The 138,965-nt window shown below is 42.6% G+C and overlaps 1 protein-coding gene, 1 long non-coding RNA gene and 1 pseudogene across 2 annotated transcripts; 2 read left to right on the top strand and 1 right to left on the bottom strand.

Moving 5' to 3' along the window:
* Positions 1 to 14,847: 14,847 nt before the first annotated feature.
* On the top strand, positions 14,848 to 16,103 carry LOC101094085 (annotated as a pseudogene).
* A 14,055-nt stretch (positions 16,104 to 30,158) lies between these two features.
* On the top strand, positions 30,159 to 114,660 carry RYBP (RING1 and YY1 binding protein). Its single transcript, XM_023249963.2, has 5 exons — positions 30,159 to 30,312; positions 31,068 to 31,193; positions 109,871 to 110,047; positions 110,143 to 110,241; positions 110,675 to 114,660. The coding sequence occupies exons 1-5, from the start codon at positions 30,281 to 30,283 to the stop codon at positions 110,925 to 110,927; spliced, it is 687 nt and encodes a 228-aa protein (XP_023105731.1). The 5' UTR covers positions 30,159 to 30,280; the 3' UTR covers positions 110,928 to 114,660.
* On the bottom strand, positions 92,208 to 97,634 carry LOC109496650. The gene is made up of 3 exons (XR_002152875.3): positions 97,352 to 97,634; positions 92,960 to 93,188; positions 92,208 to 92,527 (listed from the first exon to the last, which is right to left on the bottom strand). It is a non-coding gene; the product is annotated as an uncharacterized LOC109496650 (long non-coding RNA).
* Positions 114,661 to 138,965: the final 24,305 nt, after the last annotated feature.

Below are 138,965 nucleotides of genomic sequence, written 5' to 3'. Positions count from 1 at the left end.
TGGTTTTTGCTCCAGCAATTTGACATTTCGACGACATGGGTTTCAAAGAATACTGATGAGGATCTAGGAGACCTAAATTCTAGGCAATGTTCTTTCCTGAAGTTGTCTGATGTTGGGTCAGTTTCCTGCTGTGAAAAACAAGGGTGTTGGACCAGTGGTTATGGAATCTGGCTGACCATCAGATTCACCTGGAGAGCTTTGCAAAACCACAGATTTCAAGGCCCCAGAGCTACCAGCTGAAGCTTCTGGAGTGTGTGTATATGGGGTGGGGGGGCAGTGGGCAGTGTTGGAAAACAGGATTTTTTGTTTTTTTGTTTTTCGGAAATCAGGATTTTTGAAAGAATCCTAAAACTGGAAAATCAGCTGTGGTTGTCAGCCATTGGACAAGATAAGCTCTTTAGTTCTTCTCCGCTTTATGAATATATGACATTAGACCTAGTTGGTTAAATTCCACTATCAGAAGAAGCTGGTCTGGGGACAGGGCCTGGCCAGAGGGCTGGGTCTGCAGAGGGATAAACATAGGAAACCCACAATAAGAAGTGTCATCTTTGACCACCTCCCGCAAATGTCTCAAGATCCTGTGTTCATATGGCTTCTGCCCAGGTCTTTTTGTTAGAGTCATATTGCTAAGTGTCGAATTGCCATCTTATCACATTACCTTTAGAAAAATGGTTAGGGGCACCTGGGTGGCTTGGTCGGTTAAGCGTCCGACTTCAGTCAGGTCACGATCTCACGGTCCGTGAGTTCGAGCCCCGCGTCGGGCTCTGTGCTGACAGCTCAGAGCCTGGAGCCTGTTTCAGATTCTGTGTCTCCCTCTCTCTCTGCTCCTCCCCTGTTCATGCTCTGTCTCTCTCTGTCTCAAAAATAAATACACGTTTAAAAAAAATTTTTTTTTAATGGTTAAAAAGGTGCTGCTTGGGAATAAAGTTCTTAGAACAATTGTCTTCTTTTCCTGCTACCTACCTCACCTCACTTCTCCTCTAAGTCTGAGTTTCACTGCTTATTTAAATACAGGTTCTGGGGTGCCTGGCTGGCTCAGACAGTGGAGCGTGTGACTCCTGATCTTGGGGTTGTGAGTTCAAGCCCCACGTTGGGCCTAAAGCTTACTTAAGAAAAAATACAGATTCCTGGGCCTGTCCCTAATTGTAATAAGGAGATTTGGGTTGGGCCCAGAAACCTGCATTTTTACAAGCTCCTAAGGCATCTGAACTACTTTCGATCTCCCTGTAAAACTTAGTTTGCAGCCTTTCTCAGGCTTCCTTTATGATAAGCATCTCCTCAGTCCATCAACAAATGAATGGATAAAATGTGATGTAGCCATGCAATGCAATAATACTCAGCCATAAAAAGAAGTGAAATACTGATATTTGCTGCCACAGTGGATGAGGCTTGAAAACATTATCCTAAGTAAAAGAAGTCAGATACAAGAGGCCACGTAGTATACAATTCCATTAATATGAAATGTCCAGAATAGGCCAATCCATGGAGACAGAAAGTTGATCAGTGGTTGTCAGGGGTTCAGAGGGAGAGAGGAATGCAGAGTGAGTGCTGATGGATGGGAGTTTCTTTAAGGGGTGATGAAATGTTCTCAGAAAGTGGTGATGGTTGCACAACTGTGCGAATATATTAAAAATCGTGAATGGTATACTTTAAAAGGGTGGATTTTATGGCATGTGAATTATATCTTTAAAAAGAGAAACGAGGGTGCCTGGCTGGCTCAGTCAATAGAGCACACAGCTCTTGATCTCGGGGCTGTGAGTTCAAGCCCCACGTTGGGTGTAGAGGTTACTTAAAAAAAGTCTTAAAAAAAAAAAAAAAGAAAGGAAAAAGGAAAAAAGAAACAAAGACAAAAACCTGGGCAGTGTTTAAAAAAGCAGATTCCCAAGATCTAAGATCCCAAGATCTAAGATCCTCCCTCAGATCCACTGAGTTAGCACCTCTAGGGAAGATCCTAAGAATCTGATTTTAATAAGTGCTTCAAGTGATTCTTAACACAAGGGAAGTTTAGGAAGAGCTCCTTGGTACACTGAAGGCCTGAGTCGTCCTTCTGCACAGACTCTTGACAATCCATCTGAGGTTGGCAGCCCCTAGGATTATCCTTGTGATCCCTGCCTCCTAGTATTCTGCTCCTCTTGAGTGTGGACGGGGCTCATTGACTCCCTTCTAATGAACAGAATACAATGGAAGTGATGCATAGTCCTTTCAATATTAGGTTTTTAAAAGATTGTGGCTTCCATCCAAAGAATGTATACAAATGGCCACTAGTGTGTGAAAGATACTCAGTGTCACTCATCAGTAGGGAAATGCAAATCCAAACCACAGTGAGATATCACCTCACACCTATTAGGATGGCCACCATAAAACAAAACAAAACGAAACAATGGAAAATAACATGTGATGGTGAGGATGTGGAGAAATTGAACACGTGCAGCCGAACACGGTATGGAGAGTCCTCACAAATTAAAAATAGAATTACCATGGCACCTGGGTGGCTCAGTCGATTAAGCGTCCAAATGCGGCTCAAGTCATGATCTCAAAGTTCGTGAGTTTGAGCCCCACGTCAGGCTCTGTGTTGACAGCTCAGAGCCTGGAGCCTGCTTCGGATTCTGTGTCTCCTTCTCTCTCTGCCCGTCCCCACCTCGCTCTGTCTCTCTCTCTCAAAAATAAATATACATTAAAAAAATTTTTTTAAAAATAGAAGTGTCATCTGATCCAGCAATCCAACTGTTGAGTCTATACCCAAAAAAACTTGGGTCTTGAAGGATCTTGAAGAGATATTTGTATACCCATGTTCACAACAGCACTCTTCACAATAGCAAAGGGGTGAAAACAACTCAAATGCCCACTGACAAATGAATGGATAAAGAAAATGTGGTATAATGCGTATGATGGGATATTATTCGGTCTTAAAAAAGAAGGACATCCTATTACATACTACAACATGGATGAACTGGAAGGCAGTATACTTAGTGAAATGACCCAGTCACCAAAGGACAAATACCATATGGTTCCACCAAGGTGAGGCACCTAGAGAAGTCAAATTCGTAGACAGAAAGTAGAATAGTGGTTGGCAGGAGTAGAGGGGAATGGGGAGTCGTTCAGCGAGGAGAGAGTGCTGGTTTTGCAAGATGGAAAAGTTCTGGAGATCTGATGCACAATGTGAATATATTCAACACTATCAAACTACACATGTAGAAATGGTTAAGACGGTAAAAAAAAAAGTTTGGCTTCCATTGCAGGCTCTCTCTTGTTATGCCCCCTTTCCGTTGCCCTCCAGCCCAGGCTATCTTTCAGATCCCCAACTGTCATGTTGGGGGGACACTCAGGCAGCCTATGGAGAGACCCATGAGGTGAGGAGCAGCGTCCTGCCAGTAATACCTGGGTGAACTTGGACTTCAGTCTTCTGATTCCTGCCAACATGTGAATATACTTGGAAGTGTATCCTTGACCCTTCCCCAGTTGAGCCTTCAGATAAAACCATAGCCATCACAAACAGCTTGACTGCAGCCTCACGAGAGACTTTGGGGTAGAAGCACTCAGCTGAGCCACACCTGATTTTTTTTAAAATTTTTTTTTCAACGTTTATTTATTTTTGGGACAGAGAGAGACAGAGCATGAACGGGGGAGGGGCAGAGAGAGAGGGAGACACAGAATCAGAAACAGGCTCCAGGCTCTGAGCCATCAGCCCAGAGCCCGACGCGGGGCTCGAACTCACGGACCGCGAGATCGTGACCTGGCTGAAGTCGGATGCTTAACCGACTGTGGCACCCAGGCGCCCCCAAGCCACACCTGATTTTTGACACACTGAAGTTGTGGCATAAAGATGATTTGTTTTAAACTGCGAACTTCTGGGGTAATTTGCTAGACGACAGTAGGTAACTAATACACCATCAGTTACATTTTGCTCAGTTAGTCAGATTGCAGTACCACAGTGCAGACCACACCAGGGCACTGGCTGCAATCCTGCTTTTCAGGATATAAAATTGTATGTATATTTTTTGGTAGATCAAATAATGGGCCCTCCAAAATGGTCACATCCTAATCTCTGGAATGTGTGAATACATTATGTCCCATGGCAAGAGGGACTTTGCCCATGTAACTTTCTGTCTTTCTTCCTTCCATCCTTCCTTCCTTCCTATCTTCCTTTCTTTCAAGAGTGAAAGTGGGAGTGAAAACAGGGGAGGGGCAGAAGGGAGGGAAAGAGAGGATCTTAAGCAGGTCCCGTGCCTAGCCCAGAGCCTGACACAGGGTTCAGTCCCAGCAGGGCTTGATCCCAGGAGGGCTCAATCCCACAACATGGGGCGAAATCAAGAGTTGCACGCTTAACCGGCTGAGCCAGCCAGGCACCCTAAGATTACAAACTTTAATATAGATTATCCTGGGTGATCCAAGTGAGCCCAATCGAATCGCACGAACCCTGGAGAGATTCCAAGTAAGAGAGGGATCCCACCACTGGTGAAGGGGCAATGTGTAAAGCGTGAGAGTCAATGTGGGCAGCCTCTAGGGGCAAAGACTAGCACCCAGCTGACAGCTGGCAAGGCAACAGGGACCTCAACTTTACATCTGTAAGGAACTGAATTCAACCCCAACTTGAATGAGCTTGGAAGTGATTTATCCTGAAGTCTCCAGCAAGGAATGCAGCCTTGCTGACAGCTTGATGTTGGCCTTGTGAAACCCAGAGCAGAGAAACCAATCCAGCCAACTGGAATTTCGGGTCTACAGAGGTGTGCGATAATAAATCTGTATTATTTTTGGTCACAGAATTTGGGGTAATTTGTTATGGCAGCCATGGAAAACGAACATATTTATGCATATATGGCATGTATTGCTTTTGAGCCCCTTCCTACCAGGTATCATAGCTATGCAGATGGTGCACAGTGTTATTTATCATTTTCCACTTATCCTGCTGGAGCAGTCATTCACTATCTTAGTGAATGTATTGCAGGCTCGAGTGTTCCGTGCATCGTTTTCCAAGGCTCTCTGGGAAAGACACTCCTTTTTTCGGAAGCCTGGCGTCTGGCTGGGGAAGGACTGAGTGCGTGCTGTTTTTTTTTCTGAGGCTGCTGATCAATACTTACCATTAGGAGGACAACTCCATGCATCACTAAACTTTGACCTCGGTGCCCCAGAGCGGTCCCAAGATGCCAATTGATGTACAGGCAATATACATATTCCTCAAATGCAATACCCCTTTCATAGACTTCCCTGAATTAAATCTTAGAGGCTTCAGTGATGGCAAAATAATGTTGCTAATGTACCGGCAAGCCCAGGATATTCAGAAAGGATGCTTGGATACAAGGAATTGTCTTTGTGCTTTAAAAAAAAAAAACTTTTGGAGGCACCCGGGTGGCTCAGTCAGTTGAGCATCCGACTTCAGCTCAGGTCACGATCTCACGGCTTCTGAGTTCGAGCCCCGCGTCGGGCTCTGCGCTGACAGCTCAGAGACCAGAGCCTGCTTTGGATTCTGTGTCTCCCTCTTTCTCTGCCCCTAACCCACTAGCATTCTGTCTCTGTTTCTCTCAAAAATAAATAAACATTAAAAAAAAAAATCTTTTGCATGGGCACTGTGTTTGGATCGTTGACCAGCTGACCCTGCCTTCTGTACAATGGGTGGTGTGGGCATAAGGTGTCCCTTAAGTCTGCCGTGGAAATAAGTACACGTCTAAAAGGCCAAGACTTGGAAATAGGTGGTTGCCTCCCCTTAGAAATCACAAGATAAGCCTACAAGAGCCTAAAATAACGTTAATTGCACTTCTTTCTCATCTACAAATTTGGAATGTTGTTTCCCCAGAAGTATGCATTTTTCAGGGAACTCTTCATAGTGGTGTTCCATCACATAACATCATGGTGCTCTGAGTAAAAGGAGATGCTACTCCTGTTTCCCTGGATCTGTTCAAATGGGATCAATTGCCAAACAGTTGTTTGGATTAAAACCAAGTGGTTAATTTAATCAGGCTTTCAAGAGGCAGTTATTTTGATTAAAAGAATCGTATCTGAGCGGGCTTTGGCAGCTTCTTATCTGCAGGCAGTGGGTCCCACACACTGAGCTTTTCTGTGGAACCGGGGGGCATCAACTGCTTGAGTAAAAAGGGGCGTACCGGAAGACTCACGAAGCCCCATTGAAGAAAGCATAGCGGCGCCTCGTCAGAAGTGAAAAGCCATTAGGAACATAAAAGGCTACCCCTTCCATCTCTTTCTCTCTCTCATGTCTGGCTACAGCTACCTGGCCTCACATCAGTTTTCCTGCTTATTCACTGCTTATCCACTGGTGTGCCCAAGGCTGAGAATTCCAGCAGCCCTGAGTTTATGTCACTTTTGCTATTTGTACCCATCACCGTGATTAACTTCACCCTGAGTCTGAATTTGAATCCACTCCTTTTTAAATTCCCAGGAAAACAATTTGATTCGCCGGGTGTGGTCACGTGACTAGCTCTGGTGCAATGAGCTGTACCCAGGATGGGTCAGGTGTCACAAGACATGAAGGAAGGGCTGGCCCCCCCCAGGTGATGAATGGGGCAGGGAGGAAATAAGTGACAGGCACCTCCAAAAGCTTTTCCTGAACTGAAAATGGCAGATACCCCTTTATCACTTCTTTTCCTGCCAATCTGCACATTCTTTAAGGGCAGAGGATTTTTTTTTTTTAATCCTTATCTTCACCACCATTCTTAGGCCAGTGCCTCATCTATAGATGCTCGATACGTAAAAAAAAAAAAAAAAAAAAAAAAAAAAAAAAAAAGATAAAGTTGGTCATGCCTACTTCCAGTGGTACCTACTGGAACTTCTTCTACCGTGCTGGCCCCAACCCATGTGGGGATGAGGCATGAAAACAAAAAGAGGTGTCAGATGGGCTGAACCCTCCTGAGTTCTTTCTTCCAGCATTGCTTGGGTTAATAATAACTATTATGTATTCTTCAGTTTCCAAGGGGCAAGCATAATACAAAGTACTGTATGCATCACTAACCTACTTATCCACTATGATAACCCTGTGAGAAAATTGTTCAGAGAAGTTTAGAAACTTGCTCAGGGTCACACAGCTCTAAAGTGCCATGGCCAATTCTAAACCTAAATCTAGAGGCTACCCTCCGAAGCTTCCTATTTTCCTTCCTCCTCTGCCATGAGGAGTTGGGAAGGAGGCTGAGAGATGAAGCTAAGAGGAGAGGTGTTGGGTCAATGCCAATTTTGTGAACTAAACGAAATTGTTCCATGCTAACAGTTTCTGAAAGCTTTTTGAACATGGCCTTGGGCCTTTCATGGTTCTGAGGTTTTCCAACAACTCCTCTTAATTGAGTCTTTCCAGGCTGAGCTACAGGATTTAAGTATTTCAACAAGAAAAGAGTTCTCAGGTTCCTTCTCTCCCTTTAAGCTGGGTGAGAATGCGTCCACCAGCTTTCTGCTTTTGAACACTGGAAAACATTCTGGGAAGCTGAGACAGGACCTGGGTCAGTGCTGCCATTTTTTATTGTGCTTTGCATAGTGAGGGCTCAAATTCAGGCCACCCTCGGCCCACTACATCTTGTACACTGGCACCAGCTTGTACTGCCCAGAAGAAGACGTGCCATGTTCTAAGGCACATCTTAGGGCACCTATGCGAGCACTGGATGGGCATAACATTGCTTCAGATTTCCCCTGCTTTAAGTTTTAAGTTTTGACTATGACTTGTGTTAATGCCATTTCTGGATCATACCTCTGGTGTATGTACTGGCAAGAGGAATCCAAATTCTGTTCATCATTTCCGAAGGAGAGAGGGGTTGACATTGGTGCCTGGAACTGCGTTTCCACCTGTCAGTGGGTGGGTAGGGTCTTCTTGCCAGTTCCCAGCTGGTCTCTCTACACACAGCCCTGATCCAAATCCCAGGGAGCGATCTTAGCGGGAGTGGTGGGGGAAGAAACTGGAACCTGTTTAGCAAAACAACCCCGTAAAATCCCAGTCTAGAGCAGGTGCCTATGTTAACCCTGAGAAAGGCCCGCTTGTCTTAGGACTGTGTGAGAAAACGCAAAGCCCCTTCACCCCACCCTTAGGGCACTATAGGCCTAGCTAAGGGGTTGTATAGTATTTAGGGCCTCTTTACTTTTATTTGTAGTTCTGTTAAAATGCCTTCCCAACATGCTTCCATGGTTTAAATTCTGTATGGGAACTCATCCTGAAATTTATGCCCTTTGGAATGTATTTGGAACAGAGACAGGATTTTAAGGAAACAGAAAGCTGGTGAGTCCCAAGAACCCCTTCCTCCGCGGAGCTGTGTATTCACAGCAGTACCTAGGGAGTCCGCAGGGAGTAAAGCATAGTGGTTACACGTGATCAGTCTGCAGGGACAGCTCTGGGTGGGTTCAATCTCATCTTTGCCACTCACTCGTTGTAGAACCCTAAGCAAATTGCTTAATGCTCTGAACCTCCTTTCCCTCATCTATAAAACAGAGACAATAAAAGTTGCTTCTCTAACCTCTTGGTGAGGTTCCCTGAGATAATGCACGTGGAAGGCTGGGCACAGAGCAGAGAACATAGTTAGCAACGTCAGCTCCCGTTCGTTGCTCATCTCAAGACGTGAACCCAAATTCTGCCTGAAACCCTGTTGAACACAGAAGAGTTTCTGTCCTTTTTTGATTGGAGGTCCCCTTTTATTCCATATGAATGACCTCAGATTTTAATCCTCCTCCCCAAATCTCATCCACAACACTGCGCCCACCAGGAAGAAGTTCTGGTTACCATGATGTGCACCTAGTCTTAGCCCGTGAGCACGCCTACCCACCTCAGTCTTCAGTTTCCGGAGGAGCAGTGTAAGATCAGTGAGCTTGTTAACGAGGGGGCGAAGCTGGAAGGGAATGGGCTGTCTGCTGGATGTGCTTTTGTTGCAAAGTTGTGTGGGAAAATGAAAGGCTGGAAACTCAGGACACTGGTAAAGGAGAGAAAGCTCATCACAGCACATTTTTCCATCCTCACATACAATTGCTTCCACTCCCAGGTGTAACAAAACTTCCCAGTGGCTTCTTTTTATCAAAGGCGGTAGTAGAGTGTCATCAGCGCGTGCACTGACTTTGGGATGGGGTGGTCCTGGGTCGGCTGCTACTAGCTGAGGGACACCGGGCAAGTTATTGAAACTCTACATGCCTCAGTTTTCACCTCTATGAAATGGCTCATTTGGTTAAACGTCTGACTTCGGCTCAGGTCATGATCTCATAGTTCATGAGTTCGAGCCTCGCATCGGGCTCACTGCTGGCCGCTCAGAGCCTGGAGCCTGATGCGGGTTCTGTGTCTACCTCTCTTTCTGCCCCTCTCCTACTCATGCTCTGTCTCTCTGTCTCTCAAAAATTAATAAATGTAAAAATAATTTAAAAAGAAAATGGACATATGAATAGCATCTATCCATCTCACTTGTGCTTTGAAGATTAAGGTAATGAATATAAAGTGCCTGGCACATAGTAAGCCCTCAATAAGCGTACTTCATTGCCAGCATCATCATCCAATTATTACCTACATCTTGATGTTGCTGAGCGTATACGATCCGTGAAACAATCAGCCTTCTGCCTAGGGTTGGTAGTGAATATGTGGTGGATAAGTTTATTTATTTTGAGAGAGAGAGAGCACAAGTGGGGGAGGAACAGAGAAAGAGGGAGAGAAAGAATCCCAAGCAGGTTCCACACTGTCAGCTCAGAGCCCAATGTGGGGCTCGAACTCACGAATCGTGACATCATGACATGAGCCAAAATCAAGAGTCAGACCCTTAATCAACGGAGTCACGCAGGCGCCCCTAGGTGTAGTGGATATTATAATAACATCTCAGCTCTGAATATTAACTGTAACAGCTAGTCATTCTTTTCGAAGCATCCCAAGGGCTTGTCGGATGCTGTAAGGTCTCTGATGGGCTCCCCTCACCCTGTGAAAGGATAGTTTCCTATGGCCGACACGACAGGTTGTCACCCCAACTGCCAGTCCCCCTTCTTCCTTGTGAAACAGAACACCAATTCTGTTCAAGCAGCCATGTGCCTAGCCCCAGGGGAAGAACGATGATTCGTGCGAGCTACTTCTGGTCGTCCCATTTACCTCTATCTTAATTGGTCTAAGAGGAGGCATGTGATAAGATATAAGGGAAAGTCTCCCAACAGAAGGAGAGGGGAGTGTGAGGTGAGCCTCAGTTTGGTCCCTGGCATCTTCCTTCTTGCTTTAGGTACTGTCACGTGGGGATGCAATGCTTGGAGCCTGCAGCTGCCATTTTGTGACCACGTGGTAACGAGCATGAGAATGACAGGGCAGAAAAATAGAAGGAGTCTAGATTCTTAAAGACATCACTAAGCTGCCAAGTTGACTCTGAGGCTGTTCGCCTCTAAACGTCTTTTTGGTATACAATAACTGTTTTTATGATTGGGCCTATTGTTAATCCGGTTTTCTGCCTAACTGTTCTACTCCTTTTCTGTTTGCCAAGCCGGCAGAATGACCGCTATTCAAATTCTGCCCAGATATAAAGACATTCGGTTCCCATTTTCTTCCTCTTGATTTGAGTAATCAAGTGTTTTTAAATAAATTCCTCACCCCCCATTGTAGTGAAACTGCTCTTGAAAAGGTCACCAATGACCTCTTGATTGACATGTTGAATAGCTCCATCTAATTTCACATCCTGCTTAACTTCTGCTGCATTAGACAGCTTGACCACTTTCTTATTCTTAAAGTGAGTCCCTCTCTTGGTGTGTGTCACTACTCTTTCCATGTCTCTGGTCCGCCTTCTGTGGTTCCTTCTCTTTCTGCCCCTCGACTCTGTATGAACCCCGGCATTCCGCCCTGGTGGCTTCTCGTCTCTCACCAGCACCAGGAGGTGCCTTCTCCACGTTCAAGACTTTGGTTACCACCGGTGGGCCTTTGTGACCCCCACGTCCATGTCTCCAGGGCATGTCTTTCCCCAACACAGATCTGCTTTTCTGTCTGTGAACAGGATGTGTCCGCTTGGATGTCCCCACGGGACCATCAACACCGTATCTGTAAACTGAACTCTGTCCCCTACAAATGACTTCTCGTCACACACCTCACCACTCACACTGGCCCTCAGCTAGAAACCTCAGTCATTCTAAGGAATTCCTTCTTTTGCAACACCCAATCAATCATCAGGTATAAAAATTCCTCTATTCTCAGGAGTCTGTTGCAGCTTCCCCCCGTGTTCCCTGCCATGGCCTCCAGCCGTCACTTCTGTATTGCAAAAGTCTCTCACGTGCCTCCAATCTCCCCCCCCCCTCCCCCACAATCACCTGCATTGCTGTTAGAAGGGATTTTCTAAAAACCAACAGAATTGTGTCACGGGATTTAAAATTTTCCAACGGAGTAGATGCATGGGGGAGGAGGTGGGGGGCAGGTTGTATTAGCCATCATGCCCTCCAGATAAAGTCTGCACTTCATAACATGGCACAGAAGACCTTCTAGTCCCTCTGGAAACAGACCGGATTTTGTGTTTTGTATCCCCTCCACCTTCCCTGCATTCTCAGCTGGAGCTCCTGGGGACTTCTCTTTCTCTTCACGATGTCCTCTGATTCCATGCTGGACTCCTATGCCAGGCATTCTGAACTTCTAGCACCCGCTAGTTCTCAACTCAAACTGCACTTCCCCAAATCGTTCCCTGAGTCTAGTACTAGGCCAGAGTTCCTCAACCTTGGCCCTGTTGACATTTCGGGTTGGTTCATCGTCTGCTGTGGAGGTTGCCCTGGACATCGTAGGGTGTCTGGCAGCATGGCTGGCCTCTCCCTGCTAGACGCCAGCGGCACCTGCCTCCCCCAGTTTCCACAACCACAAATGTGTCCAGACACTGTGACATTTTCCCTGGGGGACAGAATTGCCCCTGCCCCGGGTTGCAAACCATTGGACTAACCCAGTCCCCTTCTTGTCATCCCATGGCTTCCTGTCCTGCTCTGAGCATAACACCCATGGCACAATTTTGAAGTGACTCATCTGTTTCAACAGAATGTTAATCTCCAAGAGGGCGTCTCCCAGGGCTGGGCACCCAGTAGGCATGCAGTCTAGCTTCACGAAAGAGTGGGCTCGCAGATGGGAGTGACCTTGCCTGTCACCTGTGTAGCCCCCAGGATGGTGCTGGCACATGATGGGGCTCAATAAGCATTTGTTGAATGAAGGAATGACTCAGTCATTCATTCAAATGCTTCTTTCTCTGTGAAAATTTTATTAGTTTCCCTGTCAAGTGGAGAGGATGTTTTCCCCTCTTAACTCCGTAGTATTTTGTGCGTGCCCTTGTCCCCCAGCATTACTACACTGGGTATCATAATTTGCTAACACATGTTGGTGGAAATTAAATCATGCTCTCTGTATCTTCCAGTCTCTTTCTAGAAACAGAAAAACTAGGTCCATTCCTGTGCCCGGGAATCTCATGATCTACGTTTTCCTTAAACTACTACACCTGTTCTACCCCTGGCTGCTGTCAGCCACACCTGCCCCCCCACATACTCATCTATCTTCCTTAGCCGACTTCATAGAGGGGGGGATGGCTCAGAGCTGCCGGGCACCGAGGACCCACGTCTGCTACACGGCCACTTCTTGCCTCTCTCTTCCTTGACTGTGCTCCCAACGATGGCAACCTGTTCTGGGAGGTCTTAATAACATATGGTGCTCGCTCGCAAGCCTCTCCTGGGGACGGGATGCACCATGTCTGCAGCAGGCCCACCACCTGATGGCTTCAAACGCAAGAGGCTACGGGGAGCCCCATGGCGGGAAGGAGCCGTGCTATTATTAAAGTAAACCAACACACATTCACAACGGTAGGAAAGGGGATCAGCTTTCTTTTGAGAAGGGTTCAATACGCCGAGAAGAGTAGAGCTGCTTTTTCTGCCCGGTAGATGGTTTACATGCATCCTTTAATCACAAAGTCCTGTGGGGAGAAGATGCCGAAGTTAATATTTATATCTGGCATCCGACCCTCCGCATAAATAACAGCAGAGAGGCCGCGTGTTTGGTTTGAGGTCAGCTCTGTTTCAACAGCGAGGCCAGGTGCAGACACACATGCTGGACCTTTGAACTCTGTGTGTTGCAATCCAGATGTTCGGCAGAGGTGAGGAACTTGGGTCACTGATGGTGAGAGAATGTGGAGTGCTCTTCTAGCATCTTCCACGGGGAGCCCTGGCCTGTAGACTTGGCCCTAAGCCCACTTTCCTCGCCAGAGTCGAGAAACAGTAGCAGCTCCAGTTGTTGCTAGGGATAAGACATCATCCACTGGGGAGTTGAGATAGCCAGGGCGGGGTGAGGGGGGCGGGGGAGTGGGTAGCACGAGGGAGGTCACGAAATTGACCGTGCTTAGCCTCTGCCCACGTTTGAGTCACTGGGAGACATTCTGCAATGGGAAAAATATTAGGCTTTTAATGACAGCCCTGACAAACAGGATCCGTGTGACCAAATTGGTCTCAAAAGCAACTGCTATCATTTCTTAAAGGAGGATTTGTCAAATTGCGTGTTTCTTGAAGGGTTTTCCTAGTCCCACACTTTGCCTCGAAAACGTGCACAGAGTGAGGGGTTTGAACTTTCTGAATTTAATGCAAAGCACATATGTTGTTTGGGTTTTGTTTGTTGTGTTTGTTTGTTTTTATGGTTCCAAAATATGTTATATAAAAAAGAACCATATAGCAATAAAATGGTAATGTAAACACAAATCCTCGAAAAGGATGCAACATATTTCTAATGAAAGGAAACAACCACCTTCGCTTTATCCACACACAAAAAAATTAAAAATGATGAACAGGGGCCGTTTCGTTCACAGATTGTGGAATCCTACTGTTTACTGCTCTCCGAATGAGTATTTTTGAGGCATGACTGAAAACGGGAGTTTTCAACACCAAGCGGCTCCTGGCATCGTGCAAAGCATGCTGCTGTCGGTTGGTAGCCAGGCGACTTGAATTCTGGTCTTCACTGCTGACCCCCTGCTTCCTGGCTCCCAACCCCAGCACTCCACTGAGAGTGCTCTTGTCAAGGGTACCAGTGACCTTCTAATTGCTAAATCCAAAGGGCAGTTTTCAGTCCACTTCTGACCTGACCTCTCTTCAGCAGATGACATAATTGCCCACTCTTTCCTCCTTGAAATCCTCTCACCCCGTGCCTTCAATGACTCCATCTCATCCTGGTTATTCACCAGCTTCCCCCTTCACTTTTCAGATACTCTCTAGGCTGTTCTTTTTCACCAGTGGCTAGGAGCAGCTGCCGTGGGCTGAGGTCGTGCGGAGGCTTTGTGTGCATTTTCTTATCGACGCTTCACAGCAGCCCTGGGAGGTGGGACTTATGGGTTCCCTTTTTCAGACAAGGAAGGTAAGGCTCTGCGTAATGCAGGGATCTTCACTGACCCCCCTGTAGGTCAATGGCTTATAAGCAGCAGGAATGGAATTCCCACCTAGGTCTGTCTGAATCCAGAGTCAAGTTGTCAACCATTACAATGCAGTTTTTCTTCCTCGGATACCCCTTAGATAGAGGTGTTCTCTGGAGTTGTGTGTTTGGCCCCTGTTCTTCTCTCTGCCCCTGTCTCCGCAGGGGACAGCTTTCCTCATAGCACCTCTATGGTGCCTTCACCCCAAATCTGTCCTTTGTTCCTTGTTTCCGACTGTTTCCAAGCTAACCCCATTTGCATATGCCACGGTCACCTTGTAGGGCTGTTGGTCGTGGTGTTGGACGACTCCTCAGCTGCCAATCCTTTCCAGACGATTGGCTGAAGCCCGTGATTGCTTAAGGAGTGGGCATGTGACCCAGACAGGGCAGATTGCTGGGAATGTCTAGGAAAAGTTTTCTCTCAAACAGGTACATGAATGATGGCTTCTTTTCTCCTTCTCGATACTGCTGTGCCTTGGAGTCAGTCAGAGTCAGGAAAACCAACTGCAACCATGAGGGATAGGTGAAATCCAACAGGAGTAGAGCCTGGGTCCTTAATGACCAGCTGATTGAATCTTATCGGGAAAGGGGCTTCCAACTATGTTAAACAATATAGTCCCTTATTGTTTGCGTGGGTTTTTATTTTGTTTTGTTTTGTTTTGTTGTTACTTGCAGCCAAGAGCATCCTAAATGATACGTCAAATTCACTACATCTACAACTCAACTCAATATCTTCTTCCAACCAGCCTCCCCTCCTGTAACTCTAGCCCTGTTAATATCACCATGACTGACTCATTGACCCACATCAGAAACCTGGCCATCATCCTTGACTCCTCCCTCTGCCTCACCCCTAAAATCTAATCATGAGTTAAGTCCAGGAGATTTGCAGGCGCTGAGAGCCGTGGTGGCTGCCAGCACCGGGTTGAATGAGGGATGGGGGCGGGGGCTTTGTCCACAGCAGCTAGCTCCTCTGCATTCTGAGCCCCACTCTGCCAGTGCCAAGGGCCTGGCTGCTGTGGCTCTCCGGGAGTGTGGCCTTGCCCGCTGGACCAAGGTGTTTTGGGCGTCCGTGGCTGAGCTGCGCACAGGCGCCCACCATGGTGGTGGTCCCCACCCACACGCCATAGGGCCTGGCCTTCTCGGCAAGTTGCTCAGTGGCACAGGGCACTGTGTACCCCCTCAAGGGCTGCAGCAAGGCCAAGCTGCCGCCTGTCTATCTGGGCCATGTGGCCGATGTCTACAGGGACTGCCATGTTGAGCATATCCAAGGTGCTCCTGAAAGACTTATTATCAGAACCAGTGACCCTGGTGTTGGAAAGCTCCCAAGAGGTCAGTAAGGACCTGAACCCCTTTACTCCTCTTGTAGGCACCTGGACTCCTATCATGGCTTCATGCAGGATTTGGCCTAGGTGTTTGAGCAACACTTGCTCTCACCAGTACCAACCTTGACTCTTAGGCCAGTTCTCCAAATGTCAAGGAATTCCTGTACCTCTGGCCTCAATCGTTGCCGGTCATTGATGGGGGACCAATTGGGGATGGCCAGAGCCCTGAGTACTGCTTGGGCTCAACTGTGGTTGACTTGTCTGTACTTGGAAAGTTTGGCATCATTCATCCAGGCTGTGCCCTGGAAAGTATTACATCCATCCTCCCACAGAAGTATGGGCTGTTCCCCTCACAGAGATCTTTCTTGTGAATCTCAGGATAAGGGAGGGCCCAAGGACAAATGCCTGACACCATGTGTCTGTTCACCGGTGACTGGGAGGCATCATTTACAGAGGCCCCGGGGGCTACAGTGTCTCTAGTCTCTGTCTTTAAGCCAATGTGTCTTTCTGAACACTGGAGACTGGGGCCCAGAAGCTGCTTGTTTAGTCTTACACCTGGTGGGGGAGGTCTTCTTTATTATCTGTAACTTCATATATCAGTCAAAAGCCGACTAGAGACTTTGACAACATTCCTAGGATGGCCTTGTTTTCTACTAAGTTGCTTTTTAAAAAATATTTTTGAAAAATAATTTAAAGAACAGGCTTGGAATCGAGTCGGAGCCTCTTCTCTGGTGGGTAGTGGCATTTAAGGTCCAAATCAGCTAGAGTACCAGCTGGTGCTACTTAAAAGTCTCAGGTGACCAAAGGCATGTGCTTGTGCACCTGAGGCTGGGGCCAGGTTAGGACAAAGATTGTTGAGCCACAGGCAAACACTATTTCCTCTGAGCTGAGGAGGCTAGTATTGTGATGTGCTGTGATGCCTGGTGGAGAGAACCCTCCCTTTGGACTAATGGTGGGGAGTGAATTCAGTTGGCAGGGGTGGGGGTGGGGAGGTCCAAATAAAAACATATTGGAAAATAAATCTTTATTGTTCTTTAAAAAAAAAAAAGTCCAGAAGATTCTACTGCTGAAAATCTGTTTCTTTCTTTCTTTCCATTAATCCCCTCCTTGTTCTTTTCAACTCTTTGCCACTTTTACTGTTCTTCTGAGCCCTTTCTCATTTTGACCCAAGCCACCACCATCTATATTGCTCCCAAAGAGATTTTATTTTAAGAAAAAAAAATTTTTTTAATGTGTATTTATTTTTGAGGGAGAGAGAGAGAGAGACAGAGCCAAGCAGGGGAGGGGCCGGGGAGGGGGGGACATAGAATCCAAAGCAGGCTCCAGGGTCTGAGCTGTCAGCACAGAGCCCAACACGAGGCTTGAACTCATGAACCACAAGATGATGACCTGAGCCGAAGTCGGACACTTAACTCCCTGAGCCACCCAAGTGGCCCCCTCCCAAAGAGATTTGAAAAACTTGGTATTAATCCTACAACTTCCTTGATCACAATGTGTGCATAGCCTACCTTTATCTTCAACATAAACTCCAGCCATCATGCAGGGTTTGTAAGCTGTGTCAAGACTGGGCATGCCTCTCTGGACTGTCACCTCCACTGTTCCACATCCTCCTAGTTCCTGCACACTGATTTCCTTGTGGTCCACAAGTCACTGCCCCATAGTGTCACTGCATGGGTGGTCCTCTGGGCCTGGGCTGCCCTCCCTGGCGTCTCCCTGGACAATCCTGGCTGGCCAGCATGCTCTCACGCACCTTGGTTCACCTATCGTACAACTTAGGTGTGAATTTCCGGCACACCAGGAATATCTTTCCTTATTTTCATTTCTCCCTTATCGATTTGTATTTTGAACCCCATCCCAACTCATTCGCCATCAGTTTGGCACTTCCTCTCCCTCCAGTGTTGTATCTAAGTTCTAGACTTTCTAGTGTCACAGTACTGAGGGACGTGTCTGCCTAGTTTCAGGGCATCTGTTCATCACAAGTTCCCATAAAGATATCCCTGGTTTTCTCCTCGTGGCCCCTTCAAGTCCAGGAGTCACGTAGGCAATGCCTACTCCATGCTGGGTCCCTAGAATCTCTGCAGGGTGGCCTTGGCTTTGTCTGCACATATATATCACCACTATCACACCTACTCTGAGGCCTTGCCACCCTTCCCAGGCCCCCTTCCCAGGCCCCCTTCCCAGGGCCCCTTCCCAGGGCCCCCTTTATGGACATACCCTCCTGCTCTCTGGCCCTCAGCTCTCTCGAATGTACTTATTGTCTTTTCTCCCTCCCTCAGCACCTTTGAAGAGTTTTCTTGTCTTGAAAAAGCACTCTCCTCTCCTTCCTTCTTTGGAACATTTATCCCTTACCGGCCCTGGATTGCCCCGGGGGGACCTTTGAGAGGTTAGAATTATGGACACGAGAGGCAGAGACTAAGGCCTTTTTTTTTTTCTACTCTGTCAGATTTCTTACCTTAAGACAGAGAGCACAGGCCCAATCAACTGCTTGGGAAAGGAAGAAGATACCAGGACACAAAAGAACATGGACAGTTATGATCCCCTGGCCCCCATGGCCCTCGCCACCCTGGAAATGATCTGTGTGTGTACCCATTTCATCCAGACTGTGGGTTCCAAAGGCCAAGGCCTGCCATATCCTTTATCCCCGTGTGGTCAGCCTCTGATATCAGACCCATAGTAGATGCCTTGTAAATACCTGTCAAAGCTAAAAATGATAGAGGAGAGTGGACTTGAGAGTCAAGGACACCTGAATGAATCCTGCCAGCTGTCTACCTAGCTGTATGGCCGCTCACCCTTCAGTGAGCCCAAACTTCTCTGTCACATTCCTCTCCCCCCACAAATTCATTTTGTGTACACACAGATTTTTGCTCCTACTCTTTCGGGTGAGTCCCTTCCCTTCCTCCAGTGAATGACTTTCAGGATCCTTGAGTTCCAGCCATTCGTTTGCGACAAAATCAAAGAATTTAGAATTCTGGTTCCACCACACCCTGGCTCTGGGATGTTGGACAAGTGTGTGAGTCTCAGTTTGCTCATCTGGAAGATGGGGGTGATGATAACGAACTCAGCTAGATCCTTCAGAACAAGGGCCTGGGAGCCCAGGCCGCCAGGATTCAAATCCTCGCCCTGCCACTTTACAAACAGGCAGCTCAGAGCAGGTGACTTTTCTTTGTCTGACTTTCCTGATTTTAAAAGGGGCACCATCATAGAATCTACCTCACGGGGCTATTGTTAGCATTCATTTCATTAACACACCTAAAGTTTTTAGCACCTGAGTAAACACTCCATGTAGGCTGGCTATTGCTATGCCACGGGTGGCCACTCTGTAGCCACCCACAAACTCATGAACCGGGTATTATCAGTGTTCTGGGGCTGCTGTAACAAAATACAACACACTGGGTGACTTAAACAACAGACGTTTGTTGTCTCTCATTGTGGAGGCTGGAAGTCAGCGATGAAGGTGTCAGTGGGGGACTCTCTTTGACTTGCAGATGGCCTCCTTGTCACTGTGTCCTCACATGGCCTTTCCTCTGTGTGCACACGTGCCTCGTGTCTCCTCCCCTCTTATAAGGAAACCAGTCACATTGGATTAGGTCCCACTGTAAGGGCTTCACTGTAACTTTATCATAATTTTAGAAAGCCCTATCTCCAAATACAGTCATATCCTGAGCTGCTGGGGGGTAGGGCTTTCTATATGAATCTGCGGGGGGGAGGGGGGGGACACAGTCCAGTCCATGACGATGCATAAACCGACCACAACATTTGTTGTTCCTGTGGGGGAGCCTCTTTCTTAATGCAGTTCTTAATGAATCCCAGGATATTTATCCCAGGTTCTCTGGATTCTGTTTGCTGTGTAATAGAGAGAACCTGCCATCAGAAAAAGCCTGCCTGAGCCTCAGCATGGACACCTCTGTTCTAAAGAGGAGGACAATGGTAGCTCTTACGAGGGGTTCAGTGAGGATCAAGGGCGACCATGTGTGTGAAAGCCCTCTGTAATCTCCACGCCCCCTGGGGTTCTTGCCCTTGAAGTAAAAGGACACAAGCAGATGCATTGATTCTCTCCTTTCCACCCTCAAAATTCTGTGATTCGGACTCTAAAGGTAGGAAGTATCAAGCAGAACCTTCTAGGGAAACAGTTTCTGCATCCAAAGCGCCAATAGATAATGTTGAATCAATGACGGAAATCACACCATCATAGAGAACCCTCACTGTGCATTTTCTTAAGGCCCCAAATGGAGCCATACCAAAGCATATCATTCATGCCCTGGGTTCTGGCACGCGTGTCTTGTCTGATGTGGCAAGAACTCACAGTAACGTGGGCCCATAAACTAGGTGTGCCAGGGCCAAAAACCTCTCTGTTTGTGAAGAGGACCCTGGGATCTCCTGTCAGAGAGGACCACTTGAGCTTCCACGTCAGCCCGTCCTCCTCAGGCACCCTCTAAAACCGGCTGGTTCTTTTTCAGTGAACGCAACGCTTCATAAGCAGCACGGCAGAAAGAGAAATGTAAGAGGTGGAGTTGGAAAGTCAGATGCTGACTTTGAATTCGAACTCTGTCCCTGGCTCCAGGCAAATCACTTCCCTGACTCAGATTTTTCATCTGTCAAATAGGGCTAGAAAAGTTCTTACCTCACTGGGTCATTTGGGGTTTCATTGAGGGTAACGAATATAAAAGTGCTTCATTCAGGGGGCGCCGGGGTGGCTCAGTCGGTTAAGTGTCTGACGTCAGCTCAGGTCAGGATCTTGCGGTTTGTGGGTTCGAGCCCCGCGTCAGGCTCTGTGCTGACAGCTCAGAGCCTGGAGCCTGCTTCGGATTCTGTGTCTCCCTTGCTCTCTGCCCCTCCCCAACTTGTGCTCTCTCTCTCTCTCTCTCTCAAATAAACGTAAAAAAAAAAAAAAAAAAAAAGAAAGTGCTTCATTCAGGGCACCTGGGTGGCTCAGTTGGTTGAGTGTCCAACTTTAGCTCTGGTCTTGATCTTGTGGTTTGTGAGTTCGAGCCCCACATCCAACTCGCTGCTGTCAGTGTGCAGCCCGCTTCAAATCCTCTGTCCTCTCTTTGCTGCTCCCCAGCTTGCACTCTCCCCATAATAACTAAATATTTTTAAAAATAATAAAAAATGAAAGTGCTTCATTCGTTCCACAAATAATTTTTAAGTTTCTACTATGTGGAGGAACATTTTCTACACTGTTCTAGGCACAGGGGATACAGAATTGGGACAAAGCAAAGTCACTGCCCTGTTAGACATTGAATTCTAGTGCAAGAGTCAGGCAAAAACAAATACTACATCAGATAATGCCAGGGCATAAAAAGGATGGAAAGAAAAAGCAGGATAAGCACTGACTGGGGGTTATGCCATGTATGATATTGCAGCCAGGAGATCCTCTCTGAAGTCGGGGCATTTAGCAGACACCTGGACAGTGAGAAAGATGGAGCCATGGCAATATCTGGGGGAGAACAGTTAGAGAGGCCCTAAGTTTGGGGCTTGGCAGGAAACCACAAGAGGCCAGTGTGCCTAGAGCTGAATTGGAAGTAGATGAAGTCAGTAAGCCTTGAAGGCCAGGGTCAAGACTGTGAGATATATATATATGTGTATATGTGTGTGCGCATGTGTGTGTGTGTGTGTATGTATACATATATACGTGTACATATATATATGTATACATACACACACACACACATATAATTTTTTGCTGTTTATTTATTTTTGAGAGAGACAGAGAGCACAAGCAGGAGATGGGCAGAGAGAGGGGGAGACACAGAATATGAAGCAGGCTCCAGGCTCTGAGCTGTCAGGACAGAGCCTGATGCAGGGCTTGAACCCACAAACCAAGGGATCATGACCTGGGCCGAACCTGGATGCTTAACTGACCAAGCTCCCCAGGCACCCCAAGATTGTGATTTTTCATTTAAGTGTCATGAGAAGTTATCAGAGGATTCTGAGCAGGAGACTGCCTTGGTCATGCACATCTCTCTGACTACTGTTTGGAGAAGAGACTTGAAAGAATCATGGTCATCACAAAGCTGATGAACACACACTTCCTGCTTTCCACCTCCTAGACACATGGTGGGCTGCACTTCCTGTCACTGAGTGGGGCCATGAGCTATGACCAATGAGTGAAAGTCAGAAGTATCACTTACAGGCCACGTTGTTAATTAGTTGCCACTGCAAGTCTGTCTATAAATCCTCCCCGCCCCACCCCACCCACCATCTCTGTGACCAGCAGGGCTCAAGCTGGACACTGCTCCATCAGCCTGGGTTCTAGAGGGAGGAGACACGGGGCAGAGCTACAGCTGGCCTGCAGCGGACATGTCACTTCTGGGAGAATCAACCTTTCAGAGATAAATCACAAAGACTGGGGAGTCGAAACCATAGCGTGAACTAGTATATACAGACAGGTGCGAGGAGCAGGAGGAGAGGTTAGAGAGGCCATTTAGGTGGCCGAAAGGTGATCCTAGCTTGGACTGGAGTGATAGCAATAAACATAATGAGAAGTGGTCAGATGCAGGATGTGCAGTGAAGGCCGAGTGCAAAAGATTTGCCGATGGGCTGGATGTAGGGCATAAGGGAAAGAGTGGAGTCAGGATGATTCCACAAATCATGGCCTGAGGAACTGGGTGAATTACTGAAGAGAAGAGCACTCAGGAAAGCGCAGGATTGCCCCCCGTGCTAGGCACACAGTTAAACTACAGAATGCTAGCTCATGTAATTAATACTATCATGGGGCAGGCAGGATGGGAGGTAGAGGCATGAGGAATTTTCCATGCTAACATGGCAGAAGCATCCAAAGTCGGATTTACTGAAGTGTAATTTATGGGTAATAAAACTCTTTTTGGTGTATAGGTCCACATTTGGACAAGTGCATTTGGTCCAGTAACTACCTCCACAACCGAGATGTAAATTACTCCCATCTCCTCTCCAAAACCCCTCTTGCTTGCTGCTCTTCTCTGTGGTCAAACCCTCTCTCGAACCCAAACCCTGGCAACCACTGATCTGTTCCCCAACCCTATGCTGAACGTGGAGCCTGTTTGACATTCTCTCTTTCTCCCTGTGCCCCTTTTGCCTCCTTGTGCTGTTTCAAAAAAAAAAAAAAAAAAAATGAAAAAAAAAAAGAATCACACAACATGAGCCTGTCTGTCTCTTTTTGAGACCGGCTTCTGTCACTTGTGATAATGTATTTGAGATTCGTCTGTGTTGCATATGTCAGTAGTTGGTTCCTTTTTTCTTGCTGAGTAGTACTCCATGGTAGGGATGGACCCACTCTTCGTTTCTCATTCGCCAGCTCAAGGGCATTGGGGCTGCTTCCAGATTTTGGTGAGATGAATAAAGCTGCTATAAATATCTGAGTACAGGTTTATGTGTGAACATATGTCTTTATTTCTTTTAGTAACTTTCTAGAAGTGGGATTGTTGGCTCATATGGTAAGTGTATGTTTAACTTTATAAGAAACTGCCAGACCATTTTCCCAGAGGAACTGTACCATATTGCACTCCCACTGGCATTGTGTGAGGGTCCCTGCACTTCCTCCCCAGCACTTGGGATTGTTAGGATTTTTTTTTTTAAGCCATTCTAATGTGCAGTGGTACCTAATTGTGGTTTTCATTTGCATCTTCCAAATGAATAATGATTTTCAGTGTCTTTTCATGTGTTTATTAGCCATTCATGTATCCTTTTCTGCAAAATGTCCATTCAAATCTTTTGCTTGTGTTTTCATTAGGTTGCTTGTCTTTTTGTGTATAGTAAAAATTCTACATATATTTTGTATATGATGCCTTTGTCAGATAGGTGATTTGCAAATATATTCTCCCAGTCTTTGACCTGTCTTCATTTTCTTCGCAGTGCTTTCTAAGAGCAGTTTTTTTTTTCTTTTGAGAGACAGAGAGAGAGGGAGAGAGGGAGCATGCGCATGGGGGAGGGGCAGAGGGAGAGAGAAAGAGAGCAGGCTCCATGCTCGGCTCAGAGCCCAGTGGGAGGCTTGATCCCACAACCCTGGGATCATGACTGGAACTGAAATCAGAGGAAGATGCTCAACCGACTGAACCACCCAGGCACCCCAAGGGCAGTTTTTAATTTTGACTAAGTCCAAACTATTGGCTTTTTCTTCTATGGGTCATATTTTTTGTATCATGCCTAAGAAATCTTTTTCTATCCAGGGGCACAGAGGTTTTCTCCTGTATTTTCTTCTGTAAGTTTTATAGTTATAGGTTTTATGCTCAGGCCTATGATCTATTTGGAATTAATTTTTGTAAATGGCATGAGGTATAACCTGGGACAATTTTGACTGGTGATATTTCCTACTGTGCCAGAAGCAGATCAATAAAACTTCATAGCTCTGATAAGCACGTGCACAGGCTGGTTGCAAAATCTGGTTAAGGTTCAAACACAGGTGGTCAGGGAAGCTCCACCTCTCTCTGCCTCCAGGGCTGTTTCTTTAGATGTTAATCCTATCCTGAGTATTGCTCTGCCGATGTCCCCAGTGATACCAGCACAAGCCTGAGTCTTTGAAATGAATTAGGTTCTCCCCAGTTCCTAAAACACTCCACGTAGTTAGTTTGCTTCGAGAAGCAGTGTTCTCTCTTAAACCACTGAAGGAACATTCAGTGCAAAGTAGGGCATTAAATCTTAGCAATTAGGGTGGAAATCTTAACCTTCCTAGTTTCTGTCCTGCTTGGGTGGCTTTTCTAGTCACCAGATCATACTGTTTTCTCCTTCCTCTTCTCCTCAATAAAAATTTCATTAAAGTTTCATTAAAATCATTTAGATTTTGCTCTGCTTAAAATGTCAAGAATAAAATCAGTGAGGAGAGAAAGTTAGAAAGTCAACATGGGGTTGTCTGGCTGGCTCTATGAGTAGAGAGCATGGGGTTCCTGATGTCAGTGTCAGAAGTTTGAGCCCCACGTTGGGTGTAGAGATTGCTTAAAAAAACAAAAAAAAAGAAGTCAATATAGAATTGTCACGTTGTGATGTGGCTAGTCGAGAACATTTTAAGAAAGATAACTAATGTCTACTCTTGCTTTTATTTAGAAGGCATTTATTTATTACATCAAGAATGATGAGGCAGAAAAAGAGTATCTAAAAGGGTCTGGCACTATTTCTGTAAGAGTATCAGGTCTTTAACTTGAGATATGAATATAAAATTCTTTTTTACACTGATCTAGTGTGTGAATCTGATGCTCTTACTCAACCATAAGCCCTAATATCTTCAAGGCCAAAACGTTAAAAAACCTAGAAATCTGAAAAAAAAAAAAAAAAAAAGGGAGGGGGTATTAAATTATCCAAACTTCCGGGGCGCCTGGGTGGCTCGGTTGGTTAAGCGCCCGACTTCGGCTCAGGTCATGATCTCACGGTCTGTGGGCTCGAGCCCCGTGTCGGGCTCTGTGCTGACAGCTCAGAGCCTGGAGCCTGTTTCAGATTCTGTGTCTCCCTCTCTCTGTGACCCTCCCCAGTTCATGCTCTGTCTCTCTCTGTCTCAAAAATAAATAAACGTTAAAAAAAATTTTTAAAAAAAAAATAAATTATCCAAACTTCCAAGAAAAGAAAAAAGTCAGCAGGACATAATCTCAGAATAAAAAATACTCTTTCCCAAGAATCAGTTGTTGGTAATCTACTTGGCTGTAGGAGACTGTTCCTACAAATGTATGTACTCTTAGTTTTCTCATTTCATCTCACTGGAGACTGGTGAAAACCTCACCCCAAATCACGGTTTGGGGCTCAGACCATAAGAAGGTATAACATGGGTGGGGTGGGATAAACCATGAGGTATTTGGAGAAAGACTTTTTTCTCTCATTTGTGTATAATAGCTTTCCTGGGTATTTCTAAGGTTCAAAGAGTATTTAGGTTTTCTGTTTGGAAATAGCACAGAGTGGGGCTCCCGAGTGGCTCAGTCAGTTAAGCATCTGACTTTGGCTCAGGTCATGATCTTGCGGTCTGTGAGTCAAGCCCTGTGTCAGGCTCTGTGCTGACAGCTCAGAGCCCGGAGCCTGTTTCAGATTCTGTGTCTCCCTCTCTCTCTGCCCCTCCCCCATTCATGCTCTGTCTCTCTCTGTCTCAAAAATAAATAAACATTAAAAAAAATTTTAGAAATAGCACAGAGTATTCAGGATTTCTGTTTAGGAAAAATACTTACAAATTTAAAGGCAGGAGGAGGCAAAGTTGATAAAACTCCAGACCCTTCTTTGGTGGGCACTAATAATTTTCGCTTCTTTCTTGAGCAAAAGAAAGGAAGCCTGCTGGAGCTGCCCTCCTGCTCCAACTATCAGGCCAATCTAAAGTTCCTTCACTCCCTCCTGCCTCCAAGGGGTCTGCTTTCACCCGCATCTCGTTTGTGAAGGCAGACCACAAACAGACAGGCAAATATTCTTCTTTTTCCTTTTTTTTTTTTGTTTTTGGTTAAGTAGGCTTCACACCCAGCGTGGAGCCTGGCGCAGAGCTTGAACTCCTAACCCTGCGGCCAAGACTTGAGCTGAAATCAAGAGGCAGACGCTCAACCGATGTGAGCCACCCAGGTGCCCCAACCAATAGTCTTGGTAAACTCATCAGTGGCTTCCATGGCATTCAGGACACAGACACCAATCCCAGCTGAGCCTGCCCTGCCATATAGGGGATCTAGGCGGGCTCTCCCTCTCCAGCCTCATCTCTCCTCTCCTGCAGGGCTCTGCCCACAGCTGCTTGTCTTCATCTCCTGCAAAGTAACATATCCCTGACTGCTCTTTTCTTCTTCTGGGTGATCTTTACTTTTTCAGGGCCGTGCCCCCCCTCCCCCCCCAGCTGTATCAACTCCCCTCCTCCCCTAGTACCCTCTTGCCATGCATCCTATGGTTTGTCTTTGTAGCAACTGCCACAATCATAATTAATTACTTGTATAAAGTCTGCCTTCTCAACTAGAATGTAAACTCCAAAAGATTAGGAATGAAGTCTATGACGGCCATCTGATCTTCCAGTCCCTGGCATGGGGTATGGCACCTAGTTGCTACTCTATAAATTACTGTTAAAGGAAAACAAAATTCTCTTCAGTGCATGCTTATCGGGCACTTCTCAGGGCACTTATATATAACATTGGGAAGGAAAAAATGTAAACAGAGAAAATCCTTGTGGTTACAGAATTTATAGTCTACTGGGCAATGAGCTGCTAAACAAGATAAGTAAACTCCATGGTACATAGATGATGGTTAAGTGCTAAGGAGAAAAAAGTAAAATAGTTAAGGTATCAGGTTATGCGGTGGTGTGTGATATGTTTCAATGGGTGCTCAGGAAAAACCTCACTGAGAATGTCACTTTTGAACAAAGACCTGAAGGAAGCCAGGCAGCTAAGAATGTGATTATCTAGGGGTAGAACATTCCAGGCAGACAGAAGAGCAGGTGCAAAGGCCCTGAGGTGGGAGCACGAGTGCTCCAGGAAAAGCAAAGAAGCCAATGTGACTTGAGTAGAGTGAATGATGGGAAGGGAGAAAGAATATGGTCTTTTAATCTATTCTATGTATCTGTGTAATCATTTACATCGGACACTTCTTGGGGAGTGCTTCTACCTAGCATCTATTCTAAAAAACCATGGATTTCAAATAATTTTTAAATCAAAAGAACCCTTCCTTCAGATGAAACTTGAAATGGAAGTTCAAAATAGGGAACAGAGGAGCAGAGGAGGGGCTGTCTGTCAAATCCCACTCATCCCTGTACCCAACGATGGTTCAAGGCAACACCATGGAGGAAGATTTGTTCCCCAAATAGCTCAGGTGCAACAAAAACCACTCTAGAATGATAATCTGATGCTCTGCCTGGAGACAAGTGTTCTATAGTACACTGCTCCAGAAGTATGCTTGTCTGGCTTCTGTACCTATAAGGAGGCTTTCAAAAGATATTTACCCCCAACAAGGAAACCAAATTAGTCTCTACAGTTATAACCACATGGTGATGTGTGGGTCTGATATTTTCCTAGAAATGAGTTCTCTATTCTGGAACTTCTTTTTCCTTCAAAACAGCTTTTAAAAACTTTTTTGTTTTTTGAAAGGGTAAAACAGGTCAACAATTAAAAAGAAAAACCACGGGGCGCCTGGGTGGCGCAGTCGGTTAAGCGTCCGACTTCAGCCAGGTCACGATCTCGCGGTCCGTGAGTTCGAGCCCCGCGTCAGGCTCTGGGCTGATGGCTCGGAGCCTGGAGCCTGTTTCCGATTCTGTGTCTCCTTCTCTCTCTGCCCCTCCCCCGTTCATGCTCTGTCTCTCTCTGTCCCAAAAATAAATAAACGTTGAAAAAAAATTAAAAAAAATAAAATAAAATAAAAAGAAAAAGAAAAACCACTAAAAATTTCGTCTCCTATGGATAACTAAATTACTGTGTATTTGCAATGGAATGCCACACACTTAAGAAAGCAAATTAAAAGGAACTACTGATAACAGGCAACAATATAGACGAATATCACAAAAATAATTTTGAGCAGACACACGAATACATACTTTATGACCTATATATATATGACATTCACAAACAAGCAAAACTGATCTTTGGTGACACAAGCTGGAACAGTGGCTACCTTTGGAGAGGGTAGTTACTCAGTGGGAGGATGAAAATATTCTATATCTTGATCTGGATGGTGGATACAAAGTATAGCAGGTATCTATAAAAATTCATGGAGCTGTAGAATGATTTGTGCATTTTATTCTATGTAAATAATAATAAAGTCAGTCTCCTTTCCATAAGCTGTGGCTCCCAGCTACCCAGTTTCCCTACCCAGAGGCCACTCCTCCAGCTGGGATTTCCTAATGCTCCTTTTTTTCAGTACCTGCATACCAGGGGTGGAGTCCTGGGAGGAAGCCATGCAGACACCAGAGGCCAAGGCTGTGGGCACTGGGCCATGGCTTGTGTGCATGCCCCTTGGCTTTCTCTGGCCCCTTTGGCCCTCTGCCTCCCTCTTCTTCCTCCTTTTCTCCCTCCTTTCCTCAGAAGGCAGGGGGGTGGAAGCCAGGGAGTTGCGGGAGTTGCTGACCCTTGCTAAATAATGCTGTCCCTCCTGGCCCTCCAGGGTGTGCCTGCCTGCAAAGGACAGCATGTGCTGATCAAGCTTATCATTGACACGTTCCCTCCCTCTTTTATTCTCTCCCTTCTGTTCCCTGGAATGATCCTAGGACTTCCTGCTCCTTGGGCATTCAGTCTCAGAAAGCTTCCCTGGTCTCTCAGGCTTCCGTATGTTTCCCTTCCATGGGGCAGTCCTGATAATCCACTTTGTGTTTGCATATAAACGTATCTCAGTAGATGCTGCAGGCCTGTCTTATCTTCCCTCCACACCCCTATCGGCACCTCCCAACTACTAGCATCATTCTTTGACCAAGTCCCTACCCCCCAGCCAGAGCTTCAGCCCCGCCAAGCCTTTTATCTAACCATCTTAGGGTCCTGACTCCTTGAGGGCAAAGGGGCCCGAATCATGTTCAAGTCAATTTGGCAAGCACTCTTGGAGCAGGGCGGAAAGTTGTTCTTCGCCTTGGAGAGTCTTCCAAAGCGGGGGAAATGGTGCTCAACCCAGACCCAATTACAAAAGTTCTTAACCCGACTTGTTATTGGTCCTTCCTTAGTGCAAGGCACTGACTTGCGTGCTTTTCGTGCATTCCATCTCTGAATTTCCCCAACAACACTAAGAGGACAGTTGTTAACCCTCACCTTGGAGACGAAGAAGCTGAGGCACAAGGTTAGCCTGCTGGCATGTGGCAGCCAGGATTTGAACAGCAACTTCCCTAGGGAAACGCCCTATTTAGGCTGGTGGTGGTGGTGGGGGGGGGGGGTGGTCTCCAGTGGGAGTTGGTGCATTGGAGTTCAGAGTCGGCCTTGGGGAACCTCTAGTTGTGCCACACCCTTAATGCACAGTTCTCTCCTGCGTCAGGGGCCAGAGAAGGGGCTTAAGGCCGGAGTATCCGCAGGAAGCCAAGACTTTAAGAGAGGCAGATACAAAGCTCCGCGTGGCAGAGGAGCAGAGGGGCGCGGGGGAGCCCGGGCCAAAAGAAAGAGGCCCTGCCGACTCCCGGGGCACTACAAGCCTCGAGGCGTTGCAAGCGGCGCGGCAGTTGCCAGCCCCAGTGGCGCGCGCAAACTGCGCGGAACTACTTCCCCCGGGGCGGCTTCGGGGCCGGGGTCCACGCGACAGCCCGATAAAGCGGGAGCGTGGGATCCGGAGCCCACCGCCGCTTCCCGGGCGCGGCCACGTGCGCCCCTCTAGGCTTGCACGCTCCGCCGCGCCGGGCCGCCGGGCCACCGGCAGGCACGCGCGCCCCCAGCGCGCACACACTCCCGGGCACGCACACCGACGGCCCAGCCCACGTCCGCCACGCCCCGCCCTCCCCCGCGCCCCGCCCCCGCCCTCGCGGCGCAGGCTGCCGTCCTCCCATTGGCCACACGGCGCGTGACGCGCGGCGCCCGGCCCCGCCCCTCGTCAGTCACTCGGCGGAGGCGGCGCTGGCGGGGACTAGTCTCGTCCGGAGACTGGCAGCGGCGGCGGCGGCGGCGGCCGGAGCTCGAGCCCCAGCGGCTGAGGGCGGGCGGGCGGGCGCGGGGGAGGGAGGGGGGCCGGTCCGCGACGACTCCCCGGACGGCGTTTCTCCTCCGAGCGGCGCCGATTTCGGCTTTGGGGGGGGCGGGGGTACAGCCCATCCATGACCATGGGCGACAAGAAGAGCCCGACCAGGTACCTGCTCCGAGCTGAGGGGGCGGAAGGGGAGGGTTGGGGGCGGGCGGGGGCCGGCGACGACTAGGCCCCGGAGCCACCCGGGGCGGGGGGGAGGCGCTGCTAAGATGGAGATCCGGGGGCGGGGGGAGGCGGCGGCGGCGGGCGGTGGCGGCGGCGGCGGCGGCGGCGGGAGGCGGTGTCGCTCCCGCTCGGGGCCGGCGGCCGTGCGCGCCGCAGCCATGGCGGCTCCTCCTCAGCCGCCCTCCGCCGCCGCCGCCGCCACTCCTCCCAGACAAAGGGAGATTTAACCAGGTGGGGAGGGAGGGAGGGCGCGAGCATGGGAGGGGAGAGGGAAGGAGCCGGCCCACTCCCCGCCGCCGCCGGCCTCGGGCTGCCCCTGCGCGCCCCCTCCAGATCCGGCCCGCGGCTCCCCTGCCGGCCCCCCCAGCCCCACGCTCAAGTCCACAAGTCCGCCCGCTTCCTGCGCCCGCCGCGGCCCTTCCCGGGGCGCCGCCGCCGCCGCCTGCTGTGCGAGGCTGTACGGCCCGCGCCCGTGGGTTGCGGGGTGCCGGCAGGGGCGCCCCGTGCCCTCCCCCGGTCCCTCTTTCAGTCCCCGAAAAGGGTGGGTGGGTGGTCGCCTGAGCGAAGTTTCCAGCACAGGATTCCTGCGAAATTGCGACGGCTCACCAGCGCCTGTGTTTTGCTGTTTCTCCCCCTTTTTCCTGCTCCCTGTCTCTTCCCTCCCCTTTCCCCCACTCCTCACTCCTCCGAAGGCCAAAAAGACAAGCGAAACCTGCCGCAGACGAAGGCTTTTGGGATTGTAGCGTCTGCACCTTCAGAAACAGCGCTGAAGCCTTTAAATGCAGCATCTGCGATGTGAGGAAAGGCACCTCCACCAGGTACTCGAGGATCTGTGTGAGCTTTTGTTGAAGGACTTTTTTTTTTTTTTTTTTTTTTCTTAAGGTGGGAGATAGGGTAGAGAGCTGTACTTGCTGCCCTCTTTCCAACTTGTTGATTACGGCTTTTTTGCATTTGGGGGGTGGGTAATGTGTGGTTTTGGTTGTGTGTATTTCGTGTTGGGTGCAAAGCTTCCTATTCACTGAATGATTTATGGGAGGGAATTTTTCCAGGTTTTCGTCTTATTTCAAACAGACTGGATTTATTTGACACTTGTATCCATTGGCTTATTGGTATTGGCTCAAAAAGAGAGGAAGCAGTGCTTTTGCTATGCATTGTAGGACTTTAGACCTTTTATTTTTGCCATGTGTAGAATGTTTTTAATTTGCCTGTCCTGAATTTTTTTTTTTTTTTTCCTTTTCCGAGAGATTTAACGGTGAATGTACAGTTAGGCTGGTTATTGTGCTTTTCCTGTCTTGAGCTGCAAATGTCTGTTATTTCTCGCCCTGTGAAAAGAAATGTTGGGGTTTGATAAAGTAGTATTTGGAAAGCTGAGCTGTCAATTTGTGTGTTTTCTGATTAGCTTATGCAGAGTGGTGATGGAGGACAAATGGTGAAAGGAATATATTGAAGTTTGCATGTAAAGCTTTATTATAATGAAAAGAATGTTGAAAGAATTCCTTTTCGTTTTTTGTGAAGGTAGTAAATCGCATCTGGTATCAAAATGAGTGGAAATACTTCACTTTTAACGTTCAGATATATTTGGATAAAATGTCAAAGTTGATTTTGTAGTTTTCTGGTCATTTTTTAAATCGTATCTGGAATTTGGTTCAGGGGATGTTAGAGTTTGAAGTTAAACTGTTCTTGATGTCGTTTAATGGGAGGGCATTGGGGGATGTGTGTGTGAAGGCCAGAGAGGAGTTGAGAGTCTAGTGAATCCTTGAAGACTTAAGTCGATTGCCAGAAGTCTCATTTCATCAGGTACTTATTTTTGAGTTGGTAGTGTTCCAATATGACTGTGGTAGTACTGCATAGTTCTAACTGGATAAGGTCCTTGGACTGAATGAGTGTGTCCCGTTAGGGTTTTCTTGCTTTATTTATACCTGGGAATTACCTAGGATATCGGGTAATCTGAAGAATACAATTCTGGGATGAATTGGTGCAATTACTGGGAGAGCAGTTCTGTGACTTCCACTAACTCTTGAAGTAATGAGTGCTTTGAATAAAAGTGTTCAAGTACTAGAAATATTTTTTCAGAAGTTTTTACAGCAAATTCATGTCAAGTTTTGTAGAACAAGAACTAAATACCATAGAACAGATTTAGTTAAAATAAAAAGCACTTATTGGGAGCTTAATAGATTTTGCTTTGTTCTACGAAACAGGGAATTCCATCAAATGGGATGAAAGTTTAGAAATGTATTTGTTATTTAAAGCAATAGTGATTGTATTTTATTTATGAGTAATGTTTTTTTACACGTAGAATCCCTCAGAGGCCAAACCTCTTTATTGTGGTTTTGCTTTGAGTGTTACCGTAGATGATGTTCAAGTGACTAGGAAACTCCTAAGAACTTGAGAACTTTACTGGTGAAGAGCAAAAACCAAATTCAAGTTTACATCTGATGTATTGCTGGGAATAATTATCTTATAATGAAATGCGTTTCAGTTTCTTGGTGTATTAAAAAAAATCTGACTTATCAAACTTTCTGAAAGCCTGTGGGAGGTTTGATTTTAAAAGTAATAGAAATGTTTATTTTTTTCAGGGTTACAGATGATGACAGTGAGATTCAGTTTTTTTAAACAAATACATTAAATAATTAAAGATGAAATATTTTAGGAATAGGACAGTCCCTTCTAACCTTTACGGGTTTTTGTGTAATTTTTTGAGGTCTCTTGTTGAGTAGGATTTGAACACAGCTTTCCGAGATGTGAGGACTTAAACTCCTAACAAGTCACGTATGATACCCTTGCATAGCCAAAGTTGTGTTTCATCTTGGGTACTGTCAATATTTTGGTGTTTTAGATCTATTCTTGAAGTCGTCATTAATTGGAAGGTGAATGACATTTTGGCTTTCTCATGCTGTGAATGGATTTCATGTAGACAGGTGAATTTCACAGCTCTTCATCCAGATTTACCCAGTCTAGCAGCTGTTGGTTAATTTCTCAGTGATAGTACTCCTTATTGCTGTGTGATTTTCCTGTGCCTTTTTCTTGAAATTTTCTTGGTACCTCAAAGGTTTAATACTTTTTGCCTTGCGTTGTTTTAATCACACCTGGTATTGATGACAGTAGAAAATTGTTGGGTTTTGGATGCTGAGTAATAGGCAGAAATTGATTTTAGAATAAATAATCAAAAAGGGCTTTGTAAACCTGTTGACTGGTATAGAAGTCAGGTTTTACTGCTCTGGGCTGGTGTTTCTTACTCGTATTGTAGTAACAGCCTATCTGGTGGCCTAGCCACTGGTCATTTTGGAGTTCATCATTTTTGTTAATGTCACCATAATCTAGTCAACCATTGAAGTCAGATTTTAATTAGTAGTAGGTCCAATAGGACACAGAAGTGCATTTACCCTTTGAGATAGAATTGGTGTTACTCAATTTGATGAGGAAAATATTGACTCTCATCCAAAGAATATTTATTAAGTTCCTAGGAGGTGAAAAATACTGGTCAAGACATTGGTAGGGAGCATGGGTTGGTTAGGCATGTACAGGGATGATCAGAATCCAGGTTATAAAGACTCTACTAAGAGTGGTGTAAATAATGCTATGGGAGATTGGAGCAGTCTGACTTGGGGAATCAATTAGAAGGATTCCTCCTCTGCCTCCCCATTTCTTTGGGCAAGGAGAATTGATTTCTACAAAATCAGCTGCCACCTCTTCATTGTTATTGCCATGTGTACCGGATATCTTGAATTCTGCAGGTATATTCATGAGAGTAATTCATAAGGTCTTCTTCCTATTGGAGCAGCATAGAGCAGAATGAAGGAGGACCAGATTGCTCCTAAGGAACGTGTTAAGGGAAGGAGGAGATGCTTACTAGGCTGCTTGGAAGTTCAGCGGGCAGTAGAGATCTATATTTTGGATATCTCAGTTATATGGAGGGTCTCCGTATACGCTCCTTTTTCTAACTATATCGTCACACTCTGTTTTCATTTTTTATAGCTTTACTGGGTATGATTTGCATACTATGCAATTCACTAATTGTAAGTGTATGATTCATTGAACTTTAGTTATTTTAAAGACTTCTGCTGCCATCACCACAAACTAGATTTTAGATTTTCGCATCACCACAAACTACTTTTAGATTTTCATCACATCACATGGTTTTCTTCTGCCTGTTCTGTGATATGTCATAAGAGCACTGGAAGGTTGCCTCCTCACCATGCTGAGCTCTCTAAGGGCTTAGGCCTTTCAACATAGGAAATAAGAGTGTGTCTCTAAGGTGGCCGTGGGTGGGGAGGAAACACTATCCCTGTCGTAGGTGGTAAATAGGAGATAAAGTAGGATTTCCCAACCTACTTTGCCAGTCTCATGAAAGTTGATACCACCAGCTTTTAGAAGGAAAAACCCCTGCAAATTAACATATTTACCTGATTATTCTCTTAAGTGGAATTTCTTGAGTGTTGAGCAGAGTAACTTCCTAGACTTGGTGATAAATGAAATGTGTTTTGCTTTGGTCTACTATTGCTGGAAATGCAGCGATGTCTTGGTTGGAAAGTACAGATCGCCGAGACACCGCTGCAACTCTCGCTGATCAGTGGTTTTTCTTTTGATCATAGTGCTGCATTTTGACCAGCTGCTGCTTAAGTCACGCTCGAAAACTGGTAAACTTTTGCTTTGGGTAATTAGCAGAGATTTAGAACTTTGCTAGTCTTCAGTGCCAGATTGTATCATGATGTTGTGTTCAAATCCTGTTTATTTAAATACCATCCCTCTGAAAAGTGTACTCTTTTTAGAGCTTTTATAGGCAAGTAGAAGTGAGGAATTTACTTTAGATGTGTAGTAAGATTATGTCACTTAAAAAAAATCGGTACTCAGGATATTGAATTAGAGGTTGGTACTCAGCTGTGTTATTTGTAAAATGTTCTCCTTGTATAGGAGCTCCCTCATTCTTTGCAGTTATAAATGTGGACATTTTCTCTCCTTAACTTCAGATAGCCTAACAACTCAACATCCCTTGAATAGTTGTGAAGTACTTCACTATTGTGAAGTTTTAGAGGAAAACACACATAATTAGCGATAAGTGAAAGTTCTGATCTTCAAAACTGCATCACCCTGAGGTAATGTTCAGATAGGAAAGCTCCCAGAAAGCAGGGGTGGGGTGTACCTAACTCTTCCCTATGCTTTCACCCACCACAGTGGTTTTGCTCCTTAGGTCACATTGGTTTTGCGGTAGTATTTGTCTTTCATAAAATTTCTCCATAAAATATATGGAAAAATTACCTGTCTTCCAAACCATCAAACCTTAGGAAACCTTTCAGCCTCAAAGCTGGTAGAGTTTTAATGATCACTCTTACCCAGAAACAGTGATAATTTATTTTGTTATTTGCTATTACGTTGGACTTACTGATTTATTGGTACCAACTTGATCTTATGTATACTTGGTGACCTTAAAGTAAATTACCTGGGTAGTTGTGGTTATTTGACAAGTTTTTATTGAGCACACAGCCGCATGGGCTCTGGGTGTGCAGTGGTGGAAAGACAGACAAGGTCCTTGTTTTCATGGAGTTTAAAATACTATGGAGAGGAAGAGAAAATAAGTAAACAGGAAAATAAAATACAATTTCGACCCATGGCAAGTGTCTGGGAGAAATTAGATCAGGGTATGGAACTATAGAGTGATGAGAGCTGGGGCAGGTGACTACTTTCTAGACCACGTAGAGATAACACATTGGTCTTTTTAGGCAGCATGCCTGCTGCTTTCTTTTGGAGTAAGAAGATAGTTATTTCTGTAGTCTGTGCCATTTAGCTCATTGGATTGGGGACAGTTTAGAGTTGGAACCTTTGTGCACAGGCTACTCAACTTTTCCTTAGTTGCATGTCACGTATTGAAGCCAGGCCAGCAAACTTGTTAGTATATCCTGTTAGTTACTGGGATAGGAGGTTTGAATGGATTCAGTTATGTATTATTCATGTGGCATACATTTGTCCTGTGCTTCTGTAAATACTGAAGAAATTCCAAGACTAATAAAAACTATTTTGGTAAACTACAGCTACTTGAGGAAGTTGTTGGCACTAATTCAGTTCATTAGTACTTTAGGTAATAGTGGATCTCTAAATGTCTCCTTTACGGCTTGAACTAAAACATTCTAGTCTTTCTGGCTCTCATTTTCTCTTTGGCTCCATCACTAGGGCTTTTTTCCTTTGTGACCTCTTTATCCTCCCCATCATGAGTGTTGCTCTTTTTTTTTTTTTTTTTTTACCTGTTAAAAAATGAAATCTTAAAAATAAATTAAGTAGTCACACCCAACTTGGGGCTCAAACTCACAACCCCAAGATCAAGTTGCATGCTCCACTGACTGAGTCAGCTGGGAGCCATTTACCTGTTTATTTTTAAGTAAGCTTTTTGAACTATAGTATATATAGAAGTGCACAAATCATAATAATAAGACTTGACGAACTTTCCCAAGGTGAACACATCCGTGTAACTTGTACCCAGAAACAGAAGATTGCCAGGACCCCAGAGCCCATCTTACACTCTTGACAGTCACTTTAGCCACTGTCCTGATTTGTAATGCTGCAGAGGAGTTCTGCATGTCTCTGATCTTTATGAGTGGAGTCCTATGGGTGTGTGCACTTCTGCACTACCAGCACAGAGCCGGATGCGGGGCTCGAACCCATGAAACCATGAGATCATGGCCTGAGCCGAAACAAAGAGTCAGATGCTAAACTGACTGAGCCACCCAGGTGCCCTTGGGTCTGGGTTTTTGAGATTCATCCATATTATTGTGTGGTTCTTGTTTATTTTATCAGTGCAGTTTTATCCTAAGAGTATATTGGAACTCATTTTTTTTTTATATTAATTTTATTTTTGAGAGAGAAAGACAGAGCGTGAGTGGGGGAGGTGTAGAAAGAGAGAGGGACACACAGAATCCAAGGCAGTCTCCAGGCTGGAACTCAGAGCCGGTGAGATCATGGCCTGAGCTGAAGTCGGACGCTTAATCTACTGAGCCACCCAGGCGCCCCTGGAACTCCGCTTTTTACATGTAGACCCTTAGAGACGTTCTAGTGATAGAGTCTCTTCTTGATTTCTATTACCTACATACTTGAACACAGCTGTCTTCTTTCAGCTGGTGTAAATTGACACATTAGGTGAGAGGATAAAACCTGGTGTGTGGAACTTCCTGCAGATAGTAAAGGGAGTAAACTGCCTCACATCCCGTTGTGTTCATACGTCATTTATAATATTTCAAGTCATTGGTTAAGTAAACTGAAAATTCGTCCTTTGAGGGACCCCCAACAACCATGTTGAAAAGGTTAGGTAACATCTTTAGTGGTGTAAAGCACCCAGTGACGGTATGCGTGGAATGAATGAGTCCATGGTAGAGGTAGTCATTGGAGAAGGCTTCACTGAATCTGGGATTTGAATGAGGACTGTATGATTCTGTGATTGATGCAGAGTTTGTTGTACAGGCTTAAAGAAGTTCTTTGTTCCCTCTACCTCCTTTTAAGCTTTTCTCTCACTTGAGATGTCATCCATACCTTTCAACTTCTCCCGGCTGGCTGGTAATTCGCAGATACTATGTAGTAACCATACATATCCCTGCTCTCATGCGTGCATACCCATGACGATCAAATCCAACTTGTTTTGAGGCCGTTCCACCTGGTCAACTTCAATTCTCTCCTAATATTTATTGCCTTTAAGATAAGTCTAAATGCTGATCATCACGAGGGGCTTCTGGTTTAATCTTTTCATGTTCCTTTAGGATTTCTGGAAGCCGACTGCCTGCTACCTCACACCCATCTGCCCTCCACATACAGCATGTGTGTGTTTCATGCCAAACTGCTTGTTTTCTACGCATGGACCGTGATCTCTCATTTCCATACCTTCACACATTCCTTTCCTCTGGATTTTCTTCTGAAATGCTTTTCCTTCCTTCTGTGTCCTGCCTGTCTTCTGTTTGTCCTTCTAGACGTCTCAGGAAACCTTTCCATCACTCTCTGGTCAGGTACCCCTCATTGTAACACTTGAAGTGTTTTTATTTGATTGCCTCACCCTTCAAATCATGTATACCTCATTGTAACACTTGAACAGAATTTTTATTTGATCACCTCTGTTAGGTTTTCACCTTTTTTGAGGGCAGGATCATTTCTTTTCACAGCTTTATTTTCTTTAAAAATCTAGTCCAGTGCCTGGCAGTTGCCAGGGGTTCAGTAAGTGTATATAGAATAAATGAAGTCTAGGACTTTCAAGAGGAGTTCCCTTTAAAACTGTCCCAGCTAAGGGTTCTGTGTAATAGATATGCTTTCACATGAGTCTTGCATCTTGTGTGGGTAATTCATTGATTTAGGGGAAAGTTGTCTTGATAAAGTGTGTCCTTAAAAGTAGTATTCCTGTTTTTCTGGGTTTTTCTAAACGTGTACTAGAAATTAAACACAGAACTTCAGCCTTGGAGGCTGTAGGCAGTTCATTTAAAGTACTTCCTGGAGTGGTTTGGAGCTTCAGAGCATTAGCACATTTACCTAAAAAATAACCGTGGCGATTCTTAATCTTTTTGGTTGCCCTTTTGGTTACTTAAGCAGCCCAAAGTCATGAAAGTCTGACACTGGGGCCGAGGATCAGTCATGTTGTGCAAAACCAATTTTAAGGAACTAGATGGGTGTGCGTGAGAGCTGGCACCTAAAGGCAGTCTAAAAATAGACTCAAAACGTGTTGGGTATTGTTGATGTTACACTGTCCCATGTATAAGTTCTGTTGTGTTAACATACCTATAAGTTGGTAGTTGTACCTTCTACATAGTGTGTATTACTGTTCTGTTGAGTAATTTGGGTTAATTACTTCCGTTGAAGTCTTGACTCATTCACTTCATTTATTTAGCTTCAATTTCAGTTGCATGCTGAAACAGTGATTGACACAGACTGTTGTGCCAAAGATGAATTCTCAGTGAATGCAATGCAAATAAACTGCAGTGTTACTCAGAAATCATGGATAGTTGAAATCACAAGGTAAACAGGTGCAATTTTAATTTTTAAATAGGATTAGGTATTACTGTTCTCCTTTCCCTCTCCTGTCTACTTTGAAAACCATTTAAATTATCCTTTGGTTAGGAAATAAACTGGTGGAAGGGATATGTAAAAAGAAAAACCTTACTCAAAACTTTATCATTTAAGAGCATTAGCAGTACAATTTAAGATGAAGTAGCCTTCGGGAGGGAGAAGAAAGGTGATGTAGCCAGTTTCATCACCACATATTGGATCTTAAAACTTAGTACATGCTGGTTAGTCAAGGAGAAAACAAACTTGGTTACTGCTTTCTAAGAAGATATCATTTCATTTGTAGGTTATAAGGTTTACACACTCTTCATTCTTTTACAAAACATTCCTTTAAAAGTTGTTCATGTCCTAAGTGCTGCTGGAATATTCAAGGTTTCAAGAACGAAGAATTCAGCTCAAACTAACCTTAAGTCAAAACAAAACAGTTTTGCTGGTTTACATAATTTGAACTCCGAGTCAGCTGCAGGAATCAGGACCCCTGTCACTCGCCCAGCTCTTGGACCGTTCTTTGTTGCCTGGAGGTTGGGATACTTGGATTGTCCAAGCCTAACAAACACATCTGAAGTCTTACTTGAAGAGACATGGACACTTAACCAGGTGGATAGAAAATAATTACCACAGTAACACAACTTTGTAACTGGGTTAATACTTAGGATATATATTCAGTTCTAATTGAGAACTGTAATAAACTTGAAGGCTGGAATTTTGTTTACCAGCATCATGTAAGTTTTTTAATCATACAGATAAAGGAAGGAAAGATTATCAGTACATTGGTAAAATTAATAATATGGGTGTTTTATAGGTTCATCTCCTGTATCATTAGTTACAGTCACGATTCTCCTTTATTTTCGTCGTGAAGGTGGCAATACATAGTTACTACAGAAACTTTGGGGACAAAACAGAAAAACAAGGGTCACCCATATACTGCCTTGCAGAATTATTTTTATTTATTGACCAATTTATTTGTTTACTAGACCACAAATATTTGAGTAACTAGTTTTCCAGGTGTGATCTAATACGCTAGTTCACTGAATTGTTGAAGTGTGATAGGGAATAGTTGACGTAGGAGTTGGAAAGTCAGGCAGTGTATGGTTCAAAACTAGTTGAGTTTCTGGTTTGAAAGACACATATTCCAACCTTTTAGTTTATATGGTTCATTTTGGATGTTTCTTCTAAGGGAAATTTTTTGTGAACACTTCATGGTTTTTAGGATTCCTTTTTGCAGGAAATAAAGCTAACATTCAGTTTACAGTTTTCTTTCTGGATTGTTTTAATTTAGGGAAGAATGAAAATCTGTCAATGAGTTTGTAATATCTGTGGCATGATTAACTTTGCCCAAGTCCTCCATTTAAAAGAATATGGATACAAGGCAATCGAGATTCTGTGTTTTTATATTAAATTTGTTGACAGTGGTGATTCTCAAACTTCACTATGTATCAGAATCACCTGAAAGCTTGTTGAAACACATTGCTAGATTCCCTGTTCCTTCCCTCACCCCCTGGATTTATATTGAGTAGGTCTGGGGTAGGGCCTGTGAATTTGCATTTCTTAGAAGGTCCTAGGTGATGTTGATACTGCTGTGCTGGTCTGGGAAGCACTTTTGAGAAGCGCTGGTTGGATGACCTTAAATTCTCCTAAAGAGAAGCCAGCCATGTTTTTTAATGAAGCTGGAGATAGTTCTTGATGTTTGTTATGGAAAATTTATGTCTTGGCATTTCAGAGTGAATTTAAGAGAATTGATCAACATTCATTTTATTTATTTATTTATTTTAACTCTTATTAGAAGACCACAGCTCTATACTGTTTTATTTACTTATTTTGAGAGAGAGAGAGCAGGAGAGAGAGAATGCACATGCAAGGGAGGGGCAGAGAGAGAGAGAGAGAGAGAGAGAGAATTCCAAGCAGGCTCTGCACTGTCAATGCAGAGCCCTTTGCAGGGCTTGAACTGACAAACTGAGGTCATGACCTGGGCTGAAACCAAGAGTTGGACGCTTAACCAGCCGAGCCATGTTTTTAATCTAGAATTGGCATTGGAGATGATTTTTTTTTTTTAACCAGTACGTTGTATGTAATATAGGAATACTTAACAAATAAATTGGGGAGTCATATCAACTAAACTTGCATCTTTTTTTCATTGTAAAATCAGATATTGTCTTGCACTATTAACACGTGTGTTGAATTTCAGATATACGTATTTTAAACTATTTCTTTGCAACATACAATAGAACTAAGTTTTATAGTAAACCCGCATTTCAGTAAAATATTGGCAAAGAACACAAATAGGTAGTTTATAAAAGAACACAAATTAAGTCAGGAAACAAATGTATCACCTTCCCATTAGTTAAATAAATACAAAAAAGCATTTTTGGGAAATCTCATTGTAAAGATTAAAAATTTTTTGGTGAGTCTAGGAAGAATTGGGTGTTCTCAGATACTTGGTGGCTGAGTAAGTTGATTTAAATTTTCTGAAGGCCATTATGGCAGTTGGTATCATGCCTTTAATATTTGTACCGTGAGATAACAGGAGTGCTGATGCATACGGGCACATGTACCCCAGTGTTTATAGTAGTGCTTTCAACAATAGCCAAATTACGGAAAGAGCCTAAATGTCCATCCACTGATGAATGGATAAAGAAGATGTTGTTTATATGTATAATGGAATACTACTTGGCAGTGAGAAAGAATGAAATCATGCCATTTGTAGCAACATGGATGGAACTGGAGGGTGTCATGCTAAGTGAAGTAAGTCAGAGAAAGACAGATATCCTATGTTTTCACTTATATATGGATCTTGAGAAACTTAAAAGAAGACCATGGGGGAAGAGAAAGGGAAAAAATAGTTACAGAGAGGGAGGGAGGCAAACCATAAGAGACTCTTAAATACAGAGAACAAACTGAGGGTGGATTGGGGGTGGGGGAGAGGGGAAAGTGGGTGATGGGCACTGAGGAAGGCACTAGTTGGGACGAGCACTGGGTGTTGCATGTAAATGTTATATTTTAAAAATAATAATATTTGTACCCTGAGACCAAACAATTCACCTTCTAGGAATTTGCGTGATCTGCATGTAAAAATATTTGTGTAAACATATTAATTCCATCAGTATTGTAACAAAATGACTGGATGATAAACTCACAAATGTAGGTAGTGTGCTACCTGAGGGGCAAGTCTTTCCCTAATACCACAAGGGTCTCTGGCGCAGTAAGTGGAGTTTGATAGTAGTAATTCTTGCTACAAGTTTAAAAAAAAAAAAAAAAAAAAAGAGGAAGAAAATTACCTACATAGGAATCAGCAGGGAATTATTAAAAAAAAATATGGAATATCAGTAAATATTTTGTAGCTCAAAAAATGTTTGGAGGTCTTTTATACATTTGTGGTGGGAATGTAAAATGATAAAACCGCTCTGAAAAATAGTTTGGCAGTTTATTGCAAAATCAACCATATACTTACTTGTATGACTTACTAGTTGCATTCCTGGGCATTTGTCCCAGAGAAATGTAAACTTAAGTTCACACAAAACCTGTTCACAAATGTTCACGGCAGCTTTATTTGTAATAGCCTAAAACTGGAAATAATATAAATGTCCTTCAGTAGACGAGGGGTACATCCATACCATGTGGAATACTATTTAGCAATTAAGGAGGAACAAATTCTTGATAAATAGAACAACTGGCACCAATTTCAGTTATCTGATGCTGAGTGAAAAAAGCCAATCTCTGAAGATCACATACCCTAGGAGCCCATTAACATTTTTGTAATAACAAAATTAGATTAGTTTTTGCCAAGGGTTAGGGCTGGTGGGAAAGGAGGAAGATGGGTAAAGAGGTAGCAAGACAGAAAGTTGTGTGTTGATGAAATCTAATCTTGACTGTGTTGGTGGTTACATGAATCTACACTTGTGAAAAGGTGGCGTGGAACTGCGCATGCGCGCGCGCGCACACACACACACGCATGCCAGCACCCAGTTTCTTGGTTTTTATGTTGTACTATATATAATCCAGAAGATGCGACCCTGTATGCAAACTGGATGAAAGTTATATGGGACCTCATACTGTTTTTGCAACATCCTGTGTATCTAACTATTTCAAAATAAAAAAGTTAAGTTTTAGGAAGAATATGTAATAAAAGGAAATGTTCGTAATATATTAGAAAAAAAGCGAGTTTCAAAATGATAAAACCATATGATCGCACTTCAGTATTTCATATCATTTGATATATATACCTGGAAGTAATGATTAAAATATTCTGACTGGTAAGATGATGGATTCTTTTGTGTGTGTGCTTTTCTATAATTTGTATAGTATAGATGAGTTGATACCACTTTTGCAGTTGGAAAAAGCAATTTTCATAATGGGAAATTTAAAAAATCTAATTCTGGAATAAAATTTAAATAATAATTCACATTAAGAGATTATATAAAGGCTTTTTTTTATATTGGTTACACTAATTTAGTATTAAAACAGCTATTAGCTGAGATTGAAGAGTATATTTGTACTCTAAAACATGTTGTGTTTGTAAATTTAAAGCTCTTTTGTGCTTTCTGTATTAGAAATGTTTTGTATGATGTTCTGAATCAATGCTGTCCAATGTAAGTATATGCATTGCAAGCCACATGAAATTTTAAACTTTGCTAGCCACAGTGAGAGAGTAAAAAGCAGGTGAAATTAATTTTAAGAATTTATTTTGTTTAATCTGTTTTATCTAAAATACTACTGCTTCAGCATGTAATCAACATAAAATTGCAGTAAGACTTTCTGTGTTCTTTTTATCATACTAGGTCTTCGCAATCTGGTGTGCATTTTGTAATTACAGCACAGTTGAGTTCAGACTGGCCAGCTTTCAAGTGCCCAGTAGCCACATGTGGCTACCATATTGGAGAGTTAGTAGTAGTAGTTGAGAGCCAAGGTTTTGGTGTCCTACCTAAGTTCAACTAACACCAGCTCTGTCATTTGCTAACCTTATGTCCTTGGGCATGTTACTTAAACTTGTGCTTTCGTTTTTCATTTCTGGATGGTAACTTCTCCACAGGGATATTATAAGTACTAAATGAGTGAGTTACTGTATGTAGCAACTTGGCGCAGGACCTAGCACAGAATACATATTGTAAAAAAAACAAAAAACAAAAAACAAAAAAACCTGTTGATTTGGATTGGATTGGATCGAATGACTCATTCTAAAGGCACAACTGATTTCTTTTTAATTTTTTTTTAATGTTTCATTTTTCTTGAGAGAGAGAGACAGAGTATGAGTGGGGGAGAAGCAGCATGATAGAGGGACACAGAATCCAAAAGAGGTTCAGGCTCTGAGCTGTCAGCACAGACCCCAACATGGGGCTCGAACTCAGAAGCCGTGAGATCATGACCTGAGCTGAAGTTGGACGTTTAACCACCTGAGCCACCCAGGTGCCCCTAGGCAAAACTGATTTCTTAATGTTACTACCGAAAAATACATAAGTAGTACATGAGGTGGTCTTTGTGTTCCAGAATTGAATTTTTGGGACCTAAGTTTTAAATGATGATTGAATAAATGGACAAATATTTGAGCATTCATGTAGAGTGTATTGCACCAGGCACTTGAACATTTAGACTGTAAATCTTAAGATGATATATTCAAATACTTTATATTTGCATAGCACTTTACATTTTCCATACTTTTTTAATGTCTGTTTTCCCAATGTAATACTCAAAGCAATCCTGAGATAAAGTTGTTATTCCAGTTTCCACAGTTAAGGAAGTTGGGGCTCAGAAAAGTGAAGTAACTTACTTGATTTCCTACCCAGTTAGTAGAATGGAAGAAATAGAAATGTGACATAATTAAATGGACAAATTAATATAGTACCAAAGTATTTTAACTGCATTCTTTTAATTCTTTCGCTTCACCTTTGCCATCTCACGGGAGAACATGTCACCCTTTTCCAGGGCCGTTAAAATTAGAAAAGGGCCATAGTATAATGTTTGCTGAATAGCTACTTTGCTTAGAATTATCCTGAGATTATTAGGTTAATCATATCACCTATGATGTAAAAAGTTACCATAAGCCTGTATAGATTGGGTGATTTATTTTGCTTGTTGTGATGTTTTTCAGTCTGTCTCTTGATCAAATATGCCCATAAAAATGGGCTGAGAATATGCAGTATGTGCTGACTGCCATAAAATCACCTTTGAAGTACTGTTCATCGCTTGACTCATTCAGAAAATTACACAATTCTTTGAAAGAACATGCCATGCCACCATTAAAATCAGTGGTCAGAAGCAGCAGTGAGTTTGTGAATTATTGACTCTCCCAAGGCAGTGGTGCAGTGGAAGGTATTTGTCTCCTGAGCAGGGTCTGATGGAGCACACATATCATTAGACGTTCAGCATCTGTGTTCTGTTATGTACATTCTGCTATCCTGGTATGTACTGCTGTCTTTATTTGTGGTTTTTTCCTCCAGTTAAGAAAATTAAAGAAGTCACTCACAGGACATATAATTTGTTGTGTACTCTGGGACAAAATGTATGACCATAAACTGTCAGCTTATCCTAGCATGTACTTTTGGTGTGCATCATTGAAGTGAATTTATAAGAAGGGGAATTACATTTTGATGCTCAGGACCAGAGTGATAGATGATAGGGAGAGGTGGGTAGGCAGTGTTCTTTGCCTCCTGATTTTTTCTCTGCCCTTTGTTTTTGTTTTTGGCCCCGCAGGATGTGCCTGACAATGCCTCCTCTCTGGTCTACCCAACCTATAAATCATATACAAAAAACCCATTAGAATTCTATACGGAGAACTTACTTCTGATCTAGGTGAATCTTAGCAACATGAAATTCTGCAATTAGTGTTTGGTTTTGTTTTTTTCTTTATTGGAAGGTTATGAGGATTGTGGAATTTGGCTGTCCAGACAGACTGAAATTTGATGGAATTATGTTTCAAAGAGTCTTGTTTTTTCTCAATGCCTAGGATGTCTTAGAAGTTTCACTGTACACAGTTTTCTGCTTACTGCAGTTGTGAATGAAAGCTTTAAAAATATCACATTGTAAGACATTATGTATGTACAGATAACAGATTGGGATTTTAAACTGAGTTGCAGTAAGTTGAAGTTCCCTGAAATTTGCAGAACTAGATGATTTCTGTGTCTCCTCCAGTTGTAAAATACTGTGATTTGTGTCAGTTTTGGCAGTTTATAATAAATGACTTAAATACCGTGATGCCAAATTACTTGTCTAAAAGTATATGGAAAATAATTTATTTGTAATGTCTCACTCCTCTATTCCAAGATAATGTCCGTAGATATTTGTATATTTCAGAATTTGAATAGGAATAGGAAGGCTTTATGTGTTAAAATTTTTTGGCAAGGGGGCGCCTGGATGGCTCAGCCGGCTAAGCGGCTGACTTGGGCTCAGGTCATGATCTCACGGTCCGTGAGTTCGAGCCCCGCGTCGGGCTCTGTGCTGCCAGCTCAGAGCCTGGAGCCTGTTTCAGATTCTGTGTCTCCCTCTCTCTGACCCTCCCCTGTTCATGCTCTGTCTCTCCCTGTCTCAAAAATAAATAAAGTGTTAAAAAAAAAAATTTAAAAAAAATTAAAAAAAAAATTTAAAAAAAATTTTTTTTTGGCAAGAGTATGTATAGCTGAAGTTTCCTTATTTAAGATAATAGTTAGGGGGAGCCTGGGTGGCGCAGTCGGTTAAGCGTCCGACTTCAGGTCACGATCTCGCGGTCTGGGAGTTCGAGTCCCGCGTCAGGCTCTGGGCTGATGGCTCAGAGCCTGGAGCCTGTTTCCGATTCTGTGTCTCTCTCTCTCTGCCCCTCCCCCGTTCATGCTCTGTCTCTCTCTGTCCCAAAAATAAATAAACGTTGAAAAAAAAATTAAAAAAAAAAGATAATAGTGTTTTTATTTTGAAATCCTTCATTTGTGGACTTAAAAATCTTTGTTCTGTTTTTCCCGGTCTAAAAAATTAAACTTTCAGACTGACCAAAACTAGATTCAGTTAATCTCCTATTAAGGATCCTTAAGATACAGGCTTTCTGTCAAAACATTGGTGTGGAAGGTGTTTTAACTACAGACAGGTGTGCTGCAGTCCTAGTGGTAGTCTTTGTTATATCTTTTAATTAAAAGAATGACTCTGATGCTTCTCTCTGTTTCTTATTTTTACAAAGTTTGTATTTCTGCAATAGTTAATCCTGGGTCCTGCCTCAAGGCAAAACTTGGTTCTAATACAGCAGGAGTAATTTGCACTTTTTAAAAAAATTCTTTTAAGCTTTATTTATTTTTGAGAGAGGGAGAGAGTGAGAGAGCATGAGTGGGGGAGGAGCAGAGAGATGGAGACACAGAATCGGAAGCAGACTCCAGACTCTGAGCTGGCAGCACAGAGCCCAACGCGGGACTCGAATTCACGAACCATCACAAGATCATGACCTGAGCCAAAGTCAGACGCTTAACCGACCGAGCCACCCAGGTGCCCCTACACTTTTTTATGCTTAGCATTTATTGAACAGACTGTAATTGAGTGAGTTAGGTACTGTAACTGTAAGACCTAGAACGAGCTTCATTAGGTAACAGGAAGACGTGTGGGACACAGCTCATCGAAGGTTTCATCAGGAACCTGGCCCCAACCTACCTAATAATTATGCTGATAAGGGCCAACATTTAATGGGCATTTAATGTATAGTAGGCACTATATTAAGCCCATTTCATGCATTGTCTCATTTCATCGCTTTAAATTTATGATATATATCTCCATTTCAGATAATGAAATGAGGCTTAGAGTTTACATTCCCACCCTGAGTTTACATAGCACAGTTGCACGTGACTCAGATCTTTTCCAACTCCACATTTATATTGTTTCTATTTAGTTTTCCTCTGAAGATGGCATTGCCACCTATATAGCCACCAATCTGTAGACATCATTTTTTTTTTAAGTTTATTTACTTTTGGGGGGGAAGGGGCAGAGAGAGAGAGGGAGAGATAGAATCCCAAGCAGGCTCCACTCTGTCAGCGCAGAGCCCAATGTGGGGCTTGAACTCATGGACCATGAGATCATGACCTGAGCCGAAACCAAGAGTTGGATGCCCAACCGAGCCCCCCAGGCGCCTCTGTAGACATCATTTTAAGACACCCACCTGTAGCAGCCAGGTATCAAATTCTGTTACTCTATTTCTCCTGTATTCCTGTTGCTACCACCTCACTTCAGGTCCTCATTATTTCATTGTGAACTTCTTTAATTGCAAGCCTCTCTAGTTCAGACTTGCACCTGGACTATTGCAGTAGCCTTGGTCGGCCAGGTAGTCAGTGATCTCTCTAGAAGACACCTAGATCATGTAGCTTGTCTGCTTAGAATACTTGGTTGCTGCCTGATTGCCCAGGGAGGTATTGCCTTGTCTCCTTACACGTCATGTGCAAGGCCCAGCCTAGGCTGGCACTGTCCTACCCACCCGCTCATGTTTGCCTGTTCTTACCATGCACCTTCTGGTCAAACTTAAGTGTTCTTTCAGCATGTTCTTTGTGACAGTGCCTGAAGACTCTTACCTTATTACTGTTACTTGGTAAAGTAAACAGTAAACACCACCTTTGCATGGTAAGACCCAGCTCATGTCAACTCTTTTGGGAAACCTCTCTTGATTCTTTTTTTCCGTGATCATGGAAGAACTTTGTGTATTTCTCTAGCAGCACATCATCATTTTGCACCAGAATTTCTTGTTAACATTTGTTGCCCCCAATTTAAATTTGAAGCCCTCATGGGCAGGGACAGTGACTGTTATTCAGTCTTCAGAGGCAGGATCTTACTGTGCTGCAGCTTTGTACTCTTAGGTTTACCTTTTCAAGTGTAATCCATTCTCCAATCTCTAGTGTAAAATGTTTCCTTTTTAAAATAATGTCATATTGGTTAACCCTTTGTGCAAATAGGTTATGTCCTTTCAAAAAAAAAAACACTCGGTAAATGACTTGGAAATACTACCCACATTTGTTTACTTTCTCTCTAGTTTCTGTAGAATTTTTACTCTTTGCATAGTCTTATTCTTTTTTTTTAAGATTTTTTTTTTCAACGTTTATTTTTGGGACAGAGAGAGACAGAGCATGAACGGGGGAGGGGCAGAGAGAGAGGGAGACACAGAATCGGAAACAGGCTCCAGGCTCTGAGCCATCAGCCCAGAGCCTGACGCGGGGCTCGAACTCCCGGACCGCGAGATCGTGACCTGGCTGAAGTCGGACGCTTAACCGACTGCGCCACCCAGGCGCCCCTGCATAGTCTTATTCTTAAGATAGGTTCCTTCATTATCTCCCTTTCAAACTCATACTTGCTTTTCTGCTCACAGCTGAGACTACAATTTATTGCAAAATGGAATTTTTTAAAAGTTTATTTATTTTGAGAGAGAGAGACATGGGAGGGACAGAGGAAGAAAGAGAGAAGGCTCTGTCTGCACTGTCAGCAGAGAGCAGGATGTGAGGCTCCAACACATGGACCTGGAGATCATGACCTGGACTGAAAGCAAGAATTGGATGCTTAACTGACTGAGCCACCCAGGCACCCCAAAATAGAATTCTTGTGAACCAGTGTCTTTTTTAAAAAGGTTCTCCCTCTCAGGAGAACTAAAAAATAACCTTTCTCTTAAATTCTGTTCTGTTCTCTGCTTGCCGGCTTAAGGTTTTAGAAACAGCTATCTTGAAAGGTTTGTAAAACAGTGGCTAGCCTGGTCTAGATGCAATATGGTTTAAAGGAGGATAGGATTAAAATTGACCAAGTCATGAAGTCTGTTTTTCTTAGAAATTTTGAAGCTCAGTAGGACTCAGAATGGGTGGAATTCTCTTAGCAAGGGGTTTTCAAGAGATGGGTTGGAGAATTTTTTGAACTGGTTAATATAATACAGATATTGGTATTTTACCTATTATTTTCAGAATGGAAGTCCTATATGATCTTTCCCTTTCAGTTGGTTCTATTTTATAAATGAAGTCTCTTAATTGTTTATCAGTATTTTTAAAACTCATTGACCTAATAATGAATTTCATGAAAGAAGATACTTCTGATGAATTGGAATGTTTTTGTAAAAAGAGAATTTTACATTTTCACTTAACCTGTTAGCTATTAATACGCATTTAATTACTGGAACACGACTTTGGCAATAAACAAATACCCAGTGAAAATAGAGACTAATGCCGAACTGCAGAGTTGGCTTCTAAAAAGATGTTACACGCAAACTTAGAAAGTCCATACCTAGTTTTAAAAGCATTTACAAACAGGAAATGTTCTATATAAGCATGAATAAATTTAGTACACAGCAACCATGTTGATCCCTAGCTCGGGAACTTTTGCTATAAATTTAGTGTTTGGCTTAATCCTATTAGTTAAACCAGCTAATGGTAACTTGATGAATCTTTGTGATCCTCTTGTTTTGAAAGGTATATTTTCAGATGTAATTGTATTCATAACATGCACAGAAAATTGTATAAGGATATTTCCTTGTTTTTCTCAGTGACCAGTATAGTCTTCACTCTTTCAGTTATGTTTTGTAATCACCAGAATTTTGTTTTGTTTCCAGTTCATTGATCTTGTCAAGTATATAGGTCCTAATTATCTTTTCCTAGTCCTCTTTCCTTTATCCAGGCTGTCTAGTTTTATATGAAATAGGGCTTTAGAAATGAGAGTTTTATTGTAACTCTTTACTTTTATTTACTTATTTATTTATTTATTTTGGTAACTCTTTACTTTTTCAAGTGTCTTATTTATATAGTGGAACTTAAATTTATAGTAGTATTTCCAAAGTCTTAATAATAGGCAGTGTGTTGAAGTGTAAAAATCTTTCAAATTCTACATAATGACAAACATATCTTGGATATTTCTGTGTCATTTTAACTTTGCTAAGTCTAGTGCTAATGAGTCAGATTTTTGAGGAAAGAGGTGTGAGCTAAACTTGTAACTTTGACTTCCTGGTGGTGTCTGCTCCTTAATCTTTCATTGTAAAACTCTTACCTTGATGTAATTGAGTAAATCTATCAGGATTGTACAAAGTAAGATACAGAATGTGGTTTTCTTGTGTGATATATATATGTATATATATATTTTTTTCTTTCAAGAACAGACTTTTGGACTGATGGATTGCCCTTTTGAGTTAGAATATTTGTAGTTTGCAGATAAATCAGACTTTTTCTACAGGTCCGTTCTTGAGGATTCTAATTGGATCTTCAGTTTAGCAAGTATTTGTTGTAAGTTATGGAATACCATTTATTGTATATGAATGAACATATTTTTAATTCTTGCGACTGGCTGTATTTAGACTCAAGAAAGCGATCTTGTTGGCTTCCTTTACATCTGCTTTGCAGCAAAAAACAGCCTAAGAATGATGAATGCAGAGCAGTTAGTGCCAGTTTCCACTTACGTGATTTGGATTTTCCTCATCTAACCTGAAAATTCATTTTAATTAGTAGTTTAAACCTTTTTACCACCACCCTACCCCATCCCCCCCAAACAAACAAACAAACAAACAAACAAACAAACCCTAGCCCTGGAACTTAAAAAAGCAAGACTTCTGGTAAATGAGAGTTGGTTTACCTTTCTTTCCTTACTTCTGGCTTTTCAAGGCTCAGGGATTCAAAAGTAGTGAAAGAAGTCCCATCTCTCCCTGTCTAGCCCCATGAAAACTTACATGCCATAAGCAAGAAAGAACTAGCTAGGTAATTGAGCTTTAAGTAAACTTAGCCTGGCTGTGATTTTTGCCTTTCATATCTTTTCTTGTGCTGGGCCTAAAAACTTTCGGACTAGATACTGGTGTAGAGATCGGGAAGAAGAATAGGATTTTACTCTACTATATAGGCAATATAAGAAATAACATAGTGACCCCAAAATTACATGAAGTTGTAAACAAGCTGGATTTATGAACTCTTCCAGCCATCAGGAAAACCACTTTATGCCTTGGTGAAAACTGTGGTGGTACAGATTGTTTCTGAAGAGATGCATGTTATAATTTATAGGGTGAGTTTGTGTAATGGTAATGATGGTATTGATACTAAATTTACAGCTAAAATGTTAGGCTTATTTGCCAATTAAAATTACTGGGAAGGAAGATAGAGCATTTTGAAAATACTTACAAGCTAGTGAGAAATACTTTACTTTACAAAAAGCAGATGTATTCGTAGCATTTTTGTAATACATTATCAAATAGTACCGAACAACTAGATTTGATGTCCTGATTTTAAAAAAGTGATGAACAACAAAACATTAATTTATACACTAATGTATAATTTCTCTATTACTCTGTATTACTAAATCCTCTATTTAGGAAAAACTAAAAAGTATTGTAATCAGGAGAAAAAGCACAACATCTTGTCATCTGGGTTTAATTTTTTAACTTTATTAAAATATAATTGGCCTGTAAGAAACGTCCTGTTTAAAGAAGAACCTGGAGAAACCACCACAAGTGAAATAATTATCTGTCATCTCTAAAAATTTCCTCTTGCCCTTTGGTAATTCCTCCTACCCTTTTCTGTTCCCAGTCAACCACTAATCTGCGTTCTGCAACTACACATTAGTATGCGTTTTCTTGAATTTTGTATACATGTGATCCTACAACATACACTTTTTGGGTTTCCTTTGGTTTCTTTGAATCAGCGTACTTATTTTGAGATTTGTCCATATTTATTCCTTTTTATTGCTGAATAATATTCCATTGTACACCTGTTCTACTTGTTTATCCACCTGTTGATGGACATTGCGTTTCCAGTTTCTAGCCAGTACAAAGAAAGCTGCTCTGTACATTTCCAAACAAGTCTTGGTGTACACCTATGCTTTCATTTCTCTTGGGTTAAGCGCTGGAGTCACTGGGTATTTTTAATGTTTTAACAAACTGCCAAACTGTTTTCTCACGGTGGCTTTGTATTTTAAATTCCCAAATCAGTGTGTGAGAGTTTGTGTTGCTCCCCATTTCTGTCAACCTTGATGTGTGTGTTTTTTAAGTTTAGGCAGATAGAGGATGCCTGAAGGTCTCTTATTGTGGTTTTGTATTTTCCTGATAACTAATAACATTGATCGTTGTTTTCATGTGTTTATTTGCCATCTGTATATTTTAAGGTTTTTTGTGGGTTGTTTTTTCCCCCCAGATCTTCTACCCATGTTAAAATTGGGTTGTTTGATTTACTGAATTGTGACAGTTCTTTATTCTAGATTCAGGTGTATGTTTTAAAAGTCTTCTGAAGAACACTGGTTTTAGATTAAGTCCAATTTGTGATTTTTTTCTCTTATAACTTTTACTTTTTGTGTCATATCTAAGAAATCTCTGCCAAATGCAACGTCACCAAGCTTTTCTCAGGTCTTTACTTCTAGGAGTTTTATAGTTTTAACTCTTAAATTTGGATCTTCAGTCTGTTTTGAGCTGATATTTGTATACATATTTGTAAGGGTGAATTAGGTGGTTTCTTTTGGTTTTGTTTTTTACATATGCCCATCCTGTTATTCTAGGATCTTGTATTGAAAAGATTATATCTTCATTTGAATTGGCTTGGTATCTTGGTGAAAACCAATGGACTGTATACATGTCACTTTCTGGACTCTGTTTTGTTCCCTCAATCTCTGTCTTTACACTGGTACTGTGCTGTCTTAACATTTTTTTTTTTTAGGCTCTTGAAATTGGGGAGTATTAAGATACACTTTTGTTCATTTCAAAGTTATTTTGGCTATTCTAGGTCCTTTGTATTTGCATATAGATTTTAGCATCACCTTGTCAGTTTCTGCAAAAAAAGCTGGGATTTTAAAAGATTTTTTTTTAATCTTTATTTTTGAGAGAGACAGAGTGAGAGCGGGGGAGGGGCAGAGAGAGAGGGAGACACAGAATCTGAAGCAGGCTCCAGGCTGTCAGCACAGAGCCCGATGCGGGGCTCGAATTCATGGACTGTGAGATCATGACCTGAGCCGAAGTCAGACGCTTAACTGACAGAGCTACCCAGGCGCCCCAAGCCTGCTGGGATTTTTATTGGGATGCATTGAATTTGTAGAAAACAGACATCTTAACCACATTAGATTCAGTAGTCAATCTCTGAAAACTGTATGGGTTTCCCATTTAGGTCTTCTCTTAGTGGCGTTCTGTGGGTTTCATTCTTGGCTATCTTTTGTCAAATTCATCACAAAGTGTTTCACATTTTTGATGCTATCTTTGTAACTGTTTCTACTTTAAAGATTTTAATTTCTGGTTGTTTTTAGCTGGTTTATACAAATAGTTATTTTTGTGTGTCTTGTTTACTGCATCTTTGCTAAACTTACTGCTTCTGTAGCCTTTGTGTGGATTTTGCAGTTTTTTCTATAGATGACCCTATCAGTGAATTAAGACAGTTTTGCTTTTCCAGTTTTGATGTCTTTTATTTTTCTTTACTTGCCTGCTACACTGCCTCTTCAGAATAGTGTTGAATAGAAGTTATAAAGAGTGGACATCCTTACATTGTTCTTGAGTTTTAATTCAGTCTTTTATCGTTAAGTATGGTATTAGCTGTACTTTTTTGTAGATTGAGGAAGTTCTTTTCTACTTTGCCAAGAGTTTTTAATTAAGGAATGAACGTTGGATTTGTCAAGTACATTTCCCTGCTCTGCATCTCCTGCATTTATTAAGATGATCATACAGTTGTTCATGTTTAATGCCGAATTACATTGGTTGGTTTTTGGAATTTTAAACCAACCTTGCATTCCTGGGGGAAAAGCCCACTTTGTCGTGATACATTTATGTTCTTGGCAATAATCCGTGTTCGATTTTTAAAAAAGTTTTTTAAATGTTGGTTTATTTTTGAGAGAGAGAGACAAAGACAGAGCATGAGCCAGGGGAGGGGCAGAGAGAAGGAGACACAGAATCTAAAGCAGGCTCCAGACTCTGAGCTGTCAGCATAGAGTCCCTACGCAGGGCTCGAACCCACAAATCGTGAGATCATGACCTGAGCCAAAGTCAGATGCTCAACCATCTGAGCCACCCAGGTGCCCCTAGATATTTTTTTTTCTTTAAGAATATTTGCACCTACACTCATGAAGGCCATTGGTATGTGGTTTACTTAACCTTGTCATGTAGTTGGTTTTGTATTCATACTAATGTGGGTCTCATAGAATGAGTTGGGAATTCCTTCTTCGTTTTCATTTTTCGGGAGGGGTTTCTGTAGAATTAGTATTAATTCTTTTTAAATGTTTGGTAGAATTCACCAGTGGAGCCGTCTGAGCCTAGAGTTTTGTCTATGGAGGTTTGAAATACAAATTGAATTTCTTTAAAATTTATAGAGATATTACTTGTTTCTTCTTGAGTGAGCTTTGGCAGTTTGTGCCTTTCAAGGAATGTAGGAATTTGTCCATTTTACCGAAATAAAACTGTTGATAATATTCCCATATTATCCTTTTAAGATGTGTAGCAGCTATTGAGATGTCACCTTACTCCTTATTGTTGACCTGTGTCTTCTTTTTCTGATGAGTCTGGCTTATTAGAATTTTATTGAGCTCAACAAGATTTTGGTTCCATTGTTTTTCTTATGTTTTCCATTGATTCCTGATCTGGTCTTTATTTTGTGTATTTTAAGTTTCATTTACTCTTCTATTCCTAGTTTCCTTAGGTGTCAGTTTGATGTGATTGATTTGAGAACTTTGTTTTTCAGATAAAGACATTTGATGCTATAAATTTCCCTTTTGAGTATTTCTTTAGTTACAGTCCATGCAATTTGATATTATTGTATTTTGTTTTCATTCCATTAAAAGTGTTTTATAATTTTCCCTCCCTCTTTTGGCTGATGCATGATTTCAAGTTGTCACCTTGTTTCCAAACGTGAGGTTTTTCCAGTTACCCTTCTGTTTTTGACTTCTGATTTAATTATGTCCACTTTCTTATTAGATGCATAAATAATTAGAATTGTGTCTTCTTGAGGAATTGAGCCCTTGTCATTATGGGATCACCTTTATCACTGATAAGTTTTTTTGTTCTGATACTCGTTTGTCATATATCAAGGAGGTTTAATAAATGAGTAGGGTTATCGTGACTTATCTTTTTCCATAATTGTGTGTCTTTTTTTTTTTTTATTTTTTATTTTGAGAGAGAGCATGTGCATGTGTGTGTAAGTGTGCAAGTGGGGAAGGGGTAGAGAAAGAGGAAGATAGAATCTCAAGCAGGCTCCTTACTGTCAGCATGAATCCCAGTGTGGGGCTAAACCTGCACACCATGAGATAATCACCTGAGCCAAAATCAAGGCTCAGATGGTTAACCGACTGAGCCACCCAAAAGCCCTTTTGTCTTTATCTTTGAAATGGATTTCTTACAGGCAGATATAATTAAATTTTTGTAGTTAAAGATCATTTACATTTAATGTGATTATTGATATGATTGGTTTTAAATCTACTGTCTTACTTTTTGTTTTCTATTTTTCCCACCTATCTTCTTCCCCTTTTCTTCTGCCATCTTTGGCTTGGTTGAGTGTTTGGTTTTTGTTTTTGTTTTTTTTTTTTTTAATTTCCGTTTATATTCTTTCTTCTTACCTGTAAGTCTTTGGTTTAATTTGTTGCGTTAGTATACTTACTTACTTACTTATTTATTTATTTATTTAGAGAAAGAGAGAGAAAGCACACCTGTGCCCAAGCAGAAGAGGGACAGAGAGAGAGAACCCCAAGCAGGTTCTCCACTGTCAGCGCAGAGCCTGATGTGGCATTTGGAACTCAGGAACCCTGAGATCATGACCTGGGGCTAGATCCTGATAGGACACTTAACTGAGGTCACCCAGGCGTCCCTGACAGACTTTTTTTTTTACCTATACTGTTGACCTTCGAACAACATGGGGGTTAGAGGTGCTGACTCCATATGGAATTGAAATCCACATATAACTTCTGACTCCCCTAAAACTTAACTACTGATAGCTTACTATTTATAGGGAGCCATACAAATAACATGAACACTCAACACATTTTGTATATGTATTATATAGCGTATTCTTACAATAAAGTAAGCTAAGGAAAAAAATACTAACACAATCAGAGAACAGAGAAAATACATTTACGATACTGTGTTTTTCGAGAAAAAAAAAAAAAGAAACCCACTTGTAATTGAACCCATGCAGTTCAGACTGGTGGTGTTCAAGTTCGTCTGTAATATAAGAATCTTAGAGTAGTATGCTACCACTCTTATACCTTGCCTTTCTGCTGTTGCTGCTGTTGTAATCTCCCATTATATATTAACATTTTTATGTAGTCAATTATATTTTAAAGAGATTGCAAAGTATAACAAAAGAAGTCTTTTGTATTTTCCCACATATTTACCATTTCTGGTGCTCTTCATTCCTTTGTTTAGGTCCAGATTTCCATGTGGTAATATTTTCCTTCTGCCTGAAAGACTTAGTGTAACATTCCTTGTAGCTGAGGTCTGCGGGTGATTGATTGATTTGTGTTTTATTCCTCAGAAGTTTTAATTTTTGCTTTTCTTATAACAGCTTTTTTAAAGATACAACTCCTGTATCATACAGTTCATCTGTTTAAAGTGTGCAGTTCATTGGTGTTTAGTACATTCACAGAATAACGAACTGTGGCCTCATTTCCTTACTCCCCAAAGGAATCCTGTGCTTTTTAAGCTGTCACCCTCCAGGGTGTCCTCACTCCACTGCACACAGGCATCCCCAGTCCTAGGGAACCATTGATACACTCTTCCTGGTTTGGGGTATTTTGTGTAAATGAAATAATATATGTGGTCTTTTGTGACAGGGTTCTTTCACTGCCATGTTTCCAAGGCTCACCTTGGAAACAGCATGTATGTTGTAGCACGTATCAGTACCTGTTCCTATTTATAGCCAAATAATATTGTATAATATACCACATTGTGTTTATCCAGTTGGTTATTTTGAATTTTCCCACTTTTTGGCCATTATGAATGCTGCTATAAACATTAGCATATACAATTTTTAATAGATACATCCTTTGGGTTTTTTTAGTTTTTTTTTTTTTTTTTTTTAATGTTTATTCATCTTTGAGAAATGGAGACAGAGTGTGAGTGGGGAGGGGCAGAGAGAGAGGGAGACACAGAATCCGAAGCAGGCTCCAGGCTCTGAGCTGTCAGCACAGAGCCCGACGCGGGGCTCGAACCCACAAACTGTGAGACCATGACCTGAGCTGAAGTCAGACACTCAACTGCTTGAGCCACCCAGATGCCCCAATAGATATATCTTTTAATTTCTCTTGGGTATATACCTAGAATTGCTGGGACAGTTGATAAGTTTTTAATATTTTGAAGTTTACCACAATGTTTTCCAAAGTGGCTGCACCATTTTATATTACCACTGATGGTCTATGAGCCTTCCAATTTCTTGTGCTTGTTTTGAAAGATGTTTTCGGTGGATATAGAATTCTAGGTTCAGTTTATTATCTTTTTAATGTTGTTTTAAATTTATTTTTGAGAGAGAGAGCAGCAGCAGCAGGGGCAGAGAGAGAAGGGAACAGAGGATCTGAAGCGGGCTCCATGCTGACAGCAGTGAGCCGAAATTGGTGCTCCAACTCACAAGCCCGGAGTTCAGAACCTAAGCTCACCATCTGAGCCTCCCAGACCTCTTTATCTAAGTACTTTAATACCTTAAAGTACCTTAAGTACCTTAAATATATGTTGTTCCATTGTCTTCTGGGTTGCATCACTTCTGATGAATAATCTGCCATTCTTTTTTCTTTCTTTCTCTACAAAATGCGTTTTTAGTTGCTTTTAAGATTCCCTTTATCACTGCTTTTGGCAGTTTGATTGTGATGAGCCTTGGTGTTGCTCTCTACGTAGATGTTTATTGTGCTTAGAGTTTGTAGGGCAGCGTTTTGCTTTTTGCTGAAGCCCATATGCTACTGGTAAATATATAATGTAGTTTTACAAAATGAGATAGTGTTAAATCCACATTCATATGGCTGTAGCCGTATCTGGCCAAGAAGAACTACAATTCTTTGGATTGCCCTAGGCTCCTGTTCTTCCTCCATGGAAAAATGTCTTTAGAATGGGCCTCATAGAGGTAATTTTATCCAGTCATTATATCCAGGAAAACTAGAAGCCAGTGAGATTCAGGGACTGACCCTAAGTTGTGAAACAGGTTAGTAGTAATGGAACCTGGCCTAGACTTCTGGACTAGATTTGTCCTATTCCCAACAAATGGTATCGTCTTTGTGACAAAGCAGGCGTTAAGAAGATGATTAGAGGTATTCCTCTGGATTCTATGCAGTATTAAGTGCTTTGTATTTCAGGGTTTCTTTACAGTTAAGATTTGGAACTATGGCAGGCACATGTGCATTTCATAATGAAATAGCAACTGTTTTTTCTCAATTACCAGCTCTTACTCTCCTCTGCATAATCATTTCTGTGAAGTTCTCCCTGGCATAGTCCATTAACTGTTCTAACTATCTTAGACTTCCAGTGCTTGTATATTGTCTTGGAAGTCCTATGATTTGGTTTGCACGACAGGGAAATTTGATATGACGTGATTCAGGGTGAGCATTAGGTTTCTTTTGATAGTTTCTGTTCTTCTGCCCACCTGATTTCTCCCAGTGAGAGGGGGTATGTCTGAGTGTGGATTGGTGATTTTTTGTTGTTGTGACCATTGAATCCAGAGCACTTCCTTTCCCTTCGTAAGATTTCTTTTGTTTTTAGAATCCTTTCCTTTGATTATTCCTCTTGACGATTTTCTTTTAGATAACTGGAGCACCTGTAGGACTTGGGTGCAGGTGGAATGCTTTACGTGTCTTTCCTTCTTGAAGCTTCTCTGATTAATTGTACATCCTATGCATTGGAAACAGATTGTCTAGTCATATGGAACATTTGCTTGCCTTGTGGAGTTAAGGTTTGATCAAACTGGTTATAGGAGGCTTTCAGAAGGCCATTTAGAAGTAATTGAGGAGAGGTGTTAGAAAAGTTTGAATTGAATTTGGAAAACTGAAGTGTTTAAAATATTTCAAAGAAAATACTGGAAAAGTGAGAATTGTTTTCAGGTCAGGTTTACCGAGGTAATTCATGTTAAGCGTAACCCTTTTGGGTGTATAGGTCTGTGAATTTTTATGCACTTAGACTTGTAATTACAATTCAGAAGAACAAATTCCCATCATCCCCCCCAAAATACCATTTTGCTTTTCATCGTCAACACTATAGAAATTCCTGTCTCTGTACATCCTCAGTACTCAGCATTGCCACTTGTTTTTTTTTTTTTTTTTTAATAGCCAATATACATCTTAGTGGTTATCTCACTGTAGTTTTAGTTTGCATTGCCTTAATGACTAGTGATAAATCTCTTTTCATGTGTTTATGTAAGTCACCCATATATCTCTGGGGAAATGACTTCAAATTTTTTTTTGCCCATTTTTAAAGTGTGTTGTTTATTATTCAGCTTTTAGAGGTTTTTATATAATCTAAATAACAGTTTTTTTAAATTAGATACGTATTTTGCATATTTTTTCTCCTAGTCTGTGGCTTTTCATTTTCTTGATGGTGTCTTTCAGGGTGGAGTGGGGGCAGAGAATAAGAGGAAGGTGGTCAAAAGGTAGAAATGCCCACTTACAGATAAATACTAAGGATGTATGTACAGCATTATGACCATAATGAACACTGCTGTATGGCATATAGCAAAGTTGTTAAAAGAGTGGATTCTAAGAGTTCTCACCATGAGGAGAAAGTTTTTTCATTTTTCTTTTTTTTTTTTCCTAAATTTTTTTAATGTTTATTTATTTTTGAGAGCGAGAGACAGAGAACGAGCAGGAAAGGGGCAGACAGAGAGACACAGAATTGGAAGCGGGCTCTAGGCTCCAAGCTGACAGCACAGAGCTGGGCACAGAGATCGAACTCAACAAACTGCAATATCATGACCTGAACCGAAGTTGGACGCTTAACCAACTGAGCCACACGCGCCCCTTGAGTTTTTTTCTTTTTATTGTATCTCTGTGAGATGATGGGTGTTAAGCTAAACTTGGGGTTATCATTTTATAGTAAGTGTAAATCAAGCCACATGCTACACACCTTAAACTTTTTGTTCTCAATAAAACTGGAGAGATGCTGTGTTTCAGAGGATTTTTAACTTTTTGTAATTCAATATTTTTTTTCTTTTGCAGTTTCTGTTTTTTATGTTTTATCCAAGGAATCTTTGCATAGACGGGGTCTTAAAGATTTTCCTTTATGTTTTCTCAAAAGTTTTATAGTAACTTTGAGATTTTTCAATAATGTGTTTGCCTTTTTAAGTTAATTCTTATATATGGATAAAGTATAGATTAAGGTCCTTAATTTTTACCTGTGGACATCCCAGTTTTTTCTATACTATTTGTTGAAAGACTCTCCTTTCTCTATCAAATTATGTTGGTGTCTTTGTTTAAAATCGGATGATCATAAATGTGTGTATATGTTTCTGGACTCTGCTTTTGCCAATACCACACTGTGTTTAAATACTGTAAGGCCAACATAAATCATAAAATCCAGCAACACTGTGTTGAATACTGTAAGTCAACATAAATCATGAAATCTATCCTTAAACTTGGTACTTCTTTTTCAGAAAAAAAATTTTTTGAGTATAATAGGTCCTCTTTTTCCATCCTCATTTCTGTGAAATTTGCTGAGACTTTTACTGGATTGCACTGAATTTGTAGCTCAGCACTGTCCAATAACACCAGAACTTTGTGTGACGATGGTAATGTTTTCTGTCTATGCTGTCCAGTATGTGGTAGGTACTAACAGCATGTGACCTGGCTACTTGAAAAGTAGTTAGACTGAGGAAATAGATTCTAAATTTTACCGGATTTTAATTAAACTCAAATGTAAATAGTCCTGTTACAAGTGTCTACTGTATTGAATATCATAACTATAGATCATTTGCAGGAAAATTGACTTAACAATAATGAGTTTTCTAATCCACAAGCATAGTATTTCTCCTGTTCGGTTAAATTTTTGATCTCTCATCATTGTTTTTTGTAGAATATGGCATATAGATCTTGTACATATTTTGTTGGATTTATCCCTGAATAGTTCATTTTTTATGCTACTGTAAGTGGTACTTGTCTTTATTTTTAATTTCTAATTGTATTTGTTTTCCCCACTTATTCCATACTCCTGGCCCACCAGATGTTGACCAGAAGACTTCGTTTGCTGGCTTTTTAAAAATTATTATGAATGGATGCTGAATTTTGTCAATACATTTTTACCTCATTTATTATTATGATCATATAGTTTTTCTTTAATATGTTGACATGGTGAATTATCTTCATTTTTCAGATATTGAAACAATTTTGCATTCATGGTATAAACTCACTTGGTCATCACATGTTATTTATCCTTTTTAGGTATTGCTGGATTCAGTATGCTAATAATTAGCTAAGGAGTTTTGGTTCCATATTCTTGAGAGATGGATCTATAGGTTTCTTGTGTTGTCTTTAATTTTGGTGTTTCAGTAATGCTGGCTTTATAATATTGAAAAGTGTTCTTTTTCTTTTGCCCAGAGTGTGTGTAGAGTTCGTTGTTACATTTTTGGTAGAAATTCACCAATGAAGTCCTCTTGATTAGAGGTCGGGGAAGGATTCTTTTGGGTTTGTTGTGTCAAGTACAGACCAGTTTATTTAATACGTATAGGTCTGGTGCGCCTGGGTGGCTCAGTCGGTTGAGCGTCCGAGTTTGGCTCAGGTCATGGTCTCCCAGTTTATGGGTTCCAGCCCCATGTCAGGCTCTGTGCTCACGGCTCGGAGCCTGGATCCTGCTTCAGATTCAGTGTCTCCCTCTCTGTCCCTCCCCAGCTTGTGCTCTGCCTCTCTCTCTCTCTATCTCTCTCTCTCCCTCTCCCTCTCCCTCCCTCTCCCCCCAAAAATAAATAAATAAAACATTTAAAAAAATATGTATAGGTCTATTTATGTTACCTGTTCTTATGTAAGCTTTGTTAATTTGGAAAAATTCTTTGAGACATCTCATCTAAGCTGTCAAACTTAGACAGAAATTGTTTATAAGTTCCTTTATCCTTTTAATGTCTGTAAGACTTGTAATGATGTCTCTTCTTTGATTCCTGATACAAAGAATTTGCATTTTCTTTTTTCACTTTGACTTAATATACTACCGCCTTTTAAAACTTCAGAAAACACATAATCCTTTAATAGAAGAACACACAAAAGTATTACATACTCCTCACCTACTGCTTATTAGTGTTAACAGTTTTTCTGCATTTGATTTGGATAGTTTTGATGAAATGTTCAAACGGTAAACATTTATTTAGCAGGAATGTAAACAGTGAGCACCTCTTTTCTCTGACTTTTTCTCCCTCGGTGCCTTTCCCCAACCACTTTTGTTGAAGATGTGTATCGTTCTACAAATCGACCTAAATGGTGTACTGTACATATCCTTTTGCACCTTGTCTCACCACCACCCCCTGCCCTGCCACCCACACACACACACACACACACACACACACACACACACACACACACACACACACACACAGCTTAGCATTGTCTTAGATGCCCTGGTGATGCTGGATCAACCTTACCATGTTGATGGTGGATCTGGCTTGCACATTTTAACTGTTAGGTTCTGTTTCCTTGGGTAAAATACAGTTATCTATTCTTAGGTAGCTTCTCCTTGCCTTTATTACAAATAACACTGTTGTGAGCATCTCTGTACATGTCTTGTGACAAGTATAGATTTCTTTAGGTTGGAAATCTTTAAGTGGAATTGCCCAATCATAAGATGGGGCTTCTTCAGTGTTTAAGAATTATTAAATTGGGTCTTCAAAGTGTTTTTGCTAAGGGCAGAATTCCAGTTTTCCTGTATAATACCAATAGTTGGGATTATTAGATTTCAAATTCAGAAAAGAGTGGAAAGCATAGGGTTAAAAATGATGTTTCATTGTTTTAATTTACATTTCCCTTATCCAGAAGTGTAAACTAACTTCTTTTCATATATTTGTTAGCTCTTTGAAGTCTTGCTCTTTTTGTTAACTGTGTTGGAATGTTAAGGTCCCTTAGTTTTGATTTTTGAATTTGAACTTTGGTGTTCCCTTTCTTTTGGTTCCTTTATAGTCTCTTCTCATGTTATCTGTCTTTTGTCTTTAGTTAACTGTTTATTTCAGGGTGCGAAAAGGACTACAGTATATGCCCATCTTGCTTTTCTTTCTATTGTTCTAACTATCAGGTAATGTTACAGTTTTCGAATGGCTCCTTTACGGTCTCTCTTTACTTTGAAATGGAGAGGAAGGCTTCCCCACCTTCTTCACTCCCAGCTCTCCCTTTCCTGACTGCTGTCCAGCATTGGAAGATTTTCTGGGTGCCGTCAGGAGGTCACCAGGTTGAAGGGGTTTGGCTTTTCATGCTTTATGTGGAGTGGAGAGATGGAGATGAAATTGGGATCCCAAAAGACTGAAGTATTCGCAGAATGGCAGTTGATTGTGATCCTTCTTTCCAATAACCAAGGATCCTGTCAGATGCAGTTAAAGGTGTCAAAATGTGCTAAGAACCCAGGTTAGTGATTTGAACTTACGTGGTAAACTTGGAATTCACAATGAAAGATGTGTCCTTTTTGTGTGTCTTGTATTCTTGAAGGCATGGTTTCATCTGTAGCACACTACAATATGTCCTTCTGTACAATATATCCTTTCTTTCTTTTTAAAGTTTGAGAGAGAAAGAGCATGCACTCCAGCTCTTGTGTGCATACACGAGGGAGGGGCAGAGGGAGAGAAGAAGGGAGAGAATCCCAAGCAGGCTCTCTGCCATCAGCATGAGCCCCTTGTGGGGCTCGATCCCACAGTCTGTGAGATCATGACCTCAGCCGACCTGAGCTGAAATCAAGAGCTGGTTGAGCTACCCAGATGCCCCTAGAAAATACCTTTCTAATTGAAGAAACTCCCTATTGTGTGTGTGTGTGTGTGTGTGTGTGTGTGTGTGTGTGTGTGTGTGAGTGTGAGTGAGAGAGAGAGAAAAACTTAAATCCACCTCTAGAGATTGTTGTTTGCAGCCTTGGTGTAGAAGTTGTAAGTGCTAGATGTCTTTCCTACCTTTTGTTCTCCGGTGTTTAAAACTCAGTAGTTAATGATTGATTCTAATCATTTTTCTTGGTAAACCTTCTGTTTATGAGAATGCTGGTACCCCATAAAAAAAGAGTAGTATATTGTAAGACTTAAATGTAGTATAGCCTCAGAATATGTGGTATATTGGTATTCCATGAAAGTAACAGTGAAAATACACTGTGTTGATTTTTTTAACTATTAAAAAATAGTTAAAAGATAAAAAAATTATCTTGAAATAATTGTAGATTTATGTGCAGTTGTAAGAAATACTAGAGAAATCTCATAGACTCTTCATCCTCTTTTTCCCAGCGATAACATCTTGAATGACTGTAGTACGATACCACATCAGGAAAATTGACACTGACACAATCAAAACTTTATTCAAATTCCTCTAGTTTCACTTGGACCTATATGTGATGTTGTTAGAGAGTGTGTGTGTACCCGCATATTGACTTAAAGGTAATGTTACCATATGTGTAGTGTGTTTGGCCACTGTCACAGTAAAGATAGATACAGAATAGGCCCATCACAAGAATCCCACATGCTCCTCTCTTGGCAGCCACTGTCCTGTCCTCTGCTCCCAGCCTCTTTGGCAACTACTAATCTCTTCTCCATCTCCATAATTTCATCATTTCAGGAATGTTTTGTAAATGGAATCCTACATATGTTACCCTTTAAGATTGGATTTTTTTTCCCACTTACTCTGATTCCTTTAATGTCCATTAAGATAGTGTGTATCAGTAGTTCATCCCTTTTTGTTGTTAAGTGGTACTGTGTGGTATGGATGTACCACAGCTGTAGCATTCACCCATTGAAGGACATTTGGGTTGTGTTCAGTTTTGGGCTATGAACACATAGAGCTAATGTGAACATTTATGTACAGTTTGTTATGTGAGTGTAAGTTTTCCTTTCTCTAGAGTAAATGTCCAAGAGTACAATTACTGAGCAATGCACTGTTTTATTTGACCCTGTAGAGGAGAATGAAGTGTCTGCCATGTTAGATATTTCTAAACAATATGCCTTAAATGAGAAACTGCTATCGTCTTGAGTTCCTTTTAAGCCTAATACAGTTTGTGTTTGAAAACATAATCTCTTGTCTTTGGTAAATAAATGTGAAATAAATAAATGTGAAAATTAAAGTAGCTTCTATGTTAAAATTTTTGGAGGATTGGGTTGTTAAACTTTTTACTTTTACAACTTTGATTGCATTGTAATTGACTATACAGTTGAGTTATCAAACAGTTGAGTGAATTTTAGTGAATTTAGTTGTACAGCCATCACCCTACCCCAGTTTTGGAACACTTAATCACCTCACAACATCCCATTGTGCCTGTTTGCAGTTAGTCCTTACTCTCCAGGCAACCACTGATAACACTTTTAGTCTCTATAGAAATACTGTGTCAGTGGAATAACTGTCTGTAGTCGTTTTTACATCTGGCTTCTTTCTGGCTTCTTTCATAATCTCTGTGAGGTTTGTCCATCTCATCGCTGGGTAGTATTTCATTGCATGGATAAACCACATTTTCTGTATTTACCAGTTGATTAGGATCGTTTCCAATTTGTGGCTGTTATGAATTGTGCTACTATAAACATTTGCATGGACAAGTGTTTGTCTTGAGTAGATAACCTAGGTGGATTGCTGGCTTGTATGGTAATTTCATGTTTAAATCTTTGAAGAAACTGTTGAACTGTTTTTCAAAGCGATTGCAATATTTTATATTATGCCAACAACATATGAGGGTTCTCGTTTCTCCATGTCCTCACCAACACTTTGGATTATAACCTTTTCAGTAGATGTATTGTGCCAAGCTCACTGTGGTTTTCATTTGCATTTTTCAAATGACTAATGATATTGAACATCTTTTCTTATGCTTATTAGCCATTTGTATATCTTCTTTGGCCAAATGTCTATTCAGATATTTTGCCCATTTTTTAAATTGGGTTGTCTGCTTAAAGTTTGTAAGAGTTCTTTCTACATCCTGGATATATGTCCTTTATCAAGTAAATATGCCTTTTAATTTTCTTACCTATATCTTTTGAAGAGCAAAAGTTTTAAATTTTGATGGAAGTCCAGTTAGCACATTTTTTTTGTCTTAACAGAAGTACATATTTTGAGAAGTCAGTTTTAGCCAGCGAAAGAATTATGTACATTATGAGCTTTTATTATTGTTTCTAAAATGATGTTGGGTTACTGCCTTGATTCTTTTCTTGATTTTTAGTTTTATTACCCAATAATGAAAAAACAGCTTATAGTATCTGTATTTTTGCCTCAGAACCTTCTGAATATATTATAAATCTTATGTGAACAGTTTGGTTTTCATCATTTGTTTACTGTGAAAAAGCAATGAATACTTTTCACCCTAGACCTGTTCAGGACATTTTCTTGAATAATAGTAATTGAGCTTGATTGAGATGCACTATATATATATCTATCTATATCTATATAGATAGATATAGATATACATACATACATACACACACACGTTAAAATGAATGCCAGATGCCATCCGAATATTATTAGAAGTGCAGGCTAGTGGGGAACCATTCTCTATCCCAGCTCTATCATCTATCCCTCACCTTTTTCGAACTCGTAGCAGAAGTAGAAAGGGTCTTCAATTTCTCCTTCTGCAACTTTTTAATACAGACTTCATTGTTACAACAAGCTTTTTAAAAATTGCCCTCTAGAAGTAAATTGCAGCAGTGTAATTCTGGCTTGAGAAATATTAAATTTTTGTCCTCTTTTTTCCTCCATTCATACCTATATGTCTCAGTTTCATCTTAGTTTGCCATTATCAGCTTACTAGTAAAATTATCGAAACGCAGAGGCAGACTGTGAGTAAATTTTGTTGAAAAGGAAAATCTGATAAGGGAAGGAATGCAAACTATATCCCTAATTATGGCATTAGAGTTGGACTTCTTACCCACTCAGCACCTTCATACGCAGAAGTCAGCATATTGATAATTACAAGTGAACTGCTTAGGTGCGTTTCAAGATGGGGACCAGTTCAAGAGCTCTCTGAGTACTTTTTCCATATACTTAGCACTGCCTTCTATCAGCTGTCTTGTATGCATCTATTCTGTACAGAACAGTTCTGCTTTGGGCATTGTATAAACATGTGCAGGCTCAAGCTGTATCAGTGACTCCAACAATGAAAGTGAGAAACCAGAGGGGCCTGGGACAGCGTCTCAGGACAGGATAGTACGAACTGAGGAGTGTATGCTTCTTGGTTCACAGGCAGATTTTTGCTTGGAAAAGTGTGGATTTTTCTTGTTGCAAAGGAGTAAAACAGCATCTCTAAAGTTGATGAAAAGATGGGAAAGTCAGTAGGAATTGAATTGCTGCTTCACTGGGAAGCTTCTTAAACGAGGGAATTCTGCGAGGGAGAAAGTATGGCATTTGGAGTGTTGGTGAAATAACATGTGAAGCTCATGTACAAGATTGTTGCCACCAGAGACTTAGCTGTGCCTTTTTGGCGGGTGTCTCCTCTGTTTTCTGTGGAACACAGTTGTGTGGAGGTTCATCTTGTAGATATGGAGTGTCTGCTTCTGCAGACATGTAACAGGTTTTTTCCCACATAATTGATGCACAGAAAAGAGGGGAAAGTGTTATTTTACTAAGCATGCTGTAATCTTTTAAACCTCTCCTTTCTTGGAATTTGCCAGAAACTGATATCAGGTAACAGTTTCAAGCCTTCTGTGGTGATGGGTCATGTTGTTAACCCCAAGCTTTTGGTTAGGCTGCAGTTAGCAAAGCTCCACCTAGCTGGGTAGGCATTCTGATCCTGCCCTCTTGCCACACATAGTCTGGGAAACTGAGTGGGCAGGCCCTCCTCCGGGCACCCCGCCCCCAGCTGATGTGGATGCTTTCCCTCAGTTACAAACCAGGAAGCATATGTGCGGACCATTGAAGAAAGATGGGTAGTTAACAAGCAGGTGACTAGACTTAACCTACTTGCTTTAATTCTCTTCCCAAGCATTATGGTTTTGCTCCCTGGCTACATTTTCACTGTATGAGTTAATTAGGTTTTTCTTCACAGCATTTGCTTAAGAGCTGGTGATGGATTTTATTTTTGTTTTTGAAGAATATTCTCTAATAACACTTGCTTGTCAGTGTCTTGAGGAGGAGGGAGAGGAGGGTGTTTGAGGAAGGAATTTGCTTTGACCAGTACACTTGCCCTGATCTCTAGACAGCCCTCCTGTAATTAAGGATGAATGTGTTATAAAGGTAAATCTGCTAACGAATAATGGAACCCCTTTTGGTGCAGTATAGAAAAAAATTGTGTATTGCTTCTTACATCATTAGTATAGCTGCATAAGGATTGATTGGAATCCTGAATCTTTTGACAAGGAGAAGAGTGAAACCAACCTCATTTTACCTTCCTACAGATCTTGGCCTTTAAAATTGCCAGGCTGTGAGGGCACCTGGGTGGCTCAGTTGGTTAAGCATCCGACTGTGGCTCAGGTCATGATCTCACAGTTTGTGAGTATGAGCCCCCCCATCACGCTCTGTGCAGCCTGGCACCTGCTTCCTATTCTGTGTCACCCTCTCTTTCTGCCTCTCCCCCATTCACGCTGCCCCTACCCCCCAAAAAAAACATTAAAAAAATTTTATTTGCCAAGCTGTATATTTCATGCAGGCCACATATGAAACGGTCAAGGCACATGAGGGAATCCTCTTTTCACATTAGTTAATCACATTTATCTGTGATAAATATTCAGAGGGCTTCTCAACATATTTACAAATTCGCTGAATTATCCTTGATTTTTGCTACTTGTTCTGGAATTTGTCATCTGGGCTAAAGTTGGTTGATGACTCATTCTCTTTATATGTAAGATGTACTTAGGTTTGTATTCTGAGGTATCGATGTAGTTTACATTGTACTTTAAAGTTTCTAAATACATCACAGAAAAAAAGTAGGTAGTCACCACAATGAAATGAAACTGAAAATAAATTACTTTGGTGTGGGTCAAATAAATTCATGCTTTGATTATTTGTTCTGGTAAAGCAAGAGTTAAATGAGACACAAGATGTTGTTATAGTTGAATTTATAAAATATCTCCTTATAGAAACTTTAGCAATGTAGCAGCTTTTAAAAAATTACTACAAAATTGGTATCTATGTTAGATGTTCTTAGCACATTAGAAAATACTTCTGATCGTAATCAGTTTCTCACTGAGTAGAACAACAGTGTCAGTAATAAACACATTTAAAAGTATTTTTAGACTTAAGAGGTTGTCACTGAAATACAACCAGATGAGCTTAGTTATTATAGTATATGTTCAAGTGAATATAAATACCGAGTTTGGGAAGCAATATAAGTCAACCTTTCCCCCCCCCCCCCCCATCATTGCTGTTGCTAATTATTACTCGATTATAAAGTTTTGAAGTGGGGTATGTTGCTTGAAAGGAGGGTAAGTAGTGAAGGGGGGCGTGCCTGGAAAGTCTGGAATTCAGTGTGCAGCCTCTGCCTGAGCACTGCGTGCGACTCTGGGCAAGTCACACACCTTCTCTGGCCTTTGTTTTCTGATCTCTAAAATGAAAGGCTTATTAGACTTCAGCAGTGCTTTCCAGTTCTAAATCCTCCAGTTTGCAGGCTGTGGTTCTGTGTGTGTGTGTGTGTGTGTGTGTGTGTGTGTGTGTGTGTGTGTTACAAAGCTTTGTTTTAAGTAAATACTTCATCTGAAAGGCTTAACAGTTGCATTATTTGCAGATGTCTCACAGACTATGGAAAATAGTGTCTCCTACTGCTTTTTTCCCCCCTCACCTCTGAGAACAAAACAACAAAACAGCAGTGGAAATCCCTTAGCATTTACTAGGTTTCAGATAAGAGCACAAACCTCAGGTTGAGTTATGTATCCGTTCAGCGTTCATTTCTAAGACAAGTGCAAGTGCAGCATTGTGAAGCCCAACAGCCTCTCTTACTCAGTTCTGGAGAGAATTGGCCCCACTGCTCTAAGGCTTCCACTGGATAGTGAGTTACCCTCTCTGTGTTTGAAATCATACTGGTTATGTATATCCTTGGGAGAATCGAGAAAATAAGTCATTTTTTGAGATGTGCGGTTGAGGCTGAGAAAGGCTGTGGAGCTAGAAGAATATACTGTGATAGAATCATTTCTCATGTGAATTTACAAATGCAAAACAAAACTGGCAGCAGAGATGTTCTTTGTACTTAAGACATCACCACCAGACAAATGCTTTTAGTTTTCCGGGTACGCGAATACTTAGCACCTGAAGTCCTTTCTAATCAGCAGTGATACCGTGCTTGGCTGCCCAAATGATTTGGGAGTTTCCCATCCTTCTTTGGCTCTCTCCCCTCGCTTAGACCTTGTCCCTCCTGGGGGTCCTCCCTTTGTTCACCTAGTTCTGTGAATGAAGACTCCTTCATTCATCTCCCAAGGCGAAGTTGGTCTTCCCTCTTTTTTGTGCCACCATAGCTAGCACCCTCACCATCTTTCACATTTAACAGTAATGTTTCACAGAATTGTCTCCCCATCCCTGTTCCCTACCCATCCCCGGAAGTCAGGGACCGTTTGACCTGTCAACAGCCAATGTGTGTTGGTTGACTGTTGAAGGAAACATTACACTCTCCGGCTCTGTGTAATGGTAGGCATTTATTGGAAGGTTTTGCAGCAATAACAGCAGCAGCGTATCTGGGCACCAGACAGAACACCTTGGTCTACACGGAGATAGAAATTCAGTCTTGGCTTCTGTAAACACCACACTCAAACCCTTTGAACCCATACTACTTGCTGCTGCCTGACAGGAGCATGAGAACATTAAAACACTGTCCTGAGTGATGTAAAAACTACAATAAATCAAACACAGGTACGTAATTCGTGGCAGAGAATAAGCCAGCAGGGTCTTTAAAGAAATAACTAGGGGTGCCCAGGTGGCTCAGTTGGTTAAGCATCAAGCTCTTTGATTTTGGCTCAGGTCATGAGTTAGAGCCCTGTGTCGAGCTCTGCCCTGACAATGTGGAGTCTGTTTGGGATTCTTTGTCTCTTCTCTCTCTGTCTCTCCCCTGCTCGCTCGCTCTCCCCCCCTCCCCCTGCCGGGTCAAAATAAACATAAAAAAATAAATAGAGCTTCACAGGAGGGGTGTACGAGAAGACTTAAATGAGATTGCCTACATTGTTCCTAGTTAGGTCTTAAAAGGTCAACACCATTACTGATTTCTCATAGTTTTCTTATTTGTGAAAGTGTTGTTTTGTGAGAAATGGATGTATGAACAACTGTGTTGCAAGTGAGGAAGCAACAAAGTACAGTGTGAAGTGTAGCGAAACTGAGATTCTGGGTTTGAATTGTGGAGAGGTTTCTAGCTATTGGCTATTCTGTAGATCAGAGATTAATACAGTGGGCCTTGTATATAGTAGATATTCAGTACTTATTTGTTGAGTCAGTGAAAGAAGTGAGTCTCGAGGTATAATGAACAAGAATGGCACCATAGGTTAAACTATGCAGCGGAAAGAGTACTCTGGGAGAAGGTACCTCTGGAGAACGTCTAGAAATGCCATTGCTCCTGAGGAATGGGTCATGAAGTGAACAACTTGGGTCTAGCCCCATAATGCATGTGGGAACTCGGCTGATGCTTTGGAGGAAAGGAGTGGTATATAATCAGTGACAGTGGAAGAATGAACTTTGAGACTCTGTGATAAACAAGAAAGGGCAGTACTAGAGGCGAGGAGGTTTGTACTAAGTACAAGTAGCTCAGGTGAGCTGTACTTTGATCTACAGCAGGAGGTGAGATGATAACGATTTACCAAGTGACCAGTAAATCTCCAGTAAGTTTCCCAGGTCTGGTACATTTTTAGGTGACTCTTTACAGCAGCCTTTAAGGCCCTCAGTATCACTCGTTTAAAAAAATTTTTTTTTGAATGTTTTATTTATTTTTGACAGAGAGGGAGAGACAGAGCATGAGCAGGGGAGGGGCAGAGAGAGAGGGAGACACAGAATCCGAAGCAGGCTCCAGGCTCCGAGCTGTCAGCACAGAGCCCGACGCGGGGCTTGAACTCATGAGCCGTGAGATCATGACCTGAGCCAAAGTTGGACGCTCAACCAGTTGGGGCACCTGGGTGGCTGGGTCGGCTAAGCATCTGACTCTTGGTTTTGGCTCAGGTCATGATCTCATAGTTCTGTGAGTTCGAACCCCGTATCCGGCTCTGCGCTGGCAGCCCAGAGCCTGCTTGGGATTCTCTGTCTCCCTCTCTTTGGGTCCCTCCTTGACTCATGCTCTCTCTTAAAACAAATAAATACATAAACTTACAGGTGAAGATAGCCATAACCCACCCAGAGGATACATGTAGTCAGTATAATACACTAACTTGAGTTGCAGAGGAAGGAGTTACATTGAGAAAGAAAGTGGGGAGTAGTGGAGTGGTAGTTGTGTTGTTGTGAAGGATCACCTTTAACTGTGGACCCACCTCTTCAGGCTTTACCTTTCCAAATTTGGTGGAGAACTAAGGTGAAGTTGGTTTTGATTTCTTGAGAAACATAATTTGTTTCTGTTCAAGGGATTTAGTAATTATTTTTTGAATAAGACTTAAGTTTTTACTGTAACATCGGACATCAGTCTTACTGTGAGGATCTTTAACCACTTTGAAAATGCATAATACCCATTTCTAAAAGATCATCTGATATGATGGGTAGTTTATTACAAATTAAGAATTTGGGGAGAAAAATAAATACAGACCTTTGAAAGTAAAACTAAGATCTCTGTCCAGTAATTAACTTCCCACTTTGAGTAACTTAGCTATCTATGCTAAGTACCCAAAGAAAAAATGAAAATACGATTTTTACCAGTTAACTTACTTGGCTGAGCGCACTGTATCAGTTGTTTTATATTCCAAAGCACCCTTTCTTGAACGCATTACATTTTTTTCCTTTCATATCTTCACACTTCTTTGCCTTCTAGAGACCATACAGATTTATGCACAGCAGTCCACTTCATTCATTTTCTATTCAGTCTTTCTAATTGCATTTATTTCGGATATGTCTTTTATCAGCTTGTCTTCTTCCTCCCTTCAGTAACCCCAGAGATTTGAGTCACATAGATTCCTGTACTATCAAGAAGTGTTTGTCTAGTCTCTAGGAAGTCTTAAGGATTTATTGCAACATACTGCCATTACTTACTTCTTTGCCCATATATATTTTCACCAGTCCACTGGATGAACCTTTTAGCTTGCATCAAATATTTTTTGGGTGCCCTGAATATTTTGTGTTCTGTAAGTTTAGATCATAATCTCCAAAAGGGAATCACTACCTTTTCTTTGTTTGGTATTGAGCTTAGTCCAGTGTGAACAGGCTTATTACTTTAAAAATAGTTTTAGTAAGAAGTGGTAGTTTAGTTTAATGTTTCATATGGTTCATTTACAATTGGATGAAATACTAAAGGTAGAGGAAACGGTTTGGGGAGTATTAAATTGCTGAGATGATAGACAAAACTTTTAAGTACCACATGAAGAGAATATATTTGAAAATGCTGCCCACTGCATGATAATTTGGCATTGTTTCTGCCAGTTCTAAGATTTATGTAACGTTAATATTTTAAACACAAACACATACCACTGTCTTTAATGGTGATGATAGAATAGAACACATTTCCAAGAATGCAGCCATTCTTAAAAGAAAGACTTAACACTGGATGGCATTTTTCAGTTATCCTTTTTTCCAAAGTGTAATTATGTTCGGGGAAGGAAATAAAAATCTGGTGGAAATGTGTTTTAAATTGTGTCCTCAAAAGGTGAAGCGGAATGTTGTTGTTCCTGGATTTAAAGAAAAAAACATTTTATGTATGTTTGAAATTTAGAAGTTTGGAGGTGGGAGGCATTTGCTGAGCCAACATTGTTTATTTCACTTATTCATTCAAGACTCTGCTTAAAACACTGTGTTAGGCTGACGTTTCCACACATTACATAGTTGAGATGCTTTGCCAAGTGTTCAACCTTTAGCTAACAGGAAGTAAAGGCATTAAGAAGCCCAATAATGCATTCTCACATCAGCTCTATATAGTCCAGTTGGTGGAACCTGGGAGAGATTGTGGCCATTAAATGGGAAGGGTTATGAAAGGCACTTCTGCCATTGATGTGAGACTCTTTAAATGGAAAAGGACTTCAAATAATGGTGCCAGGACGGTGTGATTTACAATTGGCCCAGGTTCGTCTTAGAACAGAAAGTTCTTGGAGAGAGCTAATTTTTCTCATTGTGTCACTTGTAATTGTTCTTAGAATGGGTTTAGTTTTAAAATAGAGAAGGTGAAATTGGCTTGCATCTTTTGAGATAAATTTCAGCAAACCCTGTTTTTTTTTCATGTGTAAAACTACATACATAAGGATTAAAATCTTACCTTGTGCTTGTACATCAGCCTGATGATGAAGAATATGACATGCACAGATAATCCAAAGTAGCCAGTGAAATCTAAACTTGTTCATAAGATGCATTTAATTTTGAATTATGTTTGTTTATTTTTGAGAGAGTGAGCATGAGTTGGGAAGGGACAGAGAGAGACAGAGACAGAGAATCCAAAGCAGGCTTCAGGCTCTGACCTGTTAGCACAGAGCCCGACTCGGGGCTCAAGCCGACAGAGCTCTGAGATCAGGACCTGAGCCGAAGTCAGACGCTTAACCGACTGAGCCACCCAGGCGCCCTGAATTATTTTAAATATTACCTTTGTTTATAACCAGCATTAGGGATAGAATCCTATTATTACAGGTGACCTCAATGAGCAATTTTCTTATACTACAAAACAAAAGCAATAGCCAAAATCTCTCTCCTTAAAGGCAAGCAATTTTAATAGCTTAAGAGTCGACCTATATTTGACTTGTATTTGAGCTCTTATAACTGTTACAGGCCTGCAACTTCAGGAGCAATTTGGAATGCACTCCTCTCCTCCCAGTGACTTGGGACCCCGCTGTGTAATGTTCTTTCAGTCTCTCAAAGCCTTTTGCCTGGGACACAAGCAAACATGAATTAAGTGGTTTCCCTTTCCCAGCTCTTTCTCCTTTTTTACTGATGATGGAGGCAGATTGTTCTCTTTAGGACAGAATTCACTCATCTTCTCATTTTGTTTGCCACCTTAGAGATTTTACTCTTGTTGCACAAATTAGAGTTTTGACTAGGGTATTCAAAACTGAACTGGGTTAGTTTCAGGATTTTTTTTTTTTTTATTCCAACTCAACACCTTCAGCCCCTCTTCATTTTTTTGATACCATCTTGCTTGTTTGAAAGTGTGTAAAATGAATGAAGGTGGTTCCTGGGATGTAGCTACAGAGATGCGTTTGGTGTTTGGGAACACCAGCGGTTGCTTTAAACTTAGGAGGAATGGGGGCGGCCCTATGTCTGGTGTTTAAGGAAAAGCTAGGAGAAACATAAAGCTATTTCTGAACAATTTGTTAAGAGGACTTGTCCCTAAGGCAAATGGTTCTCTACCTAGAGATCACATTAGAGTTTCCTGGGAAGCTATTTAAGATACTTTTGCCCAATAAAATACATAGGAGTAAATTGTAATTAACCAAGGAGGTAAAAAACCTCATACTCCCAAAAACTGTTTAAGACTGATGAAAGAAACTAAAGACCATACCGACAGAGGAGGGTATACCGTGCTCACAGATTAGAAGAATTAATATTCTTAAAATGTCCATACTACCCAAAGCAGTCTACAGATTCTGTGCAATCCCTATCAAAATGGCAGTAGTGTGTTAGACCTAAAACAATTGCAAAATAGGTGTAGAAGTACAAAAGACCTCGACTAGCCAAAGTAATCTTGAGTAAGAACAAAACTGGAGGTATCACAATCCCAGATATGAAGAAATATGAAGAAATAGTACAATAATCAGAGGGACATGGTTAAGTGTCCAACTATTGATTTCAGCTCAGGTCATGATCTCACAGTTCATGAGTTGGAGCCCCACATCAGGCTCTCTGCTCACAGTGCACACCCTTCTTGGGATTTTCTCTCTCCCTCTCTCTCTGCCTGTCCCCACCTTTCGAAAATAAATAGAAAAAAAAAAAAAGGCCACACAGTAATCAGAACAGTGTGGTACTGTCACAAAAATAGATACAGATCAATGGAATAGGATAGAGAACTCAAATAAACCCACACCTCTCTGGTCAATTAACCTGTGACACAGGAGGCTAGAATATACAGTTGGGGAAAGACAATTTCTTAGAATGAAACTAGATGACTTATACCTTACACAAAGTAAATTCAAAATGGATTAAAGACCTAAATGTGAGACCTGAATTCTTAAAACTGAAAGGAAACATTGGCAATATAAGCAAAAATAAACTATTGGGACTACACCAAAATAAAAAGCTTTTGTGCAACAAAGGAAATGATCAACAAAGTAAAAAGGCAACCTCGTAAATAGAAAATATTTGCAAATGATTTATCTGATAGGAGGTAATAATCAAAATACATAGAAAAGATGTTCAATATCACTAATCAGAGAAATGCAAATCATAACCACAATGAGATATCACTGTATGCCTGTTTGGTTGACTAAAATCAAAGATAAGAAATAACAAGTGTTGGGTGTGGAGAAAAGGGAACGAACCCTCATGCATTGTTGTTGGGAATGTAAATTGGTGTAACCAGTGTGGAAAACGGTATGGAGGTTCCTCAACAATTACAAATACCATAGGATCCAGTAATTCTGCTACTAGGTATTTACCCAAAGAAACAAAAACACTAATTCATATTTTTTTTTACATTGTTTTCGATTATGGTTTTTATCTTTTTTTTTTTAATATAGTATATTGCCAAGTTAGCTAACATAAGGTGTATACAGTGTGCTCTTGGGTCCAAGAGTAGATTCCCATGATTCATCACTTACATATAGCACCCAGTGCTTGTCCCAACAGGTGTCCTACTCAGAGCCCATCACCCATTTTCCCTGTGGCACCCTCCCCCTCTCCCCCATCAACCTTCGTATTTAAGAGTCTCTTATGGTTTACCTCCCTCTCTGTTTAAAACTCTTTTTTCCCCCTTCCCTTCCCCCATGGTCCTCTGTTAGGTTTCTTAAACTCCACATGCATGAAAACATAGGATATGTCTTTCTCTGACTGACTTACTTTACTTAGCATAATACCCTCCAGTTCCGTCCATGTTGCTGCAAATGGCAAGATTTCATTTTTTCTCATTGCCGAGTAGTATTCCATTGTATATATAAACCACATCTTCTTTATCATAACATTCATCAGTTGGTGGACACTTGGGCTCTTTCCATAATTTGGCTATTGTTGAAAGCTCTGCTATAAACATTGGGGTACATGTGCCCCTATGAATCAACACTCTGTACCCTTTGGATAAATTACTAGTAGCACTATTGCTGGGTCATAGGATAGTTCTATTTTTAATTTTTTGAGGAACTTCTGTACTGTTTTCCAGAGCACCTGCGCCAGTTTGCATTCCTACCAATAGTGCAAGAGGGTTTCCGTATAAAAACATTAATTTAAAAGGATATGTGCACCTTTGTGTTTATTGCATTATTGCAGTAGCCAAGATCTGGAAGCAAGCCAGGTGTCCATTAATAGATGACTAGATAAAGAAGATATGGTTATATGTGGAATCCCAAAAAAACAGACACTTAAATAGAGCAAATTGGTGGTTGCCAGAGGGGAGGTAGGTGGGAACATGGGCAAAATGATGAAGGGGATTGAGAGGTGCATACTTGTAGTTATAAAATAATAAGTCATGGAGGAGAGGAGTACAGTTTGGGGAATATGGTCAATAAAATATTAGTAACATTGTACGGTGACTATACTTATTGTGAGCATTAAGTAATGTATAGAATTGTCAAGTCAATATGTTGTGCACCTGAAATTAGTATGGTATTGTAAGCCAGTTATACTTCAGTAATAAATAAAAAAATAAAATTTATTTGCCTAGGTGGGCCCGATCTCTGACCGATTAAATCAGTATCCCTGTTGTTGGGGCCAGAGCATTACGGTTCTTTAAAGGCTCCCCAGTTGATGCTAATGTGCAGTTAGATTTGAGAATTGAGGCTCTGTAAGGGTAAGCATGGGTGGGAATCAATGATATGAATTTGATAGGATTGGCTACCAGACTGCTCATTTCTTTAGCAAGTTGCATATTTTGTTTACTATTTCAGCACAGTTCTGTTGATGCATTTACCTCCATTCAGCAAGTAAATGTTAAGTTTTTCACTATATGATACTATAGTAGACAGTACAGGGAATTTATAGTAAACAGAATACATGATCCTTAAATAATAGTGACAGTCTGGCTCCCTGCCTACTCTTCCTGCCTCATCATTTACTGCCTGGTCTTTGCAAATTGGCCACCTTGGTCTTTTTTTAGTATTACTTAATACCATAAGACTTTCTTTCCTACCACAGTGCTATTTTCCATGTTTCCCCTACCTGAGCCTGCTGTCCTTGACTGTTACGTCCCCATATCCCTCATTAACTCCCTCACCCCAAAACTACTGTTTTTTTAATATGCCCTTGATGTTTCTTTTGAACTCTTTCCTCTGTAATTTTCTGTTTGTGTGTGATTATATGCTGGTTTGACTTATCTGTTTAGATGAAGCTCTTAAAGAGCAGGGATTAGCCTGTTTTTATCCACCATTTTATTTCTAGTTTCTAGCACAGTGCTTGAGTTACAGCATATGTTGAATGAAAGAATAAATGAAAGTGCAGAGTAACTGGACAGAAATTCCATTAGCAGTGTGTCTGTAGAACCAAATAAAGAATAGGAGAGCGAATAGGAGGTCAAAGACTACTGAGGCTGGAGATCCTGTCGTGGACAGGAGCAGTCAGGAAAGGTTTAAACAGAGGTAGAAGGAGGTAGGAAAGGGAGTAGTTGTCAGTTTGGGCTGGCGAACAGTGTCAGTGGCCAAACCAATTTTTAAGGACATAGCAGTTGGGCTGGAGAAAGGCAGGCTTTAGATTTATGTCATGTTACATTGTGGGCTTTAGGATTTACTTTCTAGGTAGTTGAAGGACCGTTAAGATCTTAGAGGCAGGATCAAAGTTGTATTTTAAGATGATTTTGGCAATAGTATAGAGGCTAAAGTGGAAGAGAAAGAAGGAACTGGAAGTACTAGGTGAGAGAAAAGAGTAGGTTTAATGGGTTTGATCTTAACAGCTTCCTGGAATGTATTTTTGAGGAATCTGGAGCCTCATTTGGGCTTGGCCATGTTTGCTCTGGGTTTGGAAGGACGAGAATTGGTGCCGGCTGTTTGTCATTCTTGGACTTTGTGGGATGGATGGTAAGAACACTTGTAGAGGAGAAATAATAAAGAGCAGTTATTTTGTAGTGGAACCACTGTCAAATGGTTAGCAAAACTTACTGACTTAAATAAGGTATTTGTGACTTCGGTGGATGGTTGGGGGTTTTTTTGGTTTGTTGTTGTTACTGTTTTTAGAGAGATGGGGATGATCCATTCCTTTGTCCAAAATTCACAGGCAAACAGTTCATTAATTTTTGATGCTTTTTGATAGCAGATGATTCTTTAGGGCAAATTTCTGATAATGTATTTTCATCCATCTGTAAATACTCAGGATATATATGTGAATTTTATAAGATTCTCCTCTCTCCCAGGAGGTAGGAGAGACAAAATAACAGTAAAACATTTGGCAAAACACAAGTATCTGCTTTTGTTGTTGTTGTTGTTGTTATCTATAAAACAAAAGACTTTGGTGTAAATATTTTTTAATTGTGAAGAACCAATAGAACATAGTTGCCTAGTATATTTTGTCTGGATTTATCTCACAGCTTAAAATAAGACATTCTAATACATAAACTAAGGGAAAAATGATAATTGTAGTTGGCTTCCCTCCCACCTTAGTTATCCCCTTTTTTAATTATCCAGGGAATAAAATCACAGATTTATCAGTGTTCTTTGCTAATAACTGGCCTTGCCAGAAGTTTATGCTTATTTAGTGGTTAAACACACGGGAAAGCATTAGCAAAGCCAGAATATCCATGGCAGGATCCGGAAGACCTTTCTGTGATCTTGGTGGGGGCGCCTTTTCTGAAAATTTTCCAAGTGAGGATCACCTTACATGGCCTGTGATGCAGAACTTCAGGGAGGTCAGCTTAAGAACTTGTACATGTGCGTAAATGGGCTATCCAAATAACAAAAAAATGACACTTTGCCTATAGCTTTTTCTGCTGTTCACTCCCCAAGTGGGTAGATGGCTTGGTGCTAAGTGTCTTAATTGTTGTCCTGCCTCAGCACTTAACTAACTTCTAGCTGGTTAGTATCTGGGCCCTCGCCAAAAAATTTTTCCTCCAGTTGATTCTGTTTAGCTTCTCTCAAAAATTGGCAAAAACAAAAAATTACTGATACTAAAGGAAGGTTAGAGAGACTCCTTAGTCCATTTGCTCCTAAACTCTCCCTTAAGGATCAAGTGGCCACACAGGCTTGTTACTCAGTGGTTTTCACATGTGCCTAAGAGTCCTGGAAAACACAGAGCCAGAATTTGAAGTTTGATTAACTATATACCAACAGTGTTCTATATTCTTTTTCCTTGTCCTCATTTTCTGCTTTTGTTTTTCATTTAGTATTGATTTTGTATATATAAATAAATATATTGATTTGTATATATAAATATTGCAACTTAAATATTGTAAGCCATCTCATCCTTTGTAGAACACGGAAGAAGGAGAATAATGGTTAAGTTTTGTTTTGTTTTCAAGTCCCAAATCTGCTCATTTAAATACTAGTTTTAGGGTGCCTGCGTGGCTCAGTCAGGTAAGCATCCGACTTGGGCTCAGGTCCTGATCTTGCAGTCTGTGAGTTAGAGCCCCGCGTCGCTCTGTGCTGACAGCTCAGAGCCTGTCAGCCCTGGAGCCTGCTTCAGATTCTGTGTCTCTATTTCTGTCCCTCCCTTCCCCCTCTCAAAAATAAACATTAGAAAAACATTTTTAAATAAATACTCGTTTCATTTGCACTCTTTATTTTGAAACATTTAGGTCTTTTCTGTTCCCTCTGTTTGACCCTCATTAAAGTAATATATAAAATAGATTTTATTAGCCAGAAAATGATTAGCCATGGTGCAGCACCAAATTTATGAAGAAATAAATTTAAGGAAATACAAGTTTTCTTAAAACATCCAGTTTTCCTAAAGATCAAAATTATTTTTCAAATTAAAAAAATGTTTTTACTTCAGTATGGACTCTAAAGTACATTCACAATTTTATGCTAAATATATCTAAAATATTGAAGATTTTGAGCAGTTTCTGCTTGGATTCAGACTGGATCCTTGCTATCACTATGTGCCAAAGATAGGATAATGTCTTCCCTCAATGCTTTCATCCATCAAGTAGGATACCATGTAGACAAGTTGAGTGCAAGCCTCTCTCTAATTTCCCAGTAACTACCTGGCTACTCTTTTGTGGCAGATGTAGCTTGATCCTGTTATTTTCCTGTAGGGGTTTTCAGGGTCATTGATTGGCCTGCCAGACTGATTTCAAGTTCTTTAGTGATATTTTCCCTTAAGAAAACATTTCATCGGCTAGAGAATTCTATGTGAGAATTTGAGCAAATGGAGTATTTTCTTGCCTCTTGGTTTTCTTGCCTCTTTTTAGTATAAGAACACCTGTGTACTGCCTTAAATCCATTAAGGAGACAGAATTAACTTATTTTAGATTTCTTTTTATTTGTTATAAATAGATACACCTATGGTCATGGATTTTTGCCATTCACAAGATTCAGAGATATAATAAATTCTAGTTCCATCACATAGAATATGAATGAATCCCAGTGAAGATAAATGGGCAAAGATTGAGCAGTTAGTCACAAAGTATAAGGACTAGATGTTGGAGGTCTCTTGACTCTTACAGTGTGATGAGGGCTAATTTAATGTGATTAACCTTATTTCCGGCACCCATTGATCCACATAAGTTGAGTTTACAAAGCTGTGTGTGTGTGCGTGTGTATATCTGTAACTTGATGAGTTTTAAAGCCAGAGAATGGGAATTGTTGAAGGTGAGTTGTGTTTCTTTGTTGTATTGGCTAGCCACTATGCCATTTTTGCTACTCAGACCCCTTGTTTAATGATAAATTTATTTGCTGGCAATATTACCATTATCGTTCTCTTGCCCTTAATATTCTTACTGAAACTCATTTGCATCTTCCAGTTTGACAGGAATGTATCTTTGTTCTTCTGACTCTGGTATTGAGATTTTGTTAACTTTGGAATGGCAGACCTTATCATCTTATGAAAAAGCAGCCATTCTAGTTATAAGGTTTCTTGTTGCTTTACCAGTACTTGCATAATGTGCAATCTTTGGGGGAAGTCCTTTGAAATACAGACCCTGAAAGTTTTGGATTGCTTTAATATGAGAGACCATATATTTTCTGTAGCCTAGACTCTGAAGCTGACCACCTATATTTGTAGGGTCTGGGAGCTCAGAATGTTCTTTACAGCTTTAAATGGTTGTTACGTAAGTGTGTCCATACTCTTTAGTTTTTGCCTCTTGGCTTACAAAACCCAAAATAGTCACTATCTGGCCTTTTATATCAAAAGTTCACTGATCCCTGTTCTAAAGGAATACAGTAACTATTGACAGTATTTGATTGAATATCTGACGACTGGACTGTGAGGTCAGCTGGGTTACTTATATTAATTAAGATTCACTTCTGGCTTCTCAAATTAACCTTTATTCTCCCTAGAGTGGATCTCATTAGGATGTATAACCTTTAAAGGTTTTGTAGGAAGTAGTAGATGTTTTATAACCTGGAACATGAATCTTTTTTTTTTTCTAGGCATTTTTTTTTATTTTACTTTATAAAAAAAATTACTGTATATTTGAGAAGTGTGTGTGTGTGTGTGTGTATGCATTATCTATGGCTGTGTAACAAATGATTCCCCAAATAGCAACTTAAACCTATTATTTCACACCTTTTTTTTCAAGTTTTTTTTTGAGATATAATTGACATACAGCACTGCATAAGTTTAAGATGTACAGCATAATGATTTGACTTACATATATTGCAAAATGATTACCAAAGTTTAGTTAACATCTTTAACCACATACATTTTTTTTAAAAAGTGAGGAGGAAGGTTTTTCCATTGTGGTGGGAACTTGTAGGATGTACTCTCTTAGTAACTTTTAGATATACCAGAGAGCAGTGCTACTGTATTCATTATGTTGTACCTTACATCCCCAGTACTTATTTAATCTTACAGGTGGAAGCTCGTAGCTTTTGACCACCTTTATCAATTGTCATATCTTTTCTTAAGAGTTAGGGATGTAGGAATGGCTTATCTGGGTGGTTCTGGTTCAGGCAGGGTCCCTAATAAGAATGTATGTAGCAAGATGTTTAGTGGGGCTGCAGTCATCTGGAGTCTTGACTGGGGTTGTATTGGGGTGGGGGGTGTGGGTCCTGCTTCTCAAAATGACTTATTTACATGACTTTGTGGAAGACCTCAGTTCCTTGCTGGCTGTTGGCAGGCATGGCAGGGGAGGTCTTGGTTGCTCACCATATGAACCTCTCCCTGAGTCTTTGTAAGATTCTTCATGACCACGACTGCCAGCTTTTCACAATGGTCCAAGAGAGAGCAAGGGAGAAAGCCATGATTTTTTTATATTCTAAACTCAGAAGTCAGTTAAGTCTAATTCTGTTTGTTAGCTATAGTCCATGGTGAAGAACAAGAGGCAGTTAACAGTAGAGTACTGTTTTACCTGGAAGGAAGGCTGTTTGGTGGGAAAGAGTAGGTTCTTATCTGGCAGGTTGAAATTTCATTTGGAGACCTCCAAGAGAGGCCACATTTCTGCTTTTGGAAGTTGCCTTTGCCCTCAACTGGGATTATCTCATTACACACACACACATATTCCGTATGGATGGCTTTGCTACATAGGCCTATGGAACTCATCTTACCCAACCCCACCCCATTTTAGTCTGCCCTCATCACATCACTCAAGCATCTGACTGAGTTAAGGCCAAATTCTCTTCATATTCACATTTTCACAGTGGGCCCAGTGGATTCAGCTGTGAAGGAGACTGAATAAACCTTTGTATAAAGACTTATTCCCTCATGTTGGAACATATTTCAAAATAATCTCTATTCTGAGAGAACTTTAAAGTGCAGATTTTTGAATTCAGGGCTAATGTTCAAGGTGTCATAGGAGAAAAGAAACAGATCTTAGTCCTGTAATGCTAGATGTTGGTAATCGTTTTCATCTTCAAGATAATATTTTACGGAGGCTCAGATTTGAAAAAAGAATAAGCAAACTGTTGATCACAAAATACTTGTTAAGGAAGTTAAAAACACAGCAAAAACTCAACTTAAGAGAGAAATAAGCAAGTTAAAAAAATTTTTTTTTATGTATGTTTATTTTTGAGAGAGAGAGACAGAGCACGAGGTGGGAGGGGCAGAGAGAGAGGGAGACAGAATCTGAAGCAGGCTCCAGGCTCTGAGCTGTCAGCACAGAGCCTGACACGGGGCTTGAACCCATAAGCCATGAGATCATGACCTGAGCCGACGTCAGACACTTAACCGGCTGAGCCACCCAGGCTCCCCAAGCAAGTTTAAAAATATAAACTCTGCGTTAAGCATCCAAATCAGGTCATGATCTTGTGGTTCATGAGTTCAAGTCCCGCATGAGGCCCTGTGCTGGCAGCTCAGAGCCTGGAGCCTGGTTTGGATTCTGTATCTCCCTCTCTGTCTGGTTCTCCCCCACTCGCTCTCTTGCTCTCTCTCAAAAATAAATAAACATTAAAAAAAATTTTTTTTTAAATATAAACTCTGTGTTAATTTCTCTGTAATAAATGGCGGTGACAGGGTTGGGAAAAGGGAGAGGGAAAGATGGAAGGATTAAATTGCACGCTAACGGAAACAATACAGGTGACTCTATCTTACCAAAAAAAGATAAGATGGCAAAAAAAAAAAAGGTAGGATGGCATTTGTGTGGCCATTTTCAGTCATTTTAATTTAGCTAAGTTTTTGGGTACTGTTAAAGGCATGATCTGCCTTAAATGCTGAATTTGCAGTTCTCCTAGTTGATAAGAGTCAGTCAGCTTGAACAGTAACATTTGGAGATTTTGTGGCTTCCAGATGGAATCTTGGCCAGTCATCCCTATTATTCTTGTTTGTTTTTATATTTGTTGGACCAGCTATAACTGGGGGATCTATAAATTTGAAATTGCACACAGATATTTACTTGTGTACTTTTTTCTGAGTGGATTAATACTTATCATATTCACAAAAGCTTCCATAGAAGACCCCACCCAAAAACCCATGTTAAGTACTGAAGAATTTGAGATACATAGGTAGTGTTCTTAATTTGTTTCCTTAGCACTTAGGACAGTGAATAAATTTATCTCTGGGACAGAAGTCTGGTACTTTTCTGGGAAAATTTATTACTGTAGATAACCCATAATATCCTCCACTAACCCATGCTCTTGCTTTTTTCTCTGGGCCCCAGAACAGCAGAATAAAATGCAGTTTTAAGGAGAATACTTGTCCTGGATCATTGTGAAAATTTTTATTTTTTTAAGGTTTTTTTTTTTTTTTTTATAGCAATTGATAGACACATGGTAACAGCCACTTCCTTGAAGTGGAGCTTTAAGTTATGTATTAATGAGAGCTAACTATTTTGGAATAGAAAGGGAGGGGTCCAATCTGACTTAAGAACTAGAATATTAGAGTATTTTTAAGTTCATGCAGTTTAATTTTTAAGCACCATACCTATTGCAGTGGTAACTTCCAGTTAAGTGATCCATAGGAGTAAATCAAATCATACCCTGTTTTGCCCATTCTGATACATCACCTTCCACATTTTAATCTTTTGAAATAGTAACACACATTAAAATTGTTGACATCTCAGTTGGTGTTAGCAAGTGGGAGTGTAAAAATTTCCCTTTGACACCTGGTTAGATTAAGAAACATGACATCGCTTGGGTTTAGGGCTTGGAATAGATGAGTAAGAGCTTTAGTTAGGCAATGACCCTTCTATTATAAACTGGGAAAAATGATTAGAAGTCTTGGTTAGGTTGTTGGTTGTTACTGTGTGGTAAATGACACTCGGATTCTTGGGAAAATTACTAGTTATCTCTAAGCCTCTTTACTCATCTGTAAAAATAAAGGAAATTACTTACTATTATGAAAAAGTAATTAATAGGTCTTCCTTGATTTAGGATGGAGTTATGTTCCTAATGAACTCATTGTGAGTTGAAAATATAAGTCTACAGTGCATGTAATACCACCTAACCTGCAGGACATCACAGTTTGGCCTAGCCTACGTTAAACGTGCTCAGAGCATTTACGTTAGCCTTTAGTTGGGCACAATCATCTAACACAAAGCCTATTTTAAAATAAGAGCCTATTTTGTAATACAAGGCCTTTTTTGTGGGGATGTGCATATTTTATAATAACATCTCATGTAATCTGTTGAATACTGAAAGTGAATAATGGAATAGTTGTCAGCATATCAGTTATTGACCCTTGTGATCGCTGGGCTGGCTGGGAGCTGCACATGCAGATGCCCAGCCTCACAGGAGAGGCTCATACCATATACCACCAGCCTGGGAAAAGATCCACACTCCAAATTTGAAGGATGGCCTCTTCTGATTGTGCATTGCTTTCACACCATCAAGTCATACCATTCTTTGAAACTAAGCACAAGAGAGGGTATTGAGCATACTCCAGCAACCTCTGTAGGTATTCTCTTACCTATTAACATTTTTGGAAGGCATTAATAATCCTGTAACTACAGTAAGATTACCCTGGGAACTGTAATGTGTGAAATGTTTACACTCATTACCACTTTGGCTTCTAACTCATACTTTTATCACAGACACTTAGCCCTTTTTCTTTTTAATTTTTTTTTTTCAACGTTTATTTTTTTCTTTTTGGGACAGAGAGAGACAGAGCATGAACGGGGAAGGGGCAGAGAGAGAGGGAGACACAGAATCGGAAACAGGCTCCAGGCTCTGAGCCATCAGCCCAGAGCCTGACACGGGGCTCGAACTCACGGACCGCGAGATCGTGACCTGACTGAAGTCGGACGCTTAACCGACTGCGCCACCCAGGCGCCCCACTTAGCCCTTTTTAGAATTAACTTTTATTACTAGAAAAAAAAGAAACGAATCACAACTTTCTTTAGGAAAACAGAATACCACCCCCACCCTGCTGTCAAAATATATATGTATGTATGTGTGTGTGTGTGTGTGTGTGTGTGTGTGTGTGTGTATACACACACACACACACATATATGTTAGTTGCTGTTTGAAGGGAACAGCTTTGATATTAACTGTAGATGTCATTCTTGTGAGATAGTACTTTCTACTTGTAGAATGAAGATGACTACTGGTTGGTTTGTTTTTTCAAGTTTTTCTTACTAGATTATAGGTTGGATGTGTGTGCATAGTGAGATAACTTGGCTGTGACTTATTACTAAGAACAGTTAAGTATAAGAGAAAGTTTTAAGTGTATTTTTTGTTTGATGGATTTAACATAGTAATAACTCGAGAACAAGTTTCGGGGCACCTGGGTGGCTCAGTCGGTTAAGCGACCGATTTCAGCTCAGGTCATGATCTCGTGGTTTGTAAGTTCGAGCCCTCGAGCTGTGCTGACACCTCAGAGCCTGGATCCCGTTTTGGATTCTGTGTCTCCCTCTCTCTCTGCCCCTCCCCTGTTCACACACTGTCTCTCTTCCCTTCAAAGATAAATACACATTAAAAAAAAAATTTTTTTTTTTAAAAGAACAAGTTTCTTGAAAAGTTACTTGGGGAAGATGCCAGATTAGCAGTCACAAGTTGAGAGCATTGTAATCTGCTTCTGAAAACATTGTATTCTCAATTCTAGCATGTTCTTTTACAAGTGCATTCTCGGCTTCCTGAGTGTGTGTGTGGATGGCTCCTTATTAATAGCGGGAACTAGACAGCTGCTGGGGTAGCAGAGATGGCACTGTCATGGACATACCGATGAAAACAGTAGCGTGGACTGTGGGGGCCTGGGGCCACCTTTCATACTTTTCCAGGGACTCTCGCTGTAATAGCTTAAAATAATCAGGGTTAAATTATTTTCCATGAAATATTTAATAATAGGAATATAGAGTATAATTTTTAAAAGCTCTTTATCTTTAAGGCACTGGGCGTACCTACCCCCAGTGGTACTCAGTAAATGTAGTGTGGCAATGAAGGCTTGTCTGTTTTTCTTGCTGGGGTATTTATGTAGCATCAGCCCTCTGAGGCATATGTTGTTATGACATATGGGGAGATATTCTTCCATTTTTACTAAAATCAAAGTTTTTAAAATTTGAACATGTGTGCAAAAGTGTATGTGAACATGAAAACCAAAATAGGTCTTCTCTACTTGTCTCCCCAAGTGTTTGTTTTCCTTGTCCAACATTTTCTCTTAACTTTATGGGAGGAACATAGGACAGGTCTTTTCTCTTTAACAACTGGGGAAACTGAGGCTGAAGGCTGTGTTTCTTGGTTATTATTCTGCAAATTGATAAAGAACCAGAGCTAAAATTCCATTTTCTTAACATCTGTGACTCTTGACTGGACCAGTCGCATTCAGATTAAGAAGTACAAGAAGCAGATTATGTCCGTTAATACCGCTGTCCTGTGAAATCTTATTGTCTGATCTCAAGTCCATTATTCCAGTTTGCTGAACCTCTTCAGAATTTCATTCTGTCATCTAAAGTGGTAGCTATCCTTGCTGGTCTGGTCCCCTGTCTTCTGTTTGTCTGCGTCTAATTCACTGATTTACACAAACTTTTCTATATAGTACATAAACGCTTAATCATTTGGGTCAGTTGGCTAATTTTTAGGAGTTTGTTCATAGTTTCTTTAGGCTGTTTAAGTCAGAATCAGAAATGCTTTATTTCATTACTCTGTACCAGAATCAGACAAGTAATTGTCTTCACCTCATTCTTTTCTGAGTTCTTTACCTCCGTTAAAACATTAAGACATTCTCTGGGCATGCAACCCAGCAGGCTTCTGGTTTATTTATTCTTAATAAACATAATTTAGACACAAAAGTAGAGACCACAGTCTCTCTACCCGTCACCCAGCTTCAACAGTTACCGTATTGGAAAGCCTCTTGATCTTTACAAATACTGTAAAATCTTACTGTTTCTGGTAAGGCATCAACTGCACTTGTATAAGAGTACATCCTAGGCAACACATTGGCTGAACATCATTATTCTTTGGGGAATTACATGTTAAAACCACATTGAGATACTGTACGGCCACTAGAATTACTCAAATTAAAAAGACTGATAGTACCAAGGGTTGTTGAACATGTAGAACAGTGTAATACCCATACTTTGTTGGAGGAAATGTAACACGGCACAGTCCCGTGGAAAAATAGTTGGGCGATTTCTTAAAAAGTTAAATATACACTTACCATAAAGTGAAGTATATACTTGCCATAGGAATTTTAGCCAAGAGAAATGAAAACATGTTCACACAAAGACTTGTGCATGAATGTTAACAGCAGCCTTATTCATGATAGCTAAAAATTGGCAACGGCCCAACTGTCCATCATTAGGAGACTGGGTAAGCAAAATACAGCACCGTAGGTGAATCTCAGAAATACTATGTTCAGCAAAAATAACTACATACAAACAAAGATGCTATATAATTTCATTTATGTGAAACTCAAAGATTTAAACCATAGTGACAAAAAACAAATTGGTAGCCTCATGGAGCTGGCAGTAGGGGTTGTCTGGGAAGGTGGACACAAAGGAATCTGGATTGGGGGTGATGACTACTGCTGTATACATTTGTCAAAACTTAAACTGTAATGCTAAAACTGTGTGCATTTTATGTAAATTGTGCCTTCTTAAAATGTATCCTAGGCAAAAGTTGTTCTAGTTAGCAGGCCACAGCACCTATTACTCTTACTACTTGCCTCCCTTGGTTTTCCTTGGATGGCAGGTAAGCATGCACCTGTAAAGCAAAGGGAAGTCCTTTTGAAGGTGCTGCTAGTTATTTCTTCCAAGGCCATGGACAGAGCCGCACAAAGTGCGCAGGGGTGGCTTCTGTTTCCCCCACCAGAGGCTATTTGCTATTTGGAGCATGCACTCAGCTTTGGCTTTTGCACTCTTTTCTATTCCTGGTCAGAATATTTCCAGGTTCTTTCAGAGTTTGAAGTCTGTCCCCCCCCCCCCCCCCCCCGTCCCCCTCCCTGAATGTGTTTTAGAGAACACTTTCTACCTAACTGGAATCCATCATTGTTCTTTCTGGCATTTTTACCTCTGGCCGCAAATTGTTTGGTGATCAAGGATGTCTTTAGAACACAGCAGTTTTCTGTTAGAAGAGGCATTAAAATAGTACCTTTGGAGGAAATGTACTCATAATGATACCTAGAGCTCCTATTTACTTAGGCATCACCCGTTTTTGTTAATAGTTGTGCTGTCTGGAATATAATGCTGATTGGGACAGGATGTAGTGATTTATCTATCACTTTACATGACTGGTAAGTTAGGGTGTTTTATTCCTTGCTAGCCGGGCTGTAACTGGTTTTGGGTACAGTGCTTAGGAATGTGAAATAGTCCTAGGAACAGTTGATCCTAAAACTTTGTAGAGTTTTAAGGCCTCAGAAAAGGATGAGGGATTGTAGAACTGAACCTGAAGAAAGAGCTCCTGATGGCCAAAGCTGAAGTGATTGGAGACACAAAATAAATAATGGTAATATTGGATATTAACCTGTAGGATAAAGTAAATATCCATGAATCCATACTGGGAGAGAAAAGACAGTTCTTACCTCCAGGAGAATCCCAGTTAGTAAATACAGAAAGAAAGAGGCACCCAGAAAGCCACCATTGGGCAAAACCAAAACAAAATAGTAATTTTTGCACAGTCCACATTTGGATCCTGACGTTAATAGGTGAAAGTTTGAGGAGAAACAACATATTTTTATATATAGTCTCAAGATACCTCTCAAGATGTTTATTTAAAAGACAATAACTTTAGAGAAACCTGACAGACACCTCCTTAGCCAAGTGGTTATGGTTAACATTACAAATAAGGTGTGAAAACAGACACACAGGAGGATACACATCTTGGCTCTGGTGTTGTGAAAATGGGTGACTTCTTTTTTTCGCGAGAACTCATCAGACAAACCCCAATTGAAGGACATTGTTACATAATAATGACCAGTACTCTTCAAAGGTTTCAGGGTCATCAGAGACCTGGAGACTGAGGAGCTGATGAGAACTAACAATAGAATGCAATGCACGAGCCTAGACAGAATCCTGAAAGAGAAAAAGAACGTTGGTGGGATGAGTGGTGAGAATAAAAGAAAGTGTCCATTTTAGTTAACAGTATTGTACCCCAGTGTTAATTTTCAGGTTTTGGTAATTATGTTTATATAAGAAGTTAACATCAGGAGAGGCCGCGTGAGGGGTATATGCTGAGTACCATTTTTGCAACTCTAAAATTAGTTAAAAACAAAACATTTGTGTTTTCAGACTTCTAAAACAAAGAATTTGAAAAATCTCTATTTTATCTTTGCCAGTTAGCAAATCAAATTTTCAGCAAACCTTCAAACAAAGTGCAGTTGTAGCAGTTTGGTTTAAGAACAAAAAAAAGCCCATTTCAAACAAAGACACGTAAGAGTCATTTTTGGAACCTGTAGGATCCTTACCCTGTTGGAAACTTACTACAAGGCATGCAGATTGGCTTACTTTCATGCCAAAGGCAGATACTTGATGTGGAGTGGAGTGCCAGCTTGAGAAGTTGTTCCAGAGTGGTGCGGGTACTTGCAGGTATGCACCACACCACCGTCTCTGTGTATCCGAATGTCCCTTCTTACAAGCCAGGGATTTAGATAAAGCTGTGTAATTGGAGAGCTTGCTGGTAGTATGAGGATCCCACTTGATGCCACAGTGCTTACTCTTGAAAATAGTGTGGTTCCTGTAAGGTTAAGTAAGCAGACTTACTAATTGTGCAATGCTTCGAGAAGTCATTTGTTAGTACCCATAGATCTTTTTACTTTGCTAAAGAAACGGAAAAGATGAAGAGCATTCCTTAGACTTCCTAAGAATTTTGTACCAATTCCTGGGCTCTAGATATTTAAAAATACAGGCATCGTACAACAGAATGTCAGAGTCTGCTTTTTCCATACCTATATAGTTGTGGAGTGTAGGTTGGATATGTTGAAATAGTTGGGATATTTGAGGTCAGAGGAAAGGTGAAGGGGCACATATGTTATGTAGTGAAGGAACAGAAGAGAAACATTTCTTTTGCAAATGCACTTCATTGATTAGCAGATTCAGAGATCTCGTTTTTTTGTGTCCTCATTTGCTGCAGCTTTCAATATTGGCTGTTCTTTCTTGGAGTCGATCTCCGTCTCCCTCCCTCTCTGTCTCTTTGTCTCTGCCTCTGTGTCTCTTGTGGTATAGTCTTCTCTTGTGTTTTCCTCACTTTCACTGGCTTCAATTCACTTCTTTTCTTCCTTCTCGAGGTTCACTGGACAGGCAGTGTGGGGTAGTGGAAAGAGCATAAACTTGGATTAGACTCTACCGGCTCTAGCCTTCCGTTTACCATCGGACCTTCAGGCTTTGGTCCCTTCAGTGACTTGGGAAAGTTGTGAGGATTGTGAGGTGATGCGTGCAGGACACGTGACACAGTGCCTCTTCAGAGGGTGCAGTGCATTCCCCATTCATTTTCTTGCTCCTTTCTTCCCCTCTTTTAAACTGGGAGCTGTTCTGCCTTTGGGGTAGGTATTGATATTCTTTGAGAACCTCCTGTGTCCTAGTGTTTTGCTGGGGAATGGCAGTGTGAAAGAGGAGTTGTACAAAGTCCCTCAGTTCTGAGTCCCAGAGAGACTGTTATGTACAGCATGATAATAATATAATCTTGTGTCACATGCTGATACAGCACTTGCTGTCTGCACCACATTGTACAGAGGACCTGGGTTCTTGCAGGCAACATTAACTGAGCTCTTGTCAGTTACTTTGAAGCAAGTTTGGGAAGTAAAACAAAATGTAAAGTGTCAGTATGGCCTCAGATGTTTATAATCTAGTAAGGAGAGACAGAGTGATTATAATACAGAGTATTAAGTGGTAGAGGTAGGTCCAGGGGTGTTAGGGAACCCTGAAAATCTGGCCACAAACCGGTATTAGCCAGTAGAATTTGGAAAAGCAGCATTTGAGCTGGGTCTTAGGTACGTATGGGTTTTGCACATCAGTTATGGGGAAGGACATTTCAGAAGCTAAGGGATCAGTATGGTGAGCAAATACAGCAAGAGATAAAAGGTATCTTCTGAAAAAGATGGGCTCAAGTCCGTGTGGCTTAAGCTAGAGCTCAGGAGCAGGCTGTGGTGGAGGCGGAGTGAGCTGGAGAGGATCGTCAGAACCGGGTTGTGAGGAGCCCCTCACATCAAGTTCGGGAGTTTAGATTTACTTGTGTAAACTGTGGTCGGGGGTAGATGTTAAACAGAGAAATCGCCAATTACACTTTCTTTTTCAGACCCTTGGTCTCAGTAGCGTCATGTGGGATTAACTAGGGGCAAGACTGGACATTGAGGAGGAAGGTGTTTAGGCCCTGAGCTAGAATGGAGGAAGACAGTGAAGATCCAGAAGTGGGGTTGTAGGGATGAGTAGTGGAGGTAAGCAGCCCCTGTTCTGAGGTCACAGTAGCATGTTAAGAATGAGGAAGGGGAGAGTGTATATCTTCCTGGGAAGGTGTTCTGACCATAGTAGTAACACATGATTTGACACTGAAAGCATTAGGCAGCGCCCATTCAGTTCACCACACTTAATTGCTAGGGAAGTTGTTCTGAGAATTTTGCTTAAGGGAAGAAAAGTACTCAAGGGTGGGTAGGGGGTGTGCACAGAATTCACTTTTTACATAGAGATGTTGGTTAATGTAGTGTCCTAAACACTTCCTTCGGTCCCTCAGAATTAAAAGTATTCATTCTAGGAGGCGTGGCTATCAACATTTTCCAACAAATGTGTTTTCCTTATCTGACATAGATTTTGATACTTGCATCACTGATTTCTTAGGCACTAAGATAAGGTGCATGCTCGGACCTGTTGGGGGTGTGATACGTGACTGCTGACAGTGTATCTCAAAATATTCTCGTCTTTATTGAAACTTCTATTCTTATTCAAATAATTCTCATTATTTTCTGATTCTGAGAAATGTTTCATCCCTGTGTAACAAATAGGACCAATATTTAACTCAAAGATTTACCGTACTTTTAAGTTGCTCTTTGAATCCCGATCTCCAGCCTGTGCCACACTGTCCCAGCAAAACAAAATCCTATTCATGGAGTGGAAGGAGTTCTCAAACTCCAGTGCTAGTTTCTCTTGCTGAGAGCTACTGGTGGTTTCAGAGTTCTCGCCTTCATTCGCATCGAACTTTTCAACCGTTTGAAATGAGATAACCCTAAAATTTCCCTTCCCTTACTGGAAATAAAAACTGATTCACCTGAAATGCCTGAAATCTAGATGATCTTAATAGAGTTGAAATTGTGTAGAGACCGTCAAATAGTCTTTCCTCTGCCTTCTCTTTGGTGATTGGTCAGACCGGTCTCGTGGTTATTAATATACTGAAGTTGCTTTACATTTTACCTTGGGTTTTCCCCCCTTAGAATACGTGCTACACATTAAAACACTGTTACTTAGATCTCAGCGACTGGTATGTTCCCAACCAAATGTGTGATGTTTGGCTCTATATGAAATTACCAAAGACTTCTGTTTAATGTCAGTGTAAATGATATATCTTACAGGTAAATCCTTGTGTTGCTGTGAGGTATAGAACTTTATTTAGTAGAAGTATCGCAAAATGTTTGAGAAGAGTGATCATACGACTTCATTTGAAAAACCACTGTTAATATATTCAAAGTTCTTCAGATTGTTCTTCCTAAATCTCACTCTCTGGTAACCTCCAACAATTAAGATGATGAACACATTACAGATGTTTTTGGTGGATATCTTCCGATAACATTTTAACAGAAGCACTGTTGTATTCTGGGCTGCTTTCCCATCTTTGTAGATATTTTGCTTCTCTGTATGATAATCTTGTACATAACAGTGGTTTTCACCTGGGAGTGATTTTGCCTCCTAGAGAACATTTGGCAGTGTCTAGAGAAATTTCTGCCTGTCATGACTTGGGGATTGGGGTGCCCCTGGCATCTGGTAGGTGGGGGGGGGGGGAATGCTGCTAAATATTCCTCTGTGCTTAAGTACAGCCCCTATAGCAAAGAGTTAGGAGGTCCAAAAGATCAACAGTGCTGAGGCTGAAAAACCCTGCGGTGAACCTCTTTGCCAAGTGATGGCGGGCTTTAAGTTTTGATTCCCAGTGATGTAGGAAACCCATTATGACATGATAATTTGACCATGAAGTAGCTCTAGCCATGTTTGTTAGAACAGTTACTGTCTAGTATGTACGTTTTGGTTTGGTTTTTTCAAGGATTAGATTTGAAGGAATCCTAAACGATGACCTTAATGAAGCCCAATGCTTTAATTTTGCGGGTGAGGAAACCCAAAACCTGAAGGAGGCAATGGACTTGTTAGACCTCAGATTCCTTTGAGTTATCTAATTGCCTTTTTTTTCCCCCTTTGAAGATTTACTAATTCTTTTGTGTGCTTTGCAGGTGCCCAGTTTTGTGACATGAACTGTAATTTTGAAGTGTTTAAATGCATTTTAAATGGGATTTTTGACAACTATAAAGTAATTTGCAGAGTAGATTGGATTGCCGTTGTAAAGTGTTTCTTGGAGAGAGAAAACCTTGGTTCATCATTGGATTTATTTGCATCTGAAAATGTGGTTTGCTTAGAGATTTGTAGTTTCTGTGATTCCTTCTAAATTATTGACATGATTTATAAGGTAATTTCGTATGTCTTTTGCAGCAGAAGAGAGGGGTCATATCATAGTCACTAAACCAACAGTATAGTTTGTAGAATGTACCCCATGATATTTAATCCTTTTTAAAATAAGAGGCTAAATGAGTTACTAACAGCATAAACTGAAAACCTGCCTCTACCTTGAGAACAAATACTCTATGTAGTTGTCTTTATTAAATATTGAATACAGGTGTCTCAGCTAAAGGAACCTTAGAGATCACTTACCTCTAATCTCCTTTGCCAGTGAGGAAACTGAAGTTTAGAGAGGGTAGTACTCACAGTCACCGAGTTAGGTCCCAAAATAAGTACAGAAAGCAAGAAGGGGGAAAGCTTAGGCATCTCACCTGTTAAGTCTTATGATCCGGTTTGTGTGTCAGGGAGCACCCCATAAAACACAGAGGACCCTCACCAGTGATCTCGGCCATTGGTATCTGTTATGTCATGTCTTACCAACTCCTTGGATAATGAGCATATATGCATGCACATCCCAAGTGCACAGCACCCTGCCTCAGCATATGGTAGGCACCAGGAAAAACATGTTTAGTGAATTTCAAAACAAAAGCCAGAATGCCAGACGTGAAACTGGGAAAGGAGACAGCACAAGGCATGCCATGTCTCTGCCCCTTTATTCAAATGAAGTTTGAGAGGTAGAGGATGCTGGCCCAGAAATTAGGGATTAGATGCCTGTTTGGGCTTTCCTCTAAAGGGGGCTGGTGAAGAGAAGAGTGTTGCTACCACACCTGTAGTCACATGACCAATGGCTCCGGTGATAGGCTGCCTCCAGTAGTAGTATTCCCTAAAACACTTACTCAGACCAAATCCTCAGCAAGCAAAAGACCTTTTCAGTCTGAACACTGAAGTCTTTTGCTGTAGAATAAAATTCATGTTGAAAATAATGAATGGAGGTATCAAAAAGAAATTCACTTAGGAACCCTTGCTGGGCTCAGTGACTTGAGCATCTGACTCTTGATTTTGGCTCAGGTCACAATCTCAGTTCTTGAGATTGAGCCCCATCAGGATCTGTGCTGACAGTGCAGAGCCTGCTTGCGATTCTCTCTCTCTCTCTCTCTCTCTCTCTCAAAATAAATAAACATTAAAAAAAGGAGAGATTCAGTTAGCTACCTTCAAAGAAGGTCCAGTTTAAAAACAGTTTAGGAAACATTTTTCCTTATATAAAGTCAACTAGTACATTCTTTGTCAGTGGGCTTGCTTTTGGAAAGATAGCTGTGGGAGATCTAAAGGGCATATTTATTATGGGACATTTACTTAAACTATTTGGATGACCACAATAAAATTGTTATTTTAGGCACCACAGGGGAGAGGAAATGGAAGGAAGCCAGATTTATAGTCTATGGTTGAAATACTTTTAAGCCCACTTCTTGAAAGTTGTTCTGATGTTTAGTAAGTTTAAAATTTTTCTTTATTTTCAAACTGTTTTTTTAACCTGCAGTTAGAGGTAATGTTGCTTTTCATGTTTCTTTTTTGAAGTTTTGCTAAGGAAGATTTTAAGCTGGAGTTATTTTAGAAGTTGCCATCTAAAGAAAGTCTCTTCTTTCTTTGCCTATAATGAAGCAGACTGGCACAGAAAAAAATAATTTGGCATGGTCCTAGGATAGCAGTTCTCAAGCTTTTTGGCCAGAGAATCTCTTGCATTGTTGATAAAATTATTATGGATCCCGAGGAGCTTTCGCATCATGTTGGTTGTATCTATAGATGTTTTCCATATCAGAAGTGAAAACTGAGAAATGTTTAGAACACAAAACTATACAGTTGATCCTTGAATAACACGCAGGTCAGAGGCGCCAGTCCCCCCCCCCCCCACACACACACACCCCTGAAGTCAAATCTGCATATAACTTTTGACTCCCCCCAGAAAGCAATGACCTACTAATAGCCTGCTATTACCTTCTCTTTCTGTAACATAAACAGTTAACACATTTTATATTACATACTGTATTCCTACAATAAAGTAAGCTAGAGAAAAAAACATTATTAAAATCATAAGGAAGAGAAAATACATTTACAGTACTGTATCAGGAGATCTCTGTATAAGTGGACCCGTGTGGTTTAAACTTGTATTGTTCAAGGGTCAGTTGTACAGACATACATTTCATTAGGTGTCAGAGCAGTGATGTTACATGTCATGTAATCTTTGGAAAGTGAATAGGCAAGTGATGTCTTAGAATTATTGTGGAAGTAAAAGTTACAGAAAATTATTATGGGAATAGTTTTGGCCTTCATAGGTAGACCCTCCTTAAAAAGTTCTAGAGGACCCCCAGGAATCTCTGGACCATGCTTTGAGAACTATGGGGCTAAGATACTCCTTGCTCACAGGTTTGCTTATGAAATACGGGTCTTGCTTTCAAGACTCTAAACCATTTGTTGCTCTTTTACCTACTTGAATATGTTTCTGAGTTCTAGAAAAAAAGTTCTGGTGCCTGTACTTAGTGGTGGTTATTTGTAAAGTCATGTGTTTCAGGGCATAAGAGACATTTCAATTTTCAAAACGGCAATTTTTAACCTGGAATAGAACATTGTTGATTCTGCTGCTTATGAATGATGCTTGCGTTCGTTCGTTCTGTTGGAGTCAGCTGTTCCTAACCAAGTTGTGTCTGGTGAGATTTGGGTAATACTGTAGATATTGCACAGTTGAAGCCTGGTAGCTTCCCCTGAAGGCGTTCTCTTTTAAAAGGAATATCTACAGGGGCGGCTGGGTGGCTCAGTCAGTTGAGCGTCTGACTTCAGCCCAGGTCATGATCTCGTGGTTCGTGGGTTCGAGCCCCGCATTGGGCTCTGTGCTGACAGCTCGGTGCCTGGAGCCTGTTTCAGATTCTGTGTCTCCCTCTCTCTCTGACCCTCCCCTGTTCATGCTCTGTCTCTCTCTGTCTCAAAAATAAATAAACATAAAAATTAAAAAAATAAAATAAATAAAAGGAATATCTACAGCCAAAGTGCTCTCTGAAGTATGTAGAAATATTGGTAGCCATGTTGATGAGGATGCTTAGTGCTGCTGTGTTGAAGCTAGACAGCATAATTAGCTTTGGACACCAACTTTTGTGAAAGATATGTGTCTCTAGAATCCTTTTCCTAGGGCAGGGCTTACCAACTTGTCTCACTTGTAAACCTTTATATTTGCCTCCCAGTACCTGAGGAAGGATGGTAGATACATCTGCAGCTGGAAAAGTAGTGTATATATATTACTTCTAAGGGGAATTATTTTGTTAAGTATTTATACATTCTGTGTACATGTCCTATGACAAGCTAAGTGAACTTCACCTCGTTTAATCTTCGCTTCAGCTCTATTAAATGAGATAGGGCCCCATTCCCTTTTGAGTTATTACTACTGCTGAGCTCTCCAGTAGCAGAGCCTATTATATAAAGTTATCCTAACTCCAGAGTCCATGCTCTCCTTCTCAGCTGTGAAGACGGCAGAAGGAAAGATAGACAAAGGGGATGGTTTGTTTTCTAAAAAAAATTTGATAGTTGGAGTCGGAATTGAGAGAAAGTTTGTTTTCTGGTACAGAGTGGTTACCCTGTTTCAAGGATGTGTACTGTTGGGAAGGAGTAACCTAAAATGGTAGTAACTGAGACCCCCTGGGTCACTTAGTGCCTCATTCTAAAGGATGAGCCAGAGGATTTGAGAGATTTCATGAAGTCAGATATTTACACGAGAGAGGAAAGAATGGTGTGGGAGAAAAAGAACAGCAAGAAGAGATACTATTTGCAAGGCAGGGAGAAGTTAATAATGCCATACCATGTATATGATCCTAGCAAAGTAAAGTGATAGTTGACTTTTAAAAGTATCCATATTAGGGATTACCTGGGGGCTCAGTTGGATGAGCGTCTGACTTCAGCTCAGGTCATGATCACACGGTTTGTGTGTTGGAGCCCTGCATCAGGCTCTCTGCTGTCACACAGAGCCTGCCTGGGATCCTCTGGCCCCGCCCCCCTGCCCCTCAAAAATAAATAAACATTTTTTTAGAAAAAGATACTTTAAAATTATCCTTATTATGATGGTTGGCTTCAGTGTAGGTCACAAGGTCACATAGGTTTCTTTTCACCCTGGTGCAGCATGGCTGGAGGTTGCGTCAGGAGCAGCTCAGGGGACAGCTAGGGGTACTCATCTTTCAGAGGAGAGCCAGCTAGGTCTAAGGAGTGTTCACATGGGCCTGAACAAGCCAGCGGAAAGGGTACCTTGGTCATTGGGACTAACACCTGGTACAACAAAGTCTTGTATGTCCTGCATCAGAGAGGAATTAGGTTGGAGCTGGTTTCATCTTCCCATGGCTGAACATAACGAATATTTGCACAGTGGTCTGTTAAGATAACCCGTCCTTTAAAATAGTGGCAAACATTGGGGCACCTGGGTGGCTCAGTCGGTTGAGCATCCGACTTTGGCTGAGGCCATGATCTCACAGTTCGTGAGTTTGAGCCCCGTGTCGGGCTCTGGGCTGACAGCTCAGAGCCTGGAGCCTGCTTCACATTCTGTGTCCCCCCCCCCCCCCCCCCCCCGCCCCATCCCTGCCTGTGCTCTGTCTCTGCCTTTCAAAAAATGCATAAACATTAAAAAAAATAAAATAAAATAGTGGCAAACAAAGCACGTACCTAGGAATTCCCTGGGGTTTTACTTTTAAACCAGATTATCTGCTGTGTTTCTTCATCCGTTATTCTTCATTGGGCCAATTGATCACATTGGTGATTCTTAATAATAATACTGTCCTATAACACTTGAACAAATATGAAAAAGTACAGAGGTTTTTAAGAGATTAAAACCCTTTATTTAAAAAAAAGTCTTAGCCTCACATGGTGTAGCTGAAAGATCACCACATGAATAGTCTGGAGATTCCATTTCTCTGGTCTAGTTGTTAATCCTCTCATTTTTAAAAACTGAGAATCTTAGTCTCTAAGTTACCTTTTAGAACTGTTAAAGATACAAAGTGAGGCAACAGTTGTTAAAAAAAATATATAAGTACACGCAGAGGGGGAAGAGCCCTAAAGGTAGCCTGTTAACTTGAAATCTGTTGTAATCCGAAAAGGAATAATAAATGGAATATTAACTTTACTCACCAACACATTATTATCTACACTACTCATACTAATTGCATTCTGCCTGCCCCAACTAAACATCTACGCGGAAAAAGCAAGCCCATATGAATGCGGATTTGACCCACGCTAGGGTCTGTCTGCCCGCCTGCCCTTCTCCATAAAGTTTTTCCTAGTAGCTGTTACATTTCTACTGACCTAGAAATCGCACTCCTGCTACCCTTACCCTGAGCCTCTCAAAGAGACAACTTATCAACCATACTCACCGTGACACTACTATTAATTTCATTTCTGAGCCGCAAGTCTAGCCTATGAACGAATCCAGAAAGGGCTAGAATGAACTGAATATGATAATTAGTTTAAACTAAAACAAATGATTTCGACTCATTAGGCTTGTGATCCTTGGTGTCAAAGCTGGAATTCTAACTTGTGTTCTGTTTGCAGCATTTCTACTTTGGGTTATCTTTGGTATTAAAAAAAAAAAAAATACAATGGCTCAAGAGCCGGTAGGTAAAATGAATAGAAAACAGGTTGTTCTTGGGGTGCCTGGGTGGCTCAGTCGGTTGAGTGGCCAGCTTCAGCTCAGGTCATGATCTCACGGTCCGTGAGTTCGAGCCCCGCATCAGGGCTCTGTGCTGACAGCTTAGAGCCTGGAGCCTGTTTCAGATTCTGTGTCTCCCTCTCTCTGACCCTCCCCCGTTCATGCTCTGTCTCTCTCTGTCTCAAAAATAAATAAACGTTAAAAAAAAATTTTTTTTTTAAAAAGAAAACAGGTTGTTCTCGTAGGGCCTCTTTTCTGTACTAGGCATCAAAGCCAGGGGCCATTAGTGTGTAGTGGCCAGTGTTGTTGACCCAACATGTATATTGCCTTTGCCATAAATACAGACTGCGCTGTGTTCCCAGCTGCTGTGTGTTTTTTTTTGGGGGGGGGGGGGCATCATCAATACAAAAATTCAATCACTATGGGTGGCATAGAATCTGTCCTAGCTGGTGTAACAATATGTGTAGGATGACCTTTTGCATGTAAGGACAAGAAAATTGGTCATGTCAAGTTTCCTTTTATATTGCCATGTGGTCGGGGTGCCTGGGTGGCTCAGTTGGTTGAGTGTCTGACTTCGGCTCAGGTCATGATCTTGCGGTTTGTGAGTTCAAGCCCCGCGTCGGGCTCTGTGCTGACAGCCTGGAGCCTGCTTCAGATTCTGTGTCTCCTCCTCTCTCTGCCTCTCCCCTGCTTATGCTCTCTCTCTCTCTCTGTCTCAATAATAAACGTTAAAAAAAAAATTGTATTGCTATGTGGTCTCCCATGAAGAATCTTGGGTCCTGATAGAAGTGAGCTAAATGGAAAAGCATTCTCACAGCTGTTAAATCCTAGAAGTTAATAGTTCTTCACCTAGCAGATCACCAAAGCAAGGAAAAGGTTGGGGAGATGTAAATGGCCAGAGAACTCAAGGACTGTATAAGCTCAGTGAAGACGATTTGGCAAGTTTGTAAAGCACCATTTTTTTTTTTGTTTTTTGTTTTGTTTTGTTTTTTGTTTTGTTTTGTTTTTTTTTTTTTTGTTTTTTTAATGGATGAGTTGATTGTCTGATTCCAGAGCCTTTAGGGTATTTTAATTGAAAAGTGAAACACCAGATGGAATTCTCTAAGTTGGCAAAATGCACAAATGATAATTTAGGAAAAGCTGAACATAATCAAGGGAAAGATACAATTTGTTAGAGATTCTTCTTGCTCTTTGTTGCCTGAACCACAAGACGGTGGTTTGTGTTGTTGCTTGTTAGGTAGCTTAGATATAGAGAAGTTTATGAGAAATGAGCGGTAAAATCTCAGGTTCCCCTGAGTATACAGGCAAACAAGGAAAAGGGTATATGGTAGAAACACCTCTTAAAAATATGGTTTGCCTTTAAAAAAAAGAAAGAAAAAAAGGTCTGTCTGTGCTTACCCCAGTGACATGAGTACACATACCAGAAACAATTCAGAAAGATTGCTTTGTGCTCTTACTGTGTTCATTTACTCATGTATGTTCAAACTCTGAAAATTTTCCTTTTCTAAAATTAAGGCTGTCCCTCAATGAAGATTTGCTTCACTTTTCATGGAATGGACTTTTCTGAAATATTAGCTGCGTTCTTGTTTTTTGTTTTTAAGAGAGTGCGAGCCCCAGAAAGAGGGAGAGAGAATCTTAAGCAGGCACCATACTCAGCCAGATAATGAAATAAAGAGTCAGATGCTTAACTCACTGAGCCACCCAGACACCCCTGAAATATTAAGCTGTTTTAAAAGCAAATAAATAGACATGTTTTCCTGATGATGTCTTTTACTGAAATTTCACAGCAGATTTTCATTTGTAAATGTTACTGAGACAGCAACCATAAACCCATAGGGTAATTTTTTTTTTTCTTGGTTATAAAAAAGTCTTGAGGAAGATACAGAAAACTTGTTCAGTGTCAGCTTTACTCTTTTTTTTTTTTTAATTTTTTTTTCAACGTTTATTTATTTTTGGGACAGAGAGAGACAGAGCATGAACGGGGGAGGGGCAGAGAGAGAGGGAGACACAGAATCGGAAGCAGGCTTCAGGCTCTGAGCCATCAGCCCAGAGCCCGACGCGGGGCTCAAACTCACGGACCGCGAGATCGTGACCTGGCTGAAGTCAGACGCTTAACCGACTGCACCACCCAGGCGCCCCAGCTTTACTCTTTTTAAAGAAACTAGAACCCCTCTTTACTATATAACACTTCTCCAGTAGTGTTTTTGTTTTATGTTGTTGTTAGTTTATTGGCTTTAGTTCAAGGCTTAGACATCAAAAGCTTAAGCCATATGTTTTGATCTATGTTTCCCACTGTATTTTGAAGGCTATTAATAGTTTATTTTAGGTTTGATAGTTGGAAAACAGATAATTTTGAAGAACCCAGACTCTGCAGCTGTATACTGAAGGATTGACTTTCTGCAACATGTTGAAAGTTCTGCCCACTAAATATGCTGTCTACACTGTGCGTTGTATGACACTTAGAAGATGCAGTGAGCTATGTAAATCTGTGGGAAGTAATGATTTCTCACTGATCAGCAGTATCCACATAATCATGATAGGTGTTCCCTTGTTACTGGGAATGTTCCACAGGCAGTGGAAAGCATTCTTGGTAGTTTCCACTGCCCTTTTCTCTTCCCTTAGGGACAACCAAGTAGTCCTCTTGCCACAATGAGGATGACGAGGCTAATGAGGCTCCTGGCATTGTCAGTGAGTTGTCTAGCTCAACGGATTGACCTGAGGTTTTCATCCCTAGTACCTCAGGCCCAAGTCTGTCTGTCTGTCTGTCTGTCTGTCTGTCTCTCTCTCTCTCTCTCTCTCTCTCTCTCTCTCTCACACACACACACACACACACACACACACACACACACACACACACACGTAGACAAGTCTGGGCTATTTAAGGCAGAGAGACTCTTCTGAGGTTACCTTCAAAATAGGAATCCACGAAGAGTCCAGATGGATTTGGGTTAAAAATCCCAGCTCAGCCACTTAATTGTTAGCCTTAGACAAGTGTATCTTTCTGGTCCTCAATCTTCTTAATTTGTAATTTGGAGACAGTCAGTTCTTCCTAGAGTTGTGCTAAATCTAGCTTCACGTTGTGCCTGTCTTGTGATGGCTGGGAAATGGATCTGCCTCTGCTACTCCAGGCACTTCGCCGTGTCTAGTCTAGAGAGGCTGGGGTGGCCTCACTGGAGTGAGGTGGGTGCAGCTCTCATGGAGATGGGACATCCCCATTGTCCCACATGCAGTCAGAGCATAAGCCTAGGAACCAGAGGGGACAGATGGCAGGAGCTGCCCGAGTAGTGCTGACGGGGTGGCACTTTTATTTGGCAGGTACACACTGGTGGGCCTTCTGGTCTTCTTAACCTTCCCCTTGCAAAAAAGTTGGCTTTGCTTTTTGAACCAGTAAGTATTGGTATGCACTTGATTGAGAAAAGTACTGTGCAGGTGGTAAAAATTGGATAGGTTTGGGGCACCTGGCTGTATCAGGAGAACATGTGACTCTTGGTCTTGGGGTTGTGAGTTTGAGCCCCATGTTGGGTATAGAGATTACTTAAAAATCAAATCTTTTAAAAATTGGCTAGGTTTATTTCCTACATCCTCTGTACCCTGATCTTAGAAATTCTATGGGACTTGTTGGAGAGAGTTTGAAAAAGCTGCAATAGTAATTTTTTTTTTTTTTGCAATAGTAATTTCAATAATAAATATTCCTCAGTTTTGGAGGGTTTTTTTGTGAGGAGGGGGTCAGGTAACAACTGAGGAGTTAGGTTGTGACTTTGGAAATGGGTGACATAAAACACAGTAATACCTGTGAAACAACACAAATGTCTTTAGCAGACATCCCCTATTCCTTGCTTATTTGCTTATTATCAGATCACAAATAGCCTTGGGTCCTTGTCGTTTTCTGAGCTTGTGGCTTGGTTAACCATTGGCGGAGAGCGGCATTCACTCTTCTAGTCAGACATTCATTTTCTTAGGAGCAGGTACAAGCCATCACATGGCTGTGCATGTGTGCTGTGTATTAGGAATCACAGCTGATTTTTACCTTAGGTATATATAGATTTTTTCCTGTAGATAGTGAATCATGGTTTGCATGTGCTGAAGAATTTAGACCCTGCATTTTGCTGAAGTCTTAGGGAATGCTTATCTGGCACAGAAACACACCGCAGGCACCTCACCTGTTGTCCACAGTCTGCCTGGAGCCTTGGCAAGCCGGCCTCGTTTCGGGGTACTCCGTCCTGAACACGTGTGATGTCTGGCTGCCTCACAGCTTCTTATGGTCCCCCCACTCATGCCCTTAAGGGCCATTCGTGAGATACAAGTAGCTTTCTTTTTGATGGTAGCTACACTTGGGGTGAGTACAGCATATAGAGTTGCTGAATCACCTGAAACTAACCTGGTATGTCAGCTGTACTCAAAAGAAGCAATTTCCCTTTCTCTCCGCTCATCATTAGCTCTCGTTTCTGCTAATGTTAGTGCCTGCTACTCACTGAACCGGGCACTGCTTCTAAGGTCCCTGGTTTCTGAATCTCTTCTCTGATTTCTCATTCCCAAATTTTGCCCATAACCCCCATTTACTTAGCATCCCTTTCCTGCTTCAGAAGAATGTGTCCCCGTTCCTTTCCCAGGACTAGTTGATTGTACTTTCTCTCCTTTACCCCATGAATTAACCTCTCTTGCCTGCCTCCAGTCTGTTTCAGCATACAGCATGATTTAAGTCTTCTTTTCCTATAGCAGTCTCAAACCCTGCTTACCCCTTTCCACAATGGCCAGGGCTGTGCTCACTTTCGCACCACAGTTCTCAGAAGGGTTCCTCTTGGCCATCTCTGTACTAGTGCACTGACCGTCCGTCCATCTTCGCAGCCCTTGATCCCATGTGGCTTGCTCTCCTGGTGGTCGGCATTGACCTCCTTCTGGTTATCGAAGCTTGGGCCCTCTTGTTCATCCTCATTTTACTTTGTCTTTGCTATGTTCGTTTATTCTTTATTCATCCAGTAGATAACTTTATTGAGCACCTGTCACTGTGCTGAATGACATGGTGACAAGAATGATTAAGATGTGAGGTTGCCACTGAGGGGTATACAGTTGACTGGCAATCACAGTACAGCGTTGTAAGTGACAGAACTTTGTAGAGTGTTCTAGAATGAGACAGGCACCTCTAACTCGGATTGGATGGGCTTGGTGATTTGGCTGGCAGTTAACCTTTTATTCCTTCCCTGTGGAAGGTTCTCTTAGACTGGTGTCCGGGTGTCCTTTCATGTTCTTGCACGTCAGACTTCTCTGGAATAAAATGAATGTGCTGGCTTAATTGAAATTCTCTCTCAAGGTGTAGTTTTTTCATAGTTTTTATGGTTTATTCACAGTATTAACTCTGGCTGACTTATTTTGATACCAGAGTATTGTTTAGTGTGTGGCATTTTGTTTCACCTGAATTAAACTGGTAATCCCTTTAGACAGCTGATCTGTTTGGATCCCCAGTGAGTGCTTGGGAAATGTTTGTGGTGGTGATGATCTTTGTAAGTATGAACACATTCGTGCTTGACCTTTGAAGGAGTAGAATGTGTTAGCATGGCTGCTGCTGCCTTTCTCAGAACCTGTGGAAAAAGAAAGTTACTTCCATACGGGATCCTCTGGGGGCTTAGAGTTAAGTACCTTCCTCCCTTTCTCTAGAGGTACTTCACGTCTGCGTTGGCATCTCTTACCACTGACGATATTGTGGTCCAGGCTGAGGTGTACCTGTGACTGGGTTTTGTGGTGACCACCCATGACCAAGGCCTATGTTGCTAGAGACTGATAGGAAGTTTGCTCTGAGATTATACCTTTGTTGGTACGTTTTCTGGTAAAGCCACCCTACCACCGAACAAGTACTGAAACGCTTAGAGCAAACCCAGTGCCTTCCACGCTCAGGCTCACCTTGGGGAACTCGCAGGAGTGAGCTGACTGTCTCCTCCTTGTGCTGCTTTCCTCCTCATCCACGCCACACCAGCCTTCAGAAGCTCCAGGAATTAGGGGTTCAGCATGTCAGGTATCTAGCAACTGTTTTCCTGCCCCAAAATGGCAGAATTACTTAAGAAGGAAGCCTCCCCCACACACACATTTGTTTCACTACCCACCCCCCACCCCCCCCCCCCCCCCCCCCCGCCCCCAGGCTTCCCAATGATGAGCTAGACCTAGTGTGGCTGGTTATTTTTCCCCAGCCCTCTTCTCCATCCTGGGGACCCAGAGGGAGATGTCGGGTCTGAAGGTGATGGTTACATTGTGGCAGCCGGTCATTTCACCTTATTAACGACCCACCTGGAGGTGTTCGTTTCCTACCTTGTTCTTGGAGAAGTTACTATATTGCAAATGGCGATCTATTATATTATAAATGGAGATCTAGATGGGAAATGTTTGAAAATTAATACTGTATAGAAATAACGCATAGGCTCTTCTGTCTCCCTTTCCCACTTGGGTCTGAATGCTCCTGCATTGTGCAAAGTGTTTGGCAGCACTTAGATTTTGTAAACAATAGTGTTAAGAGCCGGTGTCAGTTGGAGATTGGCGCGGACATAATGGTTGATGGCACAATGAATGTATCACTTGTCTGAGGTTTTTTTATAGTGACTTTCAGTCTTTCACTCCCCTTGGGAGCTAGTATGAACCACAGTTACCTTTTATTGCTCTATATGTGTTGTCCATGCCAATCACAGAGCTGCTGGGGAGCAGACCGAGTTGGAATAATTAGATTGAGGAGTGAATGTCACACTTCTAATTTCATTCTCCTTTCAAGGGATTACCAGTGTCCATTTAATAAAATGAGATTAACCCTCTGCAGCAGGAGTATTTGAAAGCTGTCAGTCAGTATAATCTTGACAGCTCAAAAGAAGAAGTGCTCTCTGCACTCTTAGAAACAGTGTCATGTTTTATGGGCCGAAAGACTTTTTCTGCAAAGGGATGTGTCTGTGTGAGCACATATGTGTGTGTGTCGTTAAAGGCAGACATGCAGGAGGTGGATCTGAAAGAGGAAGAGGGTTCTACCTATTGCGTAGGAGCAGTAACGGAGAAATAACAAGTAGTGTAGTTTGCACTTGCCAGACACCGGTCATAAAATACTTTGAGAGATTGTAAGACCAGAGCAAAAAAAAGTGAGAGAAATAATACAAAGCAAATAGTGACGTGTCTTTCCTTAAACGTTTTAGAAAACCTCGGATCAATTCTCAGCTGGTGGCGCAGCAAGTGGCGCAGCAGTACGCCACCCCGCCGCCCCCGAAGAAGGAAAAGAAGGAGAAGGTGGAGAAGCAAGACAAAGAGAAACCTGAGAAAGATAAGGAAATCAGTCCTAGTGTTACCAAGAAAAATACCAACAAGAAAACAAAGTAAGTTCCCAGCCCACTCTGCACAGTTCTGTTCTTTGCCGGTGAACTCCAGCCCTGTTTTAAATGCCTCTTTTTGTTTCCGCCCCGCCCCCCAGACCAAAGTCCGATATTCTGAAAGATCCTCCTAGTGAAGCAAACAGTATACAGTCTGCAAATGCTACAACAAAGACCAGTGAAACGAATCACACCTCAAGGTATTTGAAGCTAGATTGAAACACAGCGTTGCTGCTCTGATTTACTTTGTCCTGGTCTAGAACCCGGGGCAGGTTTTGTGCCTGTGAGCTTGCAAGCTAAGAAGGGGTGGGGGCAGGAGCTAGGTGTGGGCCTGTTCACTTGGAAAACACACGTGTAAATATGTGGGTTTCTTCTGTATCACTGTGCCCACAACAGGAGAAAGATCAACCGATGATAATTTTGCATTGGTCCAAAAGCTTGGTTTAACCGGTGGTGGTTTCTGTCGCTAAAAGTTAATCAGCAGACTTTGCTGGAAGCTCTTGGTATGTGTGGTGGCGATTTAGACCCCTTGCCACCCACGGTGGCGTGAGGTCCGTGTGTATATTGATGGAGAAGTTGCTTTGAATCCATAGCTTATATTTAATTGGCTGTTCCCCGGGGTGTTGCTTTCAGGCCCCGGCTGAAAAACGTGGACAGGAGCACCGCACAGCAGTTGGCAGTGACTGTGGGCAACGTCACCGTCATTATCACAGACTTTAAGGAAAAGACTCGCTCCTCCTCGACCTCCTCATCCACAGTGACCTCCAGTGCAGGGTCAGAACAGCAGAACCAGAGCAGCTCGGGGTCAGAGAGCACAGACAAGGGCTCCTCCCGTTCCTCCACGCCAAAGGGCGACATGTCAGCAGTAAATGATGAATCTTTCTGAAATTGCACATGGAATTGTGAAAACTATGAATCAGGGTATGAAATTCAAATCCTCCACCTGCCCATGCTGCTTGCACCCCCTGGAGAATCTTCTGTGGACATCGGCCTCTTAGTGAAGCTGCCAGGATGATTTCTGCTTGCCATGGGCATCTGGCCACCAAGGAATTTCGCACCCTGACGATTACTCTTGACACTTTTATGTATTCCATTGTTTTATATGATTTTCCTAACAATCATTTATAATTGGATGTGCTCCTGAATCTACTTTTTATAAAAAAAAAAAAAAATCTGCTGTGCACAATTTTCCATGTACATGACAACTGGTTTTTTGTTTTTGTTTTGTTGGGGGGGGCGGTGGGGGGGGCTGGGTGGGGGAGGGAACTTTTATTTATTGTGTTCACAGACTCCATCCTTTCAGCATATCCTTTTAAGTTTAGTTCTTTCTTCCAGTTATACTATGTACTATCAGTTTTGATATAACTATATATATATAAATATAAAATTATATATAAAGGGTTATTTGAAACCAATCCATGGCAACGCTGGTGCTTGATACACTGTGAAGTGAATACAACATTGAACAGTTACAGATCTGGGACAGTCCCTTCTAGGAAAGTGCTGAAATTAAATTAAAATCAGTCCTACATGAAGTATGTTCCAACCCACGTGGGAACTTGACTCTCATCTGTCTAAAGAGTACTGGACGATATAAAAATATATATTTTTTACACAATGTGATCTCAGATTTCAAGACTGCTCCAGATAGCCTGCATTTGCAATGGAATAACTGACAAATCACAAATGGTTTAGTTGGGAGGGCTTTGAAGATGATTCAAAAGTAACTAAACTAGCTCCAGAATGCCAAGTATTCGTGTAAGTTCCGGTTACATGTTAGCATTGCTGTTCTTACATAAGCACTCATGAAAATATGGTATTCTGTAACTCGAATTCCATCCATTTTCCAGACCTCCACTCATGTCTGAGGTAAATCTCTTAGTTTCAGGACTGAAACTGTCTAACCTATATTTTTGGTCCATACAAGAAGCAACTCCCTATTACCACTTTGCACGTGACATTGCAGTCGTGGTTTTTGTAATTGAAGTTGGTTTGCCTTGTGTCCTCTCCTTACCTTGCCGATTTAGTTTATGAGAATTCTTCTTCCTTCTTAAAACCTACTCTTGTTTGTTTTTGACTGAACCAAGGTTATCAAACGCACATCCAGTCCCGACATGGAGTATTTACAGTGTTTAGAGACATTTCTCGATTCCCTGCTGTGGGAACGTGGTGAATGGTTTAAGCATTAGCAGCCAGAATTGCAGGGAAAGTTCAGACTTCCTGCGAGCGTGTGATCTTTGTCTTTTTCAACATTTCTGTTCCCTCATCTTTCACTGTCTTGCAAAAACAAAACAAAAAACAAAGACCACTAACATGATTCCACCCCCTCCTTGTTTTTCAAATGTGTTGTTTTGCTTTGTTTGGATTTCGGGTCTCTTGCGTTTGACTCTTACGTTCATATCCACGCGGTCTGTAGGCTTCAGAGTCATTTCAAACATGGGAACTTGGTGTCACCTTCCTTTATTTGATCATACTGAAGGACTCACGGGAGGGCAGCGATTTGTGATGAAGTGCCACATTGTGGGGTGAAAAACCTGGTTTGCTTAAGAACAGAAGTACCTGTCTATGGAGGCAACGAGTAAAAAGAAACAATTAACAGCTTGATTTGAGTAGCCAAGAGGAAAGGTTCCTTTCACATTTACATTAAAACTATTCGGTAGTCACTGGTGTGCCGTAATTTAAATTCTGTCCTCAAAGGTGTAGGCTGTAAAGCAGTGCTATTTGTTGCTGTGCTCCTATTCTCAAATGCATGGACAATTGTTCCCCTCTTTTTAAAATGATGCTTGTATCTGGGATGCAAGCTATGCTCTCTTTTTAAATACATTTTTAAAGTATTTATTAATGAACCAAAGGAAATCAGATGCTTTCTGTAAGCATCAGAATATATAATCCATAGTGATTTGACTATGAATTTTAAATCCACGTTTTAATATTAGTGGGATATTGCAAAGACATTCCTTCTAAAGTTTTAATATTCCTTTTATTAAGGGTCTCAGGGAGGGTAAATTAGTCAGCCATATTTATTTTCCAGAGATGTAAGGAATTGCTACGTTTTCTAATTACCTTTTTAAGAAAATTTAAATGCCACCAAACTCGTGGGTTGCACTGCTTTTTGAACCAATAAGTGTTGGTATGCACTTTGTTCAGAAACACTGTGTACTTTCTCAAAATTCGTTTCATGTAAAGTGATTGGACCCCTAGATTAGTGGAAAGAGCTGATGAACCAGCTACTCATAGGCTGCTAATTAATTCATCGCCAGTGTCTTGGTTTTTCAGTTTTGCCTCCGTGATAAAGAATAGAGGAAAGGATTGGGAGGGGTGAAGGCAGGGAGGGTTGCTTTCAAACAGGCGAGGTGAAATTGGCATTTTGCTAGAAACTGCAGCTAACACTGGGACTTCTCGACAGTCACATGCCGTTGGGCCAGTCCTCCAGCTGCTGTGGTGTATCCTGTTGAGGTAGTGAAGTGGTGGGGACTCTACACTTTTAATTTCCGAAATTGAAGACATCCCTCAGGCATGTATTCTGGAAATGGAATTCCTATAACTTCTGCATTTGCAGTTTGCCCTACAACTAGTAGGCAGCGCATAAAAACACTAGTGTAGTTTATAAAGATATATATTAAAAGAGGACCAGAAATACTTGGTATTCAGTGGCACAGTAAGCAGGTTATAAAAACAAAACAAACAAAAGCACAGTGTTACGCTTGCAAGTTTCCATTTGTTTTCATACCACACGCTCTATCACACTCGTGCGTGCGCACACACGACAGAGCTTCCCCAGCGTGCTCTGCTTGAGTCATGCAGTTTAAAAAAAAAAAAGGGAAAGACATCTTGACACCCACAAAATAGTCTGATCAAACCTTTCAGTTTCAATCTGGATCTTTAAAAACATTGGCAGAAGCTTCTGTGAGTTTAGTTCCACTAAGATGTCTCACCTGCCTTATCAAGACCATTCTCAGTCTACTTTTTTAAGCTACCGTATCTTAAATTATTGAAAATTTATTAATTGCTGAATATATAATAACCTTTGCTTGTATGTAACCGAAAATGGTTTTAAGAGCCAACATTTAGAGTATGACAATGGAGCTGAACAGTTTTTAATGCGCAAGCAGTTCTGTTCTTGTGTATGACTTGTAACCTTAATTTACTGTGTAAAGATGGTTACATTATTTCCTTAGCTTTGTTTGTTGGAGACAAATAGAGAATGCTTGTTAAGTATGTCAAAACATAATCTTATCTTGTGAATTTTTGTTAATGTATTATACGAGCTATATTTTTCATTTGCCCAGAAAGACAGCTTGTATAACGCTTTTGGAAGTTTCTGCTCTGTAACGTCTTTAGAGCTGACAGTCTGTTAGGTTTGTTTTTTTCTTCATGCTAAAGTGTCAGTTGGTGGTTTTGTGAACTGGTCAGAAATTCACAGGTCTTAAATGTTTTGGGGAAATTTATATTGGACACTGCTCTTTGTCTAGCAAATAAAAGATGTTAATATATTCCTGTTACTGGCATGTGCACGACTATGTTATTAGAAGCCACTTTATCATTTTCCTGCTTTAAATAGAAATGTCTATTTATGAATTCTGCTTGTAGTTTTTTCACAAATAAAATAGTAAAATTTACACTGAAATCTTTATTTCCTTGTGTATAGATTTTAGCCTTAGGAAAATGGTTCCATTTTGTACTCGGATTTTTAGCTCGCGGGTTATTTCCAGTGGGAACAGGAGGCCAAGAGCGCAAGTTGGTTTAGGTGTGCATATCTCAAAGCTGCAACAGCAAACCTAACAACAAAAAGAACGTCCAGATTTGGGAAGAAAACCATCTTAATGTGTCTAAGCTCATCCTTTGAGATCGGTTATAGCGATTTAAAAAGAGATGGCGGCTGACAACGGTCAGTTCGGTGGCTCGCCGCAAACTGTCAGAAGACAACCCATTTCTGGCCAACTGCAGTTAGGTAAATTGTGACCCCGATGTAAACGAAGTGCAGTGTCAGACCTGAAGGCCACACACACAAAGCTTGCCGCGTGCTAGGGAGACCACTGCTGAGTGGCCACAGCAGTCGCTGTGCCCTTCCAGAGGATACGAAAACCACTTGAAACGCTTCAGGATGCACCCCTGATTACTCTTCTTTGTCCTGAGTTTGCACTTGGACTAGCACTGAAAGGAACACGGTGTAAAATGGTGCAGGACCCCCAACTGGAAAATGGGTTCGTCCTGACGAAAGGAAACTAAGAAAGCTGCGTTCTCCTTGGTCCTTAATTGCCGGTACGGAGTCGTCACCCAAGTCTGGCTCCTCAGAAGTCTCGGAAAGGATCTGGAAGGGTGTAAGGGCAGGGATCAGATGGCGTCTCCTGTTTCCCAGCGGCTATTGTGGCTATAGACAGGCGATTGGTTGTACCCCCTACCTCTCTGCTTTCTTTGGTGTCTGAGGAGTCCTGCGTGAGGGTCCCCGCTGCTGGTGGCCCTGGCTCCACCCTTTGAGGAGGATGGCAGCTGCCTCGTATAGATAGAGGCATACAGCAAGAAGTTGGATCCTTTCTGGCCGTAAGGACAAGAGGGAAGGGAGACAATGGCTCCTTCCCTCTTGTCCTCGGCTAAACGCTGTGTCGACGCGTCCAGACCCCCACTGAGGAACACCGTGGCTGGGGTGTGATACCGACATGGTATAGACGCTGGCTGAATTCATCCTGGTCAAGGATAGGATGATCCCTGAAGCCGGAAGGCACCCAGGCTTATGCTCTGCTTTCACAATCCTGTGACGTGTCAACCGGCCAGCCTCTGCCTGGGGCAGCAAGGAGATGAGGGGTGTCAGGGAGGCCTTTGGTCTGTCTCGTCCCTGATCTCCGAGCGGTTCTGAAGAGCTACTCCAAAACCTTAACATCCCGGGAAGGAAAGGTTCAGAACCATCCTCTTGATCAAGGTCCTGCTTGTTAATTGTCAAAGAAGCCAAGGTCTGTTCTGGCCGCTCCTAATAGTGTTTGTCAGGAAGGTGCAGTCTTTTCCCTAGCAGTCGGAGTTCTGTGAAGTGCAATAGACACGGACCACTGAATACTGCAGGGGAGGCTCTGATTTTTCTAGAAAAGGTCATAGGACATGTCTGGAAAGATAGAGGAAGAGGCTCAGGTCAGGGCAGACCCTGAAGCGAAAGTAGATATCCAGGTGTCATGTTCTGCCTGGGAAACCTGCCTTCTCTCCAGGCATTCATCACAAGGCTGTGATGGGGGGCTCACTGTAGGGCACCTGGTGACTGGGTGTTTCTAGTCCCAATGACAGATCCAGTGCTTTGCCAGAACACAGCTAAGGGGGGTAAGCGCGTGGATGCAGACTGAAATTGGCCCCCTCCTGCTGGTGCTTTTGACCTAGACCTGGCATTCAAGTGACCACACCCCCACCTGTTCCCCCATCTGGAGCTGTGCCAGACCTCACTAATCACTCACAGTACTCTCTTTTCAGCTGAATTCAGACTCCAAAGCCTCAACACAGCTCTACAGTCTTCGTGACCCCGTGTTCCTGTGTGGTAAAACTCATTTGCCATTCCTTCCCTGGACCAAACCCATCCAAAGCAACGGGGGGACCCTACAAGGCTGACTTAGTCAACTCTTCCGTTGTGGAGCCCTCCCTGGGGCCATAGGGATTCTCAATGGAAGGCTGGCTGAGAGACTTGAAGGAGTCCGGAAAGAAGGAAACTAAATGTCCAACACCAACTTTTTGAACACCTCCGCTTTCCTGTTTAAAATGGGACCAGAGGAGGCGGCCAGTGCCAAGCATTGTAGCTTTAAATGCCAGACCCAAAGGCCTGCTGGCAGTGATGGGTGTAGCCGTGTAGGCCAGACCAGGACCTGCCCAGGCTGTCGCACCGGTTCTGCCAACCCCAGGGACTCTCAAATAACAGGGCAAAACACCAAACGGATGTGATTCCTGGAAACAGCAAGGCTCATGCTGGGAGTCAGAGCTGTGGAAGGCTCCCACCTCTACCTGACTTTGTGGGTGACTGTGGGCAAGTCAGCCTCCCTAGGCTCATTTTCCTCATCTCAGAAACAAACCCTACTCTGCCCAGGTCTCCTCTTCCCCCCCCCCCCCCCCCAGGTTGCTTCTATTTTGTCGTGGTTTTAATAAGTGGGACAACTTTATTTCCTGGACGTTCGCTATAATGCTTCACTGATGGCAACACTGGGAATGAGAAAGGTTTGGTTTGTGATTGTTTTATCTTGTTTTTATATTTTATGTTATATACCTGCCCCCCCCACCCCCCCGGCCCTGGCCCAGAGCAATTGGGCGAAGGCCACATGTAAATCAAGTCCGGTGGTATTTTTGACAGCTGCTTGGTGTTTCTGTATCTACACACAGTGTTACAATGAATATGGCTTCTCTTCATTAAAAGTTTGATTTTTTTAAATGATGTTCACTGTCCTGTTATTACCAAAAAAGAAGTTTAGAGTCAGTGGGAGAATTAGAGAGCCACAGGGTGCCTGGCATCACGACACAGTAGGAGATTACTAAGCATCGGTTGTGGATTACACACACATATATTGTACCTGCATGCATATGTGTCTATACGTGTGTATGTCATAAGTGTATACGCACATGTGTACTGATGGGGAGTGGGGCTTTTCATTCGTGCATAAATGTCACGAGCTCCTGGCACAGAGAAGTTTGAGCTACGATCCATTAGATCGGCCCCAAATACGCTCATGGAGAGTGAATTGTAGATGAGAACCATTTTTTCAGCCTGAGTAACTCAGCCATCACAGCAGCCCCAGAAGGAGGAGGGCTCCGTGCAGGGGAGCAAGGCAGATATATAAATTGTATTCATTGCCTCTTCACGTTTAAAGAAATTTGTACCCGTTTGGAGAAGTCTACAGTAGAGTTATCTCATTGGCTGGAATTATAACAATCTGCCAGAGTGGAAAATGTGTGAAGGGGAGGCATTCCCAAGAGGCAAGACCCTCTAATAAATGGTACTGTAACGTTCCAAGTGACTCCTGTGTGCAGAGATCATCCTGACAATGCAAACAAATAGACTAATAAGAGGGAGAACTGCCAGCACCTCCGTTCATCCCGAAGCCATCAGCAGCCACTGGTGGATGGAGGGGCCAGCTTGCCTGTGTGGCCGGTGAGACGTGGGGACCACTTCGGTGGCTGCTGAGCAGAGGCCGAGGGCCGACAACGCCTGGGCTTGCTACTCTTCCGTAGAAGCCCCGTGAATCCCTAGTGGGGATTTACCCTCGAAGAGCACTGTGTACATCAGGAACAGCGGGTGTGAGTGGCGGGTCCTGGGAACCACAGTTGCGTGGGACCCTTTTTTATGTTCCCAGCTCTGTGACAATCCCTCACTTCATCCTGACTCTGTAAATCCCTTCTGCGCAACATGGAGCGACATCAGCGTAGCAAAATTTATTTACATAGCAAGAACACACTTTCTTGGTACTGTGTTTAGCGCCTAGTATTAACTCAATCCGCACAGAAACATTATGGAATATAGTCAGGACGGGCACACGACAGCCCGTGGGCCACATCCTTCCCCGCTGCCTGTGTTTGTACAGCCCATGAGTTCAGAATGGATTTTACATTTTTAAGTGGTTGAAAGAAATTTTTAAAGAATGATATTTGTGATGGAAAATATATGAAATTCAGATTTCCGCGTCTATAAATAAAGTTTTATTGGCACACAGCCACACCCGTTCGTTCACGTGCTGTCTGTGGCTGCTTTTCTGCTACAAAGGCGGAGTGGAATTGTTGCAGTGGAGACCGCGTGGGCCACAGAGCCTAAAATATTTATTATCTGGTCCCTCGGAGAAAAAAATGTACTGCTTCCTGGAATACACTGCCGTCTGTCACATTCTATGAGGGAAGCACTGACATAGCCCTCAGTGTCTAGAAGGGTTACTGGCAGTCTGTGCTGGATAAATGGTTGTGGAATGAAGAAATCGCTGCCTGCCTGTTTTACAAATGAGGCAACTGGAGCACGGAGATCTTAAGGAACTTGCCCAAGGCCACCCAGCTCGTAAGTGGAGGAATTGGGATTTGAATCAAGGCTGTCTAATTCAGAGTTTAGTCTTCAAGAGGCTGAATGGGCAGCTTCCTCCAAAGTATGTTCCTTGAACTCGAGTTAGGCCAGATGCCTGGCTGTGGCCAAATACATTTGGTTGAAGTCCTGTTTAATACAGAAGCCCTCTTGGAGTTTCACGGTGATCATTAGTATATCAAAGGCTCTGAGAAGTCCTGCTGGAAAGAAACCCATTTCACTTTCTTTAATATGGTGTTTTAAAAATGTATTCCACCAACTAACGTAACTCTGGGGGGAGCGTTTGTGAAAAGACTGTAGTTAAGACCTACTGGGCCTCTCTGTGGCCGTTAGAAAATGATTGAGCCTCTCTGAACCTTGGCTTCTTTCTCTGGAGAACGGTAACACAAAGGTCTCGTGAGCTAGAGTTCCCGGCTCCTCCTAGATACCTACAAAATCTCAGTTCCCTGCTCCACAGGGTGACTCCGTATCCTGCACACCCGCCATTTCCTACCTTTGAGGCCACGTGGGGACCACAGTAGCTTTGCAAAGGGGTGGCTCGCGTCACCTCCCGGTGCCCATGAGTTACAAGGATAGGACCATTCAGAGCCATAACAGGGAGCCCCCACCGCAGGAGAGAGAAGCCGACGGGAGAGCGGGCTCCAGCCAGTGCGAGCCAGCAGCGTGGCCCAGGCCCTGGCCAGCCCGTGCGCTCCGCCTCGGAGGTTTCTCCTCCGACCCATTCTGAGCAGATCTAACGGTGCGCCCTGGCTGTCAGCTGGACTCTGGATTCCGCTCTCATCTCAGTCACACTCCTGCTTGAGTGAGTCGTTCTTGACTCCCCCGACGCCGGAAGCCTTTGTTCCCGGCAGCAGGTGAGGCTTCCGCGGCCTCTTGACGTGACCGTCCACTTCGAAGTCTGAGAAAGTCCCCTCCGCCCGCATCCCAGACATCTGAAGATGCGGCTTAATAGAGTCCGCTGCCGCGAAGGAGGGCTGTGGGGGCTCCCGGCCTGCGGGAGGCTGCCGCGCCAGGGGCCCCGGGGGCAAGCGGACAGGCCGCGAATGGGACCAGGGAGGGGGGGCCGGGGTGGCGGAAGGGGTCGGGAGAACGGGGTGGGGATTGACCCGGGGATGGGGAAGGTGGGGGGACGGGAAAGGGGCCCGGGACAGGACTGGGGACGGAGAAGGGGAAGGGGGCAGGGAAAGGGTGGAGCCGGAGAGGCCAGTGGGCTCGCAGGAGCGGACCGCAGTGTCCTCGCCCGAAGCGTGGTGCGGCCAAGTCCTCCGGCCGCGTGTTTAAGAATGAAGCGCAAGAACTGGCGGACTCGCTGCCGGGTGGGCGCACCCCTCTTTCTTCCCGGAGGGCCCGCCACTTCCCGCCGCCGCCCGGGCCTGCAGCCTCCTTCGGCAGGGGAGGGGGAGGAGTGGAGGCACAGCGGGCCGAGCGCGGGTGCCCGGGCCCAGCAGTTAGTTGGCAGATAGGGCCCGAGGCCCTCCCACGCGCGCTCCTGAGCGCCCCTAAAAGCATGGAACCAACCGTGTGAACTGCTCCGTGGACACCAGCACTGACCAAAGGGCCTAGTTCCAAGACAGCAATCTAGCTGCAAGCCTCACCCCCTTCCCGGGGTCCTCCCCACAGGGAAGATTCTGGCTTCGCCTTCTAACGCTTGGAGAACAGCCTCTCCCATTTCAGGGCCACCGGTAGAGCTGGGGCGGGCATCCCAAGAGGCAGCAGGCCCTTTGTGGGGAGCCCAGTTGGGGGCCAGCCCTGTCTCCACCCTCTGCGACTGAGGGCTTAACCTCTTGTTTCCTGAGTTTTGTATGCCTCTGCTTGGCTGTTTTCTCTTGTTTGTCAGATGTCAGCATATTTATTTACTTTCACTCTGCCCACCCTTTGCCTGCAAGGAGCCCACCCTGAAAAGGAGTCTGACCTGACCTCCCGTTAAACAACCGTCACAGACCGAAGGCAAACACGACAGTCCTTACACCTTGACAACCGTTGCCCAGTGTTGCAAAGTGCACGGCCTGAAATGAGTCTGATTAGAAGGGCCAGGGCCGTATTTGAATATAAGAACAAGGGTATCTTCCAGTTATGCAGTAGACGCTCTTTTTTTTTTTTTAATGTTTATTCATTTTTGAGAGAGAGAGAGAGAGAGACAGGCTGCGAGTGGGGGAGGGCTGGAGAGTGAAGGAGACACAGAACCTGAAGCAGACTCCAGGGTCCCAGCTGTCAGCACAGAGCCCGACACGGGGCTCGAACCCACGAACCGTGAGATCATGACCTGAGCTGAAGTCAGACCCTTAACCGACTGAGCCAGCCAGGTGCCCTTATGCAGTAGAGACTCTTAATGTCCTTGAATGATGGGAGGGAGGCCAGCATGCTTTAATTTTGCCTGATTCTTCAGGCTGCTGGCTTGGAACTTTAAGGTGATGGCTGGAACTGTCAGTCATCATGGACCATGAGGTCATCTTAAGGATGGAAGCTACCTATTGAGGACAGGAAGAGCTGAAAGATAGAGCCTGGGTCCCCGATGACACCTTAGAGCTGTCATCCCCAGGCGCCCTGCCTAGCCCCTGACCCCTATTGGTGAGACATAAACTTCTCTTTTATTTAAACCACTATGTATTAGGGCTCTCCAGAGAAAAAGAAGGAGACGTGTATATATCTCCACTGCAGGCCAAGAAGGATCCAAACAACTTGGGCATGACTCTGACTTCTCTTCCTATAAATGACTTTCTCCCTGAAGAAAAAAGCATCCCTTCCCCAACACAGGATAGCGATGTATCATCTCCTCTAGGCTGGGTGCCACAGGGAGGGGCAGCAGATATTTTGAGCTACCATACCATTTTACCAGACTATAAGAACATAAACAGAGATTGACCAGGGATTAGAAAGAACTAACTCCCAACTTCACTTCCTCCATTCCAGTCCCTTCACCCTTCACCCTCCCATATCCAAGGAGAGACTCCGAGCAGAAAAACCTGGTTTCCCATTCTGGCTGTATTGTTAAAAGTGGGAGCGAACTGAAGCCAGGTGGAGGCACCTGGAACTTTGGGCGAGCCAGGCTGACAATTAATCCCGCTTCACGTTCCCAGTCACCTCTTTGTTCCAGTCCACCTCCTCCAAAGTGAAACCTGGGAAATGGTCCTTAAGTTGGGGAATTCCGTGGTCTGAGGTTTTGGGTTGGGGAAGGGATGAGGTTTCAGTTACGCATTTAATTGCATCTGCTCTGGAAGGTCTTTGTGTGAGTCTGGTCCACATCTGGAGCCCTTGATGGCAAGTCTCCTGTGTGATCCAAAGCCAGGATCCGTAAGAAGCGTGTGTGTCACCAAAGTCCACCATTAGCCTGTGTCTTTATGCCCTTAATCCTGCCCTTTACATCAGGACAATTTAACGCACAGTTGATGCTCCCTAGATACACCGTAATGCACATAGCCATAGTCTAAAGAATCTCCCGGATCAAGTCATGTTAGGTGTTATGGTTTGAATTGTGTTCCTCCCAAATTCATATGTTGAAGCTCCAACTCCCAAAGTGAACTGTTTGGAGATAGAGTCTTTAAAGACATATGTAAGGGGGGGGGGCCCATGGGTGGCTCAGTCGGTTGGGCGTCCAACTTCAGCTCAGGTCATGATCTCGCGGTCCATGAGTTCGAGCCCCGCGTCAGGCTCTGTGATGACAGCTCGGAGCCTGGGGCCTGCTTCTGATTCTGTGTCTCCCTCTCTCTGGCCCTCCCCTGCTCACACTCCGTCTCACTCTCTCTCTCAAAAATAAATAAACATTAAAAAAAAATTTTTAAAGACATATGTAAGGTTAAGTGAGGTGGTAAGGGTGGGTCCCTTAAGGGGACTGATGTCCTTATAAGAAGAGGTAGAGACACCGGAGACCTCACTCTCTCACCGCGCACAGAGCAAAGGCCATGCGAGGCCACAAGAAGGCAGCTGTCTGCAGAGACCATCCCTGCTGCAGGTGTCTAGATCTTAGACTTCTGGCCTCCGGAACTGTGAACAAATAAATATCTGTTTTTTAAGCCACCCAATCGGTGGTATTTGGTTATGCATCCCTAGAGGATTAGTCCATTAAGAGTAACAGCAGTCTAAACTTCCAGTCCTGCTTCCATTCTCTTCCATTTCCTTTTTCTCAGAGGAAACTCTTTTTTATTCCTTATCGCTATTTGGTATTTCTTTTCATACGTCACAATCATGCCCAGTGGGTTCTTTCCTGTTTTCCATCTTGCGTGTTACCTCTTAATTTCTACTATGGGAGATGAGATTTTAGCTCTTTCCTTCTGCCCATTTTCAATCTACAAACATAGACTTCTCCCTGACCCCAGACCCACTGTCTGTATAGCATATTTGATTAGATCAGCATCAGCATTTATATTATTTTGACTATATACGTAAGTGTATATCACAGTGGAGTTTTACGGTAAAATTGTGATTACTTTGTCTTTCCTGCACAATTTTTTTTTTTCTGGAGTTAGTATTTTTTTGTCTGCTTATTTCTCTCTGCATTTATCACCAGTTCAAAACCAAACATGCATAGGCTTAGTCAGGGCCCTGGTCACACGGAGCATATCACTGAGAGGTTTCCACCCGAGGGCTCTACATGAAAGGGCTTTTGAGAGAGGTGTGGACTTGGGTGGAGAGGTACCCACAGACGTTAGCAACAGTGGGAAGCCATTACCCGTGCCAGGCCTGAAGGGCAAAGAGGGGAAAGAGGCTTAGCGGAGCCTAGAGCACTTACAGCTCTGCAAGAGAAGCAGCTTTGCAGGATTTGTGGTTGGGGAGGGATAAAGTAGCCACTGCCAAAAAGGTGGCATCCAAGCAGGCCGGGAGGAGCATGAAATACACTTGACCCCCCCTTGCTTCATCCCCTCTCATCTCCTGCCAACGCTACTCAATAGCCAGCCCGACAGGAAGCCGAGCGCGAGGGAGCTCAAAACTGGCAATCCACGGGGATAGCCTCCTGAAACTGCCAGTCAGGAAAGGGAGGAAATGCAGGGTGGAGGGGGAAGACGAGGCTAGCTGGCCTGTGGGCTCGATGCTTGCCAACAGATTCACTGGCTTTAGGTGTCCTCGTTTCAGCTTCTTGAAGACATCTCTTCTAGTGTCTCCCGACCTGTCCCCATCCAGGCCGAGCACAGCGGGACCTCCCTTGACTACCACCCTGGTATGTCCCTCTCTTCTCTGTTGTATCTCCTGTTTCCTGTCATCCCGGTTTTCCTCTTTGTTGTTTTACTTCCTCGTTTTGGTGGAGCTCATCCTCCAGTAGCTTCCTGAGAAAGGATGTGGAGGGGTGGGGGGGGGGGGGCTCTATTCTTTGAGACCTTTCAAGACCAACGATGTCTGCATTCTTCCTTCATACCCACCTTGTACACTCCCCTGGAAGTCATTTTCCTTCTCACATCTGGTGACACTGATGAGAAGCCTCAAGCCTTCTGGTTCCCGATCCTGCACATGGGACCTATTTTCTTCTCTCTGGACATTTAAAGAAGCTTTTCTGGGGGCTCCTGGCTGGCTCAGTGGGTAGAGCATGTGACTCTTGATCCCAAGGTTGTGAGTTTGAGCCCCATGTTGGATGCAACAGCCAACATAAAATCTAAAATAAAATAAAATAATAAAATAGCATAAAATAACATAACATAAAATAAAGAAGCTCTTTTGTGTCCCCAGTACACTGATACCTCATGACTATACTCTTTGGGGTGGATCTATTTTCACAACTGCGCTGAATGCCCACTGGATGCTTTCAATCCCCAAATTCAAATCGTTCAGTGTTGGGAAATTTCCTTAAACTATTTCACTGATGACTTCATTTTCTCTACCTTTTCTTTCTGGAACTTCTGTTATCCAGATACTGTACCTCCTCTGATTTTCTTGTGATTTCTGTTTGTGTTCTTTTCATGCTTTCGGGTTTTTTTTTTAGAAAAAAAACAACCTCATGCTATGGGCTGAATTGTGTCCCCCCAAAATATGCTGAACTCCTAACCCCCAGTGTCTGTGAGTGTGGCCTTATTTGGAAATAGGGTCTTTGCAGAGCTAATCAAGTTAAAGTGAAATCAATAGGGTAGGTCTTAATCCAATATGACTGGCATCATTATTGCAGGGGCAATCTGGACACAGACACAGAGAGAACGCCAGTGAAAATGAAGACAGAGATTGGAGTGATATTTCTACAAGCCGTGGGACACCACAAACTGCCAGCAAACCCCCAGAATGGAGGAGAGAGGTAAGGAACAGATTCTCCTTGTAGAGTCCTCAGAGAGAACTAATCTCTGCCAGTACCTTGATTTTTGACTTCTGGCCTCCAGAACTGTGAGATGGTAAATTTCTATTGCTTTAAGTACCCCAGTCTGTGGTACTTGGTTAGAGCCGCCCTAGGAAACGAATACACCTCATCTTTGCCTTCCATTTCTTCTATTAAGTTCTTCATTTCTTATATCATGTTTCCCATTTCCACGGGCCATTCTTTTGTTGTTCTGTACACTTCTGTTTTGTCATTTCAGCCTCTTATTTCATGCCTGCAATATATTTTCTCATTGGAGAAAATTAATAATGATTTAAAGCTTTCTTTTCTCAGACTAGTCTGCTGTTGTTAAGTTCCTTGTTTTATGTCCTGTTAAAGGCTCTTCTCAGGTGTCTCTAAATCCTATGGAGAGGCAAGCTAAGGCTAAAAACACCAAGCCAAGAATAGAACTTGTTAAAGGTAGAGGGCTGTGGGGGAACTCTTTTTTGGGGGAACCCTAAATGTAGATATCTTTAGTTTTTTTCCACTTTGTGTTCGTCAGACCCTTCCAAATTCCTGCCTGGAGGTAGAGACTGGGGAGCAGTCTGGGGCCTCAGCCTTCATCGTGGACAGTCCCATATCCTCTGCGTCACACTCTTCAGGAAATAAACCTTCTTTCTTAAGGGGAGTGGAGGAGGGCTGGATGCCCTGCATCCTGGAGTGAGGGGTGACCCAGGGAGCAGATATGGGAAGCCATCTGCTTTTCTTGCTGGCTTTTAACTGATTTTCCTTATTCGGTCCTCGCCACCCTTCACCTGCCCTTCTAGAATTACATGAGTAATGAGTTCCTGACTTTTGGAGGATTTGGTTCGTTTTGTTGGCTTTTGCATGTTGGCTTAGATTTGGCTTTCAGCAGGCACTGGCTACCTCCCCGTCTGCTTCCCAGCTTAAAGTATTTTCTTTTATTGTGTCCTCTTCATTCTCTCAGACCTGTGGTTTCTTGCAAAAAACAAAACAAAACAAAAGAACTTTTACTCCAGTTCAGATGGTGTCCAAGAGGGAACAAAATGGTATGTGTGTTCAATGCTCTGTCTTTATCTGAAAGCCTCAAGATCTCTTTTTAAAACTAATTTTCACCATTGTGATATAAAAACAATAAACTAGGAATAGTAGAGAACTTCCTCAAATTGATGAAAGACATCTATGAAAAACCCACATCAAACTACATGGTGAAAGACTACTTTCCCCCTTAGATCAGGAGCAAGACAAAGACGTCTGCTCTTACCAATTTTATTCAATATCGTACTGAGATTTCTAGCTAGGCTAATTAGGCAAGAAAATGGGACAAGAGGCATCCAGATTGGAAATACATAAGTAAAATTATCTATATTTGCAATTGGCATGATCTTATATATAGAAAATCCTAAGGAATCCACAAAACGCTATTGCAGCGAAGTTCAGCAAGATTGCAGAATAAAAGATCAGTATTTAAAAACCAACTGTATTTCTATCTACCAACAAGGAACAATCTGAAAATAAAATTACAAAAATTCCATTTTACAAGAGCATTAAAAAGAATAAGATACTTAAAAAGGATATGTTTAACAGAAGAAATGTAAAACCTATATGCTGAAAACTATAAAATATTGTTGAAAGAGACAAAAGAAGGCCTAAATAAATGGAAAGATATCCCATGTTCATGGATCAGAAATTTAATATTGTTAAGATGGCAATACTCCCCCATGATCTACAGACATAATGCAATCCCTATCAAATTCCCAGTTGGCTTCTTTGCAGAAATTGACAAGCTTATCCTAAAATTCACACAGAAATGTAAAAGACCCAGAATAGCTAAAACAATCTTTTTAAAAGCAACAAAATCAAAGCACTCACACTTCTTATATTAAAAACAATACAGGGCAAAGATAATCAGGATATTGTGATACTGGCATAAGGATAGATCTATAGATCAATGGAATAGAATTGAGAATTCAGAAATAAACCCTCACATTTACAATCAATTGATTTTTTTTAAGTTTATTTATTTATTTTGAGAGAGAGAATGACAAGCAAGGTGCAGTGACAGTGCAGAGCCCCACATGGGGCTCAAACTTATGAACGTGTGAGATCAGGACCTGAGCTGAAATCAAGAGTTGGAAGCTTAACTGACTGAGCCACCCAGGTGCCCCTACAATCAATTGATTTTAGACAACTGTGACAAAACAATTGAACAGAGAAAGAATAGTCTTTTTGATAAATGCTGCTGAGATAACTGGGTGTCCACATGCAAAAGAACAAAGCTGGACACCTTACCTCACACCATATACATACACAATTAATTCAAAATGGATCAAATACCTAATGTAAGAGCTAAAACTATAAAACCCTTGGAAGAAAACACAGGAGTAAATCTTCATAAACCTTGGATCAGGTAATGATTTCTTACATATGATGCCAAAAGCGAAAGCAACCAAAGAAACAATGATAAATTGGAGTCCATAAAAATTAAAACCTTTCATGCTTCAGAGGATACCATCAAAAAAGTGAAAAGAAAGGCACCTGGGTGGCTCAGTCAGTTGAACATCCGACTTCAGCTCAGGTCATGATCTCACGGTTCGTGGGTTCAAACCTCAGGTCTGCCTTTGCGCTTTCAGTGCTGAGCCTGCTTTAGATTCTCTGTCTTCCTCTGTCTCTGTCCCTCTCCCGCCTCTCTCTCTCACTCACTCTTGAAAATAAATAAATATTGAAAAAAAATTTTTTAAATGTAAAGACACTCATAGAATGGGAGAAAATATTCACAACTGATATATTTGATAAGGGACTTTATAGAATATATAAAGATCTCTTACAAGTCAATTATAAAAAGAGAATGCAATTAACAATTGGGCAAAGGATCTGAATAGACATTTTCCCAATATATTCATACAAATAGCCAATAAGCATGTGAAACGACGCTTATATGATTAACCATCAGAGAAAATGCAAATCAAAACCGTGTTGAGATACACTCCTTGGGATGGCCATAATAAAAAAGATGGAGAATCAAAAGTGTTGGTGAGAATGTAAAATTGTGTAGCGATTTTGGAAAATAGTCTGGAAGTTCTTCAAAAAGTTAAGCATGAAGTTACCCTACAGCAAGCCCAGCAAATCCTGGGTACATACCAAAGAAATGAGAACAGGAAAACATGTTCACAAATATTCTTAGCAGGATTTTTTATAATATCCAAAAAGTGAACGAAAAACCCCCACAAATATCCATCACCTGATGAATGGGTAAGTAATACTCAATATATCCATAGAATTTCCAGTGTTAGCAATAAAAAGAAACAAAGTACTGATACATATCACAACATGGATGAACCTTGAAAATATTATTCTGAGTGAAAGGAGCCAGACACAAATTTCATATATTTTATGATTCTACTGATATGAAACGTCTAAGAGTTAGCAAATTTATAGAGACATGGAAAGTGACTGTGAAAGACTACAGGGTTTCCTTTGGGGTGATGAAATGTTCTGAAGTTGATTTGGGCGATGCCTGCACAACTCTGTGAATATGCTAAAAATCATTGAATTGTAAATTTTACTGTTTGAATTGTGTAACACGTGAGTCATGTATCAATAAAATTATTGTTTTTTTTTTAATTTTTTTTTAACGTTTATTTACTTTCGAGACAGAGAGAGACAGAGCATGAACTGGGGGAGGGGCAGAGAGAGAGGGAGACACAGAATCGGAAGCAGGCTCCAGGCTCCGAGCCATCAGCCCAGAGCCATCAGCCCAGAGCCATCAGCCCAGAGCCCGACTCGGGGCTCGAACTCACCGACCGTGAGATCGTGACCTGAGCCAAAGTCGGCCGCATAACCGACTGAGCCACCCAGGCGCCCCGTAAAATTATTGTTAAAAAGCACCAAATTTAGGGGTGCCCGGGTGGCTCAGTGAGTTAAGCATCTAACTCTTGAATTCAGCTTGGGTCATGATCTCACGGTTGTGAGATCGAGCCCCATGTCGGCTTCTGTGCTAAGCATGGAGCCTGCTTGGGATTCTCTCTCTCCCTCTGCCCTTCCCCACACACACTCTCTTATACTCTCTCTCTCTCTCTCTCAAAAAAAAAAAAAAAAAAAAAAAAAAATAGGCACCAAATATAGTGGTGACTGGTGGCTGTTGGTAGAGCATGTGACTCTTGATCTCAGGGTTGTGACTTCAAGCCCCACGTGGGAGGTAGAGATTACTTAAAAAATTAACAACAACACCCACTTTTAACTGTCTTGGCATCTGAATTTCTACTACGAACCTTTATGCTGATGTTGGAAGTAGACGGGCTATGCATTACAAATCAGCGCAGTGATACTACAGATTGGGATGGAGGTAGTGGGGGGTCATGGACATAGGTTCAGCCAGACATGAGGGGCCTTAGGCATGCCTGTTACTTATCAGCTATGCAGTCTTGGAGGAGTGACTTAACCTCTTCCAGCCTCAGTTTCATAGTGAAACGAGATTAATAATAGAACCTGAAGAAGGGATTATATGCTTGTCGTCCAAGCCCTGGGAAATAGACTCTAGGAAACATTGAGATGCTTCTTGCCAATCTTCTACCCGGGCAGAATGTATTGGAGGGATACCTGAAGCAGGACTCCTTTGGTTGCAAAAGACAGACAGCAAAACACAGCAGGTAAGCAAACAAAGGGAATGAATTGCTTTGTGATGCTAAGAAATCCAGCGGTAGCTTCAGGCATGGCTAGATCCTGGGGCTTAAATGATGGCATCTTTCCCTCTTTCCCTTGCTCGCTCTATGGTAGTCTTTGAGCGTGAGGACTCTGGAGCTAGATTCCCTGGATTTGAATCTCACTTGTTTTGTGACCTTGGGCAAGTTACTTAACCTTCCTGTGCCTCGTTTTCCTAATCTGTATAGAATCAGGATGTGATAACAGAGTACTGACCTCAGAGGAAAGTTGTGGGGATTCAGGGAGGTAATATACGTAACATGTTTAGAATAGTGCTTGCCAGAGTCAATAATATATAAGTATTTAACTATTATTGTTATTATTATCATTGGGATTTATTTTGTGGTTCAGCTGCAGCTGGGAACACTCCATCGGGCAAGAACGTTGGTTCCTAGAAGCTTAGTTGTATATTCTTGTAGGGCAGAATAATTTTTTTTTTCTTTTAAAGAGGAGGACTATCTTTAAACACTAGCTCTGCGTCCTAGGGAATTTGGGTCACGTGCCCATCCGCGACCCAAACGGAGGGATGCAGTCCTCTGATTGGCCCAGCCACGATGCCCAGGGTCCAGGCAGACAAAAACCCGTCTTGCCCACATCTACTGTAAGGAAGTTTTCCAAGCACGGCTGGAGAGAACAGAAGCCTTCCGGGAAGGCTGCAACGGGGCCATGGCAAGCTCTGGGCACAGCTAATGGTGGGGAACGGGCTCAGCCTGGGTGCTGGGGCCCTACTCTGTACCATGCCTGGAAAACGAGGCCTCTCAGGCTTGAGGCTGAGGAATGCCATGTGGTATGCATTACCTACCAAGTAATAGACCGTTTACCTTCTCCGGAGCTGGGAGCAAACAGACCTAATTGGTGTAGCCACTGGAATATTGGATGTCTCTCATTGTGGTCCCAGAACTCGAGACCCTCTTACTTTTGCAACCAGGACAACATGTTGAAAAGATGGTGGTCTTCAATCTAAATGGAAAAAGCAACAAAACCACATTTTAGACGGTTTTGGGTGGTTTGAAGTGGTTTCTGGTTAATCCCAGCTCCATCAGGCCATCTGAGAGATTTGCTGCATCTGGGGGCCGCTAGAATGAGGAAATGATTTCGCTAAGCCAGCCTGAGTCTGCATTCCCAAATATGGAGTTCAAGGACTCATCTTGGAGAAAATGAAACAGAAGCTTCCAACAAAGGGTTCTTAGAAGTCGGTTTGTAATTAACCTTTCTGTGTAACATGAGATTTCTGAATTAAATGGAGGGGAAAAAAATAGATTCATTTTTTTTTTTTTACAAATAACAGATACTGGTAAACAGCAGTTCCAATGTGCTTTACAGAACATTGATTACCATATGCTGGGGATATTAGTCGACAGGCATGTCTAAACTAATCCAATCTACCTCTTCTTTTTAATTCGGGTTTTCTGCTATACTTGACAAACAGGCTGGGCCTCGTGGGGTTCTGCTGGGAGGCAATGCCCAGCTTCTTAAGCCTGGGGCTCAGGCACCACGGGGAGGCCCTGGCTGCAGTACCTGCCCTCATTTAATCTGTGACTTCGAGGACTTGTCTCCAAACCATAATTGAATTCCCATTTGATCTGCTTGACCTCAGCTTCCCACAGAGCCAATTCCCAGTGGGCAGAGTGTGGCTGGCTGGGCCCGGGAAGCGGCAGGGGTTTCCACCTGTGCCCTCTCGGGCAGGACGTGGCCTCCGGATAAATCTCATTTGGCCCACCAGGGTTGAAAAATGGTTTTGAATGTGAATGCCTTCAGATGTGCATTCGTCTGCTATGGCTGCTGTAACCAGGTACCGCAGACCAGGAGGGGGGGGATGCTTAAACAGCAGAAATGTATGATTTCACAGCTTGGGGGCTGGGAGTCCAAGATCAAGGTACTGGCAGGGGTCCTTCTGAGTGAGGGCTGTGGGGGAAGGATCTGTGCCAGGCCCCCTGTCCTTGGCTATTTTCTCTCTGTGTGCCTTCACATGGTCTCCCCTCTGTGTGTGTTTGTCTCTGTGTCTAAATTTGCTCTTTTTATAAGGACACCAGACATATTGGACTAGGGCCCATCCTAACAATCTCATCTGAATCTGCAAAGACCCTATCTCCTAATAAGATCACATTCTGAGGTACTGGGGGTTAGGACTTGAACCTATGAATTTTGAGGGACTACAATTCAGCCTATAATAGATGCCATGGGGCTTCATTTTGCCACGGTCTCTTTTACTCACTAGTGCCTTATGTTGGGTGCCTTTTACAAATTTTATTTCCTCCTGGCCTCTGTAAGCTTTGGGATTGCGGCTCTGCTCCCCTTAGTTCTTTCATTCATCCATTCACTCATGTATTCAATCAACAAACATAATAGCACCTCGTTTGCAAGATTGCCGGGAAAATTAGATAACGTGTTTATATTTTTAGCTCAACATCTGGCATATAGAAGACATTCAATCGCGTTTATTCATCCATTCATTTACCAATATTTATCAAGCACCACTGAATGCCAGGAATAGGGCTGGGCTGTGCATGCAAAGCCAGGCAAGTGTCTCCGCCCCTGGAGTTTAAACTGAAGTAGAAGAGGCAGCCTTGCTCCAGGAGCCCCAGCTGAAGCGTGTGAACAACCGTGGTCCGTGCTCTGTTAAGCTGGGGGCAAGAGTCTGGTGAACACAGCGCTGGAGCAGAGAGGGGCAGGAAGGCACACGATGGGCTCCTGGGGATGGGCCATGCAGAGCTGTGGCCTCCAGAAGGCAGCGAGCTTCTTCCGAGTGTCCGGATGGGGCTATGGTAGCTTCTCAGTGGAGGGAGACACGATCAGAGCAGCGGTGCAGGGATGAGGTTGGCGTGAGGTGAGAAGGGGTTCCAGGAGAGCCCCTGGGAAGCTGCAGCAGGTGCCCTGAGGTGTGTGTGTGGCGGGGGAGATGCGTGCTTGGCCTGGAGCGGGAGTGTAGGGACGGGCAGAAGTGGTTGGCTTCGGGAGATTAAGCGGAAACTTGACAGATCGGGGTTGGGGGAGACGGGTTGGTGGGAGGGTGCGGGGAGGCGCCCAGGATGCACTATCTTGCAGACCTGGCCAGGGAGGTGTGGCTCCCAGCTGAGAAAAGCAAGAGGCTCTGGTTTGTAAGGGCATGTTGAGTTTGAGGCAGAGGAATCTGGACCTGATAAAGCATGAAGAGTTACTGTCACTATTTATTCGTTCATTCCACAAATATTTATGGAACACTTGCACACAGCGAGGGAAGTGTGGATGTCAGGGATACCCCAGTAAGCGATTCAAAGTGCCTTAGGAAATGGACATTCTAACGGGGAGATGGCAGCAGGCACCGGAGCGCACAGGTAAGATCACTGTGATGAGGAAATAAGGCCAGGTGAGGCGAAAGGGAGCACGGGGAGCCACCTAAGTTGGAGTGGACATGATAGGCCTCTCTGGAGAGGTGACAAGCGAGCTGCAGCCTGATTGGGAGAGTGAGCTGGATGCGAAAAACCTTGGAGAAAAACGTCCCAGGTGGAGGACACAGCATGTGCAAAGGCCCGGAGGAGGGAGAGGAAGGTTCAGGATGAGGGAGTAAGCATCAGGGCCCAGGTCAGGCACAGACTCAGAGGCTAACACAAAACATTTGCATTTTCCCCCCCACGAGCTGCAAAAAGCCATTCAAGAAAAGCAAGGGACTGCCACGTTTGAACAAACCAAAGTGGAATTCTGGGGACTCTGCCCATATATTCCCCTTTCTGCTTCCCTTGGTTTGAGCTGAGTTTTGGTCACTTGGATCCCAAGGGTCTTGATAAACACATCTGGGAAGAAAAACTTTTCTGGGGGGCATGTGTTGAGATCCAAGGATCACAGAATGTTAGGGCTAGATGGGGCCTCAGGGATGAGCCAGGTGAGGAGTGTTCCCACTGCTCCCAGGGGGGACTCAGGCGGGCCAAGACCTAGGCCTCTCTCATCTGGAACAGCTGCTCCTGCACTGGATTGACCCAGGGCGTTTTACCTGTGCTTCCACCCATCGTGTCCTCGCCTCAAATTGGGAACCACTGAGCTGACCGTAAGCTACTCTTTTACAGATGGGTCGACTGAGGCCCAGGGAGATTAGTGAATGTCTGAGGCCGTGCAGCTGGGAAGAGAAGATTGCCTGCCACGGAGACCCGGAACTTGGCTGTGGGGTCAGAAGGTTCGAGCTTCAAGGATGCCCGCCCCAGCTACGGCCAGCGATGGGCTCCAAAGGGCTGCCGCTTGGGATCCATCTCTCCCAGGAGAGGGACGCAGCCATGGCCAGATTCACAGACTGGGATGGGAACTACAGAATGCGGAGAAGGAGGACCCTGACACTGAGCTTCTTTCTGGGCCTCCATACAAGATGGAGGGGACTCTTGCTGACCCAGCATCGCCTGGGCTGGCAGCACCCAGGACCAGAGCTGACTTCACGTCCTGGATCTGTCCCCGCTGGAAGTGGGATGTGGGCACATGCCCTGAAATCTCTGAGTCTTAGCTGCTCATCTACAGTAAAGTGGATAGCAGCCTGGCGGGGATGTGGTGGGTGCCAAGAAGGTTCGGCACGTCAAGCTTGTAACACAGCGCCTAGCACCTGGTGAGTACCCAATTGGCTATTGCTTCGCTGCTGTCGTTTAGTTAAAGCGTCGTTATTTCACTCTGAGGTTCACACTGCAGGGCCGGGAACAGGAGTCTAAGAGAGGCAGAGCCCGAAGAAGGCTGGACCAGAGGCCCGTCAGTCAGTTAGGATTAAAGTCCCAGCTCACAGTAAATTCCCCCGGGGGAATGAAGGGTGCCAGTTCCATGTCTTTCCGATTAACGGAATTGTGACTTTTCTTCCAGCCAGGGTTCTTTATCATAGGTTCACGTGGTAGCAAATGCTGCTGCTGTGCCAATGTCTTTGTTTTATTTTTACTTGTGAGATGAACATTCAAAATAAATACATTGGCTACGTGACTTCAAGTAACTGAAACCAAACCCAACAGAAGAGAAAAACCTGCCTTGTCAATTTCCAGATTCCTTCCCGCCCCCCCGCCCCCCTTCCAGGGTCAGGCTTCCCTGGAGCTTCTTTGCCATACGATACAGACATGCTTAGTGCATGGTGTTCCCAAGGCTCAGAGAAACAGACCAGACATTCAGATACATCTTTACTCCTCTAATAATTTGAAAAATAAGTAAATATACAAGCACCTGGGTGCCTCAGTTAATTAAGTGTTCGACTCTTGCTGGCTCGGGTCATGTCTGACACTGCTGAGCCTGCTTGGGTTTCTCTCTCTCTCACTCTCTTTCTGCCCCTCCCCTGCTCATGATGGCTCTCTCTCAAAATAAGTAAATAAACTTAAAAAGAAATTTAAACAAAGTAAATACAAAGCTAACATTTCACTGTACCAGGCACTATAACTGTGATACTCTTAATCAGTTTCCCCAAAGCCAAGGATTAGTATTACTCCTTTTTGCAGGTGAGGAAACTAAGGCTCCGAGAGGGCAAGTGATTGCCCAAAGTAACACAGCTCATAAAGATCCTGAGAGACCCCAGGTAGAGGGTAAGGCAGATTGCAGGACTCTAGAAAAGATGCCGAAACTCCTTTTGGCCTGTGGAGACTTTCTTGGGTAGGAGTTGAAATATGGGTGCTGTGTTAAACTATGGTGGCTGTGCCTTTCTGGGTCCCCAGGGGATGGTGGCAGAATACCCACTGACCACGGCCCAGAGTACCTTCCTCAAAGACTGTTTACTTCAGAGAATAGTGGTCTCCCTCAACATAAAACCTCCTAAACTTTCCAAGTGTGATAGTCAGATTTTGCTGTTATAATGCCACACAACAAGCAACTTGCCCCGAATCTTAGGAACTTAACAAAAACCTCCATTTATGTGTCTTCCTCTTGGGTTCATGGGTCATCTGGGGTAGCTCTGGTTTAGGCTGGGACGACGATCGGGTATTCCATGTACATCTGCATTCTACAGGCTGTAGTCACCCAGAGGACGTTTCTGTGGCAAATGGCAGAAGCTGAGGAGACTGAACTCAGCACAGCAGACGCATGTAAAATTTCTGTCCCCGCACACTCACTTACACCCTGTTGGCCAAAGGCAGTCGAATGACCAAGGACACTCTCAGTTCAGGGAGAGGTACAATCCACTTCCTCTACAATCCAATCTACCACACAAAGGCAACTCATCCCAGGGCCATCTTGCCTTGCTGTGGTGGGAGAAGGCTGGGCCTCTACTTCCCATGAGGATGAGGTTGGAGATTTTCCAAAGGAAATTTACTGAAGACTGAAGGGAGAGAAACAAGCCACAGTGCACGCCAGTTGTGTCTGCTTGCCAAGAGTCTCTTGTGCTGGTAAATGATTCCTATTTCCCTTTGGTGAATCACCTCCTCCCATTTTCATTCTATGTGATTTTGGGGAGAGAGGTTGCTGGCCTCACCTACCCCCTTCAAGGGTGGACACCTGCTCCCTTTCTGGCCAATGGGAATGCTGCATCCCCTTGACTGAATGATTGGTTCCAGGCTGGTCATGGGATCCAACCTGGCTCAATGACAATGATAGCCAGGATTTGTGCTGCAACTATTAGAGCCGGAGGTCCAGTTTCCATTGAGTTTGTAAAGCAGAGCAGAAAGCCGGAGTCTCAGAGGTGGCCATCTTTGTACCTCTCATACTGTAAAGCAAAGGTGATCCTGAGGAAAACAAAGCCCGAGGGTGAGACAGAGTTGTGAGAACACTGCTTGAGCATCTAGATCCAGCTGTGCCTGAAAGCCCTGAACTCTACAATAAATTGTTTTGGGGGATAGAAGTGGGGTTAAGTTTGATTTCGTTATTTGTCCCTTGCAGTCAAAAACACCTTACTAATTCAGAAATAGAGCTAAAGACATTCGAGGGAGGTGGCCAAGATCAGCCCTGGGTTCAAATCCTGGCCTTGCCACTTAGAGCTGTGTGACCTTGTTGTACCTCCATCTCATTGGTGACATCGATGAGTCTTGTGCTGGTAAACCGTATAAAACAGGTCGTCTGGGCTTGCCAAATTGTAGCTACGCAATGCATGATGTTTATTACAACCAGAGGATTCAGAAGCAGGCTTCCTGTCCTCCCTGGGCGAGTATCCAGCGTCACGGTTTGTTTGCCCACAGATCCCACAAGTCACACGACACCCCTTCCTGTCGCCCGTGGGAGGATGGGGTTGGCACAGCCTCTGAGCTCTGGCAGGCCGTACCTTCTTTCCCCCAGAGCCTCTCTCTCGTTTGCCCTCGCAGCCGGCCTCTGGGCCTGGTGGACTCAGCCCCTGGGAAATGAACGGTGCCAACCCCTGCCCCCGGGGCCAGGCCCCCCTCTCACAGAAGCACAGGCTCTTGGCCACAGAGGACTAGGAGGCCCAGGAACTGGACGCCTTCTGCTTTGGTTGAGGCGGTGGGGGGAGGTGGGGGGAGACCAAGGCTCTCGGAGCATAGAGCCAGGAAGTGGCACACCCAGAATTCAAACCCTGGTCTCTGCCTCCACCCTGCTCCCCACCCTCCCCTACTTCCCTGTGAGGGAAGAGTGGGGCTTTGTCAGCACTTCCCCACCTGGGGGTCACAGACAGTTTTAGGGGACATGTCACTACAGGTTGTAAATTTTTTAACAGCTTTGTATTTACTTGGGCAAGTATCCCCCAGCCCATTCCACAGGAGTACGCCAGGCCCAGCAGGGTGGGGATTCACGTCTGCAGCATCCCTGCTGCGTTTCCAGGGCCTTGAGTGTCGTCCGGTGTGGAGTCAGTGCTTCACAAATGTTTTGTGGACCGGATAAATGAATAGAGGGGTGGATGAAATAAGTTGCAAATGGTGCTGGTTCTCTCTACACACAGATGACGGTCTGGAGACGCACCTGAGCAGGGGAAAGTTAGGTCCCCGTGAAGACGAATAGTCGGGGAGGAGGAGCAGAGTGGTGTGTGGAAGGGAAAACAGGTGGAGCCGACAGGTGCCTGGATTCAGGGGACTTGGCCCTGATGTCCCTTCCTGCAGAAAATTCTGTGGTTCTCGGAAGCGTGTCCTCTAAGGGCTGAAACAAGAAGTGAGCCTTCCCTTTGCAGGTGTATTCCTTTCCTGGGGCTGTGCTAACAAATTGGCCACACACTGGGCAGCTGATAGCTCCAGAAACGTGTTCTCTCACAGTTCCGGGGCTTAGGCATCTGAAACCCAGGGGGTGGCAGGGCCACACTGCTTCCCAGGGCTCTAGGAAAGGGTCCTTCCTTGCCAGTTTCAGCTTCCTGTGGCTCCAGGCATTCTGGGGCGCCTCTGTGTCCACGTTGGCCTTCTCCTGTGTCTGCATCTTCTTTTCTGTCTCTTGAAAGGACCCTTGTGATTTGATTTGGAACCTACCCCAGGAGGCCAGGATGATCCCATCTTGAGATCTTTATTTACATCTGTCTTTACAGACACAGATACAGTCCCAATACAGTCACATTCACAAGTGCCAGGCATTAGAATTTGGACATATCTTTTTAATGGCTGCCACTCAACCCCATTACACCTGGGATCTGGATCCTTTTCGGCCCCCAACCCAGTCCTGCAGCGTCACCTTCTCTGGGGAAACAAGAAAGCCTCTCAGCAGACGGGAATCCTGGGGGACATTTGGTGGGGCCTGAGTGAGGAGCAGTTCATTTCTCCCTGAGGATGGGGACACTCCCAGGCAGCCCCTCAAGGGGGTCTCTCGTCTCTGGCCAGCCACTTCGGAAGGAGGGAAGAGGTTTGGGTGGGAGGATTTGGTCCCTGGGGAATTGTCTGAGGGCGGGGCCTGGCTGTCCACTTCCTGGGACTTGTCTAGTTCCTCGGCATGCTTTTATGAGTCTTGTCTTCTGAGTGCTCGTGGGAAGGAGGAGGGATAAAGGCATCTGAGAATGCGGTTTGGAGTCCTGCAAGCCCGGATGCTGCCGTGCAGTGCTACAGTCATTCATATGTCCATAGATATAGTCACTGATCATCTCCTAGGTACCGGGCAGGAGATAAAGCACTGATCAACACAGTGACAGTCCC

This window comes from Felis catus, chromosome A2 (assembly GCF_018350175.1).
Source record: "Felis catus isolate Fca126 chromosome A2, F.catus_Fca126_mat1.0, whole genome shotgun sequence".
NCBI classification, from domain to species: domain Eukaryota; kingdom Metazoa; phylum Chordata; class Mammalia; order Carnivora; family Felidae; genus Felis; species Felis catus.
This window is presented reverse-complemented; position numbering and strand designations above follow the sequence as displayed.

What these genes read in the sequence shown, in the direction of transcription:
- RYBP (XM_023249963.2), top strand. Translation starts at nt 30,281, where the DNA reads ATGACCATGGGCGACAAGAAGAGCCCGACCAG. An exon ending in AATACCAACAAGAAAACAAA is followed by an intron (nt 110,048 to 110,142) that starts GTAAGTTCCCAG and finishes CCCGCCCCCCAG; the next exon opens with ACCAAAGTCCGATATTCTGA. An exon ending in GAAACGAATCACACCTCAAG is followed by an intron (nt 110,242 to 110,674) that starts GTATTTGAAGCT and finishes TGTTGCTTTCAG; the next exon opens with GCCCCGGCTGAAAAACGTGG.